At 42.4% G+C, this 144,179-nt stretch overlaps 3 protein-coding genes and 1 long non-coding RNA gene across 6 annotated transcripts in view; 3 read left to right on the forward strand and 1 right to left on the reverse strand.

Moving 5' to 3' along the window:
* The first annotated feature begins 15,823 nt into the window (after window positions 1–15,823).
* LRRC1 (leucine rich repeat containing 1) lies at window positions 15,824–78,354 on the forward strand. Its single transcript, XM_081857179.1, has 14 exons — window positions 15,824–16,118; window positions 37,373–37,490; window positions 45,079–45,157; window positions 47,963–48,052; window positions 54,831–54,887; window positions 55,150–55,213; window positions 57,886–57,960; window positions 59,580–59,724; window positions 63,167–63,285; window positions 65,284–65,367; window positions 73,295–73,410; window positions 74,328–74,500; window positions 75,203–75,339; window positions 77,000–78,354. Exons 1-14 carry the CDS (start codon window positions 15,960–15,962, stop codon window positions 77,156–77,158), a joined length of 1,575 nt encoding a protein of 524 aa, XP_081713305.1. The 5' UTR covers window positions 15,824–15,959; the 3' UTR covers window positions 77,159–78,354.
* Window positions 78,355–82,785: 4,431 nt separating this feature from the next.
* Window positions 82,786–95,203, forward strand: LOC309338649 (uncharacterized protein; the record flags this gene model as incomplete). Its single annotated transcript, XM_081855973.1, has 7 exons — window positions 82,786–82,842; window positions 87,272–87,478; window positions 88,258–88,512; window positions 91,295–91,384; window positions 92,019–92,096; window positions 92,932–93,027; window positions 95,032–95,203. Coding segments are annotated over 7 exons (936 nt in total), but the record flags the coding sequence as incomplete, so codon positions are not given.
* A 2,197-nt stretch (window positions 95,204–97,400) lies between these two features.
* On the reverse strand, window positions 97,401–100,030 carry LOC309339370. Its single transcript, XR_014155250.1, has 3 exons — window positions 99,802–100,030; window positions 99,359–99,678; window positions 97,401–98,075 (listed from the first exon to the last, which is right to left on the reverse strand). It is a non-coding gene; the product is annotated as an uncharacterized lncRNA (long non-coding RNA).
* A 2,667-nt stretch (window positions 100,031–102,697) lies between these two features.
* The window catches only part of MLIP (muscular LMNA interacting protein), a 52,253-nt gene continuing 10,771 nt past the window's right edge, over window positions 102,698–144,179 (forward strand). For 2 of the 3 annotated variants that reach the window (XM_081856894.1, XM_081856895.1), the window contains exons 1-12: window positions 102,708–102,999; window positions 117,594–117,674; window positions 121,655–121,798; window positions 123,907–124,257; window positions 128,213–129,796; window positions 132,303–132,374; window positions 133,369–133,434; window positions 135,253–135,336; window positions 135,440–135,499; window positions 137,072–137,116; window positions 139,418–139,462; window positions 143,900–144,028. In XM_081856894.1, coding sequence (XP_081713020.1) covers window positions 102,934–102,999; window positions 117,594–117,674; window positions 121,655–121,798; window positions 123,907–124,257; window positions 128,213–129,796; window positions 132,303–132,374; window positions 133,369–133,434; window positions 135,253–135,336; window positions 135,440–135,499; window positions 137,072–137,116; window positions 139,418–139,462; window positions 143,900–144,028 — 2,727 coding nt within the window. In that variant the 5' untranslated portion in view covers window positions 102,708–102,933. Of the gene's footprint in view, window positions 103,000–117,593; window positions 117,675–121,654; window positions 121,799–123,906; window positions 124,258–128,212; window positions 129,797–132,302; window positions 132,375–133,368; window positions 133,435–135,252; window positions 135,337–135,439; window positions 135,500–137,071; window positions 137,117–139,417; window positions 139,463–143,899; window positions 144,029–144,179 lie in introns of all 3 variants that reach the window. The other variant, XM_081856896.1, reaches the window with a different exon arrangement.

Consider the following 144,179-nt stretch of genomic DNA (forward strand, 5'->3'; position numbering starts at 1 on the left):
GAAATCCACATGCCCCAATCTTCTTATTTCTCCCCAATTTTAGTCAAATCACACCCAACCTGCAACTTCCCAAAATATAACCTGCTGTAACAAAAGGTGAGGAGCGTGAGCCTCCTTTGTCCACCCCTCCACCCCCCAAAACCTTTGCCTTGAGCTATCTAGATGCTTGTGAGCATCGCTCAGGGATTCCACTAGCGTTGATAGTGCTGGTTGGGCTTCTGATACAGTAGGGATGGAGGAAGCACTGTCACTTTCAGGTTCTTTCAGGTTCAAGATCTGGTGGTGGTGCCCTGCCTCTTCCCCCCTTCCATTTAAGAGAGCACATGCTTATCTCTTCAACTTCAGGAATGCATGTCAAAACTTCATCTGGAAAATAAATTCCACCCATTCTCAAATGGCGTTCACATACACCTTAAGACAGACCATAAGATTCAGGTAGATAAAATCTGAGTATTAGAATCTGGACCCTATTGCCCAGCTTTGCCAGTAATCTACATTTTTATTCCTGCTGTTTTTAATTGTTTTTAGGGTGGGGGGGCTCTGCTATTTTTTGCCTGTTTCCCATCCGCTTCCCCTTTTCATGATATCATAGCTCTTTTATTATTTCTGTTAGCTGCCTAACAGAAAACTGGTCCTAACTGCTAACCTTCCCTCAACAAGCATTTTGCACCACTGTTGTATACATTGTTATTCAAAACCAAGTCCTGTTGTGTTCTATGGGGCTTCCTATGAGGTAAGTGGGTGTAGCATTGCCATCTCAAATGAAAAGCATCAGAAGTGGCCCTCATTAGGGGCTACGAACTGCTATTTCTGGTTGAAACCCCAATTGATCGCAAACACTAGTCAAGGAAAACTGAGCCTTGCCCCCCAACCTCTCAGTTCCCACGCCCTTTGACAACTGTTCATATCATGGCTAAATATGGACTCAGATATTATTTAACTGACAGGTAATAATCCTACGTAGGTTGCTTCTTTGTTCCACATAGAACATATTCATGACTAATTTGAACACTGCTGATCGTAGTTCCTGTAAGGCAACAAAGCAGCCATAGTTTTCATAAGGTTGTGGGATTCCCACCCGCCACCCGCCCCAAGAATTGAGAGGCTTGAAGGAAAACCAGGACAGGAAAAAAGCTTTAGTGGTGATACACTGACCCTTCACAAAAGGATCAAGGCTTATACCTGCACCGGAAATGGGGTGAATATCTCAGCATATTAAGCAGAGAAATGAGCAACCTTTTTGCCCAGGCAGATGGCCTCTTCACTTCTCTGTTTGCAGGAGCCAGCGAACAATCAATGAAGTCTTCATTGCTTCAGCCAAACCAGAAAACTGTAGCTAATGGCTTCAGAAACAGCCAGGATATTAAGCCCCAGTTTATAGTGGGTTTAGAATCTTGGCTAATTCAGAACCAGCTAACCACAGTTTCCTGGTTTGTATGTGATGGGAAACTAGACTTAATGGAATACTTCCTGGTTTGTTCCCTCACCTGCACAAAGGGCCGTGTGAGGACAGAAGGCTTGTCCATATCTCAGCTTATTATAGTGAAACATGGTTATCCAAATGTTGCTTCCTCCCAGGTAAGTGTGTATAAGGTTGCACACCCTTAGAGTCAGTGCTGTTTTTCTAGGGGTGAGGAAAAGATGCTCGAACTCATCACGAATGCCTCCCTTGTTTTCTTAGAATGACAATGTCGCCCACCTGAGAGGTTCTGGAACTAAGTTCTGGTGAGTTCTGGCTGGGGAAAAAAGCCCTGCTTAGAGTGTCTCTAAGTCATTTATTTGCCTCCCTCCTCATTAGACTCAAGGCAGGAGTTGTGGAGGTGGTACCTCAGGCTCCCTGGAGAGAATTCACCACCCTTCTTGTGTGTTAAAATCATGAGCATTCATGCTTTGCTTTCACAGCCATTCAGCTGAAAAAAATGACCCTTTAAAAAAAATAATGCAAGCAATTTAACGAAGCATGGAAGGAGTGTGTTAGAGGCATGCTTCTTGCTTTTGTCCAGGAATCAAATTTAGATCCAAAGAAATACAAAGCTGGCCACCTGATGTGATTCAAAAATCTCCCCCCTCCCCAACACAAAGACCAGGGCTGCGCATGAACAATCGTTCTCTGTATGGCAAGGGCAAGGAAAGAGATGCCTTGCAGCAGTTCAATACCCCCTTCCTATTTATAGTCTTAAATGCAACGGTTAACAGCACTGGTCACGCCAGTTTTGCTATGGGGCCTATTATGTCACCAGGATCCCTGCATGGATTTCTTTAAACACAGTGTACACAATTGTTACATTTCGCACACAACCTGTTCAATTAAGTGCTGGCTGGCTTGTGTCTGTACATGACCTTTTGAGAGAGGCTTGTGGAGGGCTGTTGATTGAACTCGCACACAGTTGAAATACCAGAGATCATTTCAGAATGAATGTTTATTGGCAGGGGTAGGATAGCCCAGGGTAGCTATTCACACCTCCTCATTTAATATACCAATTTATGCTTCTTCTTCTTTTTTTTGCAGGGTGAAGCATGGGGAAGAGTGCAGAAGGTCCCTGATTCAATCTTTGCCATCTCCAGCTAGGGCTGTTGCAAATCCCAGACACTGCCAGTCAGTGTACACAATACTGAACTAAATGGGGCCAGTGTTCTGACTCGGTACACAGCAGCTTCCTGTATTCCTACAAATCATTGCATTCAGGCTGTCTGTGTTTTTGCTGCCTTTATTTCCTGTGCCTTTGACAGCAGCGCTATCTGTTGACATTAGCAGGAGATATTTCTCACCTCTGCAGATCAAGCTGCTGTTAATGGCACATGAGTTAGCCAGGCTGTCCCCTCCCCCCATGGTCAGTTAGCAATTTGATTCTGTATACCTAAGACAATTAGCAACCTATTGATTACAACAGACTGCTGGGGTCAAACAGAAGCAAATCGGGACCTCTAATGTTCTGTGGGCTTTCTCATTTCAACCTAACCTTTATATTATCCATTAAAAGGTGCAATAGAGGGACGTGGGTGGCGCTGTGGGTTAAACCACAGAGCCTAGGACTTGCCGATCAGAAGGTTGGCAGTTCGAATCCCCGCGACGGGGTGAGCTCCCGTTGCTTGGTCCCTGCTCCTGCCAACCTAGCAGTTCAAAAGCACGTCAAAGTGCAAGTAGATAAATAGGTACCACTCCAGCAGGAAGGTAAACAGCATTTCCGTGTGCTGCTCTGGTTCGCCAGAAGCGGCTTAGTGATGCTGGCCACATGACCCAGAAGCTGTACGCCGGCTCCCTCGGCCAATAAAGCGAGATGAGCGCCGCAACCACAGAGTTGGTCACGACTGGACCTAATGGTCAGGGGTCCCTTTACCTTTACCTAAAAGGTGCAATGAGAACATCTCCACCCAACTACTGTCATTTCTGCAGACCCTCTTCTTGTACAGCAGAATTGGGATTACTAGGGAGTAGCGATGGGTGGATTTGTCCATTTTGGTTCTCTATTTTCTCATCTTACTGTAAATCTAGTCCTTCACATTTTTGTAGCAATGTGATTTAAGAAAACAGCAACACTAAAGATACCCTCATGAAAATTTGCAAGCATTTTAGTGTAAATTTCTCCCAGTAAACACATTTCTATTTTTCTTGATACAAATATTTTTGCAAAACAGTTTCTGCTAATAATAAATTTTTATGCATACTCTGCCCTAGCAATGCAATTATTATTATTTTTTGCAAACATTACTTGGTTGGGGAACTGATTTGCAAAATTCAGAGAAGTTGAAAAGTCTTGGAAGGATGGCTGTCCGTGAAGACCAAAGCTCAAAAAAGAGAGAAAAAGAGTCAAGGCTAGCTTTGTGCTGCGATTCATACAGAGCAATTACGCCCCCACCACACCCCAAAGGAGATGTATTTCATTCCTCAGGGAACTCTGCAAACTTTTTTTTTAAATAACAAAAAACAGCAACACAATGGTGGGCAGGCCGGGTCGTCCTCTTATATACCTGCTGGGATTGACAAGGCACCTGACCCTCACCTGAATCTCATAGCTCTGCTGTAGCTGCCTCTGATTAGTTATCATTTAACTCTTGGGCGAAATAATTAGCATCACACGTCATGTACATGGAAGTTGCCTAACCAATTAACCAGCTAGAAGGATTACTGTTAATAGCACCAGTTTTCCTATAACTTGATATTGCTGGATAGTTTTGATGAACTGCAAAAGCATTTTTAGTTTGCTTTCTGTTGCCACCCTGGAACTTTTCTTTATTAGTGCAACTTTGTTTTGAACAATTCCTTGCAAATGAAGGAAAACAACTTTTCTGCTTGTATATGTTGATAATATAATTTTGGTTACTGAGGACAAACAAGATTATACAAAAACAAGATTGGGTGCAGGCCTGGCCAGGACATAGGTGTCCTGACTGTGACCAAGGTGACCTCTGTGCTTGCTTGCTTGCTTGATCAATAGTTGTTGGGAACTTAAGGTCCCTGCTCTCTGCTCCCTGCTCTCCCTTCTTAAGCTTTTTGTACTGGACCTAGAGACTCCAATAGAGTGCATTCCATGTCAAGAAGGAGGGCAAGTGGGCACTCTATCAAATGACAGGGCAGGAGTTACATGGAGCAGGCCTTTTCACTGGTGGTGTCCATTGTATGCCTCACTCTTCCCAGACCTGCTCTCTTTTGGCCTGCATTTTGGAGCTTTATAATTTAGGAAGACTTTGGTATAACTGGTTGACAAGTTTTATCAGTTGCTGACGTATGAGCGGATTTTATTTGCTGCTATTCTGTGCTTCTGGTGCACCAGGGTTTACACCAGCATAATAGAGTTTGCCAGGGTTCCAGAAGGGATACAATTTATGAGCTTTCTCCATTATCTGCACAGCTGGGGGGTGTTCAGTCAACAGTGCAAAGGCTGAGCTGAAGCATTCCCTGCTGGTTACCTGCTTTCAGCAATAGGGGTCGCTGTTTGGTAGTACCCAACTGGTTAGCTGTCAGATTCTAGAGCTCCCCATTGGTGGCTCTTAGGTAATTCATTGAATACAGAGTCCATTCATAAAACACAGTGTTCATTCAAAAAGCAGTAACATAAATCTCCTTTGCTACATATTGGGTGTATATTTCAGCAGTTGAACATACAGGTTTATGGCCATGCTGTAGTGTAGTGCTTATGCAACTGTGAATAAAAGTGACTGGGCTCGTTGTCTCGGGGTATGGGGGCGGGAAGAGGTGACAAAACTGATTTCCAATAAATGCCCCTCCTTTATTTCCATAACAAGTCCTTGAGTCTGTACTCTGAATAGTGACACCAGGGACCTAGAAGGTGCAGGTCTTGTCAATCCAACCCCTGCACAGTCTCTGTTTGAATTCCTGCTCCATGATTGCAGTCATAGGATTTTTGTCTATCACATGACGGTGTATGTTTTGACTCCACAAAGTGGGAAGTGACGGAGACAGAATGTTTGTGTTACTGTGTTCCATGAAGTGGGACTATTGTCCTTTGTTCTTTTTCTCTTTGCTGTCTGATGCTAGAGAGAGAGGGAGCCATGTTGCAGTGCTCTGTGTGTGTTTATATGTAAATAAAGTAGATTAGCTGAGTTGCTGAGGTCTGTTACACAAGCTGCAAAGACTCTGTGGATCCCTAAGTGTGCCGATGTCTGTTGGCATCGGTCGCTGTGATGTTCAGGTTGAAGAAAGCTTTTGAAGCTCCCGAACGATTGGCCAGGAGGGAGAGAACATGCCAGTCAGGCATGTGTCTCTGCCAGGGTCCTACCTGAGTGTAGGACAAGCTCCTGACAGTCTCATCAGGGCTGACCTTAAGGCGATTGGAGCAATTTGGCAAAATTGGGCCCTGCGTGCTGCTCCTAAAGGGGCCTCCTCACCAGGGCAATCTAGATGGATTTTATTTATATCTAAAAGATTTTGCAAACCTTGGCTGTGAACTGGGGCCCTACCAAAAAAAAAAATAAATAAAAAAATAATTCAAGTTGCGCCCCACTACTTCAAATTGGGCCCCACTGGCTAGCCCTGAGTCTCATAGTTGCTGGGCCTGAGTTGCCCTGCCCTTGCATGAATTCTTGGGTTTGCAATTTTGGGAGAGGGGAGACTGCGGCACTGGGGAGCAGGCAGGCTGGCGAGGCCCCCTAGATTTAGAGGCCCAAGTTGCCCTGCCCTCACATGAAGTCTTGGGTTTGCAATTTTGGGAGACAGCCCGCTGGGGAGCGGGTGGGCTGTCGAGGCCCTCTAGATTTAGAGGCCCTAGGCTTCAGCCTACTTAGCCTATACATAAATCTGGCACTGCTTCTCATGCCATCAGGTTGTGGCAGGGCAGAGAAGAGTCACAGCTGCTGAAATGATATTTTCCAATTTTCCTGCCACCCCACCCTGCAGAGGCCCTGCCCTCTTGTTTTGCATCTGGTCAACCTGCTACAATCCTAAAACAGCTCCTGGCTGGACATGAACAAATGATGTGTATTAAGGACTTGATGCCACAGGGTGATCTATCCAGCACTCTGCCAGCCAAGTAGTGGGGTGGGTGTGTGTACATTAAAACTGCTTGTGCTGCTTTCAGAGCAACATATTGCACAACAAGCGGGGCAGAAATGGTCAAAGTGGTTCTCGAGCGAACTACTTTTCAGGGGCTGGGTGGAAAAATAGAGAAAGAAGATTATTGTGCGTGCTAATTAACTCTGGAAGGCTGCCAAGCTGGGCCTCCAGCTACTTCCAAGTTTCTTATCATGAAGTTTGTTTGGTAAATAGTTTGGCTCAATCTGTTTGGAAGGATTTGGCATCTCCACACTAGCATTCTTTTTATCCCCATTCGTTTTCCCACTCGCCAGATCACTAGTTAATTGATTAGCGTGCCTCTTCCTCTGCTAGTTCCCATTCTGAGTTCTCTTTGCTTTGCTTTGCTTTCCTTATGTAGGTCGACCTGTTTAAGTCTTCCTTACTGTGGTTATGCTCTTCATGTTATTACTTTAGTCAAAAATAATCACAATGCTGTAGGTTTTTAACAATATTGTCAGCTGCCTTGCAGACTCACTGAATTGCAAGATGGCGAATGAATGTTTAATGAATAAATAACAATAGATTTCCTCCCCTATCTGTTAAGAATGGTTAAATGATCAGTGAGAAGTGGCTGCGTTATTACAGACGGTGCTTATGGCAAATTCTGCATCCATCAGGGACGGAAGCCTGCAATAAAATAAACAAAATGCCATTGATTTTCATATAATCATTTGCTTTTGTATAAATTGATTCAAGCCTACGAGAGGCAAAGAGCTGTGGAGGGCACTGAACCTTTTCCTGCTTGGGCAGAGGAAACCCAAATCAATTACTCTCTGGTTTGTGAGACTTTCCTAGGTCAGGGATAAGAAACCTGGGGTCCTCAAGATGTAGTTAAACTCAAACTCCCATCAGCACCAGTCAGAATTGCTGGATGCTTTTATTGTTGTTGTTTAGTCGTTTAGTCGTGTCCGACTCTTCGTGACCCCATGGACCAGAGCACACCAGGCACGTCTTCCACTGCCTCCCGTAGTTTAGTCAAACTCATGCTGGTAGCTTTGAGAACACTATCCAACCATCTCGTCCTCTGTCGTCCCCTTCTCCTTGTGCCCTCCATCTTTCCCAACATCAGGGTCTTTTCCAGGGAGTCTTCTCTTCTCATGAGGTGGCCAAAGTATTGGAGTCTCAGCTTCAGGATCTGTCCTTCCAGTGAGCACTCAGGGCTGATTTCCTTAAGAATGGATAGGTTTGATCTTCTTGCAATCCATGGGACTCTCCAGAGTCTCCTCCAGCACCATAATTCAAAAGCATCAATTCTTCGGCGATCAGCTTCTTTATGGTCCAGCTCTCACTTCCATACATCACTACTTCCATACATCAAGGGGTGTGTAGTTCTGTACCCAGGCCCCAAGTCTATGTTTGCATGGCACAAACGATTGCAGAATTGTGCCCTGCCCTTGTGGCTTCCTTATCCTCTTTTCTGAGCTCTCTCCCCACTCCCGGCCATACAAGAGAAATCCCTGGGCATGTCTGCACATATGAAATGGTTTTATCTGTTTTGTGAAATATGCAATTGTTTTAGGTGTGCTTTTATTGCCTTGTGAAATTGCTTTGAGGGTTTTCATGGGAAGCAAGTCACAAATTAAATAACAATAGTAAATGGTGTCATTTCTTTTCACATGGGACCAAAGGAACCTGCTATCAGTCCAGAGCTTTCAGTGACAACCTGTGGACGTCCCAGGTATTTTTGAGCACTTTCAAGCCTCATTTATTTCTGTGGGACTGTTTGAGGGCATGATCCAAGTGACTGGCTTTGAAATGAATTTGACTTGAAAGTGCTTAAAAATTGACTCATATGTTTTAACTTACATTTCACAACATGGTTCAAATATTTAAAATGTTTTAACATGTTCAAAATAAATATTACAAAATTGTCAGAGTGTCTAAAGGACTGTTAAAGATTATTATTTTTTAAAAAACTTTGCTGCCATCCTAGTCCCACCTGGGTAGTAAGTCCCATTAAACTTAGTGCAGCTTACTTCTCACTGAATAGACAAGATTAGAATTGCACTGCAATGCTGTAAGCCTATATGCACTTATGGAGAAATAAATTCATATGAATTCACTAGGACTTCATTCTCTGTATACGTGCATAGGATTGCACTGTCAACTAAAGTATTCTTCCAAGTAGTTCAGTAATGTTTGAAGCTACCAGTGCTTGCTACTCCCATGTTATTCACTCTGGGTTTATGTCCTGCATGATAAACCCAGAATAATATCCTTGGGTGTCTTATAACTTAAAGGTTTGAGCCAACTAAAGTGGCCATCCCTGTTTCAACTGGTGCATCTTAAAAAGAGTGCATAGCTACTGTTCTGATCCACATAATGCTCTCTTAACATGCTATTAGCAAAGGAAAACAATACTGCAGACTCCCACTACCCCTGGCAACTTACCTTGTAACAACATAATGGGCAAACGCTGATAAGCAGAAAACAGCATGGCAGATTTAAGTGCAGGGTTACATTCCCATAATACTGGAACACTCTGAGAACAATGGGCTATAAATAGTCACACACACGTTGTACCAACTCGGGCACATTCAAGTCTTTGCTGCGGTGGTACCAAAATTAACACTTGCTTGTTCAAAATTTAAACAAGGTACAGGATGAAATATTGTGGGGCTAACTTTGGCTGGTGCATGAAAGCGCACTTCACTTGGCATAAAAGTGAACTTAGCCTCATCCGTGCAAAGAAGGCTATTATACCGCCCCTGGATATCTAGTCTATAAACAGTGCACTGACTTCTCTGTACATCTAACTCAGGGTTTCCCAAATGTTGGTCTGTAGCTGTTTTTTGGACTACAACTTCCACCATCCCTAGCTAGCAAGACCAGGATGATGGGAATTGTAGTCCAAAAACAGCTGGAGACCCAAGTTTGGGAAACACTGATCTAACTAAAGATATCGTTTTCATCCAAAGGAATGTATGAAACTGGGTGGGGTGGGGGGATTGCATTCCTTTTTATTGATATAAATTGAGGCCGCTGGTTCCACTATCCTAAAATCACATACTAGAATAGCTGCATTTGGTTCGGTTTGCCTGTTTTATACTCATTTTCTCTCCGCAGTGATGGCCGAATGTAACAGAAGCAAATCTCCTAGAGGCCACTGGGGACTGCATCCTGAGAAATGATGTCTAGGACTGCAGCTCCAGGATTGTACAGCGAATCTTGGGAAGAAGTCCTGCTGAACACAGTGGGACCTGCTTCTGAGTAAGCATCCTGATGGAGGACGCTGAATGCTACATTTGATATACAGTTGTTACTAGCTGGTGTCGCAGGAAGCAATAGATACAAAATGTCCTCTCTCCTGCTTTGCAACTGTTAGGCTTTGCACAAAGGAGTAGCGGGAGATAACTTGCCTCTTGAAAAAGTTACATTCGATGCAAGCTACCTCTCATACTGGAAGTCTGAGAACTGTTCAGATACAGTAGGGAAGGGAGAAGAGTTCTGGTGGGAACTGTAGTCTCACAGGTCCCACACAAAAAGTACAGTAGGAATATTGACTAAACGTGAATTGCAAGGAACTTTTGGTCTTGTCAATCCTGTGCTCCCAAGGATTGAGAGGAAAATGTTCTTGAATAGCAAGGCATTGCTGAAAGGGAGAAGAGAGTGCTTTAGGCATATAGATGGACACCCTTCCATTAGTTAGAACACAGGAAGTTCTCTTATACTGGGGAAAAACCATTGGTCTACCCAGTTCAGCCTTTTCCGCACTGACTGACAGCAGCTCTCCCAGTTTTCTGACAGCGGTTTCTCTGGAAATGTTAAGGGTTGAACACAGGTCTTTCTGCATGCAAAACAGGTGCGCTAGGATAGTTGCAAAACTGCCACGTACATGTGGGTTAGGAAGCCTTTGCTTTTGCTGCTGCTGTAAATAATAATAAAAATCAGAGCATGACTATGCCATGGAGACTGGTAAAAAAATATAAGTCTGAATCTATTTTGCAAATGTTGACTGCAGAGCGGATATATTTGTATTACTGATTTTTATAATTAATAGACTGAGTTAAAGGTACCCATGACTATTATATTAAAATATACATGTGTCTGTTGTAGAAATCCTGATTGTGCTGTTTGGGTCTTTTTAAATTCAGTGGTACCTCGGGTTAAGTACTTAATTTGTTCTGGAAGTCTGTTCTTAACCTGAAACTGTTCTTAACCTGAAGCACCACTTTAGCTAATGGGGCCTCCTGCTGCCGCCATGCTGCCGGAGCACGATTTCTGACGCAAAGTTCTTAACCTGAAGCACTATTTCTGGGTTAACGGAGTCTGTAACCTGAAGCATATGTAACCTGAAGCGTATGTTACCCGAGGTACCACTGTACAGGGGTTGTTGTTTTTTTAGAGCACTGCAAATACAAAATCAGTTTGGCCAGCGACCACAGCAGGGCTTGGGTGGGGCATGAATATTTTTAATGAATGTCTGAAATGTGATGACCTTTAGTTCTGCCCCCAGACTAGTCAAATTTTGTGACGGTCCAAAAGGTAGAGAGAAAGAGAGAAAAACAGAGAGAGAGAGAAGAGAGCAATTAATGCTGACTCTCATCTTTGGCTCCATTCCTATAGCTTCTTACCTGAGACTAAACCTGATCATAATTGCTTCTGAGAAGACATGACAATTAGGATTGCAATATCAAGATGATTGTTAGAATTAACTGGTGTATATCTCCAAAGACATTGCAAAATTCATCTAGGATTGTCAGCCAAAACATGCAGAATATGAATATTTACCCATTTTTTGAATATACACTGAGTCCAACTCTTTGAAATGCCACCATGTGTGGACTCAGCCTCAAATCAACAGCTGATGTCTTGAGCAACATCTGCATGTGTTTCATGGGCTGCATTCAATTGCATTCCAGAAAATTTTGAGGCAGAGGCCCCATCCCCACTTTTGACAAATAACTATGAGTTTTATTAATTTATTGCTTCTTGTTGACTGGTCAAATTTTAAAGCTCCCTCTCTATATTATGTCACTGGCTTTATATAACAAACAAGCTCAGCATTCCTCGCATGCCTTTCAGGAGAGAAGAAAGGAGTTTTTCTAACAATTTTCCACAAAGGGCAGGTGATGGCTGAGATTATGCCCATTCCTCTCCCACAGCTTTCAGATAGCAAGCTGAGAATTGGGCTGCCTCATTTTATCTATAAGGAGATCAGCTCAGTCTCTCGGGATTTGTGACTGATTTTTGTGTTTGTTTTTGTTTTTCAGTACTTGGAGGAACACAAAAACAAAAAGTGTATACATACCCTACTGGGAATTTTTTTTTTCTTCTTTCCTTTTATTATTCCTTACATTTTTCAATGCATTACTGAGTCTGCCTGATCCTTATTTTGCACCTAGTGAGTTCCTGCTCACGCTCACCTGCAACAGTTAGAAATATAAAGAAGATACAGAACTTTATCCTGGTTAATTGAAACTAATAAAAATCTTACTGGTACTGCAATTCAAAGCACACCCCATGGAACTCAGGGAGATTTATAGCGCAATCCTGTACATGTACACTCAGAAGTAAGCTCCAGTGAATTCATCATAACTTACCCCCAGAAAATTGTGTATAGGATTTCAGCCTTACTTTTGGATAAATAACTTTAGGAAATGTCACACTTTAGGGACATGTCAAGGGTAGGAAATGGGTGCATCAAGGGCAAAGGGAGGAATAAACAAAGCTGTAGTATGTCCTTCTTTCTGAGAATGTGGGCCGACCTAAACTACCTAAAATGTGGACGTACGGTAATTAAATTCACCTAACAGGAGTCAATATAAGCACAAAAAATGAAGGTTAACGCTGTCTGATTCACTCATGCCTCCTGCCACCCAGAAGCAATTAGGATGCAGCTTAATTTACAGAGGAGATGCACCCAAGTCCCCTTTGGGAATGGTGGAGCAGAATGCAAGGAGCCTCATTCTCTATCTACTTATCCTTCAGGGTCCTCTTTCTTATTCCTTTTGGGCAACTTCTCCTTTAACTTCCATATGCAGTCCTCAGCCATCCCCTAGATGAACTGACAGCGTTCATTTCCCTCATATTTGCTAGACGGCAAAGCTGTTTACTTTCCTTAGCAGTGGAATGTTCCATGCCATCATGTCGTTTTAGCTGTTTTTTGGCAGAGACTCGTTACATGCAATACGATATAGACATAGACACTTCTCCAATGAGTCAGTGTGTTGCAGCTAACCTGGTGCAATCGCACTGCACAAGGCCTTGCATGAGTCATATGACAATGTGATAGCAGAGCATGGAGGCATGCCTGCACTAATCCTAATCCCAGCCACATTATTATTAGGACCTAGAAGCCCCCTGTGCAACACTTTGACAACAGACATGAGTTTCAAGGTCTGTAGCTCAAACAGACTATGAGGTGTTGGTGAGCTTCTGCCAACAATTACTTTGAAGGACCTCATTAAGACAGGTCTGTGAGTACTTCCAGATATGGGAAGCTCTGGCTATCATATCACCAACACAGGATGCTGACTAAGAAATACCTTGAAAAAGAGGTGCATGCGAATTAGATATGCAACAAATCAGATTTTGAGAGGGACGGTATGTGTTCTTTAGATATGTATGGTACAAGCACGTAACACACAGTGATCCTGCTTAAATTCCTTCGAAGAGGGTGTGTGCTGTAGCTGCTTATGCCTTGGACTTGGACTGGAGAAGGTAAAAGGTAAAGGTAAAGGTACCCCTGACCGTTAGGTCCAGTCACGGACGACTCTGGGGTTGCGGCGCTCATGTCGCTTTATTGGCCAAGAGAGCCGACGTTTGTCTGCAGACAGTTTTTCTGGGTCATGTGGCCAGCATGACTAAGCCACTTCTGGAGAAACCAGAGCAGCACACAGAAACACTGTTTACCTTCCTGCCAAAGCAGTACCTATTTATCTACTTGCACTTTTGGTGTGCTTTCAAACTGCTAGGTCGGCAGGAGCAGGGACCGAACAACAGCTCACCCCAGCGTGGGAATTCGAACTGCCGACCTTCTGATCTGCCAGCCCTAGGCTCTGTGGTTTAAACCACAGCACCACCCGCGTCCCATTGGACTGGAGAAACTCAAGTTCAAATCCCTGTTCAGTTGCAAAGCTTATTTGGTGATGTTGGTCTGGTCATGGAATGAAGATTATATCTATGGCAAGAGAGTTGAAAAAGATTTTTTATTTGAGGGGGTTTTTAAGTATTGTTAACGTGAAGAGTGTGAAAGTTGGGGGTGGAGTCAGGAATTTTGGGCAAGACAGCTTGTGTTCTCTAATTATGCATATTTGCTAGGGAGGTGGGGATGGTGTTGCATTTCTAGATACATGTAGGGACTCAGACTTGTGTAGGAGCAACACCATCTTTCCTAGAAGCCTGTCTCTTTAATTCTGGTGAGCACAGAGGTACTTTTACTATATTTCTTCTGGCTAGTGGGGTTTTATTTTTTACTGCCAAGCCTGGACATAACTGGTGGCCCCTTGGTCTCAGCCTAACCCACCCCGATGAAGTGGCACTCCAGATGTGGCCCTGCTGGCTGCTGCTGACAACTGGAGCACCTTAGGCTCCTCATCTATGAGAAAGGAAAAAGCAAGTCTCATAGGAGGGCAGGGCTGCTCTCCTTTGTGCAACTTAATTCCAAGTACGGTGGGCAGAGAAGGATGCTGTGCCTTGCAGAATGCCTTTGATTCCCTGACTTTGATTTGCAAAATGAATGTGGAGGGGGCTGGCTGGGATGCCATGTGAGTGGAATCCAGTGGCAAACTTTTTATTTTATGGGAGAACAGTTAGGGCCAGAGGCGCCCGCCTACAACGGCAATTGGGGGGGGGGGCAGGCAACATTGCTATCGTGAGACATTACAGGTGTCAGCAACACACCTCCCTCCCTAAGCCGGGCAGAAGCATCCTAGACTTGGGGAAGGAGGTGCCAGACTTTAACACTCTAATGTACTGGGAATATTTAGGGAACTAGCCTAGTCCCCTTAGTCCACATGCCACTGGTGGAATCTTTCTCCTCAAAAGATGAATCACAGAGGTGGAAGCAGGGCCGGATTTAGGTTTGATGAGGCCCTAAGCTACTGAAGGTAATGGGGCCCTTTATATGTCCAGCTGTCCTTTGTCAACAACAAATTGTTGCTGTTTTTTGTGTTGATTATATGCTATATGGTAAATTTACAGACCTAATAGGTATGTAAAGCCATTTGCACATAACAAATAGGAGCCTACACAACACAAAGCACTGTTGCTGTATGTAGGTTTTATTTTATTTGTTTATCTTATATTTTGGAAACGTACATCAAGTTCCCCCCCCCTTTAAATTATTTGGGCCCCCCCAAGAGAGTGGGGCCCTAAGCTATAGCTTATTTAGCTTATAGGTAAACCCGGCACTGGGTGCAAGGGACCACGAGGGTCATCTAGTCCAACCTCCTGCAATGCAGGAATCTTCTGCCCAACATGGAGCTCAAAACCCACCACCCTGACATTAAGAGTCTCCTGCTCTATCGATTGAGCTACCCCTGGCCAGGAAACTTTGGGAGAAGCGGGGGCTGGGAATCATTCCCTCTTCTTTTCGCCACCCTTCCTCCCCGTCCCCTGGAATTTCTCCCCGCAGCCGACGGAGGCGAGGGGCTCGTTCCTTCTCCCTTCTCCCTTGCTTGGGTGTCGCACGCACCACCTCGGGGTCAGATCCCCGAGTCCCAGCGAGGGAGAAGGGGAGGGACCAGCGGCTGGTGATGTCAGCTTGGGAAGAGCGAGGGAGGGAGAGGAGGGAGAGGGAGAGCGCGACGGAGGAAGGGAAGGAGGGAGGGAGCCAGAGCGCCGAGCCAGCGAGTGTTCCGGGTCAGGCGCAGGAATGAAGAAAGGTGCTGCTGCTGCTGGAGCCTGAGCGACGAGCGAGCCGGGCTCCTTGGGAGAACTGGGGGACCCTGATTGGACAGCGGAGGCCCAATAAGAGACAAAAGCAGCAGGAAGGTTTTCTGTTTCTTTTCTTTTCTGCGCGTAGTAGTCTGGAGCGGCAGGAAAGAGTTTTCTGCTGTCCCAGGCGAATGTTTGCAGGAGCTGCCGCCGCCTCCTCCTCCTCCTCCTCCTCCTCCTCCGGGACTTGCTGAGGAGAGAGGAGAAGGCGAGGGCGGCCTCGAAGGCGGCGGCGGCGGCGGCTGGCAGACCAGCAAAGGCGACGTGCCTGGGGAGCCGGCGTCGGCGGCGAGGGTTGCTAAGGGCCGGGTTTGGAGCCGCTCCCCTCCGCGCTGCTCTCCTCTCTCTCCGCTCGCTCGCCCGCCCGCCCGCCCGCCGAGGGCGAAATAAGCCTCGCGCGCGCGCGCGCCTGGCGCTGGAAGTGGAAGCCGAGCCGGGCCGGGGGCCGCGGGGAGGCTGAGGCGCTGCCCCGAGTGGCCTCGCGCAGCTTGCCGAGGGTTGGGCTGCGGGAGGCAGGCAGAGGGTTGCCGCCGCCGCCTTTGCTGCTATGTTTCATTGCATCCCGCTGTGGCGGTGCAACCGTCATGTGGAGATTATCGACAAGCGCCACTGCTCGCTGGCCGCCGTGCCCGAGGAAATCTACCGCTACAGCCGCAGCCTCGAAGAGCTCCTGCTCGACGCCAACCAACTCCGAGAGCTGCCGAAGGTGAGCGAAATAGGGGGCGAAGAGACGGCGGGGCCGCCCTTCTGGGCTGCGTGTGTGTGTGTGTGTATGTGAGGGGAGAGATTCATTTTCGCAGGTGGGTCAGGAATGGAGCGCCGCTCTCGCCTCCCCCCACCCCTCCCCGATCCTAAAGGTGAAAGAGTCCGCGAGAGGTTCCTTCAACCTCGGCTGGGACTGGGAGCAACCATTAGCAGCGAAGCGCGGGGGGGGGGGGGAGGTGGCCCATTGAAATCAGGGCCGTTTCTCAAACTTCTGAACTTCGCGGCCGGGGCAGGGGGGGGGGGGGAGTTCCGCCCTTAGTGTTCTTCTCCAGCCACCTATCAGCGCGGGTGACTGGTTTACTCGGAAGGAGTGTGTCGTGACCCCCGTTCTCACGACGGCATCAATACATTCCGACGGTGGTCTCTTTGGCGCACGGGCTTCTGTCAGAGCGCGCTAGCAAAAGCCCCCGCCCCCCACCGCTCGCTAGTTTGGGATGGACAAGAGGAGAAAGTGTGGGGCGAGGAGCTAGCTAGGTAGGGAAGGGGACCTGAAAAACAGCTGTCTCTGCCTGGGCGCCAGCCTTCCTTGCCAACACAGCCCTAAGTCTCAAGTCTTGCAAGACCTGCTTTTCCATTTGTGTGATGGCCTGTTTGCCTTGTTAAAAAAAACAAAAACTGTCCTGCTTCACAGCCAGGTACGAATGAGATTTTAGAAGAGCATCTTGTCAGGAAAGAATAAATGAGGAGCAAACAAACTTGGGACCCAAGATATAGGAGAATAGTGAAAGTGGTACTGGGCTCTTGTTAGGTAGCCCCTGTCTGCCTGATGTAAATTAACTTCTGGATTTTTTTCCACTGGGTAAAGTAGTGCTGGAACTAACCTTCCATTTTCAGGTATTGCTGTGGAGATGGGAATTGTGGTATTGTGTTCAATTAATGTGGTCATGAGGGTGGCCGCTTATAGTTGTTGAACTGGCCCATGCTCAGGTTCACCATGGAAAAAAGATCATTTGGATTTACAATGAGATGGAGAAGACCATGTGAACTATCCCCTTTACACAGGAATTATTGCAAACATTGTTTTATAAATTCCTAGTCTCCTGCTGTGTTAGGTTTTTTTGTAGGGGGGTTGTGTTAGCCTTTTGTTAGCCTGTCCAAATAAAAAGGTTCTGAGTGGGTTATTTTATATTTTAAAAACACGCACGGTACAAATAAAGCAGACCCTGTGACTAAAACATAACCACGTCAGCTCGAATTACCTTGCATCTCTTCTGAAATACTTGGGGTAAGTCTGTAGTGAGGCCTCATTATAAGTGAGTGATATAATCCATAGATGCAGCAATGGTATTGATATGTGCTGCTTTTACCAGTGGTTCTGAAAAGGGTCTTTAGATGGGTTTAAAATATGGGCAGAAAGCATTTTTATGGCCTCAAGTAAGTCTCCTTCTGCCACTGTTCCCCCCCCCCTTAATGTACCAGTAGATACTTCCCCTTTCACTGTACAAGTTTATGAATCAAGTACCACCACATCTACATTTGTGGTGGTGAACAGCCTGTGGTACCGACTGGCTGAGTTGCTGTGGTTTCTTGGGGAACTAAGCCCTTTGCAGTCCAGTTTCTGTGAGGGAAGAGAAGGTTTTTGGTGTGCCTAGATTAAAGTGGAAACACAGGGTATGTCTGAGAACTGGGATACAGGGAAGCTAAGTGACAAGCTGCATAGAGGACAGAGGCTGAAATAGAAGGACAGAACAGGCAAGGACCCGAGAGAGTAACCTGAAAGAAGCATAGGTGAATAATTCAGCTTGAGGAAAGCTGCTGCTTGCTGTTTTAGCTACCGGATTTTGGTAAAAGTTTCCATGTGATGTGATGTACAAGCATGTCTGCTGAATCAGCATGCATGACACTTGGAGAAAACATCACCCTTATCTAGCTCTGGTCATGCTTAAAAACCCTCCCCACCATTTATGCGTGGCTAGTCGTGTCAAAATACTAATGAGCATTTCAATGTGCATATGAATCTGCATCCCACTGGAAACAATATGGTGAAGACAGGTGTGTATTCTGAGCCACATTTGGTTTATAGCAATGGTTCCTGATTCTATAAGACAGGGATGGGATACAGCTGGACTCTCAGGTCCCATTATCCCTGACTGTTGGCTGCACTGACTGCTGCTGCTGCAAGTTGGAGTCCAGCAATATCTAGGTAATTCCAACATCCCTGCTGTAAGAGATGTGGAAGTCTGCTTTCCCATATTGAGCTTTTTAGCTACTTAGGAGTGCAAGCCTGGAGTGTACCCCTTGGTTCAAGTAGCTACTAGAATGGAGCAGAATCATCACTTTTGGTAGGTAGGCCATTTTTGAAGTAGAAAGACTGATAATTGTCAGTTCTCAATTTATAGGATGAGTGTTGCTTGTTTTCTTTTGCTATTTTCACTCTTAGAACCCGTACCCTAGGGGCAAAGGACTTTAGCACCTATAAATTGTCAGAGGACCTGAAGTATTCTGTGTGATGATTCATTCCATCTAGGATATAAGGAACTGTCTTGAATTAAATAATAATAATAATAATAATAATAATAATAATAATAATAATAATAATAATTTATTTATACCCCGCCCATCTGGCTGAGTTTCCCCAGCCACTCTGGGCGGCTCCCAATCGGCATTAAAAACAATACAGCATTACATATTAAAAACATCCCTGAACAGGGCTGCCTGAATTCTGTGGGAATGATAGATACAGTATACTGCTTCACTGCTTGTGCATCGATTTGGAATCAAACATTCTGTAATAAAAAGACGAATCAACTCTCTCTAGTACTGGCTTTTCAAAATCTTAGAAAATGGTATTCTCAGTGCTTCCCTCCAGGGTACACAGTACCAGCACCTCTTTTGTATTGTTAAAAATGTAGCACTTACTGTAACAACTTCATGGTGCGTACCAGCACCTATTTTTCTAGAAAAATAGGTATTTCCTAGTCCTGCTCTCTGATATTATTTTACTGGAGATCACATTGCTCTTTCACTGAGCTATGCCTCTGCCATATACAGTTTGTGCTTCCCCTCTGGAAAGGGAACTTCATTAGAAAAACTCTTCTTAGATTGCCTTCTTCCAGGATTCAAAGGCACAGCTTCATGGGTGCAGACCTTTGTGCGAGTCATATGCCAAATCACTGAGCCATACTGTGTGTGTGTGTGTGTGTGTGTGTGTGTTTGTAGCTGCTTCATGCTCAAATATCATGCTGTGGTCTGTCAGTATGTTTGTCTGGGTAAAGTCATTGAACCTGACAACATGCTTCTTAAAAGTGATAAACATGTTTGTCTTTCCATTCTTGAATTTTTCCTTTAAGAAATACAATACCTTCAGCTCCTATATTTGGTCTTCTAAAGAACTAACCTTATTTCTATTGTACTCTCAGTTTACAGTGACTCTTCTCAGAGCAAAACATGGTTAAGAAAGTATAACTGGTTCGAAGTGGATGTCTGAACTAGGGTGGGGGGGAAGGCTTATGAGTGATCACCAAACCAGAATAAGAAGCTATGGTTTGAAGTTGTTTTCAAACCATGGTTTTTGCCAACTCTGATTCAAGCCCCCTTCAGAAGTTACTTGGGTGAAAGGTGCTGTATGAGTAGTAGGCACAGCAAGGCAGGACTACTGCCCCCCAAGTCACATTGCTATCTGCCCACACACCCCTCTATCCATGCATTGTGTGGATGTCTTCATGGGGGAAGCCTGTCTACACACACAGGCACTCACTCATTCTGGGATCCTGATCATGCAGGGTCTAATCCTGCTCACAGTAGACATTGAAGCTCCTCCACATGCAGCTGCTGGGTGACCTTGGGCTAGTCACACTTCTCTGAAGTCTCTCAGCCCCACTCACCTCACAGAGTGTTTGTTGTGGGGGAGGAAGGGAAAGGAGAATGTAAGCCACTTTGAGACTCCTTCAGTAGTGAGAAAGCGGGATATCAAATTGAAAACTACTCTTCTTCTTCTTCTTCATCATCATCATCATCATCATCATCTCTTGATGGGCATGACTAACTTAGGTTTGTTGCTTTCAGTGGGTCTACTCTGAGTAGGACTTAGTTGTGTGTGGCCCATAGGGTTTTTGAATGTTTGCAAGCCTTTGTGCGCAGACACTGACTCCCCCTATGCAGACATCAACATGCACAGCCTGAGACTGCTTTTATGTGATGAGCCCACTTCAGATGAGTAAGACATGAAGGGACTTTGGTGTGATGTCCGCATGAGCAAAGGAGTTAGTCGTCACTCTTTTTGCAGAGATGCTGCATCCTGGTCAGGGGAGTGAACTTGTTGTATGTTTGTGCTTCTAGTCTATAGTTACCACAAAGTATGGCTTGGTGTGTTTTCTGAATTCAACAAAAGTGTTTCATTCATTCATTCATTCATTCATTCATTTTCATCTGCCCAGTGATGTATGGTTAGTAACATGTCAGATCCAGGAAGTGTTTCTAGGGCTTGAACCCAGGTCACATTCCAGCATTCCACTTGCTTCTCCCCACAGCCAAAGAAAAATAACCAAGAGCTGGTAAATAAAGGTTGCATTTTTTTTCTGTTGCCCTTGCTTCTGTCAAAATTGTTTTAGGGAATATTGTGATTTCCAAGGGTCGTAAGGCAGGAACTGGCAGGTTTTAACACTTGATGGTTCTATTTTGTTTTTTGTTTTGTTTTACTGTAGCTCAGCCAGTGGCAGCTGCAAAATAGAGGCTCGACTGGGTGGACTTGATTCAAAGAATTAGAAGCAAGCTGCCTCTGAGCACAAGCTCAGCCCATAAATTCATGATCAGTACCAGAAATGAGCTCACAACATTTTTCATATGAAGGTCCTACTCTTGATTCTCCTCCCGACCCCTGAACTTTCATTTTCATAAGCCTAGTTGGGCATGGGGGTTGGGAGAGCTTCGTTGTTAAACAATTGGAAGTCAGAAACTTTTGTCATTCTCCTAGATATCTGTCAATAGATCCCAATCTACCTTTTGCTGACCCCTCTTTTGAGCTGCTTTGAGTTGTCCATAGGTATTAAGAAGTGCAGGATAGAAATTTCTATGTAAACAAAAGAAATGTGGTTCCATTAAAACAAAGCTTTACTAAAACCTTCTATTTACTGGCACTGTGATGTAATATATATATATCACCTCTGCCAATACCTCTCTCTGGTCTAAATAATATTTTGTGCAGTTTACCAAACATCTGAGTGTACATATTTTCATTTTTAGCAATGGTCTTCGTTTTGCACCTTCCAGTATTTATTATTATTTATTGAATTTTATATCCTGCCCTTCCTCCCGAAGGAGCCCAGGGTTACAAGCAGACCCAAAATTAAAAAATGAAGATATTTTTTAAAACCCCACTACAATTAAAATCAGTTTGAAATATTCTGAAAGCATAGAGTTAAAAATATGATTCCACTCAGTGGTCTCAGTGTTGCCAGGAACAGTGTTCTTTAGCTATCAAATGCCTGGGTAAAGAGGAATGTTTTCAAGTTTCTCCTGAAAGTTACTGATGATAAAGATGGGTGCATCTCCCTAAGGAGAGCATTCCACAACCAGGGGACCACCACTGAAAAGGCCCTGCAATGAGTGAGCACCAACTGAGCACCCACTGCTGACAGCAGCACCAAGGCATCTACTGCTGAGCATAGGGTTATCTGACATGGCTGATATCTGGGAAGGCACTCACTTCACTATATTTTATGCCTTCTTAAATGCATGGGCTACACAGTCTAGCAAGTGACTACCAGGAACACATCTTTGTCTTCCTCAGTTGTTGTCATTGCCAGCAGGATGGCTTGCAATTGTGGATTCATAGCTAACAGATTTATCAACATCAGGTGTAGTTTGGCTCTCAGATCCAATGTCCAGAACTTTACAATTCCATAGTATAGATATGGTCTTAATAAATAAAGAAATTGCCCAAGGTGTGAAAACATTGAAGGGCCGCCTAAATTTGTTCTCTGAACATTTGTAACTTGTGCAAATAAGGAGGAGGGGAATGCAATGTATAGTAGAGACAGAAAACAATAACCCCACACACTTGTCCCGATAGGGGAAAAGTTCCAAAGCATAATGGAAATCTCTTTGCCACCCTGATTATGTGTAGGAAGAACAGATCAAGCAACGTGTGGGGGCAATGCGGTGTGCATGTTTTTTTAGCTATTTCCTTTCAGGAAATATATAACAGAAGCAGTCTTTTTCAACCTGCTGTCCTCTGGATGTTGTGGTCTACAGTCTCCCCCCCCCCAAGTCCTGACCATTGACGATTCTGGCGGGGGGCTGATGGAAGCTGGAATCCAAAACAGGTTCTGGAAGGCTGCCTTAGCAGTTTGGTATGAAGGGGAAGGTTAATCGCATTTAGGCAAGAAACAATGTGTTTTCGTTTGCGAGCCTTGAGACTTTAAAGCAATTCAGAGATGACAATATAGGGTGTGTGTGTGTGTGTGTGTGTGTGAGAGAGAGAGAGAGAGAGAGAGAGAGAGAGAGAGAGAGAAAGAAACTAAATGGCATTTGGAGGATTGCGAATACATAATGGAACTGACATTTCCTTATGCTCCTAATAATAATAATAATAATAATAATAATAATTAATAATAATAGAATTTCTTTCGACCCAGCAAGTTTTATCGCTGAAGTGGATGGCTTGTTGCCTGAACAATTCTCTTTTGAAATATCTAGATTCTCTGGAACAGCAGGTTTTAAGGCATGGCATGGCTTCAAGTCAGCTAAGGTATGCAGGTGATACTGTACCATGAGCAAGGCCAGACATATGTGAAACTGGATAATTGAGGTTCCTGCAATGCTTCCGTATATATTGCTCTTCCTCCAAGGAGCTTGGAACACTTTTATTCTAGTAATTCTCCTGTGGTGGAGGAAGGGGATCCTGTGTGGGTTGTCACTGCCCACCTCTCCACTGTCATGAAGTCAGGCTTTCGAAAGGATACACCTGTGGTGGGCAAGGCATTCTCCCCACTAATGCAATTTGTAATTAAACAAGCAACTATGTAGGACAAAAAACAAAACAACATAGTTCCGGCTTAGTTCATGTGTTATATGCCTTCAGACTGCTCTCTGGACTTGTTGTGTGGACTGTGCATGGCAGCGCTTTTTGGGAAGTAAATGTTTCTGACAATACTGCTTTCGTAGTTTCTCAACTATCCCCAGGACCCACAAGAGAATATATCGTGTCTCATGCCTTGTTGATGCCTTAACAGTCCCTAACGTTGTTTTCACAGGTGATTAGTCACCTTTTGGCTTCTGTTCTTACAGGATGTTACTGTGTCCTGTTCCCACACTAAATGTGAGGCGATTTACAATTGGTCCTGATTCAGCCATGTGATAGTGTTGATATGAAAGCAAGTTTTCTAGTTAGGGGTTGCAATGAAGCGAGGATAGCGCAAATTGCTTCAAGGTTTTGCACACAGTTGTGTGAGAAAACAAAATGCTGGATTAGGTGGTCTGATCCAGTCAACTCTTCTTGTGTTCTTATGATAGCAGCAACATATATATGTGGGTATTTGAATTTTCAGTTTAAAATATGAATTGGTACATCACCTCCTTAAATTTCTCATTTTTAATACTTGTGATGAGCTTTTTTTGTGTGTATTTCAAGCTAAACTTGGTTTTTTAAAAATACTTGCAATGTTCTAAAACAAATACGATACTCTAATTCTGATTCAGTTATCTGAATGCCATTTCTTAGGTAGCCTGAATTGCAGCGCACTTGCACAAATGGGAGGTGGGAGCAGGCATGGGGTACCCCTGATATATTCAGAGATACAAACCCTACAAAGGCATGGATGGCTGCAGCAGGGAGGATATTCCTTCTAAACATCCTCATGGGTATTGAGCAAGCCCAGTGCCTGTAGAATGCTGATTGAGGGAAAACACCCTGAAAACTGGGTGGGAGGGGAAAAAATGGGCTGGAGGGGCTGGAAGAGCAGCATGGAGAAAGAAGCACAGAGATATAAAGATGCTCACCTGTTTACTTGCTCTGCATAGCCTTCTGACTGAATTCAAAGGCCTGCCTCAAGCACCCACCCGCCCCTGTTTGCATGTTACTTTTTGTTCCTCTTATTGTAAGTTAATATGATCAGAATATTTTCATTGTTCCTTGAGGCTCTTCAGACTGCTTAGCTGAAAGAGCACTTGGATTATTAACATGCATTTAAAAAATAATAATAATAAATTGTACTGTAGTGGCTAAATGGGTCTAACAACTTCTTTAATTTTATACTTTTGTGCAGCCATCTTAAATTTTGGACGCTTTGTTAAAAGGAGTGTAAGTGCCTACAGTTTAGACTGCAGGCTGGCCAATGACCCGGCAGCCTTCACCAAGGAACTTTTATCCAAGCCTTTGGGAAGGCTTGATGTTGGGAACTACTCAGAGAATTTTTATCACGTGCTTTTTTTTTTTTTTAGCATTTACAACCCATCTTTCCTCCAAGTGTCTCAAGGTGGTTCTCTCCCTCTTCATTTATATCCTCACAACAACCTTGTGAAGTAGTTCAGGTTTTTTATATCTTGCTTACATTTCTGTTTCTTTTATTGTGAACATTTTATATAGTGTTCACTGCTTTCTTTCTTTTTGTATGTGACGTATAGTATCGGGTGGCCTCTAAGTTAGGTAAGTAAACTCCATCCTAGGATCATCCAAAGCAATTTGAAGACACTTGAGGCACACCTCTGATGCTAAGCCAGATAGACAGAAGTGCAGGTCTTCAAAAACCTGACGAAACTCTGGATTCAGCTGTCACGTCATGTCTTTCTTCCCTGTCACAATGTTTTATGACAGCCTTTCCTCTATAAATTTGGAGTGGAAAACCTGGTTTGAAAACGCCTTAAATCAACAGGGTGCAGGCCTGCACTCAGTTACACCCAAGTGCTTCCAGTAACACTTGTTTTCTTGCAATGTGTAGACATACTTTGGCAAAAACCTTATTCTCAACAGTACAATAGGGATTTCCATCTGTCCTTGTGGTGAAACCAATGTGTACGGTACAAGACCCAGCTGGAAAATGTGGGCTTAAATAGTGGAGTTAATGAGGGAAGGGACGGGTTGCAAGGATGGGTGGGTGTATAAGGGACACAACTAGAAATGTCCATAGCCCAGTAGGACCAGCTTATGTGAGAATTAGTGGGAGGTTCATTGCATTTTTCCTGTGTGACCCCTGTGTTGAATTCTTCCCTCTCCCAAATAGGTTTGTATGTTTATACAGAACCACTTAGCATCATGAATTTGCATTCTTACAAAAAATGAAATGCATCCTCTGCCATTATCTCAGGTCATCTCTTAGGAACCATAGGCAGCTCCCTTATACTGTTGGTCCATCTTACTTTGTATTGTTGATACTGACTGGAAGATGCTCTCCAGGGTTTCAGCTAGGGAGTCTCTCCCAACCATACCTGGAGAATCCAGGAGCTTTCGGATGCTTTACCACTGAGCTATCCCCCTTCCCCAAATAGTCCACATACACATTTCTTCTTTTCACATGCTTGCTGCCTCCAGATTTGTGTGGACAACAATGTGTAGATTAGTGGTAGGAAGGGAGTGTGGACCTTTCCTTCTTGGGATGCGACTTGAGATTTCATTCTGTACATCATTAGTATCTCTCTCTCTCTCTCATTAATCCCAAGTGCTTTAAAAGTAGCTGCAATGAGTGTGGCGTACTTCAGATTTCAACAACTGCTGTAATTACTTAATGCAGAGCACTAACTCAGTAATTGCCCATCTTCACGAAAGCTTTGCAATTAAGGGGGGGGGGGAAATATATTTAACAAAATTCATATATTGCTTGTTTTAATAAAACTTCTAAGTAGATTAGAGTAGACACATGTAACTTCTTTGCAATGTTAGAAATTAGCCAGGCACCAGGTGCATTTTGTGACTGGTGTGGGTCCAATTGCAAACACATAGAGATCTCTGGATGCCAGGTTGATGACTGGAGAAAGCAAAATGTCACTTACAGAAGGACCTGAAATAGTTTCCTTTGAATTTGTTTTATTCTAGATTGTTTTATTTGATGTTTTAATGTGTTGCAAACCACTTTGATGTATTTTCTTTAAAATATAAAGCAGTGTAGAAATGAAAACAACAACAACAAATCTCATTGCAAAAACCCCCCCCCAAACCACCTAGACATTCCATTGTGGCAACCATAACCTAGGTCTAAGGTGCCATTTGGCAATTAGATTATATATTTAAGTTTCTAATACTACTTCTACATGTCTGGATAGGCTTGTCCTAAACAAAAATATTTCAAGCAGGCACCAAAAAGAATACAGTGTAGAGGAAGGCAGTTCCTAAGTGTAGATGCAGCAGCCTAGAAGCCCAATTTATTGCAAGCTTGGAATGAGTATTATGTGGCACCTGGAACAGTAACAGTGCTGCAGATCAAAGTGTTCAAGGGGGCATCCATAGGGTAGGGCAGTCCTGCAAGTAAACTGGTCACTATACAGTTTTAAATACAGATAGTGATGCCTAGAATGTGGCCCAGTAACAAATCAGGTTCCATATGCTGATGGGGTCTTGGGAAGCTCCTCATAAAGGGCCAGTGTGGTGTAGTGGTTAAGAGCGGTGGACTCACAATCTGGTGAACCGGGTTTGATTCCCCACTCCTCCACATGCAGCTGCTGGGTGACCTTGGGCCAGTCACACTTCTTTGAAATCTATCAGCCCCACTTACCTCACAGAGTGTTTGTTGTGGGGAGGAAGGGAAAGGAGAATGTTAGCTGCTTTGAGACACCTTAGGGTAGTGATAAAGCGGGATATCAAATCCAAACTACTCCTCCTCCTCCTCCTCCTCCTCCTCCTCCTCCTCCTCCTCTTCTTCTTCTTCTTCTTCATTGTAGTAATCTAGTTTCAAAGCCACCACTGCCTGAACTTCTGTGGCCAAGCTTTCCAGGGGTGGTCATAGCTGGTGCACCTGGTAAAAGGCGCTTCTAGCTACTAGGGCTACCGGGGCCTCCACTGACAGAGCTGGGCCCAGAAGCTGGGCTGTGTACCTGCACTAGTCAGTGTTTAGTTGGCTTTGGAACGAGATTTGTGCGCTCGTCTTCGTCCAGCATGCTTCCTTAGTCTGAAGTTCCCCAGAATGCCAAGGAGTTGGCAATTGTGTCGGCTGCCCATTTCCTCTTTGCATTGCATAGCGAGAGCAGAATGGCCAGCTTCCCCCCACTGCAAAATCTCCCTGAGCATTCGGGAACACATCAGGTTCCATCAGTCTCAAACTAGGTAGTTCCCTCACTGATAACTTCTGAAGGCTTTTTAAAAAACAACAGCAATGGCACAGACCTGTAAAACTCCAAAAAACATTGTTTCTTAAAGGGAAAGTTTGTACCATTCAATTCACTTTCAGGGGACTATAAGGCAAAGTCAAGGTATTTAATGTTTTCTTTCTTTTGTGCTACATTGTTATGTTGTTCAGTTTTGTGGTTGGTTGTGCAAGAATTACTTATACAAAGTGGCAGGCTGGGTTGTTTACTTATTCTCCATGGCACTGCTGGTAATGGAAGTAATCTGTCTACATTCTCTCTTCCCCTTTCCCGCTGCTGAGCATGACTATCCAGCTTGCTAGTGTATGCCCCAGTCCTTGTTTCTCTGTTTCCAGTTAAACTGGCCACAGATTCGGTAGCATCCAGTAACAAACTATGATTATAGGTTTCCTCTGCAGCAGCTGGAGGTGAAAGCTTTCTCCCTCTGCTGTGATCTGATGAGTCTCGCAGCAGATGCTCTTTAATCTTCACTGCTTTTGCTGCTCATTCTACATGTTGTGTGCGTGTGTGGGAGTAAATCTGTGCCCACAAGAAAACAAAGCAAAGCAATGATTTCAGTGCATTACTGAAGTGAGCATGTGGAAGTTAGGTTTTGCAGTAACTCTGAATTGTCTGTGACAGAAGGCCCTCGCTTCTGTTGAGTTGCTTCCCCGTTCCCTCCTCACCCCCGAGTGGGTCTGCAGTAATGTAGACGGGCTCAAAATTGGCCTCTTTGTAGGAGTGTAGGTCACACAGATGAGAAGCTTTTCTGAGCACAGCTGCCACGACTAGACTGGCGATGTCAGAGGGAAGTGCCAGCATTTGGTGAGGGTTCAGTCATTCTGCTCACTGCCTCTTGTCTACCTTTTCAATCTTCTTATTTTGCTAACCCTGTTAGACTTGAGATCACCTGCCAGATCTCAAGTGGGTGAGCCACGCCCAGATTTTATGGATGTTTTGGTTTCAGCATGATCCTGCAAAGGTTTGCACTCTTTAATGCCTCCCCTACCTCTGTTGTCTAACCTGTGTTACTAATTACGAAATACCATTCTGTGAAAGAGTACAAATTGAACAAGGCATCTATTAAAGTCTTAGAAGCATTAAAAGATAAGGCGCCCAGCTTTTTTGTATTATATGGCTTGGTTGTTTGCCACTCTGCACTTCTTTTGGAGAAAGAATGAGACAGAAATTTAAGGGGGGGGCACACAGTGAGAGCTATGCTTATAACACTTGCCATGTGTTAAAAAACAAAAAAAAAACAGCTAAGGTGTTAAATCTGCAATTTCTGTGAGATGGTTTTACACCCTTGTTTGTTGGCAAAACTGTCTACATGTGTACAATTAAGTAAGAAAGGACTAGTGTTAATTGCTCTATGTGGCATCTATTACCGGCAGTGATAAGCTACTGAAAGTAAAAGGTCATGATATAGCTGGTGTGATTTCCCCCCTCCACCGCACTGGCACATAGCATTTTCAGATGCTTCCACTGGTACAGAGAAAATCACCAGGCTGCATGAGGTAGCTGCTGTACACTATCTGTCTACCATGAAATAACAGCTGCAGTGAGGGTGATTTGAAAGTGATCTCTGTTTGGTATCAGTAATGTTTAGAATGGCTACTGGGTAGCCCTTGATTAGTATGCTTTAATTCAATTTTACATGATCGGGAATGAGCGGAAAATGTTAAGAACATTAATGTAGCTATAAAAACATTTATATACTGCTAAATCTTAAAGAAAATATCAAAACAGTTCACAGCAACTTTACATAAAACCGATACAATAAATCCCATGTAATGTTTTTGAACTATTGTGGAAAGGTGTTGTTGTTTTTTGTTGCCAATTACTTTTTATTGAATTTTACAAACTTTTAAACAAATCAACATCAAATTTAACATAAAACCATTTAAAAGTTGTATTCTTAAGTGCCTAAAAAAGCCTGATGAAATAGAAAAGCTTTCAGTAGGCATTTCAAAGTTGGAACAGAAGGAGCCTGTTGCCTCTCTATCGGTAGAGTGTTCTGCAGGACTGTGTTTATGAAACTAAAGGCTAGGTTGCTTGTTGTTGTCAAATGAGCCTCACCTACTTGGCTAATGACCAATGATGCATCAGCAGATAATCTCAGTGATTTTGTTAGAGAGTGTGTGCAGAGGGTGAGTAAGTGATCCTTGCAGGGTGACCCTGTGCATCCTTTCTTAATGCACCACAGCAACAGTTTTGTGTTGTGTGGCTGGAAAAATCCTAGGCACCTTGAAAATTGCTCCTGGTGCTTGAGGAATTTGAAATATTTTCCCTTGATTCTGTGCTGGGCTGCCTCCTAAAACAGCAACTCCACTCCCCGCCAGGTTGGTGTTTGGATGTTTTGTATGGGGTTTGGTCCCATTTATGTTAAACAACAAAAACAAAGGGCTGTTCCTGTTTCTGTGACTACATCTTTTAAATGGATGGATGTCCAATACAAATTGTGGTAGGGAGGGGCAAATGCTCATCTTTTTCAGTTCTCAGCTATTGGCTAAAAGCTCATGCACTCATTAAAACCAAGGTGACTTAAAAGCGGATGACAGATCTGGTTCTCCTTCTTCAAGAAAACTGCTGCATTAATCACAGAGGTGTGACGGAATATATTCTTAGCTATATCACATAGCTGCACCATATGCACCATAACCTCTAACCCTGGAATCCCCAACATCACACTCAAAACCTCCCTTGGCACCTGCCAAAATCTTCTGTCCCAGTTTCTTAAAATCATTGCTTTTTGGCTTGCAAGGGTTACCTGTTTTGTCTGTCTTTTTTGGTTGGAGGTGGGTGTTTTGCCTGTTTGTGGGGTTGGTTCTGAGCACCGCCAGTTTTTCTTTTGTGAAATGGGTATTTTGTGGTGCCCGCAACAGTTTCTAAAATTTCCAAATGTTTCCCTTGGCTCTAAAAGGGGTGTGTGCATGTGTTAGGAAACCTCTGCCCTGATCTACCTACTGGGCCTTAGCAAATGGAGGAAAACAGTCACAAATTACTAACACTATACTTGTGTGCAGTGTAACCACTACATCTTTAGACTGAATAAGGGAAGCTTACAATCATTGCTGTAACATTTTATAAGATGCATCCATTGCCCACAGGCACATGGGTGTAAGTACATTTTTAAAAGTCCTAAGCAATAATTACAACAAAATGGCTAAAACCACAAATCACCTACGTACAGGTAAGCACTCATTTCAGTAATGGGTAGTGGTACAAAGTTTTGAAGCTGAATTATATTCTAGGTTGGAGCAGCCCAGAGGTTCAATGAAATGGCAGAGGATGCTATGAGAATGCCATGCCAAGTGTTCTGAAAAAGTGGGTCCTGTCTCTGGGAGTCCTTTGGGATCATATTCAGGGTGGAGTGGGAGAAGGAAAAAGGAGGAAGAAAGTGCAGTGAGATTCCCTTCCTTTTTTTTGTTCAGGGGTTTGATTTGAATCACCACATGAATCCCTATAAAAACAGTCTTCTTGATTAAAAGCTGTTTGCACACAGTGAGTAAGATATTGCATACCTATTCTGTCCACAAGCTGAGGAGGATTGCTAGTGTGAAGGAGACTTCTCGGAAGTTTGTTCATGTAAGACTTCCTCATGTAACATGTGTGGGATGCAATATTTGAATAGGTTGTTGTGTACAGAATGCAGGTTTGACTAGCACAAGTGGTATCCCAAGTAAAATTCAGGTGTCAGCAGTGTGATCCAAACCTATACACGCCAGATTTTTATGCATGCACACCATACTGAAGTTACTGTATATATAGCTTGTGGCTTTTGTAAGCAGCATGCTGGGAGGAAAGACAAAGTCAGGTGGTGGTAGCTTCCACTTACTGGAGGCGTGGTTTATGGCTTTGCCTGTTCATCTCATCTGACGACTTGAGAGCTCTTGATATCATTTCTGCAAGGTGGTGTGGTGGTAGGAAGAGGGAAGATAAACAAAATAAATGTCTGATGTCAACGTGCCATTTCACATTATGGATTTTTAAGTTGTGCTTTAAAAAAATTATGCAAATTGGTTGCCGTTCTTGTGCACAGAACATATTTCCTGGACCGTCCTAAGTTACTCATTCTTCTTGTCTCTTTCGGTCAGGCTGCTTCTAAACTAGCTTTGACTTTACAAATGTTGACCTTTTTTTTGCTAAGCCATTGCAGACAGCTTGGGGTCAGCACAAAGTACTAATCACAGGAGGATTATAAGCAAAACATTTCATTGCATGCCACATAGAAACCTTAAAATGGGCAGTGTATGGTACCAGCAAATTTCTAATACTTCTATTGTATGTGGGTGTCAGAATCACTACATATATTCACTGTTCAATCATAGAACAAAACAAATGATGTAGAAGTAGTGCATCTTACTAGCTTCATTTTCAAAACATCAGTTTGGATGCAAGTTCCCCTGATTTACTGTATCCTTCTAAATATTTAGAATTTGTATCACTTAATTCAAAACATGAATGCTCCATTGAGCTTAATTAAAAGCTGTCCACAATATTTGCATATTTTTGGGTGGTGGTGGGAGGCACACTTTCTATTCTGCTACTTTTAATAATATCAAAACACACGTGGGTTAAAGCAGGTAAGGTTTGGCATGTGGAGGAAGAAGCAAGGAAGAGTGTTTTCTTATCTCTTCAGCAACAGCAAACACATCAAGTTGTAAGTTTGCCCCTAAGGGATACAGAATCTTTTGATCCTTATCTCCAGGAATCCCCAAAATGCACCCTTCTGATTTGCAACACAGTGTTGTCGACTTGTTTAAAATTGTTTAAACAATTTTCTTTCCTCTAGAGCAGATCTGTCCAGCCTGTGGGCCCATCAAGCTGAACGCAGCACATTAGCTTGCCTCTTGCCTGCCAGCACAGCTGTTTTTGCAACAAAGAAAAGATTTATTAAGCCACCCCACAGCTTGTGATCTACTCTGGTGTGTCACAAACTGTGCAGATGTGCTCTAGATTTATATGACAGGAATGAAATATGCTTGTACCTTTTTCTTCCACCACCTTGTTAGAAAAAAAATGCTCTCTTCTCCTTCCTGGTGCCTGAATTCCTCTGGAGAATTGTGATGAGTTCCTATGCATTTACAATGGAATTCCCATCCATTTCAATGAATGGTATGGTTTTGTGCTTGTACAGTTGTACCTCAGGTTACAGACGCTTCAGGTTACAGACTCCGCTAACCCAGAAATAGTACCTCAGGTTAAGAACTTTGCTTCAGGATAAGAACAGAAATTGTGCAGCGGTGGTGCGGTGGCAGTGGGAAGCCCCATTAGCTAAAGTGGTACCTCAGGTTAAGAACAGTTTCAGGTTAAGAACGGACCTGCAGAATGAATTAAGTTCTTAACCCGAGGTACCACGGTAAAGGGAAATGTATGCAGAACCACTTCTCTCCAGCTGAATAGAGATGTGTGCACTTACACTGCTCCAGAACTAATTATTTATTTATTATTTATTTATTAGATTTATGTACCATCCATCATAAGCTCTCAGGGCAGTCCACAGAATAAAACGAGTAAATAAGTAAAATGAAACTGCAAAACAATAATCCCCCTCCCACAGGCACATTAAAGAAAGGCTGCAGAATATTAATCAGCCAATATTAATTAATTAGATGAATGTCCAACTATGTGGAATGCTGGAAGTCATCCTGTGTGCCTTACTGTTGCAGCAAGCTGTGGCGAAAAAAAGGACAATCTAGCCATAATAATAATAATAATAATAATAATAATTTATTATTTATACCCCGCCCATCTGGCTGGGCCTCCCCAGCCACTCTGGGCGGCTTCCAAAAGAATATTAAAATACTATGATACATCAAACATTAAAAGCATCCCTAAACAGGGCTGCCTTCAGATGTCTTCTAAAAGTCTGGTAGTTGTTGTTCTCTTTGACATCTGGTGGGAGGGCATTCCACAGGGAGGGCGCCACTACCGAGAAGGCCCTCTGCCTGGTTCCCTGTAACTTGACTTCTCGCAGTGAGGGAACCGCCAGAAGGCCCTCGGTGCTGGACCTCAGTGTCCGGGTAGAACGATGGGGGTGGAGACGCTCCTTCAGGTATACTGGACCAAGGCCGTTTAGGGCTTTAAAGGTCAGCACCAACACTTTGAATTGTGCTCGGAAACGTACTGGGAGCCAATGTAGGTCTTTCAAGACCGGTGTTATATGGTCTCGGCGGCCGCTCCCTGTCACCAGTCTGGCTGCTGCGTTCTGGATTAGTTGTAGTTTCCGGGTCACCTTCAAAGGTAGCCCCACGTAGAGTGCATTGCAGTAGTCCAAGCGGGAGATAACCAGAGCATGCACCACTCTGGCGAGGCAGTCCACAGGCAGATAGGGTCTCAGCCTGCGTACCAGATGGAGCTGGTACACAGCTGCCCTGGACACGGATTTAACTTGTGCCTCCATGGACAGCTGTGAGTCCAAAATGACTCCCAGGCTGCACACCTGGTCCTTCAGGGGCACAGGTACCCCATTCAGGACCAGGGAGTCCTCCACACCTGCCCGCCTCCTGTCCCCCAGAAACAGTACTTCTGTCTTGTCAGGATTCAATCTCAATCTGTTAGCCGCCATCCATCCTCCAACCGCCTCCAGACACTCACACAGGACCTTCACCGCCTTCACTGGTTCTGATTTGAAAGAGAGGTAGAGCTGGGTATCATCCGCATACTGATGAACACCCAGCCCAAACCCCCTGATGATCTCTCCCAGCGGCTGCATGTAGATGTTGAAAAGCATGGGGGAGAGGACAGAACCCTGAGGCACCCCACAAGTGAGAGCCCAGGGGTCTGAACACTCATCCCCCACCACCACTTTCTGAACACGGCCCAGGAGGAAGGAGCGGAACCACTGTATGACAGTGCCCCCAGCTCCCAGCCCCTCTAGACGGTCCAGAAGGATGTTATGGTCGATGGTATCAAAGGCCGCTGAGAGATCCAGCAGAACCAGGAAACAGCTCTCACCTTTGTCCCTGGCCCGCCGGAGATCATCAACCAGCGCGACCAAGGCAGTTTCAGTCCCATGATGAGGCCTGAATCCCGACTGGAAGGGATCCAAATGGTCCGCTTCTTCCAGGCGTGCCTGGAGTTGTTCAGCAACCACTCGCTCAATCACCTTGCCCAAGAATGGAAGATTTGAGACTGGGCGATAGTTGGCCATCGTGGCCGCATCTAAAGATGGTTTTTTAAGAAGTGGTTTGATAACCGCCTCTTTCAGTGGGTCTGGGAAGGCTCCCTCACGGAGGGAAGCATTCACCACCTCACGAAGCCCATCACCCAGTCCTTCCCGGCTAGCTTTTATAAGCCAGGATGGGCAAGGATCAAGGAGACAGGTGGTTGGTTTCACTCGTCCAAGCAGCCTGTCCACATCCTCGGTGGTAACAGATTGGAATTGATCCCATGCAATTTGACTAGACAGGACTCTAGCACTCTCCCGCCCCGGCCCTGCTCCCACGGTGGCGTCTACCTCTTCCCGAATCTGAGCGACTTTATCTGCAAAAAACTTTGCAAAATCATTGCAGGAGATCATGTGGCCCGTACTGGGCCCCGATGTAGCAGGTGGTTCCGCTAAATTGCGGACCACCTGAAAAAGTCTCCTGCTGCTGTTTTCTGCAGATGCAATAGAGGCGGCGAAGAAAGTTTTCTTCGCCGTCGCTACCGCCACTTGGTAGGCTCGACATTGAGCTCTAACCTGTGTCCGGTCAGCTTCAGAATGAGTTATCCGCCACCGGCGCTCTAGCCGTCTCAACGATTGTTTCATTGCCCTCAGATCCGTGGAAAACCACGGGGCTCTCCGGGCTCCATGCAATCGGAGAGGGCGCTTCGGAGCCAAACAGTCAATAGCCCTGGTTAACTCCACATTCCAGCGGGCCACCAGGGAATCAACTGAAAGGCCATCAACATGGGATAAAGCATCCCCTACCACTCTCTGGAAACCATTTGGATCCATTAAGTGGCGGGGGCGGACCATCCGAATCGGTCCCACCTCCCTGCAGAGGGGAAGGGTCGCGGAGAAGTCCAGTTGCACCAGGAAGTGATCTGACCATGGCACTTCTTTTGTTTCACTTTTAGTTAGTGTCAGATCACCAACATCCGTAGAGGTAAACACCAGGTCCAAGGCATGTCCGCGGCTATGGGTTGGGCCAAACTTATTCAGGGACAGCCCCATGGAGGCCATGCTTTCCACGAAGTCCCGAGCGGCCCCTTGTAAGGTCGTGTCGGCATGGATATTAAAATCCCCTAGGACAACCAAACTAGGCGTCTCCAGGAGAACATCCGCCACGACCTGAAGCAGCTCGGGCAGGGAATCCTTGGTGCAGCGGGGAGGTCGGTACACCAAAAGGAATCCTGTACTGCCCCTATTGCCCAACTTCCAGAACATGCACTCAGAAAACTGGGTCTTCCCAATAGGACGCCTGGTGCAAACTAATGACTTCCTAAAAATCACTGCAACCCCCCCTCCCCGCCCACAAGGCCTGGGTTGCTGTGCGTAAGAGAAACCTGGTGGACAAGCAGCGGCAAGAACAGGCCCATCTGCTTCATTCAACCAAGTCTCTGTTACACATGCCAGGTCAAATCCTCCATCCATGATCAGGTCATGGATGGCAGTGGTCTTATGAATCATTGACCTGGCATTGCACAGCAGCACCTTCAGGTCATGTGGGTATCCCTTGCTGATTCTAGTATCCATCTGGTCAGGACCAGACCTGGAGGCAGGGATAGTCCTCAGACAACGACTAAACCTGCCTTCTCTGTAATGACATGGTCTGGTCTTAGCGTAACTCCTCCTCCTACCCGAGATCACTGAGATCGGTTGTCCCAACGCATCCCCCCCTGTGGAACATGCCGCAGCCATTTTGTTGGCTGGGACCCACTCCCCGGCAGCCCTGACCCCTCCCCTTAAAAACAAAGTAGCCATGAATTTCTGACCCCATTTGAATAAATTAAAAAAAAGGCAGGAGCACCCTTTACGTGACAATTGTATGCTACCACTGCACAGTTTGTAATACCCAGTTGGAATAAAAAAGGAGTGAATTTGTTCAGCTATACTGGTTATGAGGACAGAGCACTGTTATATAGTGATATAAGCAACTTAGCTTGCAGAAATAGGCAACCTGACCAAGGGAGTGCCCGCCTGGGAGTGCATGGGGATCAGGAGAGTGAGAGCCTTATCGTTGGTTGTGCAGTGGTAAACATGAAACGTGTTGGGAGGAAGGGCTGATGCAAACAGTTTTTGCGCTCTCCTCCATTCATTCAATTGATGTGATTTAGAAAGTTAGAATAGTCTTTGGGTGACGAGACAAAGTCTTTGTTGCTGTTGTTTAGTCGTTCAGTCGTGTCCGACTCTTCATGACCCCATGGACAAGAGCACGCTAGGTACTCCTGTGTTCCACTGCCTCCCACAGTGTGGTCAGACTCACGCTGGTAGCTTCGAGAACACTGTCCAACCATCTCGTCCTCTGTCGTCCCCTTCTCCTTGTGCCCTCCATCTTTCCCAGCATCAGGGTCTTTTCCAGGGAGTCTTCTCTTCTCATGAGGTGGCCAAAGTACTGGAGCCTCAGCTTCAGGATCTGTTCTTCCAGTGAGCACTCAGGGCTGATTTCCTTAAGTCTGGTAAATTAAGTAATGAAATCTTCATTGCGAGTAATTGAAAAGATGCTTCGGATGAATTCACTGTGATCACAATTATATATTTAACACTATTTCAGGCAAGGGAATTTTAGCGGCAAAGAAACTCCATCAATGTTGGCCAAATTGGCTCACATGTTAATGCTGTCATTCAGACTTGACCCCATGCATGCATACTCACAGGGGATATTCCACACTGGGCAGTCTCTGTCAAAGAGTGAGACTTAAAGTGTCACTAACTAGGGAACATTAAATGGTCTTTGCTATACCGCCTGGGTTTATTTTTTAATGGACTACTAATATGACTACCTGCAGTTTTTGTATATGCACTTAACAATGGATAATTATTTTCTCTTTCAGCCTTTCTTTCAGCTTGTAAAGTTACGAAAACTCGGGCTTAGTGATAATGAAATTCAGCGGCTTCCTCCAGAGATAGCAAACTTTATGCAGCTGGTAGAACTTGATCTGTCTCGAAATGGTAAGCCTGATTATATGAATACATACATCTTCTATATGGAATTGTTTTAAGGATTGTTCATGGCGAGTCAAGTTTAAGTACCTCAACACAGAACTGTTTAGCCAAATCAAACTGCATTTACTCTCTCCCTACTTGGAAAAGTCATGGGTTGCATGTTTGCATCCCGCCCCCACCCCAATTGAAACCCACACAGGTGAAGGGCTAAACCAGCACATAGGCTCTAAGCATTAGTCTTGTTTCCTTCCTAACATGTTGGCTTACATGCATCTTCACATTTCCAGTATTGAGTAATAAGGTTTCCTTCCTGGATGATGAAATAGACTAGGCTACAGGTGGGCAACCTGTGGTCCACACAGGCCTTTTCTGAAGCCCACCATGGAATACCCATCCCTACTGCGACTCCTGAATGTGTTGTGCTTCCCTCAGCCTGTCCAACAACTGCTTGCCAGACTGCTGGGAGCAAAATTTGCATGTGCCGGAAGGTGCATGGCAGTGGAGTGCAGTGAAATTTTTCATAGGGGAACAATTAGGGCCAGAGGCACTAGCTTGTAAGGGCCGTTGGGGGTGTGTGTCAGTGTCATGAATATGATGTGATGCATCTCCAGGGCTCTGGCAGGATCCTGGAGCTCTTCTGCTTCCTTCTAAAAGTTGGATGGGCTTTGAGAAGATGGCAGGACAGATCTCGCACCCATCAGAACCTCGCACCTCCCTCCGTAAGCTAGGCAGAAGCTTCCCAGGCTTTGGGAAGGGGGCACCAGGGGAACATTTAGGGCACTACTCTAGTTCCCTTAGTCCAATGACTGCAAAGCTTTTAATATTTGATGAATTATTGTATTTTAATATTTTGCTGGAAGCTGCCCAGAGTGGCTGGGGAAACCCAGCCAGATGGGCGGGGTGTTGTTGTTGTTGTTATTCCACTGGTACATGGGATAACTCCCCCTTTTCACCTTGCTCCCCAAGGAGTGTGGTGGAGTCTCCTTCTTTGGAGGTCTTTAAGCAGAGGCTTGACAACCATATGTCAGGAGTGCTCTGATGGTGTTTCCTGCTTGGCAGGGGGTTGGACTCGATGGCCCTTGTGGTCTCTTCCAACTCTATGATTCTATGATTCTATCTCTCTGCCCATTTCACACATCTCTGCTTCCCAGTCTTTGGGGAGAACTGAGAAGCTAGGCAGGGAGAGAGAGGTCCATGATGGGATTGCTGAAATTCCCCCCCCCCCTGCCTCTGGGCCATAAAGGTTGCCCGCACCTTGTCTAGACATTCTATTGATTGCACTGAGGCCCCTTGAAACTGCCTCTTTGAGCTGCCTCACTTGTCACTGTGGCATGTAGAGGTTTTGCCACTTCCTGTGGGAGACCAGCTGCTAGGAGGCTGAAGTGCCAGAAGAATGGGGAACTTTCATGTGATGCCCAAATACAATGCCTTGATTGTTCTGTGTGCTATGGTAGATAAGAAAAAGGCAAACCATTATGGGAATGGTAGTTTTAAGCTGTCTCCATGAAGCATATAGTGCAGACAAGCCTATAGTATCAACATTTTGGCATTGGGGAATAGTGTTCTAGCTGGAAAAATAACTTGGGTGGAACATTATTGGGTTGAAGGTGCCAAGTATCTGACAGTGGCAAAGATTACCTTCATTGAGATACTCCAGCAGAGTGCAGTACCTTTAAAAAAAAAAATTCTGCTGTTGAAACTACATAACATGTTTCCAGTATCTGTTTTTGTAAAGACTTTGTCAAGAGAGGTTTGACATTTGCAGAGGTCTGTCTTATAAAAAAATATTAAAATTTGTATGGAGAGGCATCACTCACATGCTCAAAGGGTATGGATAGACAGAATGATTGAAATTAGCAGTCTGAAGAGAGGCTGCCATGAGAGAAAGGAAAGAGGCATGGTAATAGTATTCTCTGTAACTGGTATAAACACAGCTAAGGAACATAGCTGTGGATCAGGAAGTCCCTGTTCTAAAATCTGAATCTATTATTAACTCGCTAAATGACTTTAGGCAATATGGAGGATAATAGTACTGGCTTAGGGTGGGGAACTAGATCATTATTTTCCCTGCCCTTCTTGGGCCAAGTTAGACAGGTGAGCTGTTGGGTGATCATTTGCCAGTATAGGACTTGCAGAGCATTGCACAAGATGGAGCTTTGTAAGGGGCTTCTAAAGACCTGACAGTTAGGAAAAAGCATTTCAGCTTAGCCATGTTTTTACCTGCCCAGCAGATGATGGTGGGTAGCCATGGCTTGACTTGAAATGGACTTGCGAGCCAAGTGGGGAGGCCATGTGTGTGTGTCTCACTGGGCCTGTTGGGTTATTGTACCCCTATTGAGTTACTGTACGATTTACAGCAAGATAATGGAAGCGAAGCACCTTGGATGTGTAAAAAAGCTCAAGTCAAATGACAACATTGCAATTGCTACTATTCTTTTGTTAGTTCCACATAGGTATTAGGCTGTCGCATTGCAGGGGTCCCTTCCTTGAGTCTGGCAGAATAAGTCAAAAGATTCTAAGCTTGCATGTTCAGAGGACCATTCTGTAAGGGTCTCTCCAAACTTCAGTCTCGAGCTAAGTCAAGCTAGCTGGAGACAGCTGCCACACCCCTCCTGGCAAAACAAAATAGGTCTGGTTTCTTTCTTGTTCTTGGCAGCTTACTGCTGCTGCTTAGGGAAGCAGTGGCAAAAAAAGCAGAGGTTGTACATGCAAGAGCAGCAAGGCCTCAGACCTTGGAAAACCCTAATTATGGGGAAACAGAAGCTGCTCTTTCGATTCTTGGCTGTGCCTCAGTATCTCCAAAACTTGGCTGTGCCTCAGTATCTCCAAAACTATTAAGTGTCTGTAAGGTTTAAGGATGTGTGTTATTCTTTTTCAGTGTTGTCCTTTATGCTTGGAGTTTTAAAGTGTTTGTCCAGCCTATCTCTTCCCAGAGATATTGCAGCAGTTTTAGGTTTTTTTTAATTTATAGAATTATTTAAAGGCCACCCTTCTGAGCACAGCTCACCCACACAGACTTCCATCTCATGAAAACAACACTAGAATGTGTCCTTCCCACTCCATAGATGTTGGGTTGCCCATTTGATCATCCAAATGTCTACTTTCATTGTCCTCTCTCTTCCAAAGTGTTTACATCAAGGTGGGAAGCCAGTCACAAGCACTATGTTGGGGCTTTAAAGGCCTGAAAATGAGTGCCCTGTCTATTGTGAACAGAGTGATACCTATCTCCTAAAAAGTTGAACCTATTGCTTTCCCAAGCACTATTTGTCTTTCAGTATTCTTGGTGTTTTGCTGCAGAGTGATAAGGAGTGAGTTCAAGAAAAGCTGAGTGAGCAGCTAGGATAGACTACTTTTTGTTGAGCATTTGCTATATTCCACATTCTCACTGTAAGACTTTCCCATTGCTAAGTGACTCTTTGATACTGTCATACTGGAATCATTGGCTGTTTCTAAATTACCTGTCTTTTTAAAGCATCCTGGTTTGTTGACACAAAGTTTCTGGGGCACTTATGCAATATCCACCGTTTGCTGAGCATTCATTCTGATTTGTTTGTGGGGAGGTTATACAAAGTCACATGAAACACTTGTTATCCTATGATTTCTAGTGTTTTCCCCTGGGACTTTCCAATTTTTATTTTTGGAAGTTGCTTTGTTGTGTATCGTGGATTTGCTGGTATGTGGTTTACGCCTACTGCAAAATAACAACAGTCTAGAAGTGACCTTCAATGAGCCAACACAAACTCTGTCACTTTTATTTTCTAATTAAGTGGGACTGCTGTTGTGTGTGTGTAAGGATTGTAGTAGTATGTTTCTTAACAGGTCAGCTCCACAGCTGAAGTGTGATGGAGTAAATGTTGATTTATAGGTTTACTGTTCAATGTAAATATAAAGGATGAAGAAGTAGGTAATGCGGATTAATTATTTCCTGCACCTCCCACTTTTTAAAAAACCCTGGAAAAAATCTTCCTTTACAGGTTTCTCAGGTAGCATTATGACATATTGCATGCAAGGGTGTGGTATGAAAGTTAGCTATATTTGTTCATAGTGAACTACTTTAAAAATATGCAAATATTTACACACATTTGCAAACAACTAGAGGAGTAACTGAAATGTTCAAGTTCTAAGTTCAACACCTGGTAGAATGGCTAACATTATCTCTTCCATCTAGCTTTATTGATTTAGAATTTGTTGACTTGCTTTCATTGTTCTTAGAGCTTGTGTTTTCTGTTTTTATTATGCACACTCTTTTGATGGTTTTCCCCCTGTGAAGTGGCCTATAAATTTGTTGCTTAAAATAAATTTATCAGGACTGCTACAACATCTATATATCCTGAAGAACAGGGTTGGAGAATTTCTGACCAATGAGCCAGACGTGGCCATCTCTGCCTTGGATTCAGCTACACTTTTCCTTCCTCAGCCCAACTCCCATGCACCAATTAAGCTTAGAAAACAGGACCCCATTTATGCAAACAGGGACCATTTTATCTAGACCTAATTGCCCTAGGATGGCAGTGATGATTTTCAGGGTGGCAGCCAAAGGGGAGAGAGGAGGGTTAAGCCTTCCCTGCACACAGTGGTCCCTTCTGAAGATTCCCCCCTGTTAGATATGGAGGAAAAGGTTGCATTTTTGCCAATGGAAGTTTTCATGCTGAATCCCCTTTCCCAACCAAGTAGGCTGGGGGGGGGGGAGTGTGGGTGAGAGGAGGAGGGATGGTGCGGGCAGGGGAAGAAGAGAGAGAGATAGAGAGAGAGAGGGAGAGAGAGAGAGAGAGATGACTTGGCAGTGGATGAGTGGTATGTGTTGATGTAGCAACGTGTGTGTGTGTGTGTGTGTGTGTGTGTGTGAGAGAGAGAGAGAGAGAGAGAGAGAGAGATATATAAAGTGGTACCTCAGGTTAAGAACAGTTTCAGGTTAAGAACAGAACAAATTAAGTTCCTAACCCAAGGTACCACTGTAGATGAATGTGGCGTATATATGAAATCATATGAGAAGGAGACAATGAGTGGGGCGACTTCGAGTCCACACACTTGTGGCTTTTGCTGATTCATCCATCTAAAATTGTAGAACTTGGAAGTTGTTTGGAAGTGGTGCAATGCAGCTTAGGAAGGGCATTTGGGGAGGTGATACTCATACAGGGTACCTAAGCTGGGTTAGTGTTTTTGTACAGTTACCTATGCTGTTAGTTTTTTCCTAAGCCCGTAAAGCCCATACACCTTTCTCCTCTGAAATACATAGCCTAATAATGATAGCTTGGCAGAGTCTGCAAGTTTTTTGTATATATTTTTTGTTTTAAATTGCTCTCATTTGTCCTTAATGTAAACGCGGTAAGTCTTCATGATCCATCATTATGTAATTTCACTGTACAAATAAGCCAACATTTTAAGCGCAGTTTCAAACTTCTGCTGGAGCAGAGTGGCAGTGCAGAGAAAAGAAAACTTCAGCCTCTGCTTATAGGAACCTCGAGGGAGGGAGGGAGGGAGGGAGGTGAAGAATATGAAGCACAATGCATCTCTGTGCACACAGCCATATTTACACCCCCCCCCCGGTGCCTCCTTCCTTGCCTCAGTGCCTCAACTCATAATGTCTAGCGTTTCACTTGCAGTGATTAAAGCAAAGTTATATCAAATTTGGTAGCAGTTTAGTGAAGCAGTGTAAATAACTAGTATTACATTATGTTCCTAATTAAACTTGTACACTTCTTTAAGATTAGACTTTAATATCAGCTGTGGATGCAATTCATATTTGAAGCTGTGGCAGCAAATAATGAGAAGACAACCATGCCTAGAAAATAGAAAAAGGCATAATCTTAGGCCTTGCCTGCTGTACACCCACCCCTATACAGTGGTACCTCTGGTTACGTACTTAATTCATTCTGGAGGTCCATTCTTAACCCGAAGCACCACTTTAGCTAATGGGGCCTCCTGCTGCTGCTGCGCTGCCGGAGCACGATTTCTGTTCTCATCCTGAAGCAAAGTTCTTAACCTGAGGTACTATTTCTGGGTTAGCGGAGTCCGTAACCTGAAGCATATGTAACCCGAGGTACCACTGTACCATTTTAACAGTGATGGTTAAAATGGCACATTGACTCTTGGCAACTGTTGTTCAAGGGTGATGGAAACTGTAACTCTTTGAGGTGTCTCTTAACACCCCTTAACAAGCTACAGTTGTCGGGATTCTTTAAGGGGAAACCGAGACTATTAAAGCAGTACAAGAGCACTTCAAACATATGGTGTGCATGTAACTTTATATGCAGAAGGCTGCTCGCTTGGTTTTCTCGCTTCAGCTGGCCTAACATTCACTGACAATGTGCCTGTTTGCACTGTCCTGTGTCACAGAGTTTATACAGCCTTGTTGTTCCGCAGTGTCTGTGTACTGACTGTTTGCCAGAGCATCTGTATGTCACATGTTTATAGAGCAGCATTCATTGGTCTTCAGGGTTGGATATTCCAGGGGATTTGAACTGGTTAACAATGAGTGTTAGAAATTAATCTTCATATTTAGCTATCACGCAGGCATAAAACTTAATACAAGTCAGACTAAACATTCAGGGGGGAAAACCTATCTGACCATAAGAGCTGTTTGGCAGTGGAACAGACTCCCACAAGAGGTGGTGGACTCTCCTTCCTTGGAGATTTTTAAGCAGAGGTTGGATGGCCATCTGTCATGGATGCTTTAGCTGGGATTCCTGCATTGCAGGGGGTTGGACTAGATGACCCTGGGGGTCCCTTCCAGCTTTGTAGTTCTATGTTTTTTCCTGCTTCAGCAATATTTCATTATGTTCCTATCATCTGCTACTTCTGGTTGGTTGGGGGAGTGTGTGTGCGTGTGGAGATTGATATTGTCCTGCCCTGCTTTTATTGTCCAGTGTATTTTATTTTGCAATTAAATTATAATGGCAATCTAGAATATATACAGCTCCACCTTTTTAAACCTTGTTGAGAATCTCCTTGCCCTTTGCCTCGCATTCCACCTCCAAGGAATCTTCTGTGGTGTCCCTGAGCGCATATTGACTTTTCTTTTGAGGTCTGTGTCAGAAACTGACTTGGTTCTTCATGGCTGTGATTATGCTGCATTCCTCTTTCCAAGCTACTAAAACAGTCAGAGGCTTGTTTTCCTTTTCACCTACAGTATGTGTGTGTGTTTTAAAAAGAACGGGAATTGCATGCAACTTTAGCTGTGTTTAACGCTGCCAAGGGTGTGTTAACATGAGGGGAGAGAAAAGGGTGATGTAAAACACAATGCTAGTGGAGCCATAACGGCTTGTTCATTTTGGATTCCACTGAAATCCCTAAATGATAGGTCTATATATAAATGCAAACCAATATCTATCATTGCTTTTAGAAAGATATTTACCAGACAGTATCTTACAAAGTTGCATTGCTTTGTAGGATCTAAAATGCACTGAAGGTGGTATTTGCTCATTGCTCAGAGCAGACCCATTGAAAATAATGGTCCTAACTTAGTCATGTTCATTCATTTCACTGGGTCTGCTCTAAATAAAGCTGAGTTGAATACCATTCTTTGATTTTGAAACAGAGATGGTATGGTAGATTCTTGGCTGCTGTTTCTTACTCTTTGTTTTCTCCCTTGCAGATATTCCTGAAATCCCTGAAAGCATTTCCTTCTGCAAATCATTACAGGTAGCAGACTTCAGTGGGAACCCGCTCACTAGGTAATCTTCATAAAATGGAATGAATGGTAAAATTGCAAAAAGTGTTCAGGTCTTAGAAGTGTTGTGTGTAAAGGTAATCTTCTATTTGGCTTGAACTTGGCAGTTTTCTGTTGTGCCCTTCCTCTGCAGGGAGCCCATGGTGGCATAAAAAGATCAAAAAATAAAATAATAAAACTTGAGGGCAGAATCCAACACATTGCTAAATGGAAGCATGCATGTGGGCAACAAGATTCACGTGCAATATGGGACTTGCACCCCTCTCTTCCTCTCACGCCTTCCTCAAACCTGTTCTGGGGCTCCACTAACTTCCTGATTGAAATATACTTAGTGGGGTAAAAGGGGTTGAAGTCCTGTTGTGCAAGTGGATCTCATTCTGCATACAAAACTGCTTTGTTGAATCCCTTCAAAGGTAGCTCTATGTGGGGCTACCTTTGAAGGTGACCCGGAAACCACAACTAATCCAGAACGCAGCAGCCAGACTGGTGACAGGGAGCAGCCGCCGAGACCACATAACACTGGTCTTGAAAGACCTACACTGGCTCCCAGTACGTTTCCGAGCACAATTCAAAGTGTTGGTGCTGACCTTTAAAGCCCTAAATGGCCTTGGTTCAGTATACCTGAAGGAGCATCTCCACCTCCATGGTTCTGCCCGGAAACTGAGGTCCAGCTCTGAGGGCCTTCTGGCGGTTCCCTCACTGCGAGAAGCAAAGCTACAGGGAACCAGGCCTTCCCGGTAGTGGCGCCCACCCTGTGGAACGCCCTCCCAACAGATGTCAAAGAGAAAACTACTAAACTTTTAGAAGACATCTGAAGGCGGCCCTGTTTAGGGAAGCTTTTAATGTTTAATAGGTTATTGTATTTTAGTGTTTTGTTGGAAGCCGCCCAGAGTGGCTGGGGAAACCCAGCCAGATGGGCGGGGTATAAAGAATAAATTATTATTATTATTATTGAAAAATATGAAATGAAAAGTGGATGGACCACTTTTTGAAACACTTCTTGAAACAATGACTGCTACTTTAAAAACAGAATTGATGGAAGGCCATTAACCTTTTGGCAAAAGCCAGTGAAAAATTCGACATTTCTGTGCTGCTTAATGCAATCTCTTTTTGTGGCAGTGAACTGTTGGTGTGTGTATTGGCAACTACGTTTCTTTTGTCTGTGCCAAAGACCTGCATCCCACAGAATAATATGGAACACTGAATCAGATGAGCTTACACAGAAAAGAATTGTGGAGAGGGAATGTGAGAAGCCGCTCAAGAACTATTAATGATTTGTGAGACTGCTCAGGCATGTGGGCACACACCACCTCTAAACCGAGGCCATTATTTTTTTAAGACTGCAGCAGCTGGTGGAAATTAATGGCTGAGCATGATGCATAAATGCTGAAGGAAAGTGGACAGATTTCTTCAGGAACCTCTGTGCTACATTTTGCATGGCGTAGTGTGCTTCATCACAGGATGCAGAATACGGGCACCTCATGACAATTATGAATGGCTGCTGTTTTTCTCAGCAGAATGCAAGCAATTATATATGTCTGGGGGCATGTCTGCTTTGTGCATTTTATCAAGGAAAAATGGCAGTTTAAATGTGCAGCACGCGCTGCTCAGAATGATGCAACGATGCAAGGGATTAATATTTGTTACCTGTTCCAGAATACAAAATCTCAAATGAGAATGGGGCAAGCTGATCATATTCTGCCTTGGGTGGTCCATTGTGCTGCCTCATTGCTTTTTCAGCCCCTGAATGTTTGCACATTAGACTGAAGCAAGCAGTGCAGCCTTAGTTAAGCTGCAATACTTCCTATTCTGTTTATCGATCCCATCAACAACTAACTGCTTCCTGTTTCAAAACAAAACAAATTCCTTCCAGTAGCACCTTAAAGACCAACTAAGTCAGTTCTTGGTATGAGCTTTCGTGTGCATGCACACTTCTTCAGATACACATGTGTGCATGCACACGAAAGCTCATACCAAGAACTGACTTAGTTGGTCTTTAAGGTGCTACTGGAAGGAATTTGTTTTGTTTTGACTTTGGCAGACCAACTGCTTCCTGTTTAACACACAACATACATTTAGACAAGAACAGAGGCTGTTTATCACCTCCTAAGGGGCTAATTATTTACATGGAGAAAGTGATGCTAATCTTTCTTTCACTGCAATTAAGCCTTGATTGAACTAGAGGATCATGAGAGATGATATCTAATCTGCAGCAGATTCTTGTATTGAAATGAGCTCCTGTGAATGGCCATCTTCCTCGCATGCAGGGCTAAGAAAAGAAGACACAGCAGCTGACTGATGTTTGCCTTTTGTCAATCTAGTTGGATTCAGTGTTGTGGCTCTGTTCCACTTTAATGAACTATTGATTTGGTTTTTTTAAAAAAACAACAGCATGTGCTGTGTGCCTTGTTGCAGGCCAAGCTGCCTGGTTGTAAGAGAGAGAGAAGGCTTTATTTTTTTCCTCTTTGTCCTTGAGAAAACAGTCGTATGATGAAAGCAATCCAAAGGAGGTGGTGGGAAGAAAGGCCCTTCCAACAACAACACATTGGAGAAGAAAATATATTGGAGAAGAAAACACACACAATTAACAAAACTGAACCACTTAGCACAATTTAGATGATTTACTTTTTCCATTTGTGTTTGGACCAACTGGCATTTTGGTTTTAAGGATTGCACTGGAAGAATAGCAAAGTTCAACTCCTAGCTGCTGCAATGTAAACCATGCAGTGCTTCTCCATGGCAAGATGCTGGGGGGGGGGGAATGTCCTTTTCTGTTGTCCTTGGCTGATCTGTACTTTCCTTTTTCTAGGTTGCCTGAAAGCTTTCCTGAGCTGCAGAATCTAACATGTCTTTCTGTAAATGATATCTCTCTACAAGCATTACCTGATAACATTGGAAAGTAAGTCCATTTTAAAATAAAATAAAAAATTGATGCCTGAAATTTGTCAATGGTGGATTTTGTGCATAAGCCTAAATACCTGTGAACATGGTATAGAAAACTGGTTTTTTTCTCAGGATATTTTGCAAGTATCTTTTAGGTCATCTAGAGCTGGAGTAGCATGGCTATCAGGTAAGCTGGCAAGTCTCCAGTTCAAATTTGCATCACACCATCAATTCATTAATGGCTTTTAACCCTTATTTTAATGCAGAATTCTCCTCTTGTATGAAGAAAGTCGAAAGTCTTCTCTCTCTCTTTCTCTCTCTCTCTCTCTCTCTCTCTCTCTCTCTCTCTCAACATATGTGTACAAATACAACACTTCAGGCTGGAAGAATGGCTTGTATAAAAACTCACCTAAAATTCATAACATTCAATATCTCATGGAGATAGGGTCCCAGTTCAGACAAAATGAATGCTCACGATGATTTAGAATAATGAGCTTTCCTCTCTTCTTCCTGCATGTGTGTGAGGAGCACGTTTTAAGGCTTCCTGTCACAATTTTTAATGGACCATAGTTTTCTGCTACATCCAGACATGGGAAACTGTTATAACTACATTTGGTTCAGGCTAATCGAACTGTGGTTTCAGATTCTGGTTGATTAACTGCCTAGAACAAACCAGTTTCCAATATTTGAATGTAATGGAAAACTATCTAAAGCTGTTATCGGAAGCTTTACCGACGCAACCCGCCCATAGAGCAGAGCTGAAGACCACCTTGTTCCAACAGGCTTTTGGGAATTGACTGCTTTAAATGAAAGGGCAACTGCTGTGCTGTTTTTATTGCAATTATGTTTTAAACAGCTTTTATGTATGTATATAGTTTTTATTCTATCAAATTTTAATTGTCTTTTGATGCTTGTTTCTTCTATGTTTCTTTCTTTCTTTTAATCTGTAAGCCATCTTGAGTCCCATCAGGCAGAAAGATAGGGTATAAATAAATATATAAGAACTCTATATAATAGTTCATAACTAAGCAATGCTTAGTTGATCAGTTTTATGTGGACACTAGTATGTTAAAGTCTTTGAACAGTCTTGAAAATACGAAGTTCCATATCTTAAAAGCAGCATATGTTTCAAAAAATATTCCCCTAGATTTATATAAAACTGCCCAATAACTTGTTTTTCTGGGTGGCCAACCATATAAAATACCACAAGACATTAAAAAACCTTTCATAAAATAAAAGCATTTAGCAGAGGGTTTCCCAAACTTGGGTCTCTAACTGTTTTTGGACTACAATTCCCATCATCCCTGCCTAGCTAGAGATGGTGGGAGTTGTAGTCCAAAACCAGGTGGAGATGCAAGTTTGGGAAATCCCGATCTAGCACAATTCAGGATTCCAGTATCTTTTGGATCCATTTCCTGGGCCTTTTGATCTTCATCTGACATCCTCCTCCACTTGCCCCCTTAGGGAAGTTTGGAGGGTGGGGACAAGAGGAGAGGACCTTATCAGTTGTGGCTTCTTACTTGTTGAATGTTCTTCCTCAGTTAGATCTGCCTGGGACCATCATTAACATTCATTTGGTTACCTGGTGAAAAGCCTCTTTCTCCTCCCAGCCATTTTATGATAATTTATGATAAAAGTTCTATTGTTTATTGCTAGATGTTGCCTGCTGCTGAAGTTTTATTTCACTGGGTTTATATAATAAAAGCAGAGCAAAGAGCCCCCTTAACCTACACATATGCACAAAAAGTATCTATAAATACACTTGGCTAATATTTTAAATCAATAACTCCTTCAAGAAAAAGATTACTGCCTTTGTGAACTGAGGGAGTCAAAGCACTTTTTAACTTCCCATTGCAATTGTTGATTTTAGTACTTATTGAACCAAAAACAGAATTCACTTCTATAAAATTAGAGGTTCTTCATAGGTAGAACAGAGGGAACATGAAGCTTAAAAAAACCTTTTGTTCTTTTTGCTTTCATCTTTTGATAATTGTTTTCTTTTACATAATGGGCATGTAGTTATGCCCACGTACAAACTGAGGGGGCCTGATTCAACTCGCTGTAAAAATAGCGCAGTCCCCTGACCTTCAGGAAGCACGTAAGATCTACTTGGTAACTTTGGTATCACTTTTTGTTGTACAATGAATATGAATCAGTAGTTTGTTCTGTGTGTGCTTGTGCGCGTGTGTGCGTGCACACACGCTTATGGGCTGGCATTCAAAAACATGAACCAATTATGTATAATGTGTGTTAAATACAAATGACACCTGCAAATAAGCATACAGAATTGAATACAGAAAAAGGGGAAACATGGCAAGAAATGTGATTAAAAAGACTAATTCTGTGGGTTATATATGCAAAATATATCCCATACATTATATTCAGTTATTATAGCTCATGCTCCAGCTGCAGTTCCCTGTCTATTTGCAGAAGAAACTGGATATGGTTTAAAATTAAGACCCTTGGCCTCTCTCTGTTATGTATGCTGGAACTGCTTGTATGATCAGGTTTCAATACATTATACGTGATAGATTATTAGTAGAGTACTGGTTAAGTTGTGTGACAGCTTGTTCCAGATATCTGGAAATCTGCCTGTACTGCGGAAGAGCAGTACAACTGATAATACAAATTATTCTTTTTAAATCTGCTGCGACCCACAGCAAGTATTTATCAGGATTCAGTGCTCTGACAGCTAGGTATTCAGGTGCAGTTGGGCATGGTGGAAGCTTCCACTGTTTGGGGGATGCAGAGATCTTGCTCCAAAACAGCTCTAGGTCTCCGGGAGTCTTCTACCTTTTTCACTTCTAGCTATTGAATCTGTTCTTTTAGCCTCTTCTTCTATTCACTTTGCACTTCACAAATTTCTCAGGTGCATGGCAGGCTGATTGTTATCGTATTTCCTAGGAATTTGGGAATTCTCAGGATGTTGATTCTTCCTGGGGAAGGTTGTGTACTAGCTATCCCCTGGAATGCCACATGGAATTTCACTTCTGGGGTTCCTGTGAAGCCTGGAACTCTAGAGGACTATGGTTCTTATCACTGGTAGCTTTTTTTGATAGTGCTATAGAAGCAAGAGTTTTAATGTCCTATTTGTTTATTATTATAATTAGCAGTTCATCTCTGTTCCCACCCTGCTTTCTTCCCTGTAGTAATTCTGGAACAGAGTCATCATTCATTCAGACCAGTCATTTACAGGGCTGCAATACATAAATGGGGGACGCGGGTGGCACTGTGGGTTAAACCACAGAGCCTAGGACTTGCTGATCAGAAGGTCAGTGGTTCAAATGCCCGTGACAGGGTGAGCTCCCGTTGCTCGGTCTCTGCTCCTGCCAACCTAGCAGTTCGAAAGCACGTCAAAGTGCAAGTAGATAAATAGGGACCGCTCTGGCGGTAAGGTAAAGGGCATTTCCGTGCGCTGCTCTGGCTCGCCAGAAGTGGCTTAGTCATGCTGGCCACATGACCCGGAAGCTGTACGCCGGCTCCCTCGGCCAATAAAGCGAGATGAGCGCAGCAAACCCAGAGTCGGCCACGACTGGACCTAATGGTCAGGAGTCCCTTTACCTTTACCTTTACCTTTAATATATAAATGGGGAAAATAAAGACAGCAGTACAAATAGCAAAGGCAGCAAGTATATGGGGATAGAAAAACATACAATTGTAGAGGCACAGTATATTATAATATACTTGCTTCATACACCGCACAGTACATTTTGCTCAACTTATAAGTATGTGTTTCATGCATACCTACAGGACAGCTTTGCTGAGCCACAGTAACTAAAGATACTGCTTGCTTCTTCAGTTTCTTGTATCGGACAAACTGAATTCTCGCCTACCAGAATGGTATAGGAAAAACGAATTATAGATGTCTAGCAGGAAATAGATAGGACTGATACTACACTTGATCTTAGCCAAAAGGCCGAGAAGCTGGATTATAAAAAACTGCTCACCACTAAATTAGATCTAAATTTGATGATAAGTGAGACTAAAGAAAATATAAAATTTTTTGGGAAGAAGTGCTAGATTATATTTGAATGAATGGACATGAGATTGAAAACAAGTTGATAATTTGTGTGGAAAAATTTTTAACAATGCAAATGGGAGCGGGAGACGTGAGGGAGTCCAAAGAAGTGATGAAATTGTTATGACAGAAATAAGATTGTTTATTATGTGTGCATTTATATTTTAAAATCTTAATAAATATTTATAATAAAAAAAAGGAAATAGATAGGACTGTGCACTTCTATACATACCCAGGATAGCTGGACCTCAGCTGCTAGTTATGGTTTAGCTGCATTAATAGATAGCTATATTACTTTTGAAATATTTGAATGAAGCCAGCATATTTTAAGCACTGCTCTGATTTGAAACTGCGCCAGCAACTTGGTTCTTCTGAAAAGGGCATGTTTTGGAATGTAGCCCCCACAGGCTTCTAATTGATCCCATACTTAAAAGTAGAAAAGACATCTGGAATGCCGAGGGAGAAAAACAACAATTGTAATTACTTCAGAAATTGCATACTCCCTGTGTTGGCTTGGCAATATTTCTTGCATGGAATTTATACTTGAACACAGCTTTGAAACACTGGACGTTTGGTGGGAAAACGTTGGGGTTTTGCCTCGCAAAATGTGTACATACTGTAGCAGTATACTTTGCATCCCCCCAAAAAAAGAGGCAATAGTGAATGATACACCTATATGTTACTGTGGAACACCCCACTGTTCTAAGTTCACAATCCCATGGCGTGAACTGGAATCTTGGCCCAGGGAGGTGTGCCAGCATAGCAGCCTGAGATTAACACCACTGTGCTTTCAACGGAGGTAATGTACAGTTTGAAGGACCCTGTGTGAGAGACAGGGAAGGGGAGATATCCCAGGGTGAGAGACTGGGAGAAGAGAGGGATGCTCCCAGGTGGGAGCTGGGAAGACACATCTTTTTCTGTATGAGACAAAAGTCAAGGTACATTGTGAGAGAGGATTTTGTATTCTTCAATCTCTTCCATCTTTTTTTCTCTTCTCTTCTCTCCTTTTATTATTCTTTGTGTAGATTAGCTGGTCTTTTATTGTATAGTGAAAAAATGCAATAAAACTTCATTTAAAAAACAAACCAGAGGTGATGTCAGGATAGTGTCTACTCAGCTGTCACATGACATGAAAATGGCCGGGGGGGGGGCAGAGCTGGAATGTGACTGCAGAAGTCTCAGATGCCATTCTGAGGTTTCCTTGGCCACCACTGAGACAGCTCTGATAATGTAATCCTATGTGTGTCCAAGTGGTTTCTGTGGAATTCAGTCTACAAGGAATATAACAGGGCATGGTTGGCCTAGACATATTCCTAACCACTGTCACTTTTGAGTACAGTGACAATGCATTTCAAAGGGTGGCTATAGTGTGAAATTGCAACCAAATTCTACGCGTGAATTTGACTTTATTCACTAGCGACACGGAGGTCTCTTTCCCGCTACACTATGCAGTTAATTCTCTTTATGTGTTGTTAGCATAACAGTGTTGCAGACCAAACTTCTACCTTTGCATCTCACAGGCTTATGGCTGCAGTGTTGGTGACCCCTCCCCTCCCCACTTTTACCCGTGTATTTATCTGCTAAGTGAAGTAATATTTCATGCATCTGACCAGTTTTGGCTGTAGCCCATGAAAACCTACGCTTACAATAACATTGTTGTTCTTTACAGAGCCCTTTGTTGTGTCTTTCTGCAAAAGTGACTAGCATGGCTGCCCCTCTGGAATTTAAGGCAGAGGCAGCTATGATGCAGAAAATATTCTGTTTTTTGTTTTTGTTCAGGGAGGTTGGAGGATTAAGGCAGATTACAGCGTTGGGATAATGTCCGATACCTTGTGTTCCATTTGGTCCTAAATAAAACCCTGGCCAGGGTGGGGGAATTGTTTGTTACTATGGTGATGATAGGCTTTTACTATGATGGGAAGTGAGTGGAAAGCTTAGCTTAGTCGTGTAATGCCACTTACAATGATGAACACTCCATAAATGGGAAGTTATGGATAGCTGGAGATGCGCTGAACCAATAAATGCAGTTTGTATACCAAAGGCATGTTTTCTTTAATTGAAAAAAAGGGGGGGGGAGCTTTACACACTGACGCCTAACCATTGTGTGACACATCCAGGCAATTCATCCTTTTCTTGTCTCTACTCCACCACTCATTCAAAAAACAAACATTTTTAGCTTTGAATTTAAGTGTGTGAGTTTTCATCCATTGTCTGGGTACTCATTTTATAACCACCAGTTTTGTTTAAAATAGGTTCTCATTTGCCTTAACACATTCTCATTACAAGAGTTTGTCCTTATCTATGTGTTCCAGATTTTATTAATCTACACAGATTCACTAATAGCATTAGTTTTCTTTAAGTGTTGAGTTATTGGTGTCTAAGCAATGTGAAACATGAAATGGATCAGTCTTTTGCAAGTTGTAATAGCATTGTAAGGGGGTGAAAGTCCAATTTTCCTTAATGTTTTTTACTGATCTCCGTCCCAACAGTTTGAGTGATGTGTATCCACCAGTGCCTTTTCTTGTTATTGTGATATGTGGAAGCTCTCCCTACACATCCATATAAGTAAATGATCTTGTATTTGCCATTTACTCTTCATGGCTTTTGAAGTGGGCATGAATCCATGAAAAAGATTATGCCGTAATCTTTAAGATGTGCCATAAGATGCTTTATTTTTCCTGCAAGAGACTAATATCGCTACCCCTTTGGAAATTATTTTTAATGTTCTTTTTAAACAAAGACAAAAGATTAATGAGGTTTGTTTTATCTTTTTTAGCCTTTATAACCTGGCATCACTGGAATTAAGAGAGAATCTGTTGACATATTTACCTGAGTAAGTTGTTTGTTTTAAGTTTGTTATGCATTCATGGCATGAATTGCAGCATTTCTGCCTCCCTTTCTTTCTCTAACCCCATTCTTTAAATGAGTCATTCGGTACAAAGAGATGGCGCTGGAATGCAACATTTTCATTAGCATCTTTTACTTTAATTTGTGTGAACGTTATTCAACAATTAAGAGGGGAATGTCCTAGTCCTAATGCTAATAGGCTGCTTTTAAAGCCATGTGTACAAAATACACTATTCTTGTTTTCCTAGGTCAGTTGCCCAGCTGCAGAGACTAGAAGAGCTAGACCTAGGAAACAATGAACTTTATAATTTGGTAAGCTTCCCACACTTTCCCCTGGTTTATAGTGTTGGTGCATTAGTATGCAAATTCCCAAACTGGCAACAGTGACATCTGAAAAGAGCAAGGCTTCCAGAGAATGATTTTGTACTGATTGCAATTAACGCTGTTCGTTCCAGTAGCATTTGGAACTGTCTTTGCTTATTGGGACCCAAAAGCATCTGTCTTCAAAGGGCTGCCTTATGGGCTGTGGACGTGGATAAGGAACCTCTTGCAGGGAGACTATAGAAGGTTATTGGGGAATGCAACTCCATCTTGGGTTCACAAGTGCAGCACCTGTTGCTCATGCTTTATCAAGAGAAGAGGATCTAATCATGTGGTCCATGGATGTGAAGCTTTTATGAATAACAAGGGTTTGCAGAAGGAGCTTCCAAGCAGCCATCCCATTCAAACGAAATGGAGTGAAAACAGCCTCTCGGAGGAAGGCTGTGGTTTGCTTCCACTTCCTGAAGCAGAATAACCAGCAATCTGCTGTTGAGACTCACTGCCCTCCAGTTGGCACCTTCTCAACATCTAAGAAGGAAAGCCACCACATCTCTTATAGGACAATGTTAAAACATGGACAGTTGGTCTTAAGATGCACTTTGGAGAGAGCTTGAAAAATCCCACTACTCTGCTTTCCCACTTTGAGTTCCATGGGCTATTCACACCATTGTCTAGTCTAGGATGATCATCTTCTTCTTTTTAAAAAAAAGTTAATACTACAGTGGTACCTCGGGTTACAGACGCTTCAGGTTACATACGCTTCAGGTTACAGACTCCGCTAACCCAGAAATAGTACCTCGGGTTAAGAACTTTGCTTCAGGATGAGAACAGAAATCGTGCTCCGGCAGCACGGCAGCAGCAGGAGGCCCCATTAGCTAAAGTGGTGCTTCAGGTTAAGAAAAGTTTCAGGTTAAGAACGGACCTATGGAATGAATTAAGTACTTAACCCAAGGTACCACTGTAATGAAATGCAAACTCACTGACGTTACTTATATGCCCACTTGTTCTTATCCATACGCTTTTCTTGGGTTAAATGGAGAGCACTTAAAATTAGCATTACCTTTCTTCTGTTTGACTTCTTTTTCCTGCAGGTAATGTATAAATGCACACATGACATGTATCCAGCCATAGAAGAATGAAAGGTTGTCACAACTTGGTGATGCTTCCTTGTATAGATTATTGTTTATGTAGACTCGCCCATCATGTTTCCTGTATAGATTGTTTTTGTAGGCTTGTCCTTATAGTCATCGCCTCTAAACTATTCTTCTCCTTACTTCATTCCTCAGCTTTCACCTTTCCAAAACTATATTTCCCTTCCCCCATTTTGAAAATTTGCAAATTCTTTTTAAGACTTGCTTTTATGCCTCTCACAGTTTGTAGTGTTTTTCTTTTTAACAGTCCTCACTGGTGACAGAAATGGCAAGCACATCAAGAGAAAATCCCCACCTGCCCTCCTTAACTGCTTTAATGTTTAATCCATGTTTAAAAATACAGATACACTCACACACTAAAATAAGCTCAAACTGTACAGTATGAAATCACAAATTTAATGCGTAGATGATATATACACAAAATTAAAATTCTCCCCAAAGCTAGACAAGATTAACATTCCAGTTGCTTCTCTTTTTTACTTTCTTTCCCTCATCCACTGATGTGGCACTGAAGGCAGAGCATGAAAAAAATTAAAAACAGTGCAGGCTCTCATTTAATAACCACAGAGAATGTACATTGAATACAGACTACAGCAACTAAAAAATATTCTGAGGTTAAATTCTTAATAATGGTAGTTAATGTTATAGTGTGGTTTTGGAAGCTCACTGTTAAAAAGCAGGGGGGGGAGGGGTGTGTGTGTGTGTGTGTGGCTGTATTGCAGTATAGAGTCATTGCAAGTTGGGGGTAAGTTTGCTTAAGGGCATTAAGTTGCACCGTTTGTCTTGGCATTTTGCTCTTCTTGGCATGTTCCTCTTTCAAGCGGGTCATATAATTTCATTTAAAGAGAAAGAAAAAAATACCAGGTTTTTCTAGCAAGAAATAATAAAACGTAACTTCTCAAAATAGTGGCCCGTCAGAATAATGTGAAACTCTTAGATCCCAGCACTTTAGAACATAGGGAGATGGCCCTTCTGTCGTTGGTGAAAATGAAGCGCTTCTCGTTACAATGTTTCATGCACATTATAGGTTGTGGTTGTAATCAAGAAACTCCGTATCTGCGAATGTTGCCTGGAAACGATTTCACTTCCATGAACTGAAGAAAGGGCAGTGGAATGTCGGCTGGAGTGTTTGGGGATGTGGTTAGGGTTATCAGGAGTTGACCCTGGAAGTGGAGTTGTTGCAACATGTTGTGATACCATTTCTCCTCCTCCTTGAAGTTCTGAACTGTTAGCAGTGTTAAGTAATGGCATGCTTGAGCAGCCAAGAACCAGGAGGAGACACAGGTTTTGTGCTTATTCCTTATCAATGGCTGCACCTATTTGTTGTGAGATTTCTTTGCAATGGGACTTTGGATATAGCAAACACAAGCATAATGCTTGCAGGAGTTCTGCATTCTTGATTTGGTTATAAAGGATACTTAGCTGAAGAAATGATGTTATTTTGGATTCCCCTGTGTATTTAAAAGTATTTTGCAATGGTATTCATGATACATTTTCTCTCACGTGTTGCAGCCAGAAACTATAGGTGCACTTTATAATCTTAAAGATCTCTGGCTAGATGGGAACCAGCTGGCTGAATTACCTCAGGTAAGAGACAATTCTCATAAATTTTTAAATTACACTAAACTACATCGAACATTATTATTATTGGATGACTGAAGGGGAAATCTAAGCCCTTCATATCCTGTTATTTAAAAAAGACAAAGTGTCCATTTAAAGATTATGTAATATTTGATTTCCGCCTGTAAATGCCTTTTCATCTTTGTATGTGTGTTTTGAAGCTGAAGAAGCACAGGGGAAGGGATGTGATGTCAGTGATTCCTCCAGAAACCCATTGCTAGGCATTGATCGGTTTCCCTCTCTGCCTCACAGTGGAGAGGTCACTTACGTGTCATGCATAGCTGTCAATGTTTCCCTTTTTTAAAGGGAAATTCCCTTATTCCGAATAGGATTCCTTGCAAGAAAAGGGAAAAGTTGACAGCTATCGTGTCATGTAACTGCAAGGAAGTGGAAGGGGCCATGATAATCTCGAGGGGGAAGTAGGTGACTCTCAAGGATATTAAGCCCCCCAAAGAGTGGTGAATCCTTTTCAGCCTGATGGATTATTTCCTCATGGTCGACCTTTTTTGTGGGTGGGTATGGTCACATGCCAGGGAAGGGGGTCAAAGGTAAAAGTGGGTGTGACCAGAGGCAAACATTAGGGCAGGTGGGCAGGGACTAAAATGGGTACAGTAATGAATGGGGCACTTACCTTTGTAGAATAGGCTACATTTCAGCTACTCAAATGCCAGACACCTCTATCCAAGCAAGCAGTAGACTTATCAAGTCAAGCAAATGTATTTAAAGATGAAGAGAGGTGTCACTCAAGCAGAGGGGGTAAGGCCTGGGGAATGCTTTGGAGCCTAAAGGGCTGCATTTGACCCTTGAACTCCAGGTTGCCCACCTCTGCTTTTCACAGTTTTCTGTTTGGAAGATGAGGAACCTGAGAGATGCTCTACACAGAAAGAGCGAGCTGCTGTTTTGGAATGTCTGCTTTCTGCTATCTTTCCACCTGTGTCAATTCAGCAACACGAGTGTTTTGATAACTTGGGAACTGAACTATCAGAAAATGTGTGTAGGTGTGGATTTTATAGTGCGGGTTCACTGGCATGTGAGCAGAATTCAACATAAATGTCGTTGATTTTGCAATCGGAACATGCACCCATATCTTTGGCTAACTGTAATCCAAACATTGATGGTATAATGGCAAAACTTGGTATACAATTCAGTGAGATTAAATAGTTAAAATACCCCCCTGTTAGACATATTTCTTCTTACAAGGAATGCAGATGCAGGTTCCCCATGTACTGATACTGAAGCTTTAGTCAGCAAGGACTGATTTGACTAATTGTGTGCCTAAGCTTTTACATGTTTAGCCCTTTCACCTTGAATAGTATTCAGAATTGGGTGTTGGCTACTGTTGAATGAATGACTGGCTGGCAGCGCTGGGCTGCACTCATAAGTCAGCAAATTAACTTGGACTGTTAGCACATGCTAGGTATTGCACACAGAGATTTTACTGGTGAGTCACTTGTGATATCATCAGAAATGAGTTGTTGTCTGGCAGAGAGGAATTGCCCTTTTGCCGTTAAGCATCTTGTTATGGGGCAGTTGTCAGATCTCTGGGTGCTGCATGTTGAGACATGACTTAGATGTTTGTCTTGTAGGAAATAGGAAGCCTGAAAAACCTGCTTTGCCTGGATATCTCCGAAAACAAACTGGAAAAACTGCCTGAAGAGATAAGCGGTCTGCTGTCTTTAACTGACCTACTCATCTCTCAGAACCTTCTTGAGGTGCTCCCGGATGGCGTAGGTAAGTGAAAAGTGTTTTTTTTAAAAATAAAATAAAATAAAGAGCAACAAGAATTTAATCAAGTCCAAACATTTCCAATGAAACAATTTCTTTCTCATATAAATTTCTGCTTTGGACTAATGCTGGTAAAGGACAGCACAGTACATTGGCTACATTTACACATAACACTAGCTCTTGGTTTAGGGTTGCAAGAATGAGTTTGTGTGACTCCTGGACTCATGTATTCTCCAGCCTCTTTCCTCCTCAGGCAGGGCCATAAGCAGAATAGTAATAGCTTCTGCTTTTGTCTATCCACAATTTAGTATTGTATCCAAACTTTAAGCTGTGAAGAGATCCTGGGTTGTCTAGTGGTTAGAGCAGGCTTCCTCAACCTCAGCCCTCCAGATGTTTTGAGACTACAATTCCCATCATCCCCGGCCACTGGTCCTACTAGCTAGGGATCATGGGAGTTGTAGGCCAAAAACATCTAGAGGGCCGAGGTTGAGGAAGCCTGGGTTAGAGAATGTCTGCCCAGGACCTGGGAGAGATTAAGGTTCAAATCCCTACTTAGTCATGAAGCTCATTGGTTGTCCTTAGGCCATTTGGTCCTTCTCAGTCAAACCTACTTCCTGCAGTGACTGTGAAAATAAAGCAAGGGAGGGAAAAGAATCATGTACGCCACCCTGAGATCCCTGGAGGAAAGGTGAGAGATAAAAACAAACTAGTATAATAAACCACAGCTTGCTTCCGTTTTAGTAAATTGGTGCTTAAGACTACAGTGGTACTTCAGATTACATACACTTCAGGTTACATATGCTTCAGGTTACAGACTCCGCTAACCCAGAAATATTACCTTGGGTTAAGTACTTTGCTTCAGGATAAGAACAGAAATTGTGCTCTGGCGGCGCGGCAGCAGCAGCAGGAGGCCCCATTAGCTAAAGTGGTGCTTCAGGTTAAGAACAGTTTCAGGTTAAGTACGGACCTCTGGAACGAATTAAGTACTTAACCTGAGGTACCACTGTAATGTTAGCTAGTCTGGACTCAGATGGACTTGTAAGCTGTAGTTAGTCACTCTCTGCTCTGCTACCTCATCTGCTCAAAAGACTTCTGCGTCTTCCATGATACAGGCAGTTAAATCTTTCTCCCACTTGAGCCTGTAGCTTTGTTCTGGAATACCAACATGGTTCTCTCTCTCAGATCCATTTATGTCCTGTGGTCATTTTTAAATGAAGTGTGATAGCTGCAAATTCATTTGCTTGCATCCATTTCTTTTGCGACATTTCTTCCTTTCCCACTATTGCTGGCAGGCTTCCTGGGGCAGGGACCTAGTTTTATTTTTTTGCTTAAGTTAAAGCACTATACATATTGATGTTGCTATGAAAATAGTAGTAACTCAAGTACAATGGTTTTCAAGTACAGTAAGGGAATACTCTTAAGAAAACATCTCACATGAGATTCTTCCCACTGTAATATCTCTATTTTCGCAAGCTTTATTTTGATTGCCTTATCTTGTCTGGTGCTGCCCAGGCCTCTCCCATCTTTGTCCTTGCCTTCCTCCCACTTGCTAAACATCCTGGCTGCTGCCCTTAGTACTCCAACTCTTGGTGATATAGCCCACTGCAGTCAGTCAGCAGTTTCCTTTTTACTCACTGTGCCTTGCCAATTTTTTATTGGTACATAACCAATTACCTATTACGGAGAGGGCAACTGGAGGCTTATGAATAAGGTCATTAATTACCTTTCATCAGACTCTCTCACTGTGGCCACAGCATTAAAAATGAAACTACTCCCCCCCAAAAAAAACCACTATCCTAAAAATGCATGAATTTCTACACCTGTGTCTTATATCCAGTGGATGGAAATATGGAATTGGACCAGAATTCAAATCCCTGCTGCATTATGAAGCTTGGTGGGTAACCTTGGGAAGCCAACCACTGTTGGCTTAACATACTTTATAGGGTTGTTGAGGATATATTGAAATCAAGGCTGGAAAAAGGTGATTGGGGGCCCTGGTACAGTTTGCAAAGTAGTTGTCTCCCCTCCCCGCACCGAATACACAACGCAAGTTGTGAAGTATTTTAAAGTACCTAACAAATTTATTATGGCATAAGCTTTCAGAAACTACAAAAAAATAGTCTCAGCCACTACAATTTTACAGTAGTCAGCTAAACACAAGCAAAAGACAGTTTGCTAGCCTTGCTAAACGAAAAGAAAGTACTCTGAAAATGGGCAGTATCACATTTTAAACTCACTTAACTTACCATAAAATGGCAAAAAACGGAGACTTAGTGCTGGTATAATATGCATCAAATGTTGCTTCCTTTAACCCGAGGTGCAGCTTTGTACTATATAGGACTCCCCCCACACGTACACACATATGCATTGGTACAACTCTGTGGCTTTAACCAAATTTAATTTGGCCTGATTATTGTGTTTGTTGGATGCATAACTCCCACTTGTTCTCAGTTGAGCTTACTCACAGATAAGTGTGCACAGAAGATTTATTCCAAAGAGGAGGTGTCATAAGGCAGGCATGGCCAACTTTCAAGAGACTGAGATCTACTCCCACTATAAATCATTGAGCTTTTGGGGGTGGGGGTGGGGGGAGGGTCCCGTGATCTACCGTGATCTACCGTGATCTACCATGGACACAAATAAGGGACTGTGGAAAACAGAGTAATCTTCCTTCATTTTAAAAAGCTTTTTACTATTTTGCTTTTACAGGTGAAATAGTAAGGAAAAGCATATGGTCAGCATTTTTCCTAATTGCTTAGTTAAAAATAAAAACAAAGCCTTTCCCTACTTTTCAGTGTTTTGCTGCACAGCAGAACCACTGAAATAACTAACATAAATTTAAAATGGAATTTGTTTTCTTTGAATAATGTAATTGTGTTACAATTATTTGATTTTTAAGATGTTTTAATGAACTTAGTTTAAATATAGTGATCTACCTAAGGTATATCTGCATTGATAATGACAACCCTCCTCCCATCGTGAACTTCTCCGTTGCTTTCTCACAAGAAATCTAAAACTAAGCCCCATTAAACCCCAGTGATTCCTATATCCTGGTATCTAAACAACTCACTCATCCATCACTGCTCTGACTTCACTCATTGGCTAAAAACATTGCAAGCCAGGTGTAGCCAGGGAAGGCGTACCTCAATGGTTCTTGACTATATTGTCCTTTCTTGTTGTGTAACAGCTATCGTTAAAGAACTTGGATAAAAGAACTTAGATAAAAGTCACATGGAGTTTTGTTTTTTCATTTTCTAGATTATAAACATACCTGAAATAATTATCTTTGAAAAGACCTTATTAGAAACAACATCACTACAAAATTTTGCTGGCACACCTCAAGTATTTTAGAATATCTGCTAATGATGTCTGACAAGTGTTTTATGCCACATATTTGCTACTGGTGCAGTTAAAGCAACTAGCATAAACTTCTCCCTTCTGCTTGTAGGTAAATTAAAAAACCTATCCATCTTGAAGGTTGACCAGAACCGGCTTGTTCAGTTAACAGAAGCAGTAGGAGACTGTGAAAGCCTTACTGAATTAGTTCTCACAGAAAACCAGCTGCTGGTAAGTATGGCTGCAGCTCTTCAAATGGGTGGCAGTAATTAAGCCTTTTGCCATATTCTGACTCATTTTCACTGCAGCATCTTTGTTTTTCCAACTTATGACTACTCCAGTAAAATATAAGACAGTCGAATTAGTACCCTTCAATGTGCATTCTTAAACACATACTATGCATACCATGGAGGCTGTAGTCTAGGAAAAATATGGGATTATCAGAGAGAATGAGAACAAACTTAGATTTCAGCTTTAAGCAGCTGTTACTTGTATCTAGCTTGCTACAACAAATTATTCAGAAAACATCTGTGGCATATATGAGAAGTGCAACAGAAATGAGAACACGCCCCCACACAAAAAATGGAACTGGATCTTTATTTCCCCAAAGAAGGGCCAGTAGGGTCCAAAGCACATTTGATTAATAAATATGTTTTGCCTACCCTGCTTATTTATATATTTGTTTATTTTGCTTGCATATTTAAGAAACCACAGGGATGGAAAAGCTGCTTATTACTTCTTTGGGTGAAATGTCCCATCATTACATTCTAGCACAGTGTTTCCCAAACTCAGGTCTCCAGCTGTTTTTGGAATACAGTTCCCATTATTCCTGACCACTGATTTTGCTAGCTAGGGATGATGGGAGTTGTAGTCCCAAAACAGCTAGAGGCCCAAGTTTGGGAAATACTGCTCTAGTGGTAGGAACACCTGTTCCAAATTTTAGAAACTTGCCAAGATTGGCTGGTAGGACTTCACTACTGTGTCATTCTATCTTTCTTCCCTACCCAATTTATCCTAACATGCATTCACCTCATAATGGAAAGCCTTGATTTAAAAGGGTTTGGGTCCACTTCTCTCCCCAAATGAATATCTGATTGCAAATGCTCTTTAGTAAGCTGATGGTTATATCTTCAGAGGGAGAGAGGCTTTAATTTAAAACCTCCAACATTTTGCATTTGCCCAGTGTGGTGGAGCAGCAGCAATAGCCTCCCAGCAGCGTAGTCACTGCTACTTACTGGGAGCGATGAGGTTGGGGTTGTGCAAATGCTATTGCTGCAGCTCCACCCACCCACTCCTGTATCAGGGGATCTGCTCCTGCAAATTGCACAAAAGCTCGCCTAATAATTCGGCAAGTTTCTTAAATCAACTAGATGATTTAAAGGTATTGGATCGAGGAGGTAGAAATCCATAGTGCACAAAAGGAATTTTCAGGTTCCTGGTGCTGGAAATAGAGGCAGTGTAGAAAAAGAAAATGGAAACAACAACAACAACAACAACAACAATTTATTTATACCCCGCCCTTCTGGCTGGGTTTCCCCAGCCACTCTGGGCGGCTTCCAACAAAATATAAAAATATAGTGGTCTGTTAAACATTAAAAGCTTCCCTAAACAGAGCTGCCTATGTTGGAGCTGTTTCTGACACTTCCAGGTGGGTGCCCAAGTTAGGATGGTGTTGGATCTTGGGATGTTGTGTTTTCAAGCAAAGGGAGGAGGAGAAGGCAAAAACAGTAAGGGCTGCAGAGGTGAGGAAGCAAGGAGGGTTCTGAATGACACAGCAGCATTTTGATTTGCTAGGCAAGATGCAAACATAAAAACAGAGTGCACACCATAGTTACTTAACTCTGTTACATGCGGCTTCATCCTCAGATTATTCATATGTAAATTCGTATGTGGTGGTGAGCATTCCTCTTGGCACTGCCATCACTGCTCGTTACCTGGGATGGGGTTAGGTTTGAGTCAGCAGTGAGGTCATAGTCACATGGTTGTAGCAGAGGACTGGTGGCAAAGGTCATGTTAGTGCAAACATGACCTTGCTTTGCTCTGATCTGCCCCACCACATTCACCCCTAGAACTTCATTGATTGAGCTCGCACACCTTGGAATCTTAAGTCTTTAAATCTCGACAACCTGTATCATCTGGAATTTCCAAACTGCTCTGAAAGGTAAACACATATTGAAAAGCTGGTGGTATTGGTAATCACTGACATTGCTCTGCTTTGATCTGAAACAGACTTTGCCGAAGAGCATTGGACGGCTAAAGAAGCTGAATATACTGAACGCTGACAGAAACAAACTAGTGTCTTTACCCAAAGAGGTAAGCAATATCCCTGTTGTTTGTCTTTGCAGGGGAAACTGGACAGCATGTAAAAAGGTATGTCATTTCCATTCAGCTAGCAGCCTTGGGTCAGGGATGATGGGGCTTGTAGCCTAACAACAAATGGAGAGCCATAGGTTCCCCATTTCTCAACTAGAATGAAATGTAGTAGGGCAAGAGCTTGGACTGCACTGACTAGTAAAACCTGAAATAAGTGGACCTGGGTGGATGGAAATAATGCACGTAAGGAAGTGTGTTAGAGCAGTCTATAACTGAAATGGTAATTTACTGTCCAATGTGCTGTGGCTGGTGTCTAGTGGTTTAGCCCAAATGATTTCGCTTCTCATCGTCTTGGACATCCCAGAACTGAAAGGAGCTCTTATTTTCCATCAAAATCCACTCAACACAGCAGATGAAGCATTTTCAAAGTTAGAAAAAGGAAGAAAGAAGGCCAGTTCCTTTCCCAGGGCAATATTTGGAACACTAATTGCTGATGAATGTGTGGTGCTCTATCAGAATACCCTTGAAAAGTCCCAAGCAATTATGAGTATTACTGGTTAGCCATTTAGCTTTTTATGGTTAAAAATTACTATGCAGAAGTTCGTCTCAAGGTCACAAGATTTGAAATGGCATTGGGTGCTTGTAACAAATGAACTGAAGAATGCTGCCTTCTTGGATATCTATACAACATCTGCAGGGGTTTTTTGTTTTTTAAAAAACATTTTGTATTTAGCACACTGATGAGATTGCATTGCTGGCAGTCTTATTGTCACAGGCTCTTGTCTGTGGCAGGTTCTGACCTGCAGAATGCTTGTGTCTTTCTGTGTGAATAATTTACTGAGGGGTAGCTCTGCTTAGTCTACTGCAGCAAAACAAAAAGCATTGCAGGAAGAAGAAAAAAAGATTTAATAGATTTACTATTGCAAATTTGCTGAGAATCCTCAGGAGACCTAGATTCCTCATAGGAAGCTAATCCTGTGATCTGTTTGAGCAAGCATGTACCTTGTAATAACCCTGCAATGTAATGTTTCTGGATTTCAAAGCATACTGTACCTTGCAAATGTTCCCTTTAGTCCTTGGGAATTGCAACTTTTGGAAGTAAACGTAGGCTTCAGTTCTGCCATCTTAGTCTAAATCTGTGTCCTTTAAGCCTAACAAATGTCACTGTGGCATAACTTTCAACAGACACAATTACTTTCTTACACGTGTGTGTTCCATTCTTCATTTTATGCAAAAACTGTGCTGGGCACATGTAATCTGCTTGGTTTGCTTTTAGTTCTGCTTTGTTGCTGAGTGAAACTGGTTTTGGTTTTTAAGGAGGGGGGGAGGGGGGTTGGAATGACAGCCGACAGGCTTCTGGTGGTGTTTTTTTTGTTGCCACTGTAGCTGTTTGATAACATTTGCTTTCAGCAAAATATGAACATGTGCTATAAATAAGAAAAGCCACACATGGTGTGAAAGTCAAAATGACAAGAAGAAATTTAATTTAATACATCCAGAGACTGAAAGACTGCAGGGGTGGAGCAGTGTGGTGAGGAGTCTGCCAGCTGACAGCCTTACAAATTCTGCAGACTCAGCCTGGTGGCAGGAGCCTTGGCCCTGGAAGTAGGTTTGATTTGTCCTAGTAACACAAAGGCTTCAACTCTGCCCTCGCCACTCAATGGGATTACTGCTACATTGCAGTAAACATTTAAAAAAAACAGTCTTATTAGCCCTTGAAGGTCAACACAGGTTTTTTGGCCACATGCTCCTGAACTTTTAGGCTTCCAAGTCAGAGAGGTCTTCAGAATTTTCCTTTTCTTTGTAGTATGGATGCTGATTTTTCTGGCCTCTCCGGATACATCTGGTATCTGTGAATAGGCATGAGGGATGGGGGCAATGAGCACTGAGTATCACCAATCCTGAGTGGTTCTGCAGGCTAGAAAATGTGAAGGGGGGCCAGTATAAAGAGATAGCCTTGGATAAGTGTACTCATACCCTTTTATATAGGATTATACCAAATCAGACCAGGTCTCCATTTAGCTCTGCAGGGTTTCAGATAAGTCTTTCTTAGCCCTACTTGCAGATGTTGGGACTGAACCTGGGAGCTTCTACACTTGGGTAGGGAACCTGTGGCCCTCCCTATGTTGTTGGACTCCAGTTCCCATCAGCCTTAGCCAACATGACCAATGATCAAGGATGATGGGGGTTGGATTTCAACATTTGGTGGGTCACAAGTTCCACACCCCTGTCCTACATTGAAAGCATGGGGAACGTAACCAAATGTGGTTACTCTCTAGATTCTCAGCCAACAAATATGTTGACAATTAAGTGTATGAGAACAGTTAATTGAAAGCAAAGCAAATCAGCATCCTTAATTGGATGTTACTGCAGAATGAAGATTGTGTTCAACTAAGTCCTACTCAGAGTACACCCATTGTAATTAACGAACCTAAATTGGTAATTTCCATTAATTTCAATGGGTTGGCTCTGCATAGGGCTAGCATTGAATACCACCCTGAGAGTTTATTCTACAGTTTTATTCATACAATAGTAGAGAAGTTTGGTGGTTATATGATACTTCATTGATTAGAAAATGTGAGTTCAGGAAGCTGACTGTTTTCTTCTGATGTCACTGATATTTAAAACTGGAGATAAAATTAAATTATAAATAGAATTTTGTCTTTCACTGAGTACCACATGTATGGTAGGGTCTGATAAGAAACAGTTTTTTGCCTGGTGAGTTTAGCCTTCTTTCTGTGTACCACTTAATTTGTTACAAATATCTGAGGGACCTGAATTGTGCCTGGGGGCCTGTAGATCCAGCCTGTCATTTTACTGTGAAAGCTTCAGATTATGCAGAATGAGCTGCTACACGAGGTTGACTGTTGTGTTATAGTACAGAGATAACTGCATGCTAAGTCAAATAGTTGTCTTGTTGAGAGCAGGAAACGAAATACTGGAGTTCAGCTTCAAATGTATCAACATACTCTGTACAGAACCTTAAATATGATAGCATGTGCTTTATTTGTTTTTTAGAAGCATAGCAAAAAGCTTGGGTAATTTTTCTGCTCTGTAGTGCCATGCAATTAAATGTTTGGCTACAGACTAAATAATTGGTGGCCAATTTATTTTTTGTTTAGTACAGAGTCAGGCAGTGGTATAAGCCAGACCCATAAGCCCTTCTTCTCCTGTCACAAACACCAGCTTCCGGTGTCGCTTCTGCTGCTAATAGGTCGCTCCTTTTGCTTCCATTAACTGTTCAAAAGTCCAGTTAGTTTTGCTCACTCTCTGGATCTTGAATATTCACAGATTTATTTCCCTATACCCTCTTTGGTATTTTTCATGATGTCATAAGTAGCTGTTTCAGAGCTTCAAACCTCATATTGCCAGTGGTGAACAGTGTCTGGTGTTACATAAACCAGCTATTCAGGCTGCTCCGCAGCTAATCATAGCCATCAGTGCCACCTACAGAAATATGACAAAGTGAGCTGCCAAGTGTGATAATGAGAACCTCTGCTGCGCAGTGTTGGGATGGAACCTTGACAAAATTCTGACAGGTGAGATCAAAGGAGGTGGGCTTGCGTTGCCTTAATAGCAAAGGGGTTTGACATGGGGAGATTAGTGGGTGGATTTCAGCAGGCAGCTTCTGGCAGGCAGGCAGGTTTGATGAACTGACGGTCAGGTTCTTTTATTCCTACCTGTTTGAAATCATTATATGAACTAACAGCTGATTCATACACAGTGATTTATTTCATTGCTCTGTTATTCGGCATTTGATGTGGGGCAGCCTGCTTTGATAAGGTATTGTCTGAAATGATGTGCACTGATATAAAAACTCTGGTGCTTGTTAGTGGTGGCTGTTTTACACCTGCAAATCATCACTTAATGTTGAAGTTTTGGACTTCTGAGATCATAAATATATATACATATATACGAATTTTCTCTGCCGTATTGTCACCTATTTTCTTGTTCCCTTTTTTGAAAATGGGCATCTTTAACAAAGTCTAGAATCAGAGCCCCTAAAGATCCTTGGTATGCAATGTAACATGCACAAATGAATACAATACTCTTCAGTCATACCAGGTTATCCAAAAGGGGTCAGAGGAACATATATGCAATTCAACTAACCAGATTCAAACGTCTGCTATTTTTGACTTTTTTTTTGCATTTGTGTTGTGTATTTTGTCCTGCACTTGAGCCATGTTTTGAGATATACATTAGGTATCTATAAATACAAAAAAATGAAACAGTGGTTAAATATATAAATTGGCAGCTGGGACTAATAAAACTGTTGGCAAATATGATATCAAGTGGGTCGCTGGCTATTCATCACTTGACTTAGTCAGATGGCGAGAGGATATTCTGGATTAGTGTTGTGGCATGGATGCTTCGGAACGTGCATGCCGTTTAGAAAATAATGTTAGTTCAGCTACGGAACTCACTTCTACAAGATGCAGTGATGGCCACCAAATCGGCATGGCTTTAACAGAAGATTAGGCAAATTCATGGAGGAGAAGGCTATCAAGGCCACAAGCCATTGTGGCTATGTTCTCTCTCCACTGTTGGAGGCAATATGCTCCTGTATGCCAGTACTGCTTGTGGCCATCCCATAGACATCTGGTTAGCCACTGTAGGAACAGGATGTTGAACTAGATGCACTCGATCCAGCAGACCCTTATATTCTTACGCTCTTTGAACCCTGTTTATTTGCCTTGCCACAAAAGTAGAATGGATTCTCCCACTAAAATGCTTTCCCTAGTAATCATTGCTTCTGTTAATTGTTGCATGTAAGTAAATGTTTCTGCAAACTCTCCTTACCACTATTTGTAGATATTTCCCCCCTCTACAAAGTGCAAAATATTTTGGCAGCAAGATCAGTAAACCTCAAGGTGCTGAACAGCCATCCTTTTGAACCCAGTGTGTCCCCATGTTACAGAATGGGTTACAAAGAAACTCTAAGCCCTTGTCTCCATTCAAATTCCTAAGTGTGCACATAACACCTGAGAACTTCACCAGAAAGTTTCAAGATCAGAATTTTGTTTCACCTAAGGATTCATTCATGCCTAGGGAACCCTGTAATTTTTGAAGTGGAGGTGTAAGTTTCACAACAAAAGACTGAGGTGATTATTTCAAGAAGGGCTATTAGTTCACAGTTGATATCTTACCAGTTTTGATTGGATGCTACATCTTCACCTATTATTTTTGACAGAGCTGCATGGTAACAAATGGTTCAACCTTGTCAATGTTGCTCAGCTGCAAACTATGGCATTTTTAAAGTAACTATATGTGGTAGATATTTAGAATGTGCTGTGTGTAGCCAGCCATTAAATGTGTAGCATTTTTGTGCTCTGAATAGTCAACTTTCCTATTAAAAAAAGAAAAAAGAGAACCCTTAAGGCATTATTTGCATCTCATGATTGTATCCTCCATATGAGCATGAAGTGTAGATAGCAAGCAATCACTTATCACATAGTATTCATTTGCAAAACTCTCTCTAGGATGTATGCAAACACATGGGGAACTGGTCATTATTATCTGACCCTATGGTAAGCAAATACTTTGCCATGTTTTGGATTAGGTCCACAAAGCTCAGCATTATGGACAACTAGCTTCTCACATGCTTTCATTTAGTAAGTTTACAGATTTATTACAGTTTACCATGTAGTGGTCAGTTCACCAGGCAAATTGCTCAAGGCTGTTCAATGCAGAACTAGCTGGAAGCCAGTTTCAGTGAAGGAGCGGAAATGTTGAGTTCTCTGATAGAGAAAAAAAATGTCTCATCATAGAGTGTGTGTGCTTGTGCAAGACTGGTATTGTCTTGTCCTTTGAAATAATAGTGTGTGTTTATATCAAACAACTGTCTCTTGTGTTTTTCTTAATTGTTAGCTGCTTGGAAAAATTGAGTCAGGTAAACTCTTGTAACCTTGTAAGTATTGTTCTGTCCACGGTTGCACTGATTCCTTTCATCCAAACTGCTTTCAATGCATGATGATTCCAACTGGCTGCACTTTCATTGCCCCCAAAAGTCTGGGGTTTTCCAGCTCAAGGGGTGGGTTCCTCTCAAGAAGGCTGCATGGCCAAAACTCATTCTGCTTGTTCTCGACACAGAATCATTCAAAGAAAACACTCCTTGTGTGCTACAGGGCATCATTTGCCAGCTCATCTAGCATTCACTAACCAGAATAATTGTGCTCAGTTTTTTCATTTTAGAGATGCACCAGTTAGGCAGACAATAGATACTTTTGCTACGGTTCCTCATATCCTGTCAAGAGTACTTAGAGAAATTTTAGTGCATGGTTTTTCACTCCTGGGGAGGCTCTGCAACTTAAACAAACACAATATATAATCATCTTGCTCATGCTTTTTTTCACTATGAACTCCTTGCATGAAAATAGGAGGAAAGTATGCCTGTTTCTAATGGAAGGGAATACGATGGAAATATTTATGTTGGCAAAAAGTTTGCATAAAGATTAAAATGTGATGAAAGGAATACTTTTTTTTGGTGGTTACTGGGGGAAAAAAGATTTCAGTTGTAATGGAGGGAAAATGAAAATGAAAATTCAATTCAACCAAAATTGAATTGACTCCAATAGCTAGCTAGTGTTTAATGAGTTGTTTGAAAAAGTATTTTTAGATTTATAACCAAGACTTAGAGGGGGCTTTAAAGTGGCTTGTTGATACAAAGATTGTGGTCTCCTTCAAACGGTACAGACTCTCTCTTTAAGTTGGTGGTTAGCATCAGTGGTAATGACAGTAGAAAACTTTTTATCCTTTTAAAAAAGAGAAATGTGATGATGGAAATTCCATTCATGTTGCAAAGTGACCATCTTAAAGATGCATGTGCTGTTGAAGTTCTTTATAATAGAATGCTTATTCTCTTGAAATGAAGCTTTGAACTTCACAGAACCTGGGTGTGAGATGATATCCTGAGTTCAAGATGCATAGTGTTTTCTACGCTGAAATTTAGGTGAATGTAAACAGAAGCTTATATAGAATTTCAGAGGAAATTGGATACTTGACACAGTAAATTGAAAAGACCCACTCTTAAATCCTATACATGTTCATTTAGAATAAAGGCTTGCTGATTTTAGTGGAACTTACTAAGTCTTATTACATTTTAAAACCTACTTAGAATTGCTAACTTTAAAATGGCGATTGTGATTTTGTGTAACTTAAAAAGTATGCCTTAAGTGCTTTTCGCTTGAATCTATTGCTTTCCATTGTGCTGTTGAGTTAATTATTGGGGTTCGTGTAAATTATGGCTTTTTTTTTTTTTTTGAGCGCAAAATGCCTTACAGTGCACTCTTACATAAGTACTGAGTTTTCAAGTTTGCATAAGCGCAGTCTCAATAATTGCTATGGAGCAACCTTGTGGGTGTTTTACTTAGTATAAGCAACTGCTGCTTTAAAAACACCTCAGCTGCAAATAGAGTGAATTGAAGATGCCGGTGCATTTGACAATGAATCTTGCTTTGGGCAAGCAGGTTTGTGTATTCTGTTGTTGCTTTGCAGGTGTGCCAACATATACAAACACATCCCTGAGCACCTGATGCAGAGTAGCATGTAGGGAAAAGAAATGAGATCAGGAAGCCTAATTTTAAAAAGCAGTGGCAGAACCATCAGACCAGGAATTCAGATGTTTTGCTGAAGCTTATCAACTTTGTTCCCAGCTGCTCTCTTTTAGTCGCTAAACAGAAGAACTTTAAATGCTGTCTCTGAAGCTTCCATCGTCCAATGGGTTAGCTGAGAAGGAATCAGAATGAGTGTCCCAAGACTGCCCCTTAGTGGAGCGAGTTGTTGTTGTTGTTGTTGTTGTACAAAGCAACTACTAAGGCAAACATGAGTATTCTAGTGTGCTGGTAACATTAGTACTCACAGTCCATGTTCTACATGCATACTGTGCCTCTGCAACAATAATGCATTCTCTTTTCTTTTCATAAAACAGATTGGTGGGTGTTGCAGTCTAAATGTTTTTTCAGTACGTGACAACCGGTTATCTAGGATTCCTCCTGAGATATCACAAGCCACAGAACTTCATGTCCTAGATGTAGCTGGAAATAGGCAAGTACTCGTATGCACAACAAATCCAAATTATTTTTGTAATGTATTCAAGATGCATAATGTTTGCTACATTGGATGGGGTATGTGCAATTTGGTAGCTGTTATAAACACAGTTTTTTTTAAAAAAAACACACATTAATAGTTGAATGTTTAGGTTAGTTCCCAATTTAAGTCAAATGAAGAGATGTGTTGGATTTAGATTTATTTATTTATTTTGCTATTATTCCACTGGGGTACAGCTGTACAGAATGGTACTGCATCTGTAATGAGATTGGGGCATGCTGTTTTTAAACACCAGATACCTTAGTATTATTTTATTATCTTTTCCATTCAGAAGAAAAAATAGGTACTGGAGGTTAAATCTCCCTTCCTTAGACTGTTGTGCTGTGTTAAGATCCAGTAATGGGATGCGAGTCTTTATGCTGTCTGGCTGTAATGTAGTTCACAGCAATTAATCCCCCTCCCCCCAGTTTGCAGAATTTAATCCCCCCCCCCCTTTCCAGTCACTTACAGCAATACCTATACCATTCTCACAACGCTTTTAGGGAAATGCATGGAATTTGAAGAGTTAGTTGGGTGGGTGGAATACTGCAATTTTCAAGACCAGACACTACCTATGTATACTTGTGAAAATGCCAAGCTCTTTCCTGATCACATCAGATGCTTCTTGCATATTTGCCTGCACATAACAAAACCAATGTGGTAAGGCTGATCTTTTGTTGGAAAACAGTAAGTTACATAAAGTGCACAGAAATCATGTAAAAATTTAAATTTGTATGATCTTGCATGGGGAAACAGTTGTTTGGGGCACCTTCTTCTACCTCTTTGCTGACATAAAAACAAGACTTTTTCATAACACTGAAATGCTTTATTCTCCATAGCAGTTTAAGAACTATTAGGATTGTTTTCTCCTCCAGGTTGCTACATCTTCCCATGTCGCTCACCAGCTTGAAGCTGAAGGCGTTGTGGTTGTCTGATAACCAGTCCCAGCCTTTACTTACGTTCCAGACAGACACAGACCCTGAAGTAGGGGAGAAGATTTTAACATGTGTTTTACTTCCTCAAATGCCTTCTGAGCCCGGTTGCCAAGGTAAATACATTTTACAGATCAATTTCACGTGAAGCAAGATGGCTTCAGGGGTAATGAGAAAAGCAAACAAAACTCCCTTGGCTGCATAGTATCATGTAAGTGTGCTATGCCTCTTAAGAGGTTTTCAAGAAATTGTAGTTTTGAGGTTATGAAGTGTTGCATATCTTCTGCCAAGTGATGATAATAATGGCTTATCGGCTCCCCATTCCCTGTAGTTTTACTTTTAACTTATTGAATAAATGCAAATCATTAGCTTGATCTTGGAACAGCTTTTCTTGATGATGTTTAAATATGTTGCATGTTCTTAGCTCTTAGCTCAAGCAAGTACAAGTTACGTACATGAAGTGATTTCTTTGCACTTGCAACTGAAGACAATCTTGGGCATTGAGAGATTTACATTTCAGGGAAACAGTCTTAAAGAAAAGAGTTCCAGAAAGTTGATGTTTCAGCCTTTGTCTGCTCATATATGGAGACATGAACAAAATTTCCTGATAAGACTGTATCATTGCAAATGCGATGTAATGTCTTTCCTAAACATAAGCACAAGATCTTTGCAGCTGACCTCTCAAGTGAATGTAGTATGGAATTGTCAAACGTGTGTTTTTATCAGGAAAAAAAACCTTGACATCTGAACTGTTGGATATACGTTGATGCTGACTTCTCTAACAACCTTCTATCTCTGTTTGCTATCTCTCATAACAGATAACCTACCCCGATGTGGGGCACTGGAGAGCTTGGTAAATGAAATGTCAGATGAGACATGGAATGAACGAGCAGTAAATAGAGTCAGTGCAATCCGCTTTTTAGAAGACGAGAAAGATGAAGAGGATAATGAAATGGTATGTTTTCTTGGAAAGCGAATGAAAAAGTGGGGCCGTAAGCATGGTTTGTTGGACTACTGATGATTCAGGCATTAATTTACACAGCACCAGCAGACCATTACTAAATTGCCAATTTTGTTAAATGCTTGTAATCAGATACTCTTGCAGAAACCCCTGGGTAGCAAAATATTGCTACTTAATCCTAGCTTTAATTGACTTTTATTGTCTTTTGGGGGGGGTTTCCCTTCAGTTTTCCAAAAACAGGATGGAAGTATCAATCTTCTATGGAAGATCTAAGATTTGGAACCAACATCCTGTAGGCAGCAAAGCCCTTGGAGTTATCCCTCCCCCATTGGACTGTCTCCTATCCTGCCATACTGTTTGTTGTCATCGCCACAATCCCTTCCATCGCCCTGCCTTCATTACATGATCATTTGTACTGACATCTGAACTGGCAGGAAATGTTCAGTGTTCTGCTCAAAATGAAGGAGGGCCGAGTGGGAGCACCTGTCACTGTACTTATGAGACCTCCACTAAAGCACATCCCCTCTCCCTCCAAATATGCCCGTGAAGTAGGTCCACTTAAATGACTGCTTTTTACTCACAGAAGATGTCAAACGGCAGGCAGGCAACCTTCATATAGGAGTGTAGCAGTATGAGACATGTGTTTGTGTTCACACTTAAAAACAAATACCTTAGGTATACACTTAAAGATGCCATGTGTGAAATTGTCCACAGTACAAACCTAAAATATGCATTAAAGGAATGTTCTTGCTTTGAATAGTGACTACAGCATTTTTGAGAGTAAGAACAAAAGTGTTTCCTTGCAATTAATACTTAACTGAACTGCAAAAGGCCCCCTCTACCGTCCTCATATTTTGGAGCAACAAATTGACTCCTAGTCCTTCTGACTTTCTGTAACTGGTGAAATTGCACAGTTCATATTAAAATAATGCTGCTATAAAGCAGTTAAAATTGCTGTGATTCATTTAATATCATGGTTTGTGTGTGCACGCGCACACCTTCTGCATCATGGGACAATAATTTAATTTTGCTCGGTGCATAGCAGGCGCACACAGCCTGCCACCCCCCTCACTTTCACTTATTTTTATTCTTCAGAATCAACTAAAATTAAAAGCAGGGAAAAGATTCATTGCATAACTAACAGCAGCTGCCGTGACTCAGAATGCATATGGTGGTGGATGCTTTTTACGAAGGTGCTACAGTCACTTTTCTGAGCAGAATTGCATTTCACAGCTGCATATGTAAACTAGAATTATCAGCTGTCTTTTTGCAGCTATGGCTGCTCACAAGTAAATGTATGTTGACCACATTTCCCACAGTACACAAGTCTGAAGAACAGATGCTTATTGAAATATGTATCCTCTGTGTTTTGATGAACATCTCATCTTCAAACATTAGTGTTGACAATGTGGGTGCATTTTGCACATAAAGCATGAAGTGTCCCAAAAGTAATGGCATGTAATTCCAGAGGTAAAATAGATACAGAGTATGACTACTTTTAAAGTTGACAGCACATTTCCTGGTAGACTCAATCACTGGTATTTGATTGCCAAGCCTGAAAAGCCATTTTAAAGAATATATATAGTTTCTTAACAAGGGGGGGGGGGGAGTCAGAAGAAGGAGAAAAATCATTTATTCCACTGTTTGTTTTTAGAGGACACTTCTAAGGCGAGCCACTCCACACCCTGGGGAGTTAAAGAATATGAAAGTGAAAGTGGAGAATTTACGGAATGATATGAACGCTGCTAAAGGACTGGATTCAAACAAAAATGAGGTCAATAATGCCAATGACAGAGTGACCACTTCTGTGTAGAGGCTCGCCTCCCAGATATTTGCCTCCTGTGTCTTCCCACCTGCTGTCGAACCGTTACTGTTGCATCCTGGGAATACCATCCAATCAACCCTCATGTGTTTTAACCAGAAATCCGACTCATCTTGTCCTTGTGTCATTCCTTTGGAAGGTGCTTCTCACTGGAAGAAAAGTGCCTTATTTCAGTCCAGGCATCTGAGCCCAGGGGGTGCAGCGCACTGAGAACTGCTCCCCCACTGTGGTTCTTTGCTTGAACAACTCCTGCTTGTTTGCCGGCGAATTGTTCCCATCAATTCCAGTGTTGTTGTTTTTGTTTTAAAAAAGGATTAAGAGGTCTGTTTTGTTTTTGTTTTGTTTTTAACAAGGGGAATATGCTATTATACAATCATGCATCTCTTTTACCCAGGGGTGCTGGTCTGCTGCTGTTCTCCTCTGCCCTTCCCCCAACCCCAGTTCAAGTGATGGGGTATTTATTCTGCCCTGTTCTGGACTGTGGCGGCGGGGGAAAGTAGTTTTATTGCAGAATTGATACTTTTTAAACCTCTCTGGCAGCTCAGATGGTGTAAATTTTATAATTTTTTGTATAGGAGTCGAGTCTCATAACAAACCAACAAAATGGATGTATTTCAGTTTTTAAAAAAAGAATTTTTAAGCGGTACATTTTACTATTTGTGGAGGGTGAATTCCATTGACACATTCATGCTTGTCATATCTGCATGTGCCTTAATGCAGCCTAATGAGATTAGTTAAAGAAGAAAAAAGCCTAGGAGACAGCGAGATTAGTTTGAAGAAGGGTGCCTCCTCAGATGTGCTGCTTTGCAAACAATTAATGTTTAACTTCCTCCCTTTGTTTTAAGAAGAAGAAAAAGCTGAAGTTTTTCTGCAAAGTGTTTTACTATGGTGACGACACTGAATTGCCACTGCCTTATAATATGATGCACTCACACACTTTTAAAACTTGTTCATGAAGAAATTACTTGGGCTGAAGCAGCATTGCAGCCATTAGAATTTCAGGTGTCCACTTTTAAATGTGCCATTTGTAAAAATAACATATATTTTAGAAATGGAACAAAATCCACAACAGCAACAGCGTAAGTTGTGAAAATGAATGTTATGTACTGTACAGGCATGATATTCTCAGACGTACTTGGAAGGTTTTATATCTCTATAAAACCTTAATAAAACACTAAAAAAACAAACACCTTAGTGCCTCGGTAACTTTTTATTCTATTACTTATAAATGGATGTATAACTTTAATTCATTTGCACTGTATTTCTTACTAAGTACTGCTCAGTGTCAGTCCCCAATATTACTGCTCATAAATGTTACTTCACATTTGCTTTGAAATGCAAACAACAAATGCCATAGGGTGATACCAAATTTTTGATTTGCTGGATGTCGATTCTTTCAGACCTGCAGATAAATATAACAGATGTTGCTTCACAAGGTAGCTTTGTTAGTTCCAACAGCCTGGCCAAAGAATGTAAAAAGGTTTTCGGCTTCTAGAGGAATGTAAATTCTTATGTCTGAGTCACAGAAGTTCTGTGGTCCTGGTGGTGAAACATTCATGCTGAACTGTCCCTGTTGATCAGAACACATGCAAGTGATGGGAAACCTGTAGCTCTTTAGATGTTGGTGAACTACAGCTCCCATCATTCCTTGACCGTACCACCTGAGGCTGATGGGAATCCAACCACATCTGGAGGGTCACAGATTTCCCATCCTAGGCAAATGGAAAGCCTTCAGACATACTGTGTAGTGTGCTGCAAACCTGGAAAACACCAACCAAATGACTTTTATGACTTGAAGTAGGAGTTTTCTAACAAGGGTCTTGTGTTTTGCAAAAGAGAGCCCTCCTGGAAAATGTATTTCTAAAAATCTGTAAGTCCTTCATGAAAACATGTGTTTAGAAAAGATGTGTAGATGTTTTAAGCCGAGTGACACTGTGCTGCGATGGAGAACAGTTGCAATTTGGGGGTAGGGGAAAAGCCTAACATTGTGGGTTCATTCTCAAGAATATGTAGGTAGAATATTGTTACAAAAGCATCTGCACAAAGGTTTGCATGTTCTGCAGAAGAACAATGTTGGGGCAGCCCTAAGAGGAGAGCCTTCTACAAAGATCCAGTTTTGCTCACTGCTAGTAAAATAATAATAAAGGAAACTACTCAGTTCAAGGGAGACAGATATTCTTTCATTGTTTTCATTACTCTTGCAGTAAAATTCACCGACTTCACCAGTAAACAGGCATATAGTTTTCAGTTGGCCTGTTAAAACTGTTAAGGCCTGATTCATCGTTGGTGCCATATAGATATAGATCACTGGGTTATGAAATGTTTGTGCTGACTGCACTGAAAAGTTTTGGCTTGGATCCTAACATAATTTAGCTTAAGGAAGTTCATGGAAGGAAAATACTCTGCCCCCACCTCGCAGCAGCAGCAGCAGCAGCCCCTGCACCCTGTCTCACATTGCTCAGGAAGGTACCTCCACCCACCCTACCGAAATGCTTTTCTGGGGTCACAGATGGCCTGGAGGAAGGAATAGTAAACTTTCCTTCTAGGAACTTCCTTGTTAACACACTTCATAATCCAAGCGATTGTGGTGGACCTATTATGGAAGCTTGCTAGCTGGAGACTCATTAACAAAGCTTACCACTTTATCTTTGAACAGCCAATTAACCATCCCTATCAGTAAAAGGAAAATAGTTTTGCAACTTGTGAACACGGTTGTTGTGGGATTAGAGTCTGCAGCGTTTGGGGCACAATTAGCACTAGTTTATATGGGCATGCCTCAGTACACTGCTCCTGTGTAAGTAACATCCCCAATGCCAGAACTGTTTATCTCTATTATAGAAGATATACTTTCTCCCCAGTTTAAATGAAATCATTTTACTTAAATATGGCTTGTGCTGGGTGATCAGTTGAATGGCTGCTGTCATTCAGCAGAGGCTGCAGTGTGTTCTGAGTGGTACAATGTTTTTTGCTAGAAGATTGCAATCTGGGCATTGTTCCCTTGTAGATGTTCATGGGTGAATGATGTTCCAAAGCAAGAATATATTTTTCTTGTCTTGTTGGACTATATTTGCACTAAAGTGTGTTCATCGGTGAACAAGAATGGGAGAAAGCAGAATCCTGATCAAGTTGCAGTTGAAACACAAGTGTGAAGCCACAGTATTTGAAACTTTGCGTCTGATATTGCGCTAGAATATATCTTGCATATTTTCACTCCCTTCTTGGAAATAGATAGAGGTTTGATCTGGTGCATAAATACCCAAATGGAGAATTATGTTGGAATCCTATGCATGCATCCTCCCCCAAAAAATTCATATGGGTGTCTACATCCATGCCTTTTACTTTTGCAATGTAGCAAATAAAAACACCCTTCTAAAGTACTGCAAGTACAGTGCTAGCATTGATGGACCATTGGGAAGAAAATATAGGGGAAGCAATACATGAAATCTAACTGCATGTGTATATCGGCCAGAGTCTCTTCATGGCTTCATCAAACACAGTTTTCAGATTTAACATCACTGCGTTTCTGCCATAGGTTTCTTATCACTTTAAAATCGCAAAGCAATGCAAAATGTATGCTTAGAGAAGTGCATATGAAGTCGACCGAAAGGCATGCTGTGTTGCTAGCAAAAGAAAAAGGTCAGACAAACACTGTATGCACCTGTGGGGTATTGATTTACTAGATAGGAGATATGTACACATATAAACATTGCCTGGTGTCACCTGCCAGCTCATTACATTGGAAATGAATGTCTTGAAACAGATATACATGATAATTTGGCATCAAAACCCTTCCTATACGGAGCATTATTTCAGCACTGCTATCTCTTGTGCCTTTTCCTGCTGCTTCAAAGCACCTGTGTCTTACATGGTTAGTATTTTTAAAAATAAAAATACTAAAATACTAAAGAGATATATATGTGTGTGTGTTTGGAGTAAAACAATGAGCAACCACCTGGAAGATTTTCACCCAGGCTGAAATTACAGAACTCAACATTTTTGCAAACATAGCACCACTGTAAATGAAATTAGGTTTAACATTATTTTTGAAAGTTCTGAAAACATTTCTTTTGAAGCATCGTTCTTACCACTTGCATTTACTGACCTTCAGTTCTTATTCAAAAGACTTTTTCCAGAGGATTTGTTGCCAGCTGCCAGAATTTCTGAAAAGATTTTATCCACAGTGTAGATGGAATTCCATCACCAGTTCTCTTGAATGACTGATCTCCCAAGAGAATCCATCAGGCAATAAAGCATTTGGCCGGTTCTTACTGAACTTCTTTCCTTCATTATTGTTTATTCTTCTAACCAAAGGCCATGGACATTGGTGCACATGAGAGTACTTCTATTTTCTGCTGCAGCTGTAGAACTGCTGCCTTGAGCCCAGGTTGCACAGTGGGGTTAAGAGACTCCTAAAGTTGCAGAACATCCTAGTCATTCCTGTATGTCTTTTACTTGAAGTCTCACTGCATCATGGGAGTTGTAGTCACACTTCCTCTCCAGCTTTGAGAGGAAGCTAATACTTCCAGTGACAGAGGAGGAAGGAGCCAGAGCAACAGGGTAGGTTCCCTTTCTTTATGTCTAGTAAAATACTCTTTATCTTTCCCTCTTTCCCCACTTGCTCTCTTTTTTGATAGGAGGGAAGCAATATGGGTGGTATGCTTTGCCCAGTTTGAGACTTTATGCAGTGCATGAGCAGTTTGTTCACTGTTTTCCCTGTTCACTCCTTTTCCTTAACTCTTTCCCAGTCAGCTATTTGGAGAGGGATGGGAAGAGCTGGGCATGCATATGGAAGTTTCAGTAACCAGTTTTCATTCTTCAAGAACACTTTTCTTCTCCCTTTTCACACACGCTTGGCTAATTAGCTGTGGCATGATAACAATCCTAGCTATGCCTCCCAGAAATCAATTAAACTTACTCCCAGGTAAGTGGCGTTCAGATTGCAGCCTGATTCAGTAGCGAACAAGGGCATGGCCAATGCAGCGTAAACAATGTGCAAGAATATTATTGATCACCGCAAAACTTGGGTTGGCATAGCATCTAAACAAGGTTGTTCCACCCAGGAGGGCTATTTCATTAATGCCCTGTCTGTGGGTTTTCTGGACGCATCTGATTGGCCAATGTGTACTGAGATTGAGTATATGCTGGCAAGATGTAGTGTGCTGTGTGGTCCTGCCACTGAAAAATGGTAATACCCTTTCAGATCTGTTACAGGACGGGGCTGAGGAAGCTATTGATGTGAAGACAGATGTGAAGACAGCATTTGCAGGTTAGAACATCTCTTCTGCTCCTTTGCCTTTGCTTATATAGTATTAATATTTAGGCCACTGATGCCATGATGTAACAGAGGAACAGGATGGTGTAACTCTGCCTTGCTTGGTTCATTTTCTCTTTGACTATATTTTTCAGTACATTTTTTTTTTCTGCACATCGCTATTTGGGCCAGAGCGGGCCCCCAACATTTCTGTAGCTACTTCTCTTCAAGATGCACTTAAAACTGTCTTCTAGGGAAGCACAGCTATCCTAGTGTGCTTATTAACTCCACACTGTGCAATTTTGGGGCTTGTGCCAGCATTCCTTGCTTTTTGCTATCCTAATTCTTCCCATTTTAATTTCTTTGCAGACCAAGATCTGAAGGAGTTCCTGGTGCAGAGTTCCCTGGTTGTTGTTCTAAAAATGTTAATGTCTAATAACTAGGTGTTTGTAAATAAATCATCATAGTAGTAGAATAGCACTAGAATTAATATTTAAAGCTCAATGATTTTTTTTATAATGGCTAATAAAGGTGTTGAAATAAAGTGTGCTTGTTTGCATGATGGTGGTGGCACTGGACGAGGCAAGCTCCTTTTGGACTGCTTTTTTGTTTTTGCTAACTGAGAGAAGTAGCTTTTATCTCTTACACGCTCTGACAAAAGTGGGATATGAGGTAGCTGCACCCGCCCTGTCCTGATTCTTTGTCATTAAAGCGGGGGGGGGGAGGAGGCCAAATGGGGCTTCAAATTTGATATTCTATGGGTGTTTGTTTGAGGGCGAGGGGCGAACCAGACCAGGACATGAAAGGGTGAGAGACGTTATAGCTACCTCCTTGCACTTTTGGCAGCTGCCCAACGCCACTCATTTCCCCCACACATCACATCAGCGGGAGTGTTGCGTTGAGCTTGTGGGACCCTGTCCCCCTCTTGCATATCTCTTTCTTAAAATCATGTGTTAAAATCATGTGTCAGTGGTATTGGATGGCTAACGCTTTTGCTCGTGGTTCCTTTCCTTCTGCTCTGCCATCTGATGCACTAAGCTCTCATCCTCTGCTTGCAGATTTCATTGTCTGCTTCAAGGTATGGCTCTCCTGATGTACATTTAGGTGACATTCTGGCCTTTATGGAAAGAAAGCTCAGTGGGCAGAGCACACGCAGAAGGTCCTTGGTCCAGTCCCCAGAAGCCCCACGCTGGGCTTGGAAATAACCCTCCTGGAAGCTCCGGAGAGTTGCTGTCAGCCAGTGTAGATGATATTGAACTAGATCGGTGGTTCCAGATGTTGTTGGACTACAACTCCCATCACCCCTGAGCTCTGGCCTTGCTAGCTAGGGGTGATGGGAGTTGTAGTTCAACAACATCTGGGGACCCACAGGTTGAGAAAGGCTGAACTAGATGGACCTAAGAGCCCGACTCTGCTTCCTGCCCTGAAGCCATCTTTGGGATTCACAGCCCTGAAGGAGTTGCAAGGGTGTGCCTTATTTCTGCTGCATGGCTCCCTCTAGCTTGCTTGTGCTCTTCTGTAGCTTCTACAGCAGGGAGCCTTTGCTACACACGGAGGCTCCTTGCACTGTTGAGAACCCCAGGAGATCGGGGTTGTCGATCACAGCCCTCATTTTGTGCTTCCATGACTATAACACATCTGTGGGGGACCTCGGGCCTGAGAGTCAAATGTAGCCCTTCCAGCCTTTATCTGATGCTTGGAACTTGCTCACTGCTTCACAACCTAGCTTTTCTGCTTGACTGGAATGTGCCTCTGATTATGCCTCTTGCTTGTCTGGATGTGTGTGTGTGCAGAAATGACACTACTGCACAAAGGTAAAATAGCCATCAGCTGCTCCACACACTTTTCCACCTGCCCTCAGAATGTTGCCCAGAAGGGAATGTCGCCCTCAGGCTGAAAAATGTTCCCTACCCCTGCTGTAATGTCTGAAGGCTCACATCAGTCTTGGTTGCAGTCTCTCCCTAATACCTGCTAGCTAAATAGCTTTTCACAGTGTTTAGTTACAGCACTTGGCACTGATCATCTGTGTTTGTCTCAGCAGTAATAAGGAAACTCCTTACCCACCTCCTGCTTCCATGGATCTCTAAGCTGGTATAGCAACGTACTTTCTTTCCCTGCTGGTCTGATGATACAGATCATGGGCTTGCCAATTGGTTCCATGCACACTGTGGAACACGGCTTGCTTGCCGGATGGCTTGTTTCTCTGCACTGGGAAGCAAAGGGGAACTGTTTGCCCTGATGAAGGATAAGCATCCTCTAGCTCAGTGTCTACCCATCGCAGGGCTTCTCCCTCGCCTTGTGTAAGGGGAAACAAACTGTGCTTGGCTGACTCAACAGCTGGTTTGCTTGCTTCCAGGTTTCTCATCATGGTGATTTCTGTTGCCGCTGTGAGATGACTGTATGTTCTGGTTAGGTCCTGAACAACAGCTCACCTGAAGCTTGTAGTTACTGGTTCCTTTGAGTCTCTTTTTGTTCTGTCAGCAGACATGCTTAGGCACCCTGTCTGCCTGGGCTCCTGCCTTGCTGGTGAGGATGGTGGTGTAGGAGGAATTAGGCTACACCTGCTGTATCATAGTTGTGGGCCTGACGGTATTTCCTTCCTTTGTAACCAGCGTAGGTTTCTGAAATGGCTGTGTCTTGTGATTGAACCCATCTCTTCACGGGTGCCATTTTGGAGCATCTCATTTGGTTTTTCCCAACTCAAACTTGAGTTTAATTCATAAACAGATTACTTCAACCAGCTCCAAAGTTGCTTGAGCGCCACTCCTTGATCAAACATTTCCTCTTATCCTGACAAAATCTGATGCCGTAACACAGGGATGGCTGTGTTGCTCCCATCATTGCCAAAAGATTTTGCATGTCTCTGCCCCAACCCTGTTCCTCTCTCAGCTATATCTCATAATAATCAATCAAAATATTTATTATTGTCATTAATGAAAATATAATAATCCAGAGAGGGACCATCAAAGATCTTGCATTGCTATCAGTTGTGTGAATGCCGTTAGAAGTGTAAATTACTTAGTACTGAACAGAGCTGCTGAAGAACCAGATTTTTCATGAAGTGTGTGAATCTTTTAAACACTTAAAGAGGTACTCAGAAAAATAACCCGCAAATCCCTTTTTATGTATTTTGTGTGTTTAAACGAAGTGTTCTGTTATGTCAGCCCATTTGGCTTGAATCGCTGTGGGCAAACAGTCCATTTTCTTTAGAAGACGTTGGCTAGAGACAGATTCCTTTGACTCGCACTAGAGTCTGCTTACCTAGTGTGAAGTGTTTCACCATGCCACTGTCTCTGGCTATAGAGATAATAAATGTTTCATAGGATCCAGCAATTGGAGGCGAACTAGGAAAATCTGTTGCATTTGTTTCTTGCAACAGAATCCACTAGATGGTGCCATAACAGACACATTGCTGGAAGTTCCATTCATTGTTTGTGTATCACACAATTACACATCCCATATGTGTATACTGTATATGTGTTTGTGTGTAGAGTTTGCATAAATATGTAATTTGCATAAATTAAAGATATTTAATGATCTGACCCAGTCCTCAGTGAAGATAGTGGAAGGGCTGTTGCTTTGGATATGCTTGCCATTTTTTGTCTTGTCACATGTCTGGAGATTTCCTGAGTGTTTGCCTTATTTATAGCGATTAAGACCACCTAAATACTGCTTGTAGTTACCAAATATCCTAGATTTTTTCTATAGCCCACCCATTCCCAAGAACTATGAGTGGATAAAAAGAAGAAATGTAACATGCTGAAGTTATCACTCTGCTGTTTGAACAAGGCTTGTGTATTGTTAAGACAGAGGTCTTAACTCAGTCTCAGGAAGACAAAATGAGGCATAAGTTATGGGTCCAAGGTGTACAGAGCTTTATAGGAGGAGAAACAAATGAATGCTCCTGAAATATGTTGTTTTACCTTTGTCTTTATCATCTGGATGTTTTAGGCAGTCATCAAGAATGGCACCACATATGGCCCAATAGACTATTAAGTCTACCATAGTTGATAAGCCTATTGATAGCAGGTGTTTCTTATGAATTTCCAAGCACATTTGTCATCAGAGGCAAAAGTAACTTAGAAGTTACTTTTTCAACTCTTTTTGATCCAATCAGTCCTGTAAGGCTAATAAAGGTTCAAGAGGCTTGTGAAGAAGCTGAACTTTGTTGCAAAGTCCATAGCTCTTGTACAGTTTGATTGCCGGAAGTATCAAAACATTTAAGACGAAACTTTGACAAATTTGGTAGATCGGTTTTAAGATTAGGTGTCTTCTTGGGGACATGTTTGTATCTGGGAAGTTCCCTTGAGCTCATCCATGCCACTGCAACCCCCCCCCCCTCCACATATTGTGGATGGAAACATCCAAACTTATGTTTCCATTTATGCATTGTGTGAATGATGAGGAGGGATAGAGCACATGGGAAGGGTAGGCTAAGCACATCTCAAGGGTAAGCCTTGAGATGGGGCAGATAGCCCAAGTTTCTGGATAGGCTCATCTCTGCATGGCATCTCTCTGTCCAACAAACTAAGAGTTTACCAATAGCTACTGATGAAAGTGAATGTCTGTGTGTGTCCCCCTGCCTCCAGTGGTCCTATTGTTCTGGCAGGCAACAGCATCTTCTAAGGTGCTCACTATTGTCCAGCCTTTTTGTCATCAGATAGTGACTCCATTCATTTCCCACAGCCAATGACTGGCTGACTTAGCAACACACCTGATAAGCCTGTGCTTGACTGGATGCCTGGCAAACTTGAAGTCATCTGTTCTAGCTTGTGTCCAATTAGCAGGCATCCTTTTTGAATGCCTGAACTCTGTACTGAATTAAACTCTTGTGATTTTGCTCTTCCATGCAGGACTCTGTTAAATGGCTTCCCAAGTCTCCTAAGCTACATGGCAGTCATAACTGGAATTCCCAGGGTTCTCGCTGGGGCTCTTTGAAGGGAAAGGAGAATGTCCAAGGGTGCAGTCTGTACAAATTCAACTCGTCCAACGAAAAATGGAAGGAAGGGCGGATCAGCCCCGAACAAGAAGCTGAGGAGCTGGAGGATCCTGATGAGGATGTAAGTGCCAATCCAGCAAAAGATATGCTGCACCCTCCTGCAGCCATATTCAGGCTTGAGGAAATCAAAGAAAAGAACCAAGGAGAGAAAAAAGAAATTATGCTGGCTAATGTTGTATATTCTGAATGTTATTAGGAAGTAATAACATTCACAAATTTTCTAGCAGTATGATAGCCCTTGACCTCATTGAAATCAGTCCAATACTCATTTACATGATTGCTGCATATCAGAAGTAGCTGAAAAAAATAATGAAAAGTTTGAAGGGCAAAAGAACAAGAGATTCTGGAACAGGAAATAGAGGCTGTGGTGTGTGAGAGAAACTGGGTGGTATTCATCTAAATTTTACACATAGAAATTAATGGACCTAACTTATGTTCATAATTTCAATGGGTCTATGCTGAGTAAAATTCACTAGTTTATTTCGACATATATCAACTATCCCTAGTGTATGTCCAGAACAGACAATTTTGTTCTTCAGATTTTCACAGGATGAACTGTACAATGCCAATCCTCACTGTTGACTGATAATCTTGGGATTTTCACAGCAATGTAAATTTGCACATAGACATCTGAGTTGCTGTCAGAAACTGTTGATTTCAGAGCTTGAGCTGAGATTCTCTGGATTTGTGGAAAACATATAATCCTGGCTATACCTTCAGAAGTGAGAGTGAAGCTACACAAGCAGCTCTGTCTGCCTTTCATGCCTTTTCACATTTACTGTGGTCTGGTTCACACATAAAGCTAAGCCATGGTTTATTTGTTTGGTTAAATTTGCACAGGAGCCTATATCCAAATTCTCTGGGAGTCTCTTTGACTCTGGAGACAACCTTCGAGATCAAAGAAATGCTAGAGTCACTTTTCAACAGGAAAGGCAAAAAGTGGCAACCAAGTCAAAACCCTTCCCAGTGGCCAACAGCAAACCACAGGTTCCAGTTGCAGCTGCAAACAGCTTCCCAACAGATGGCAACAGGTTTTCAAAGGAAAGCAAGGAGCAGATCCCAGGAGCTGCAGATACAACACAGTCACCCTTGAAGGTAACCCATGAGCAAGAAGAAGCATTTGCCTCTTGGTTCTGCTTTCTAGAATGGAATGCTAATAAATGGAACAGTCTGTATTCATTAGCTCCCGCTCCGGCGGGAAGGTAAACGGCGTTTCCGTGCGCTGCTCTAGTTCGCCAGAAGCGGCTTAGTCATGCTGGCCACATGACCCAGAAACTGTATGCCGGCTCCCTCGGCCAATAAAGTGAGATGAGCGCTGCAACCCCAGAGTCGTCCGTAACTGGACCTAATGGTCAGGGGTCCCTTTACCTTTACCTTCCTAGTTCCCTAAAGTAGGCCCACACTCTCAGTTACTTTTATACTATGCAATGTGTGTGAGGGAAAGGCACTCTTTCTAAGTGGAGGTAAAGAAGAAGAAGGCTGAGAAACCAAAGTTGGTGAATAACTCTGGATAAGCTTAGATGCTGTTGGAGAAGTTTCCTGATGTATGTGTTTTCGAACTGGCTTAAAATTTATCAGTGGCTTGATCTGAACAAATTGGAAGATAAAACTGTTCACGGCACAGAGAGATTGCATGATTATCTTGCTTATGTCTGGGAGGACTTTTCTACTTCTGTTCTTGCACCTGGTAAAGACCCATCATTGCTTCTTGAATTAGTAGTTGCAAATCTTAGATTATGAAGCTCAGATCATATTTCGCCCCAGGGATTCCTTGTTGTACTCACCATAGGCAAACCTTGATTGAACACCCCATCTTCAGAGCTTACTATTCTAGAGTGATTGTCCTGAGGTAGCACCTTTCTGCATGGGTCCCATGTATAGGACCTTTCTTGCAAAGGTCACACATTTAAGCATCCCATATTCTTAATTTTTTTTTGTAGGGAGCTTGCCATTCTGCAGCATAGTAATGTTCTCTAGCCTAGTTTGCACACCATAGTAAGCTTAGCAACTTGCCCAAACCTGGGAACATGGTTAAGGTCTCTCCTTCTCAATCACAGCCTGTAACCACAGGACAAACCCAAACTGTGGTTAAAGAGAAGAGACCTTAAGCTCACCCCTGGGTTCGAACAATATATTAAGCGAACCTTAGCTTGGCAAAGGAGGAGTAAGATGGCCGCAATCTCCTCCTTGGGAGTCAGCACATTACTGTGTTCACGCTAAGCCCTGGTTTGTCTTAGCACGATGTGTGAACACAGCCTACAGTATGTATGACATTTGTTACAATGAAAGTGAGGTGGATCAATCTCTGACTTTAGACTTGTCAAACTCAATCCACTTGCACTTTTGATTAATCTCTTGGAAGTAATAAATTAATAAATACTGCTTTGGCAGGAGAGGTACGAAATAAATTTGATACATAAAATGAACAACAGAAAGTTGATAAAAAAATAAAATAAACACAAGCCTTCCTCCAGTGTTGCAAAATACAGGGAAATAAAGATGTGAAGTGAGGGGCTGGTAGTTTAAGAGCCTGGTTTTCCAGAGTACTAAAATGAATGGACAACTTCACAGATAGAAGAAGCCTTTGCCCACTTCAAGACAGTTGGCATAAGTGTTAGTGGAGGAGGGCAGAGCTAGTGTGCTCATCCCACCCCTATGTCTTTATTCCCCTGTATTTGTAATGCCTGGAGAGATCTTCCATTGATTTCTGATGTTGCTTTGTTTCCTCCTGAGTGCTTGCAATGCTTCCCAGTGGATGGGCATCATCCTCAGAAGAAAAAACCCAGATGTGTTGTGGGAGTGTTGGGACAGCTTTGGGCATGCAGACCTTACTAGCTTATTTTAAACTGCATCCTATAGCCACATCCCTTGAAGCAAGCCCCACTGGGACTTATTTGGAGTAGATCTGTAGAGGATTGTGTTGTTGACTAAATTAAGGAAAAATATTCGTGGATTAACGTCCCAGAAATTGTGACTTGTCTTATGCTTTCACTAATTACATTTTCTAAACAGACAAGATAGATGTAAACTATTAAAAATAATTGTTAGAGACGTGAGTGCTAGAAATCTGTGCTTTAAATTTATGCAAAGGAATAATTTGACAGCTTCTTGGTCAAACAATGCATTTTTTAAAATTGAAGCTGGCTTTGATCATTAAAAGGATTTATTTTTTTTACATTAGGTAAAGGGACCCCTGTGTAAATGTTGTGTTTTGAGCACCTAATGGTGTACTACTTTGTACTGCCTAATGGCATAATTCATTTTAACTTATTGTTAAATTAAGAGGCTAACTAATAATATGGGGTTGGATCCAGACTGCCCTGTTTGATGCAGAACCGTTGAAATCCATAGCCCTGATGACTAATTCTGAATCCAGACTGCCATCATATACTGCCTACATTCATTATGCCATCCCAAAATTAAGCTGTCACATTGCAGTTTGTGTTGACAGTTGATACAGGTTCCATTGCATTGCATCCCAGATCACAAGATGGAGGAAACTGGAGGGAGAACAGGTGGGAGGGTCAATGCTGGAGGGTTTGGGTGAATCTGCGGGGGTTGTCTCCAATTCCTTCGCACTTCCTCAATAACTTCCGTCTTCCAGGAGTCATAAACAAATATATCTTAGAATTTATTTAATGGGGCTGCCATTTATGTTGTATAAGTATTCTTCTGGTTCTGTGCCACCATGTTTAAAAAGGTAATTACTGCAGCACAGGCACTGCTGAGATCTCTGTTCATTTTGAACGAAACAGCATTTTCCATGTGTGTGTGTCGTGCATGAGTTTCATTACTTGTTGCTTGTCTAATAAGAATGACTAAGTGTTGTGTTTGCTTGTTAACTGCCTATTCAATATGAACTACAATTCTCTTCCAGATAACGATTACTGTGTGCAGTCAAATGGGGAGTCTTGGTATTAGCATTGCTGGTGGAAAGGGCTCATCTTCATGTAAAGAAAATGATGAGGTGCATTTCATTACTCACACATTTTCCAACTACTAATTCTTTGTTGTGAGAGACCAAAACAGTCGTCCTCCTGTCTTGCCATTGTCTCGTTGGAAGTCATTACATGGCAGCCTGTCTTAATAAGAAAAGCAGAAAGATTAGCTTATGCTGAACCTCAGAATAATCACATGAATTTCAACTTCTTGGGGGATGACTAAAATAATATTTGTTTGTTTGTTTGTATACAAAGCCCATATGTTGGAAATGCCATTACCAGTATCATTTCCCACCTTGATTCAAGGTGACTCTACTTGCTTCTATGCTAATGCAAGTATCACACCTGTTCATTTCACAATTGCTCCTTGCTCTTGGGGCAGTGTCTCCGTGTCATCATGCCACAAAAACATTTCTGTTCATGGTCTCAAATTTCTTCCCAACCCAGCACACCTGATTCTGGCCCTCTTCTCTCCCAAGTGAATTTTTGGTTTGATCTTACTAGCCCGGGAAGGCTGGCTTCAATTTTTGTTGTTGTGGCCACCAAAATAACTGGTGTCCGTATAATTTTTAAGGCAGTTTTTTTTTTCTCCCTGTGCGCTTAGTAATGCATAGCTAGCAAAATAAACTCCCAGGTCTGAAATGTCTTATTTCTCCCCAGGGAATCTTAATAGCACACGTGTCCAAAGATGGCCCACTTGACTTGGCTGGGGTACAATCCGAAGTCAAAGTTGCGGAGGTATAGAGTCTTTGCTTTCATATTTCACTTTATAAAATGCTCTCCTGTACTGCAAGGTAGGTTAGGTGGGTTATTAAAGGTCACTTAATACTGAATTGGCGTTTCCGTATGCTGCGCTGGTGTCGGCTCGCCAGAGCAGCTTCGTCACGCTGGCCACAGGGCCTGGAAGTGTCTCTGGACAGCGCTGGCCCTCGGTCTCTTAAGTGAGATGGGCGCACAACCCTAGAGTCGGACACGACTGGCCCGTACGGGCAGGGGTACCTTTACCTTTACCTTTAATACTGAATTAAGCTCATTAGTTGTGGCCTACCCTCTTTCAGCAGTGTATTTTAGCAGATGGCCTGTACTGAAAGAAAATTGCTTCTCTTCCTGTACTGAAAGAAAATTGCTCTCTTCTTCTGTGAGAAAATTTTCAGTTGTAAGTTGCTCTTGGTTACTTTTTGTAAACAAAAAAGGTGACTAAAATGCCAATGCTAATAATAATATTATGAACCTAAGTCCTTTTCACCCAGACCTTTAGATGAATCTGGTGGCATGCTTCAGTTGTTGGTTGTTAGGTTCTGGGCTGTACCTCTATTTATTTTGTCCTTTCATGACATCTCTGGTCTGTAACATTTCTACTGTAACTTATTCTGAGGTGACTTTCAATAATGAAGAGTGGGTAAGAAATTCTTTGAGTAAATAATGGCCGGGAGAGAGAGAGAGAGAGAGAGAGAGACAGAGAGAGAGGTGCTTTTTTCACTTGTTGAATAAACATTATGGTTCCAGGTTTCCTCACCTGTTTTAATAATGCCTGAAAAGTGAATTGGCTATTTTTCTTCTTTTTCTTTTTAAGGATGCCCTTATATCAGAACCCAGCACACCTGATTCTGGCCCTGTTGAGATGCCATCCAAAAGTGGACCATTCCAGACAGTAAATCATGTTATAACAGTAAGTAATGATGGAGGAAGATATTTATGCATTAATAGTGTCTGAAGAGGTGTTACTCTTATGTTTTGGTAAAATATAGCTTAATCTCCCCTCCCCAGGAAAAAAAAATCCCTGTTCTTTTTATTCACCCCTGAATGGTAAGTTATCTGCCTGGTTCTTGTACTGAATTAAAAACAACCCACCAGATGTCAGTGTTAGCCTGGGCTCTTGTCAGAAGGTTTCAAATGCATCATCAACTTTGGAGAATGAATACTATTTACCAATAGTTAGAATTAGTTAACATTCTGCTTCTTCTCCCACCCCCGCAAAAAACATAGGAACAAATTTAAAGTAAAACAGTTGAATAGATAGTAGTGTGGAAAATCCTTCAGGGACACAGCTCTTCTCCAGAAAAAAATGGAAATATGCCCTGTTGCAATAGCATTAAAATACTTGCTTCAGCACTTAATAGTTTAGCAAAACAGCTCAAATCTTCTCTAACTTTAATTCTGATTTATATTAGTAGATTAGCAAATATTAATACAGTCGTATCTTGCATCCTGAATGCCTTGTGAGTCAAATGTTTTGGCTCTCAAACGCTGTAAACCCAGAAGTGAGTGTTCTGGTTTGCGAACGTTCTTTGGAACCCAAACATCTGACAGAGCTTCCGTGGCTTCTGATTGGCTGCAGGAACTTCCTGCAGCCAATCAGAAGCCATGCCTTGGTTTCCGAATGTTTTGGAAGTCGAATGGACTTCCAGAACGGATTCCATACAACTTCCAAAGTACGACTGTATACCCTAATGCCTAAACCATTCTAATAAAAAATGCAGTAACTGCTGAAAATTAATGGTTCTTTACATTTAGAGAGACAGTATTAAATATCAGTAGATATCAATCCAATGTCCCTCTGGTTACTGAGAAAACCACAAGAGAGAAAGAGATAGAGGATGGATGTTGTAGGCAGTTTCTGCAAATAATACAGATCCTGAAAGGGATCGCTGTGGCGCTGTGGTCTAATCCGCCGAGCCTCTTGGACTTGCTGATCGTAATGTTGGGAGTTTGAATCCACATGACGGGGTGAGCTCCTGCCAACCTAGCAGTTCAAAAGCATATCAGCAAGAGTAGATAAATAGGTACTGCTGCAGTGGGAAGGTAAACAGCGTTTCCATGCGCTTTGGCACTTGTCACAGTGTTCTGTATGCCAGAAGTGGTTTAGTCATGCTGGCTGCATGACCTGGAAATCACCACTCAAGGTGTCTTGTAACTTTCTAGTAGTAGTAGTAGTAGTAACAATAACAATAACAATTTCATAATTTATATGTCGCCCATCTGACTGGGTTGCCTCAGCCACTCTGGGCAGCTTCTAGCAAAATATAAAAACACAATAAAACATCAAACATTAAAATCTTCCCTATACAGGTTTGCCTTCAGGTGTCTTCTAAAAATCATATAGTTGTTTATTTCCTTGACATCTGATGGGAGGGCATTCCACAGGATGAAGGCCATCTTCTTGGTTCCCTGTAACTTCGCTTCTTGTGCTGAGGGAACCACCAGAAGGCCCTCAGAGCTGGACCTGTGTTTGGGCTGAACAATGGGGGTGGGCCGAGGCCATTTAGGACTTTAAAGGTCAGCACCAACACTTTGAATTGTGCTCGAAAGCGTACATTCTAAAAAATAGAATGAAAAAACCCAGCAATATAAAACCATCCATCAAAACCCCATATATAATCTGAGCACAGACCCTCTCTGGTCCTACGCCAGCCATATTTCCACTGTAGGTGGGCCTCTCCTTCCAATCTGAGGAAGAAGGATATGAGAATAGACTATTCCTAAGTTATCCAACATTTGGGGAACAGTTAAGCATTCAGAGAATATCTGGAAAATGCATGACATTAAAATTTGCAAGGGAGATCTGTGTCAGAGGAGAGTTCTTGGCAGCAAATGAATGTTAGCTTCTAGATTCTCTTGTGCAATTCACTTCTCTTCCCTACCCCCTTCCCTGCATTCTTTTACTGTATCCAAGATACCTCGAATCATCCTAACACGCCCTTCCACTTCAGACGAAGACACGGACCAGTTAGCGCAAGACCCTGATGACTTTGAGCCCGAGGAGACGGACAATTCAGAAGGCCACCTCTATTCAGACTGTTTAAACAATGCTTTTTACCCCCCTTAATAAATTATTCTTTTTAGAAAAAAAAGTTTTTCTGTTGCATTGAATATGGTTTGTGAACTGCTCAGATTTATTCATACTTTTAAAGGGTAGAGCTAGGTAGAATGAGATAGCCTAGGGAGCTTGCTGGCAGTAGATTCAGAGGTTTGATGAGCTAGATTACATTTGCAGGCCAGATGTTCTCCATCTCTGATTTAAGCCAATACAACGGAATTGAATTTCAGCAGCCCAAAATCTACTGGTATGCTCAATTAATATGCCTTGAATTGTGCTTGCATTGGATTTATAAAAACTGATATACTGAGTGAATTGTAGTGTACATAGAATTGTAGGGTTGGAAGAGACCCTGAGGATCATCTAATCCAGGCATAGGCAAACTTGGCCTTCCAGATGTTTTGGGACTACAACTCCCAGCATCCCTGACCACTGGTCCTGTTAGCTAGGGATGATGAGAGTTGTAGTCCCAAAAATCTGGAGGGCAGAGTTTGCCTATGCCTGATCTAATCCAACCCCCTGCAATGAGGAATCTCAACTAAAGCATCCATGACTGATGGTCATCCAACCTCTGCTTAAAAACCTCCAAGGAAGACGAGTCTACCATCTCTTGTGGGAATCTTTTCCATTGTTGAACAGCTCTCACCATCAGAAAGTTCTTCCTGGTGTTTAGTTGGAATCTCTTTTCTTTTAACTTGAATCCATTGGTTTGGGTCCTACCCTCCAGAGCAGGAGAAAACAAGCATGCACCATCTTCCATAGGAGCCAGTGTGGTGTAGTGGTTAAGAGCAGTACTCTAGTAATCTGGTGAACTGGGTTTGCATCTCTGCTCCTCCACATGCAGCTGCTGGGTGACCTTGGGCTAGTCACACTTCTCTGAAGTCTCTCAGCCCCACTCACCTCACAGAATGTTTGTTATGGGGGACGAAGGGAAAAGGAGATTGTTAGCCGCTTTGAGACTCCTTCGGGTAGTGATAAAGCGGGATATCAAATCCAAACTCTTCTTCTCTTCTTCTTCTTCTTCCATCTGACAGCCCTTGAGATACTTGAAGATGGCTCACATATTACCTCTCACTCTCCTCCTCTCCAGGCTAAACATACACAACTTTGCTTCAAAATTCAGCTTCAAGTGCATTTTAAAATGAGCTATGCTGTCATACAAAAACTTATTTCAAAGATGATTGGGAAATAATTGAAGGAAAGGCCAACAGATTTTTCTTTCAGTCATTTTATCCAAACTCTCATTGATTTTCATGTCATCTTTTATGGTAAGTTTTTTATCTTACCAAAATGTTGGCCTAATCAAAAATATATGTAGGTGGCCATATTTTCACATTGTTTATGCAGGATTCTAGTAGAGGAAAGATAACTGAGAATGCAGAAGACAGAGCCCCCGACATTCTTAAGAAGATTTACTTACACAACAATCTCTCTTCATTTTCTCCGAACCAAAGGGAGATGTTCAGAGAGCTTCACAAAACACAAAAATTAAATTAGCCAATTTCACCACTAAAATGACTAGATTTTAGTCCAACATAATTCAATACTGAAAGCTGCATTTAAAAAAACCATAGCCCAGGCCCCAGAGTCAAGACATTAGCAATGAAATTGCACAGCAACAGAATTAAAGGCTCATTTCAAAGGAAAATGGTCTTCAAACTCTGGTGGAACTGAGATAAAGAGAAAAGTGATCTAGACTCTGAGGACAGGGAGTTCCACATATGCGATGCTATCCCAATGAAAGTGTCAGAAGACAATGGTACACGCAGGAGAGGCTCCATCAGATAAATGGGTGGATTCACATAGGTCTTTCAAGCCCTTGTGGCCATCATACCTGGCTGGAGGCTCCTTCTCATCAACCCTCTATCTTGATAACACAAGGTTAAAACCTGGGATTGTCCCCTGTCGAAAATTTATGATTTCTGGAATATCATGAGCAGTCCTTGCTCCTCGCAAGTAAGTTTGAGACACTTAAGACTGCCTGCTGTAAGGTTCTTTAGAGAATAAACTATTTTCTTTTTTATGCTAGCTGTTTCCCCCCTCAGTTCTTTTCCTCTATCCCTAATCTTAAAAACAAAGTCCATAGTTTGGAAGCTGGGATTCTTAACTGTATTCTTTTGATGATGAACAGAGCATCTCTACATCCTGCACTATAACAAACTTGATTGTTCTAAAGCCTCTTCTCAAAACAGGGCTGATGCAGGCATTAGGTGAAGCCAGGGCCAGATTTAGGTTTGATGAGGCCCTAAGCTACTGAAGGTAATGGGGCCCTTTATATGTCCAGCTGTAATTTGTTCACAACAAATTGTCACTGTTTTTTGTGTTGAATATATGCTATATGGTAATTTATGGATCTAATAGGTATCTAAAGCCATTTGCACATAACAAATAGAAGCCTACACAACACAAAACACTGTTGCTGCATGTAGGTTTTATTTTATTTGTTTTTTATTTTATATTTTGGAAATGTACATCCAGTTTTTTCCCTTTAAATTTTTTTGGGGCCCCCAAGAGAGTGGGGCCCTAAGCTATAGCTTGTTTAGCTTATACATAAAATCCAGCACTGGCCTTGTAGCTGCACAACCATCCATAAAAGAAGCTGAGCCATCCATCCACCAGTCCTCTGAGATGGTGGAGACTCTGCTTTTAGCTCCAGTGTTTTTCTCATTTTGACCTTGTCAGCTACTCCAACTGAGAACACCCCGGGCGTCCACAGCTAATTATTTCTGAATTCCTCTGTTTGGCCCTCATATTTCTACAAGCATAGTCAGACATCTTCCTTCGCATACTCTTCTGCCTTCTATCCCCAAGGCAGTTACAGATGCATGCATATTCCATACTTCAAGCCTGTTGTCGATCAAAAAAGGCTTGGCATAAAGCCGTGGTCAAGTGGTTCCTCTCTGAAAAACATATTATGGATGTTTAGCACTCAAGGTTCCTGTGTTTCTGCTCCTTAGAGGCAGACGTAGTATTAGTTAGTATAAGGCATGTGACACTATTTCCCCCCACCCATTTCCCATGGCTGGTTATCTCGCCCTCCTCCGTCGTATTTACAAAGCAAGCAGTATTGTCTGCAGAGCGATGGCAGCAGGTGCCGCTGTCGGAATGTGGCCTGTGATCCCTCACAAGATTAGCTTCCCCCTCGTCCTCCGATTCCACGCCAGCTGAAAGGGAAGAACTGTGACGATAACAGCAGGCTCTCCAAGTGTGTTTCATTTCCAGTGGGATACCTCTCTGCACAGAGTTTAATTTCAGCCAAGGGGTCACCATGCCTCAGCTCAGAAACATGTTTTTGTGTCCGAACCATGTGATGTAACGAGAAATAAACAGGTCTTTGAGCACGTTCAGAGTGCATTCCCAAAACCATCCCTGGTGTTTTCAGGATCATGGAAGAGTGGTTCTTAGACACGTGATGTTTCTAGTCATTCTGAGCTATAGCATGTTCCACTTTAGAAAGTTACCATTGGCTATACTTAAAATGTTCACAAGAAAACCACAAACCGTCAACTTGCTATTGGGTTTCTGTGATGTTTGTAAGGGTAAGAACATCCACCCAGAGTTAAGGGTGGGGAAGAAATCAAGCCACTATTTGCAGAGAAATGCAGCTGCCCTTCAAAAATCCGCAAGCTCCAAATTTCACAGTGCTGTTCTCGCCCTCTCCCAGCAAAAAAATAATTAGACAAACTTGTGGATAGTCCAAAACTATGCACACAAAAACAGATATATTAGTGAATTTAGTGTACCAAGTACAATATTTGTGAGTGTACCCATCTCAGGTGCTCAGTGGACACAGACACACACACTCCCCAACCCAGCTTCCCATTCTTCAGTTAAAGCTTTGGAGAAGAGAACCTCATGAGATAACTTCTCCCACGGGGATTTTTCAGAGCAGGAAGTAGAGGCAGCCAAGGAGGTTGCACAGAAATGGAAGAAGTTTAATGGAAAGAAGGACACAGTCACTGCTCAGAGGCACCTCACAAGAATAAGGTAAGCCCACCAAAATTCTTAAGTGCCCCAAGAAAGAGGAAAAATAAAAATAAAATGGAAGGCTCTTTGACAGGGGAAGAAAAGTTCTGAGCAATTGGAAGACAGGATTCAGCACAGCATTAAGGGATTATTATTATTATTATTATTATTATTATTATTATTATTATTATTATTTGCTTTTTGTGACAGTACTCACCGGTACAGAGTATGCACAAACTTTTTTTCACAGCCCAGGATAAACATTTTGTACCGGCACCACAGTCCAGTGGTCATTATATGAGTACTGGCACCTCATTTTCCACCGAAAAATCTGTTCCTCTTCTTCTGCAGATGTATTAGGCACTTGCCACCTAAAAGGTCTCTAAGCAGCTGACTTTTTAAAAGATAACTACATTATACCTTTGCAAATTCCTAGAAAACATGAACATGCTCATAGAGACACCCACAATCCAAATTCATGTCCAAAAAACAAAACACTGCCAGGTTGGGTTTTGCAAGAAATAGCAGGGAAGTGACCTACCCAAAAAGAAAAATAAATTATTTAAATGATAGCATGTAGCTTACTGCACATTAATAATTTGAGGCATCATAATATCTGGAGTGAAGCTATGGGGGATTAAAAACAAAAACAAAACACACACACCATGATTTTTAAAAATTTCTTTTTGAATTGGCATCTAGTAGGCTCGAACGCACGTTTGGTTTAAATATGACACTGTTCACTTTTCACTGCCCTGTTAATAGCATTCATAAGTGTACAAAAATAGGGCATGAGAGACTCGCAGGCGCTTTTAGTGCGATGTGTGAAAACACCCTCAGACAAGTTGTTCCTGCTACTGGGCATGCTCTCCTCCTGCTGGCTGGTAGCTGCTGCCCAGATGGCTCTGAACCACTTCCAAGGCAGCCCTGCTTTCGTTGGTGTAGCAACCAAAGGGTGTGTTGTTGTTGTGAACCTAGGAATCTCACTCTGTGCGCCAGGGAATGGTCCCCCTCCCAGCAGAGTTACTAATATTGGACTGCTGACTTTTATCAGCTATGAACTGCTGCCAGGTTATTCTTCTACAACTAACTAGACATCAGAGCCTGCATCCCATGCTATGCAAAAGGCTTTGCGTGTGTGTCTGTACATATTCAATAAAATACTAGTAAACCAAATCTCAAATGTTTTATTACAGGTTGTCTCAAATACAAAGGGAGATGTTTTGTAATGATGAAGTGACCTTCAAAAGATTTGGGAATGGTTTTCTAAGATTTAAACTCCTGTTCTGAAGTATAAAACACGTTTTTTAAAATGGAATTAAATCTTTTTTATTATTATTTATATAGCACCATTGATGTGCCATGGTGTTTTACAGAATGACAAGTCCTTGCCTTGAGCTGCTTGCAGTCTAACACTCATTACTAAGGAGGCCAAGAGTGGGAGGGATATTAGGATAACGGAAGGAAGCATATTCTTTTCATTTCAGTTAAATGGACTTCTGCTTGGGTTGCCTGCATCTTACAGCTTGCTAGCAATTCCGAGGCATTGCTTTTCTCAAGCATCTAAAAGCAGAGTTAAAAAGGTGGTACTTGAAATACAGACAAGGGACGCAGGTGGCGCTGTGGTCTAAACCACTGAGCCCCTTGGGCTTGCCAATCAGAAGGTTAGCAGTTCGAATCTGCACGACGGGGTGAACTCCTGTTGCTCGGTCCCAGCTCCTGCCAATTTAGCAGTTCGAAAGCACACCAGTGCAAGTAGATAAATAGGTACCACTGCAGTGAGAAGGTAAACAGTGTTTCCATGCTCTCTGGCTTCCGTCACGGTGTTCCGTTGCACCAAAAGCAGTTTAGCCATGTTGGCCACATGACCCAGAAAGCTGTCTGTGGACAAATGCCGGCTCCCTTGGCCTGAAAATCGAGATGAGTGCCGCACCCCATAGTTGCCTTTGACAGGACTTAACCATCCAGGGGTCCTTTACTTAAAATACTACTATATTCTCATTAAATATCCAGCAGTGCCCAACCCCACTAACAAGGTCCTGATATATGTTTGCTCAGAAGTAACTCATATTCAAAGGTCTGCTTCTCTCTGCAATTGGCCTTTTAATTAGCATTGTCCTCCGTTCACCTTACTTTGAAATAGCATCTGCTTCTCATCTTCTAACTGGCAAGTTTCCATTTTCATGGTGTTCCTGAAATTTATTGATCTATTTCTATTCCCTGCAAGTGTGTGTGTGTGTGTGTGTGTGTGTGTGTGTGCACGCTCATACACACGTGAGCCTTTAATTAATAATTTCCTTTTTACAAGAGAGTGAAAAAAAATATTTTTAAGACTGCCATTTTGCAACGAGTACTCTACTCTTTCAGTACAGTTAAAAGACACCTGAAATTAAAATTCTGAAAGTTGTGGGCACTTTAACAATTGTACGTGCTTCTCCTTTCAGGTATTGCACTGGTATCATGCAGCTGCAATGAATAATGGGACATTTCAATTAGCTAATTCGTTTGTGAGTGAATGAATAGCATATCTGCCTATCTAGCCAAAAATTCAAATATAAGACACTTTGAGACTAGAAATTGCTCCCACGTCTGGGAAGTTTTAATTACTTTGGTTCAGTTCTCCATCACTTTTATATCTACTTCAAATGACTCTTTTGATAGCTGCCTCACTTGAAGTTGTAATCAACACATTTCCATAGATTTCAACCAACTTCTCCCCAATAAAGAGAGTGGAAAGTTTTGCATATTGCTTGATTGTAATAATGCCTGAGTGCACTTGCTTGCATCGTACTGTAAGATGTGGCGCAAACTTTACCATCTACTTCACTGAGCAATGTGGTCATAATGATTCCCGATACAGCTTTGGAAATTATCAAAAAATATTCGCACATGTTGTGTGGCGTCAAGTGTTATGGGGAACCTGCTGTTAGGAAAAGAGTCAGAAGCAGGCAGCTCTTTCGATCCTGCCCTGTGGATGCTGATGGTGTCTGAGTAGGGGTGCCAACTTGAATAAAATATGGGGGGGGGGTTAAACAGGTAAGCCCCACCCTGCATAATCGATCACATGATGTAGCACGCACACACCATTTGAATGACAATGCCCATCAACTTTGGGGGGGGGGTCCTAGCTCCCTCAAATATTTTATTGGGGCCGTTTGCTTTTTAGAAGCTGCCCTCGAGGACAGCACCAAATTCTAAACTCACATTCAAAACATAGTTTGGAGGGTTGAACAATTTCAGTGAAAAACTGCTGCTGAATACTCTTTTCCCTTAACAAAGCTCTTAAGCCAGATCCCCAAACTAGATTTTGAGCTTTAAATAACAATTTGGACCATTCTTCTAGGGAAAGTATGTCTTAGGTGTTTGATGTCCCTCTGGGCTGCAGCCAAAGATTACCCAGGGAGGTGGCATTTTGTTGTCTGAACTTCTGTTGCAGACTTGTAGCTCTGAGGTCCTTCCTGTTTCATCAGGGAATCCTTAAGCAGAGTTCATTTCACGATCCCCAGGTAATCAAAATTGTGTGGTGCTGATAGTGCCGAATGCTAACCAGCTTTTTTGATGCCAGCCTGGCATTTATTGTTATCTGAAGCTAGTTGCTTGCCTTCCCTCCAGGGTTCTATTTGTGAATTTTCTACGTCTATAAATGGAAACCCTAGCTAACAAGAAATTATCGCCTGGGCAGCCTGATACAGTTCTGTCTCACAACTTGAGTATGTGATGTGGTAGGGTGTCTAACATGTAGCCGGCTAAGGCGCTGCTTTGTGGGATCTGAATCCCTTCTCTTCCTTGGAAATGGAGTTAGGAAAGCACAAACCAGAAGCTTCAACAAGAAACACTTTGTGGAATGAGAAGCTAAAGGTAACAAGTGGTTTACCTTAAAATAATGGGGTGGCTTGGAGTTGTTGAGGACATGGAAGAAATGCAAAGTACGGTAGCTCTTGCATGGCTGAGACGTTCCAGTTACTATTTTGATACTTCCTCGAGTCAGTGACCTTGAAGATTAACAGGTTCAATAACAGTGTGTAGAAATTAATTCTGCTGTTATCTCTCAGTTGGAATGATGGGGGTGGTGTTACAGACGTTTTGGTACTTTGGAGTTGCCTGTTAAAATGATAAAGCTATAGATCTGCTCCTGTATCTTGTGAAGTATTCTGTATATATTTTAGCAAGTCTTTCAACACGGTGCATGCCTTCCACTATGTGTCCAATACTGCACAAGGTAGAGAAGAATCCAAAATTCCCCAGATTTGCTTTTGTTTACGCTATATGTTGACTTAGACTCCGGGGTGATAAATGGAATTTGCTTCTGCCAAATTTGTTTTCCCGGTAGCATGAAATGGCTGCATTATTCTTGACCCTGGGAATGGGTAAGCTGTGTTGCCTGTCGCTTCCACCGAATGATGAATTAGAAATTGCATCGCGTTCTTGAGAAGGAAGGCAATACAATTGAGGGATCAGTTTGGTTGCCTTCTCCTAATTCACTGTGAGAATTGCTAGTTTTTACTTTGCTGGCTTTGACTTGGAACTTCCCCCAAATGCCAGTGAAAGAAATAAAATCATTTGTGGACAACAGTGCAAACATTTTATTCTACTCAAGGAGTCTTTGTCTGAGGCCCTGTTAGTCTCAACCCTTCACCTAGAGATTATTTTCTCCATTATCATGGGGTGTTTTTCTGCTACATTATTTAAGTTCTGACACAGAGATGTGTTCACCTAGTAACCTAGGGACAAGGCCACTGCCACCCTCAGGCTGGACCTAGAATCCTTCTTTCGAATTAGTGTTTACTTGATGTAGGCGTACCTGTCAATACCTGGACCTGTTGGTATGCTGCAGTAAATTGTATACATAGAGTTCCATCATATATACAAATTTATCAGTTCATTTTCTCTATCTTTTATACAAAACTACTATACATCATTATGAACATACCGGTACATACAATACTGTTACCTAGACTTTACTATGTCGTGTTATATAATTTTCTTTCCTACATATTAAAAAATGCAGCTCTATATGTAAGTCCACCTATTTTTCCAACCTTGCAATAATATATTTCTTTAATACTTTCATTCTGAATTATAAAGCAAAAATAGGACTTTAAGCTGTGCAACGAAGTCCAACATTTATTTTCCCATTTTGCTGCAGTAGGTACTTCCATTTTTATTTTCAGTTTAAGGGCTAGCAACCTATTTGCCGCTGAAAGCAAAAATGAAACACTATGTCAACTGCCTCTTTACATCCACCTTTTAAAAATAATAATACAGTGGTACCTCTGGTTGTGAACGTGATCCATTCCGGAGGCCTGTCCGCAACCTGAAGCGCCATATTTGCGCAGGTGCACACCGCGATTTGGCGCTTCTGCGCATGCGTGAGTGGTGAAACCCAGAAGTAACCCTTTCTGGTACTTCCGGGTCACCGCTGGATGCAACCTGAAAGAACGTAACACTTGGCTTCCGCAAGATCTGGCCCTGAAAGACACACGTCCCAGTTTTCCTTTGGGGCATGTTGGTGGGCATGCTTCATGCATCTAAAAAAGTGGCCTTGAGTCCACAAAAACGATACCATCATAAATTGGTTGTTTTTAAGGTACCTAGGATATAAACCTCACCAGACACAATGAGACGTACTTCTGGGTAAGCCTGCAAAAGACTGTACTGTGAAAAGCCTAGGAAATGAATGTTCATTTGAAGCCTCCTTCCCATTTCTCCTCAGTTGTACTGTTCTCCAGGACCTCTTCCAGGCCAGTTGCAATTGCCTCCCTTTCTCCTTCACAGCTTATTTGATGCTGTGAATGAAGACATGAAGTAACAGTGGGAGTAGCAACTTGCCCCTTCATCAATAGCGTGTAAAAAATTGTTTTCGGAAGACCAGGCACAGATCCACTACAGCTCTATGCACAAGAGGGAAAATGTGATGGGGAGCCTCAGTGCTTTAGCTGGTTTTCTTCAGGACTGTGACTGCAAGTTTCTCATTCTTTCTCTTCTCAGGAAGGAGAGGCAGGCAGACAGAGTGCCCTGTCTGGTAAAGGGCATTAGCCATAGCACTGCTTGTATTTTCCTCCCCAAAGACTTCCTCACCTTTTAATGCGCCCTTTCGTTTAAAAGTACTCTATGTTACCACTACAGCTGCTGCGTCAGTGCTTCAGCTTTGCCCTACCTGAATATTTTGTCATTTCCTTGGCCCAACGAGAGGTGGGAGATGATTGATACGAAGGGGTAGGATCAAAGGCAAACGGACTTGCAAGCCCCACATCTTTAGTGTGACATTTGTTACATACAGTACATGCAGTAAACATATTTTCCATCTTCGCTTTGCACTGAATTTCACGTACCTAAATATGTCAGGCTCCCTTTGCCAATATAATATCCACAGGGAGAAATTGAAATAGATTCTTGCGGGAGATAAGATTACCGTCTGGCACCTCAGCCCGAAACATTTTCACGATGGCATGAGATGTTGGGCGTCCCCACAACACGCGGCTAGCTTCATGTTTTGAGATGTTGCACTGGTGTGAGAGCTTATCAATGAATTTCCTTCCCTTCTCTTTATTCGCCTTTACTTAAAAGAACATTTATAAGCTGCCAATTCATTAAGAATCATGGCTATGTACATGAAGACGTTGTAAGAGTATAAAATGCAGAACCAAAAGACCACTGGCTCCTATTAATTCTCTTTAAAAAATGGTTGGCGAAATGTTTGTGACAGGTGTCAAGATGACAGAATTGTAGGTGCCCGACTTCAATATTACTTGATGCCCCTGCTCTAAAAAGCCCGAGTTCATGTAGAAACTAATGGAATATTACTGTAACTGCAAGACAGTCAGAAGAGCTTCTCCAGATGATTTCAATGATGAGAGCAGAAGTCTGCTATAGTGTAAGGATTCCCAAGCTGTGGTCTATGGGCCACCAGTGGCCTGTGAGCTTCATTCAGGTGGTCCACAGCATGTTGGTGGATTTGTGATTGAAGATGGCACATATATTGCATTAGATAGTCATATCCATTTTTAATTGTATTTCTTGGCCATAGATTCATAGAATTGTAGAGTTGGGACTGTGAGGGTCATCCAGTCCAACTCCTTTATTACTTCTTTTATTTATTATATTACTGTATATTGTATTACAATTTGAATCTGAACACACTCAAATGCAATCTTTAAGAAACGATCTATGAAACACACTTGAAATTCCCACAACACCTAATTCAGCACATTGCAATTGCTACAAGAAGCAGAAAAATCAATCGGTGGTCCACCAGTACTGTACCACCAGCAATTTTAGGTGGTCCATGGGGGAAAATCTTTGAAAGCTGCCATAATAAGTGTATTCTAACCACATAGCTGTTGCAGAAAATCTGTGGACTGATGTGATTTTACTCTTGAATCTTTGCAGAATAGCAGACCCATGGATTAAGTTGTGAGAACTTGTAATTTGTGGCACTTGGATGGTTTTGCTCATCACAGGTGACTAAGTGTGTAGCTACTTATGAGTCTGCAGTAAGTAGTCTAATTTCAGACTGAATTTCAAGGTAGCTGCAGTACTTCTGAGATCAGCACCAAGCAATAGATTTGAATTCAGACTACTTCACAATCTGGATCTTGTTCTATAATACAGCTTTATAAGATGATCCCTGACTGTTTCCACTTGATGGAGCTTGAAGCATTACAGAGTCATCTGAATGAGAGACTGACATTAGATAAAGGCTTTTAATGCCAGTCTCTGATTATCAGTACAGCAACAATGATGTTGACTTTCCTTACAGAAAGAAGTTTCAGAATGCCATAGACACTCCTGGCTTGCTTTGATTAATCATTCTCTTACTATCTGTTGGCAGCTTAGTCAACTTCTGTTGGCAGCTTGGTCAACTTCACTGATAGATGTGTCACAACTTGATTCATTAAGGGCTAGAGGCAAATGTATCTTATTTCTTTCTGGTAGTTGGGTAGGACAAGGTACACTGACCTCAAGTAGCACCACACTCCTTGGCTGAAGGAGAAGTCAAAGTTCACTGCCTTTCAGTTCAAACTGAACATCCCCAGGTTGTGCAAATGATAGATAGGAATGAATGCTGTTTATTTTGGACCAGGGTGTTTATTGCAAGGTGCTCTGCTAAGTGGGAAGCTCATGCTGAAAGTAAACTGAGACATCTTAATAGCATTCCTTGCTAAAAATGCAAGTTGCAGCCCACGATGGACTGGATTTTTGTGGTGCTTTCTCAGGAAGAGATGGGCAAGCCCAGCTTTACATCTGAACATTAGCTGACTGATGAAAAGGAAAAGGAGGAGCCTGGGGAAGAGGATATGGGAAAGTCTGGACTATGTGGTGATAAGTGAATTCTGGAAACCAGCCCTGCTGCTGTAAAATGCTGGTAATTTCAAAAACTGCCTCATTCACCTGAGACTTATGCTTCCAGTGTCTTATCCAAGGAGGGAAATCACGTAGGCATGGGCATCAAATTCACATGGAGCACACATCACTCTCAACTCTTTGGACTTCACCCTGGATATGGGAAAAAACTTTACACATACCCTCCACCTTCCAAAGCTACTTGTTAATTACAGTGGTACCTTGGGTTACATACACTTCAGGTTACATATGCTTCAGGTTACAGACTCCGCTAGCCCAGAAATAGTACCTTGGGTTAAGAACTTTGCTTCAGGATGAGAACAGAAATCGTGCTCTGGAGGCCTGGCAGCAGTGGGAGGCCCCATTAGCTAAAGTGGTGCTTCAGGTTAAGAACAGTTTCAGGTTAAGAACGGACCTCCGGAACAAATTAAGTACTTAACCTGAGGTACCACTGTACTTATATAACTGATTTCCTTCAAAGCAACACATTTTTACAAGAGCAAATGAAATACTTGGTATCAGGCTAGGGATGTCAGAGAATTCTGAAGAAAATAGGAGCAGAAATTGCCAAAGTTCATTTATTCATCTATGTCTGGCATGCAAATCAATCCAGTGAATCTGATTGGTATTCACAATTGTTTTCAGTCCATAAATTATGTGTACTTGACGACTCCTACCCTCCAATCTGCACTGAATCTTCTTTTTACTGAAACAATGTGGCCTAATGTCAGAATAATGCAGTTAATTATGTAGAATTTTACCACCATGGGCAGAATGGAAATCGATGCCTTCTTACATTCCTAACTGAGACCGAGCAACGATTTGCAAAGAATCTCTGCTTCAAACCAGTCAACTGTCCCAACAGCAAGCTGACCCTACCATGCATCCAAATGGTATATAAGCTGTGATTTTTAAATTGATTAATATACCACTTAATCAAAGGGCTCATTAAAACGGTAGATAAAATACAGCTAAAACCTACAAAACTATTTTTTTTAAAAAAACCCAAATATACATAAAATCTTTGAAACACAGATAACACCAGTAAAACTTTTAAAACAAATGTAGGTAGCTATGCTATGTTTGAGTAACGTTGCTGAACTAGAAAGGTTTTCTCCAGTTGTCTAAAACAAAGTAACAAAGACACAGAACTAGTGGAATTTAGTAAATTTCATCCTGTTGATTATCTTACTAGTTTAAATCATAATTAGTAGTTAAAGGGGGCAGAAACACACATGCATCACACAGATATTCTGTCTGTTTTCCCTTTCCCTTCCAGCAATGAAGTTGGTTTATTGGTTAAAATTAGTAAGGTAGAAGCCTAGCCCTGCCTTGGTGTCATCTGTATGACTCATCAACAGGATAGCATGTTAACCCTCCACCGTAGGGTGTGGTACTCTAAGAATAGTGACAGAACTTGACTCCAGCAACAACAGCTATTACATGACTCTCTCTAGTTGACTGAACTGTCACAGTGGCAGCACTGAGGAGAGAAAGAAGAAGAAAAGACTTGCATATCAATAGTGTGGGGGACGGGACGGGACGAAAAGGAAATACAAAACAGGGCTCTTCCTGTCCTCAGTGGATAACATTATAATGTTAACTCTATGGCAGTATCCACAGGACCTTGGGAATTATAGTTCTGCATAGAGGGCAAGGAATCTCTAACAGAATTCTTGACATCCTTAGCATTCTGTAAAAAAAGTGAAAGTTGATTAGCTCTTGGGGGGGCAAGTTATTGAGCCTTTTAAAAAAAAAGTTTTACCTATTTTTAAGGAGATTTGCCAAAATCTAGACTTCCAAAATCAGTTGCCATACGTCCGGATTTTCCTGGACATTTCAGCAATTTCCGCCCAGACACTGCTTCCGGCTACAGTATTCTGGCTATATCTGGGAAATTCCAGACATAGGGCAACCCTAGTTGAAGTGAAAGATGCCAGAAGAGAAAGCAAGCAGTCAGAGGCTGCTGTCTGGCCAGGCAACCCATCACCACAGGGATCTGGCTAGGCTAGCAGCTGGCTAGAGTGCCAGGCCTGGTTTTAGCCATCCACCGACTGAAGCTGAACCTCTGTTACTGGATCACGAGACATTGCTACAGGCTCAGTAAAATCTCTCAGGATTTGAAGGTGCTTCTCTGTGGTGCCAGCAAGTAAGGACAGACTGCTGGCAGTCCTGGGGGAGGGTGGTAGCAGGTGCCCCTGCTGCCCCTGGTAAATTGGCTTGCCATGACCCTGAAAATGCTTCTTTCGCTAAAGAGAGAAATTTGGATATGAAGCAGGGATTTTAAGTGGGTGGGGAGAAACTGAGGACAGAGTGGTGGGGAACTGCAACAAACTTTTGGAGTGTGACTTGCTACTCTGCAGGATACTCCATTCCACCCCAGACCCTGTGATCATCACCTGAGGACCTTCTTTGTTTTCCTCCTCTGAGAGAAGTCTGGAGGGTGGAAACATGAGAGACTTTTCTAAGGTGGTTCCCCACTTGTGGAACACCTCCTCCTCAGGAGGCTTGCCTGGCACCTTCATTACATATCTTTAGGTGCCAGGCAAAAACATTCCTCTTCTCGTCCTTTGGCTAATTAAACAACCTATGGCCTTTAAAACTGAGTTTGTGAGGGGTATTATTTTTGTTTGTTACTATGATATGCATTTATGTGTTCTTATATTGTAAATGACTCTGTGATCCTTGGATGAAGGGTGGAAGAGAAACTAACAGCAACAACAACAACACACAAGAAACAAGCAGGGATTAAAGATCTACATTGGGAACAACTGTCTCTATATATCTTGCTGCCTGAGGCTGTTACCTCACCTTGCTTCATAGATGGGGTGGCCCTGAGTTTAGTTGCCTTTTATACATGGAGTGGAGCATCATATTATCCATTACCAGCAAAATATCTTGGAGATGCTTACTTTTATACACCTTCAGTTGAGACCTAGGCTGCTTCCAAGCATGTGCTCAGCTCTAGAATTTGTTTTCAGGATCAAAACTCATCTCACTCCATGCTTGGTTTCCCTCTCAGTTGTCTTACTTTTTGGCAATTCCCCCTCCCCCCCGAGGCTTTTGATGTTGTTAAATGGATATGAGTAAAACTAAAAATCCACCTCTTGCTGATCTACTGCAAATCACCTCCAAGATCTACCAGTAGATCACAATTTTCCTTCTTCTGAGCTTTGGGAAAGCAGATGGACTGTTAGAATTAGCATATAAAATGTATTCAGAAATTGGCCATGGCTTCCTGTGAAAATAATGTTTCCTTGTATATTGATTATCCCTGGAGTACAGCTGGGTTGACTCTAAGCCTGCATGTGAGACAATTACAAAGCCCCCAGCCTTGCCTCCATTTTCAGATGTTAATCTAAAGTTACTCCCTTCCATTTTAATAACTTTTACTGCTGGATTCCAAATTCCTCCTCATTGAATTACAGATTTTATAGTGGCCTATTTAACATCACTGACACAGCTCACATGATTTTAGAAAATGGCCAGACTGGGGTAGAAAAGAGTAAACAATCTCCAGCAACTCAGCTGTAGAATAATAATAAGATTTTAAATTAGAATCAGTTGGCTACTTTAAACTGAGGAATAGAATGGGCATATGCTTTCCTGTTACATCAGTTCATATTCATGTTTTAAAACTTTCCAAACGTGTTGTTACCCTCTTGCCTCTTGTAAATGAAATAAAAGAGCTACAGAAAGCAGAGGAAAATTTAACAATGTCTCGGTCCAGAGATGCTTTACAGATGAAGTCTCTGATGTACATACCGTGTCCCTTACTTACAAGACTCCAATCGTACCTTGGAAGTCAAACGCCTTCAAGTTGAACATTTTGGCTCCCAAATGCTGCAAGCCTGGAAATGAGTGTGAACATTCTTTGGAACCCGAACGTCCAACGCGGGTTCCGCAGCTTCTGATTGGCTGCAGGAGCTTCCTGCAGCCAACAGAAGCCGTGCCTTGGTTTCCAAACATTTGGGAAGTTGAACGGACTTCTGGAGCAGATTCCATTCGACTTCCGAGATACTACTGTATTCTCATTCATTTTAGTTGATGGGAAAGCTCTGTGAGCCTATCATTTGGGTGCAAAAGTCTCCTCTATGCATCTTTGTATTATTGAACTTGCACACGGAGTTTGTAGCAAAACAGCACCCTTTATGACAATGCACATAAGGGAGGTGTCAGAAGGTTTGGGGGATTCACAAATTGTGCAGACGTATAAAATATTCAATGGGGGAAGAAACCCTAATGGAGTCAAAACAGCAGAAGAGGCCCAATAAGGACTAAGGCTGTGTACACACACCAGAGTTTAGTCTGTATTCAGTGCACTCTGCATGTTGGTTTGTTCCTTGTCAGTTTTGTACACATGATGTCAAACTCAATCCAAATATATCCTGTTTGATTCTATGAGTTGCTGAGTTTTGTTTTTTCACAAGCCAGGGTTGATGCAAAGAGAGATTTTAAAATGGAATGAATTTACACTTCAACCCACATATGTGTGATGTGCATGTGAACAGTACATTTTTCCAGTGGTTGTCCCCTACTGTGGTGACATTGCAGTGAGTGTACACCACAGTGGAGCATTCCACTTCCTTTCTGTGTCAACTTAGTTTCTACTTTACCAGTGGGGTGCTGGCAGAGATTTACATTTAAACAATTAAAAGGGGGGAGAATAACATTGTTTTCTGAAAGTAGTATATTGGAAAATTTGTACCTCAAGATATATATATATATATATATATATATATATATATATATATATATATTTTTAATGGCTGTGCAGAGAAATACCTGCATGCATGTACACAATGACTACTTACCCAGTCCTGGGGTGGGTGGCAGTTATGGCCTGTCACAACGGGTCATGACCTCCAGGAGCAATGGTGGGATGGGTGACCAACAGTTTGGAAATCCTCATTCTGGACGCAGAGTAGGATGATAGTTCTTGCCAGTCCCAATTTTAAATCCTGGGTCTTGGGGCAGGCCTTGGTCCCATGATCGACCCTGTTATGCCTGCCTCCACTAGGAGACTAAGGAGGGATACAAACCCAATGCTTAAGCCAAATCCTATCTACTTCTGGAATCAATAAAGTTGTGGCCAATTTCAAATCTGAGAACGTTGTCCTTGTCCAGTTTGCTCACCTTAGACCAGGCCTTGCTGGAAGCGGAAAACTGAGGAGTGGAGGAAATGATACTTCTGATAGGGTGAAAAGGAGGACAGAGTTCCCACCCTTTTAATGCTTGTATTAAAAAAAGGGAATTTCAGCTGGAGCAGCTTACATGATAAGCTGCTGGAATTGCACCGCAAAAGTGGAGGAGCCCTGCCCTCTTCACTGGGGAGAATGCCAAATGGGTGAGCGAAAGAGAGCCAAATGGGTGAGAGAAGAGGGCTGGTGGCGGTGTTGCTACTGTGGTTGTTAAAGGTGATGGCTCTTTCTAGCACCCAGGATAAACACTGAGCTAAAACTGTGTGACATTTTTAGCCAAAAATGTTTTTGGTTTCCCACTGAGGCAGTTGTCAATTATTTGTGCTAAGTGGATCTATCCCAGAGGGACTAATTACGCTGCTCTTTTCTCAGACATAACTGGTAAATGCAGGTTCATGGTATTCCCTTGTTAGATGTGTAAAAAAAAGGGGGGGGGAAGATGTTCCAAAAAAACCTTCGGGAAATAGAAAACAAGCCTGGATGATTGCCTTGGAGAGTTAAGTGACAGCTCTTCCTTTGATCTTTCTCTTGTTTCTAAAAGCTCCTGATTTGATGTAGGTACTGTGCTGTTAACAGAGGTCATTAAGATAAAGGTCCTCTTCACATGTTCAACCAGCTGTGTGGGAAATGCTTGCTGCTGGTGCTGTGTACAACCAACCTCATAACTATCTTCCACCTGATTGGCAGCCCTCCAGAAGGGAAGTTGCTGATTGGCTAGGAAAACCATATGTGAGCTGCTCTTCCCACATGGATGCTTTACACACAGAGACACACAGGAGCAATACTGTGATAGCACTGGTGGAAATAAGCTCCCTCAAGGCTGGGTGAATGTGTGAAGCTGAACAATAAGCTCTCAAAACCTTGGGTTCTCAGCTCCCCTAAAACAGGAATAGAGAATCTATGGCCCTCCAGATGTTGTTGGGCAGTAAACTCATTTAGATTATCTGAGGGCATTCTACTCATGACACCAGATCCTACAGAACATCATAGGGCGGTGATATGAAAATAGGCTTTTTTTCTGCTTTTGTTCCTGTACTATGGAATACTCTTCCCTCAGCCATGCAACCACCAGTTGCTTCAGACATCTTGTAGAGATATATCTGTTTGCTCAGGCTTTCCTTGACCTAGAAGATTGAACCATGTTTCAATCCCTTGAATTCCTAATTTGTTTTTATATGCTGATATGCTGCTGTTTTATTGGTTTTGGGTTGTATTTTTGTTCTAATGACGCCAGTGGTTTTTATATGGCACAATGCTTAGAGATTTGTAAAACATGAAGCGGTTTATCAATGCTTTTAAGTAAAATAAGCATCAGACCATTCACCATACTGGTTGGGGCTGGTGGAAGTTAGAGTCCAACAACATCTGGGCAACCAGATGTTTCTTATCCAAGTCCAAAAGGAAGCATTAGCATCCTGTAATCAGCTCCTCATCCCCCAAACCAGTTGCTTGTCTGAATGGAACCAGTAACATTTGACCAATTGGCTCTGGGACACAGCTATTATTTATGATGTTTTTGAAAAGCAGGTAAAACATGGATTTCTAATAAGTGATAGAGCATTGGTCCTTGGTCCAGTCCCTGGCAGCGTCACTAGGTAGGGTTGGGAAACAATTTCGGCCTAAAAAACAGAAGACCTGCTTCCATAAGTGTACTGTAGTCAATACTGAGCTAGGTAGACCAACAGTCCGAATCAGTAGAAGGCATTTTCCTGTTTTCTTAAGTAGAGACCTGAGTGAGAACTGCCTCAGTGTATTTGAATCAGAGATCTTGTTATACAACATTTTAAATTGTCTTAGCAATTATGTTATCATAATGGCAATTTTATAAATTTATAAATATATCATGAAGAATAAGATATTATTATAGGGTCTTACATTACTTTCAAAACTGCATTTTTCTCTTGTGCTGATTCCTTGAAGCCAGCTAGGTGAGACACTTTAGGGCCATAATTTTAACCATCAGCTTATTTGGGGTCTGATACACTGTAGCATAATCTTTGTAGAAGTGTTTCGATTTGGAGCAATTTTCTTTAAAAACACCAAGATGACTTTGCTAGGCACTTTTTTAAAACTTTACAATCACTTGAGTTTTGTTACAGTAAAGCAGTTTTTGTGTGGCTGACTTCCATTCTGAAGGGCATTCTCAGTTTATGCCAGCACCATACACCTACACACGAATATTTTAAACCATTGTTATTCATATAAAACACACAAAGTTTTATAGGTCCAAACGAGCAAAGCAAGAATTCTGTGCCTTAAAAGAAGCAACATTCACTTGCGTTGTCTCCCTCCCTTTTCCCATTGTAGGTAAAATAAAATGCATCCTTTGTAATTTCATATGATCAGTGCTACAGACTGGTGATGTTCCAAGTTTTCACTTAGGCAAAGCTGTGTGCCTTTTCTAGGTAACACGATAATCTGTGTCATTATCTGTAGAGCTGTCATCATGTGCGAGCAACAAGCAGGTGGCACTTGAATCCTTCAGCGGAATAAAAATATATAATAGAATAGGTTTCAAGACAATAAATCCACTTAGTCCTAGAGGTCTAATGTGGCTTTGGTTATGATATGCCTCCTGATGTTGCTGAACTACAACTCCCATCAGCCCAGACCACAGGCCACAATGGCTGGGATAGATGGATGTTGGAGTCCCAATGCATAGGAATGGCCACCGGGCCACTATCTCTGTCCTAGGAGTAAGTTTAAGAATTAAACGTTGTGGCCTGTTTTATAGGGTTGCCATACATCTGGGACGCGGGTGGCGCTGTGGGTTAAACCACAGCTCGGTCCCTGCTCCTGCCAATCTAGCAGTTCAAAAGCACGTCAAAGTGCAAGTAGATAAATAGGTACCACTCCGGCGGGAAGGTAAATGGCATTTCCATGTGCTGCTCTGGTTCGCCAGAAGGGGCTTAGTCATGCTGGCCACATGACCCGGAAGCTGTATGCTGGCTCCCTCGGCCAATAAAGTGAGATGAGCGCCGCAACCCCAGAGTCGGCCACAACTGGATCTAATGGTCAGGGGGCCCTTTACCTTTACCTATACGTCTGGGAAATCACAGACATGTCCTTGGGGGGATTTTAAAATTTAAAATGAAATGTCAGGGTTTTGGGGGGTTTTATTCATTTTTTAATTTTTTTTGCTTGGGCTTGGGCTCGGGTGTGGGTTGCTCTGCATGCCACAGAAGCTGCCAACCCGAGCCAGAAAAAGAGGTGCATGGGTTCAGTCGCCCCGTGTGCCTTTTTCCCTGGCTCAGGCCAGCAGCGCCTCGGGCTGCCATCTTTTTTGCTCTTCAAGATATGGCAACCCTACTGTTTGGAACCCCAGCATAGGATTTTACCATTTGCAATAAAGTGCTCCTGATCTTCTTTGAAAATCAATGCATCCATCATTTTCTTTTAAACTGTCACCTCTTAAATTATATCCCATTGAATGACAATAGCTTATTTTCCCCAGTGAAATGTTCAGAAATCTATCTTCCTCATCTCATAGGATGCTTAAGTGCTTTTACAAAATTATCCATAAAACCTTCTGGTTGAACAAACAAATAAATGAATTTCTGTTGAATTTCTGCATTGTAAAAGTTCTAACATCTATTCTCTTCTCTCATTTTGCTATTCTGAAGTATTTTCCATTATAGGTAAAATGCATTCTTAGTAGTTCAGTATGATAAATAACTTTTTGATGTTTCAAATAGTCACTTAGGCAAAGTTCCTAGCTTTTTTAGGTAACACAATATTCTGTCTCATTGCAGAGCTGCTACGTGCAAGCAGTGAGCAGGTAGAACTTTAATATTTCAAAAAATTGAAAGGAAATAAAAGGATAGATTTTAAAACTTTCACAATACAGAACATTCAAGTGCTGTCTAAGTATGTTTCATTCGATTTATTTGTTCACCAGAATTTTTTTATGGATAACTCTGTGAAAGCCCTTAAGCCTTCTATGGACTGAAATATGTCAATTGCTGAATATTTAAACCAAGAAAGATAGGTTAGCATCATTCAATGGGATACAATTTAAGAAGCAATACTTAAAAAGAAAACCATTTTTGCACTATCTTGCAAAGATAATCATAAGCGCCTTATTGTAAATGTTAAAAGAGAGGACTACAAAATACTGGGATTAAAACAGGACACAACTTTCATTTGACTCCAAAACTTATTACTGTGGCTCTTTAGATATTGTTGTCTCCAATTCCAATCACTCCCTGCTATCATGGCCTGTGGTCTGGGATGATGGGAAGAAGAAGAAGAGTTTGGATGTGATATCCCGCTTTATCACTACCCGAAGGAGTCTCAAAGCGGCTAACAATCTCCTTTCCCTTCCTCCCCCACAACAAACACTCTGTGAGGTGAGTGGGGCTGAGAGACTTCAGAGAAGTGTGACTAGCCCAAGGTCACCCAGCAGCTGCATGTGGAGGAGCGGAGAAGCGAACCCAGCTCAGCAGATTACAAGTCCACCGCTCTTTACCACTACACCACACTGGGAGTTCAACAACATCAGGAGGGACACCATAACCAAAGCCACATCAAACCTCCAGGAATAAGTGGATTCATTGTATTCTATATAATGGATCCAGCATATTTAATATTGGGAAAATAAAGGTTTTAATTATCTTAACAGTTTCATATAAATATATTGCCCAGTGAAAATCTTTTGCTGACACCTCTGGCCCATGACTTTAGGAAGCAGCCATTTTGCCTTTAACAATGTCACATTTTAGCAACTGGATGTAGTTGAACAAGCTGAGCCTTTGTGTCCCAAATTCTTCCTATGCCCACACAAGCTGCCTACTCCTAGAATATCCCATTAATGGAATCTCTAGCTAGAAATATATTAATTCCCTAAGACACAGGCATAAATCTACAGCATTATTTTATTTGGTTTCCCCCCCTCCCTCTTGTAAATAGCAACCCATACAACATGGAGAACAGACTGAGGCAAGAAATGTGAGAGACAGTTCCTCCTTTAATTTCCTTTACAGAGAACAGGTATGAAGTCTTTTTGAATGTAATGGCCTATTGTATATTTTAAAAAACATTCTAGGACTTGAACACTGCTGTAGGTATAATGCTGTTCTGCTAGGATGTTAAATTTTTAAATCATTGTATTGGTACTCCTGGTATAAATGTTTCATGTTTAAGATGGAAATCCCCATAGCATAGCTAGAGGAAGCAAGCCCCTTTTGAACTCACAGTGGCTTGCTTCCAGGTAGATAGGCTTAAGATGAGGATGTAAATGTTGTGCTGGTTTTATGCAGTGGGTTCTGAAGACAGATTGTTATTTTGGATGCCTGTTCACATGCTACCCATTTGCAGATGCAGATAAGTCCGTTTACCCCTTTTGGTGCAGCAGCATTGCAGGATGGCAAAGGCTTTACTAGAGCCCTGAGGGGGGAACTGGAACAGTGGTGCCCTTCCTGATAAGCGGTGGGGGCTTATCAGGAACTGGATCCTGGCCTGTGCCCTTCTTTGGCTAATGGGGATGCAGGCTGGGGACTTGGGCTGTGCCAGGGGGCAGAGCCGACGGAGCAGGTAGGCTTCCTTTGGATCTGCCCCTTGCCCATTTAAGCAGCCCACCCCTGAGGCACTACCTGTTTGTTCCTTCGCCGGATTTTTCCCCTGCCCACCCACCCTCAGTTTAAGCTTATAGTCAATGACTTTGCTGTGGCTACGGTGGGCGCCGTTCTTTAAGGGGGCCAGGTAGGAATTTCCCCACTGGGCTAATTGCCACTGACCTGGTGGTTTTGCCTACCTCATAGCAATCATCACAACGTTTTGAGCATTGGGGCAATCCTTTGTTTTGGATGGAGGGGAGGTTGTAGTCTCCGCCTGCCCCTCCATCCAAATGTTGTGGTATCCCGTTAAAGGGATCCGGGGGGAGTGGCCATGTTTGTGTGCCTGGGGGTGGGGCAGGGCCAAAGGCACTCCCTCAGATGGTGCTCCCTGAGGGGGGTCACCTTATTTGATGTAAGTCTTAGGAACCCCCATCTAGATTGACCACGCCTCACTTCTGGCCAGCGGGCCAGAAGTATTTTGATTGCCCCATGCCCAAGCCAAGCCTCTTTCATCTGTATTCAATAAAGTTGTGGCCTGTTTTGACCCCAAACCCAGCCTCATTGGTCTCTTATTTGCATGGGTTGGGGTAGGGGAACCTGATGCCTGGTCCTGCTCCTCATCTAGCATGGAAGTACACACCAGTGAGCATCTGAAAGAGGGAGGGAAGCCTCTGTGGTGACTATGCGGGGCCAAATATGTGGACCGCAAAGCTTAAACTGATTCCCTATGTCTGCGCCACGTGTTGCTGGCTAGAACACCCCGCAGTTCCGGATGGTGAGGCTTTGGGAAAACTTCATGCTCCAGATAACCCCAAATGAGAGTGATCTGAATGAACCCGTAAAAATGTAAAATTGTAGCATGTGGGCCTGATAGATTTGTGAAATCCTTAGCTTGGTGCCCTCCAAGTGACTGATAGCTATGTCAGCCATTGGTACTTTCACAGAGGAGTGTGCCAAATCAATGTATTGCAGTACTAAGCAGTACCGAACTCACTCTCCTGCCTTTTCTGCCTGTATCCCTGATGTTTTGAGATTAACATCTCACGCTGATGGGTGACGTGGGTTTATGTCTGTGTACACACTACCAGCTTAAAACACAGCTAGGTGGTTCTTTTTCTCAATTCAGATCAGTAATAATAATTTTTTATTTATATGTTGCCCATCTGACTGAGTTGCCCTGACCACTCTGGGTGGCAGTATGTGCACGGCCTATATTTCAAGAAATGTGGTGTTCTCTAATTTACCACAGGACTGCTATTGAGTTCCCCTGTGTTTACAAATTTGTGATAGACTGTTGCCACACATGTCCTGCCCCATATTTTTTTTTACCAGCTGCTATGGAGGCCAAGCATTTTTATTGCTTTCTGTACACAGACAAGCAAACACAAGAATTATATAATATCTGTGGGACAACTCTCTCCACATAATTAGTGGTTAGAAGTTTTAGTATAACACATCTTGAAAGTCTGTGGGTGTTCTATAATCAGCAGTTATCTTCATGAAAAGTTTCTTGATCATGCTGAGTATTTAAAAAATAAAAAAATCAGTTTTGGGCCATAGAGTATTCTTCTGCTAAACTGCATAGGAATGTTGAGTTGGCTCTGGCTATGTAGCCTCAACTGTAAAACTGCATTCTTCTTACAAGGTAATGAAAGCATCTAACTGAAGGCTTTATTTGCTGGGGGAGAGCCTGGCTTAACATTTTCCAATATGCCAGTGGTTAAACTGATGAGATACTTTAAAATGAGTCATATGTCTCTCTTGTAAAATGGTGCTGCTAATTGCAAAAGCATGGAGTGAATCCTTTCTATCTGTTTAGTGTGCTTATAAAACAGAGTATTCCCACTGGAAGCATAAATGCTGGTCTGATTATGGCACCACCCCCACAAATGAAACTTTAGATTGACTAGTAAAATCCTGTGGTGTGTGCCGCAGGAAAAGGGAGCGGAGAGAGAGAGAGAGAGAGAGAGAGAGAGAGAGAGAGAGAGAGAGAAAGAAAGAAAGAAAGAAAGTATTGTGGCCTGCTCGAACTGTTCCATTTCCATTTACTTGCTTTTCTACCTATGCTTCTAAAAGACAGACGAACAGCAACAAAAACAAACCATTACTTTTCCAGTTCACAGTAACATGGCAGGAGCTTGCTTAGTTTCCCAGGCAAGGTGTTCCTATTACAAGAGTATAAGAAGGAGATTGACAAGCTAGAACATGCGCAAAGGAGGGCAACCAAGATGATCAAGGGCATGGAAACAAAGCCTGATGAGGAATGGTTGAGGGAGCTGGGTATGTTTAACTTGGAAAAGAGGAGGCTGAGAGGAGAAATGACTCCCAGTGGCGAAGCTGCATGCTCTGCTACTGGGGGCAGAGAGCAGGTGGGGGTGTGGCTGGCGCACCCTGGGGGGCCATGACGTGAGCCCCGGGGGCGTGACACGCCGCCCACAAGTGCATGGTGCACATCCCAGGGGCGTGGTACGCCACCTGCGAGGGTGTGGTGCGCATTCTGGGGGCATGACGCACCACTTGTGGGGGTGTGGCACCCAGTGTGCAGGGGGGGGTGTGCATGGTGCGTGTCGGGGGGGCACCACGATGGCACCCTACTGGAATAGTGGTGCCGGGGGTGGTCCGCTCCCTCAGCACTCCCGTTCCTCTTCAAATATCTCAAGGGCTGTCACATGGAAGATGGAACAAACTTCTTTTCTCCTGCTCCAGAGAGTAGGACTTGAATCTATGGATTCAAGTTACAAGAAAGGAGATTCCAACTAAACATCAGGAAAAACATTCTGACGGGAAGAGCTGTTTGACAGTGGAATGGACTCCCTCATAATTTTTGTGGGCTTGTTTTCAAGGCTGATTTTTTGAAACCCTGAATCTAACTTTTTAAAACACTGAGGGCTTATCCACAGTTACCTTTCCCCCACTCTTTTCAGGCAGAGGTCTGCACTAATGCTCCATGCCCAAGCATTTGTTCTGTATATTTTGCTTTTGCCATGAGCTTTCCCTAAAAAACCCCCCACTCTTTTAAACTGAATTGGAGCAAACATCAAATCAGGTTTTCCAAGAGTTGCCATTTGTTCCAACTGAGCTTTAAAGAGCAGGTTTTCAAAAGGGGAGGGCTTGAACATGAACTTCTAGATTGTGGACCATGCCTGGAAAGAGCAGAGGAAAAGTGTGGATAAGGCCTGAGTCAGCAAGGGCAAATTCAGCCTGGGTTGACTAGAAAAAGCTGATATAGATGAGAAAACATGAACAGTAAAATAGTCAGAAGAGATGATCCTCGCTCCAGTTCGTCAGAGAAAATATTTACCTGAAGTTAGGTCCAGTGAAATGACTGCAAGGTGGTTCAGACATGGTAATGCAGCATTACTCTATGTTCTTTGTTAAATATCCTCTTCACACGCAAATATATGTATTTTGTAGGTTCCTTCTGAATCTGAATTTCTGAGGTTCACTTTTGTTCCTTCGTTTGGAAGCCTTCCAACTCAGTTCTACATCGCTGATGCCACAACATTTCTTGCAGAGGGACCTGTGGATAGAAACTCTCAAGAAATTACTGGGCACAAGGTAGGGTTTTTTTCCTTTTTTATATTTTCATACTGATTTATGTTTGTGCGGAGACAGTCTTTCAAACTGTCTTGAAATAGGTTGGCTGCCATCTGCATAGGTCCTCTTTGCTTGTAATCTTTACTGTTTACAAGCAATATCAACTGTTGTTATTTTCAGATTGGATTCACTCACATGACAGCAAACCTAGTTTTGTAATTAAAGTTTATTTGGTGCTGTAGTGCAACAGACCCACTTTCTGACTCCCCCCCCCAAAAAAAACCTGGATATTTTGTGAAAAGCAAACAGGTGGGGAAATGTACTGGAAAGTGTAGGATAACTGTGATTGATTTAATGTCAAAAAACATCTCCATAATCAAATCAGATGAATGCTCAATAAATCATGGAAGTCATCTAACCCTCCCCACAAACTTTGTGCAAACAAATTATGACAAAATGCTCAACTTGTGGGTTTCCTGGAAGTGATCTTTATGTCAGCACTGCATTAATGTTTGAACCTTCTTGAAAAATGTTTTTAGCTTTGGCTGCATTATAGCTGTCCTTTGTTCTTCATCACACCTTGATGACATCACAACCAGCCAGGAGGGATAGGGAAGGCCTGCCCATTTCAGCTCACCTTTGGGAAGCATATACAGCTCGTAAATTCTTTGGCAACCAGTCACCTGTACTCTCTTTAGTCTTGCAAAGAGTTGCTTAACAGACTTGGCTAGAGCCACTAACTTAACAGAGACAGAACAAAACAAATTCCTTTCAGTAGCACCTTAAAGACCAACTAAGTCAGTTCTTGGTATGAGCTTTCGTGTGCATGCACACTTCTTCTGCATGCACACGAAAGCTCATACCAAGAACTGACTTAGTTGGTCTTTAAGGTGCTACTGGAAGGAATTTGTTTTGTTTTGACTATGGCAGACCAACACGGCTACCTATCTGTAACTGGAATTAACAGAGACAGGTTTGACCATTTGGGCATCCTCATTTTCTACAGAACCCTGTTTTACAGATCTAAAACCACAGGCTTGGAGGGTGACCCCTAAAATGACATCCATACTAATCCCAGTCCTATAGCAATGTTCTGTAAGTATGCTCTGCTGGATTAAGCAGAAAGTCTTTCCAATCATGCCTCCAGTTGTGCTCTTTAAATCCCCAATGGAGGTGACCTTAAGGAGTGCCGACTCTGTTTCCCCAAGCCAATGTGTTTACACAAGAAGTTCCTAGGAGGTATTCCTGAATGAGCACAATGTGTACTAGGGTTAAGTGTACAGTCCTTAAGAGCTATTCCCTTGTGGAGCCCTACCTTGTGAAACGAGCTAAGACATTGTATTTGTTGTTTAAAATACATGGTGCCTTGTTGGGGACAGCCTCCAGTCTCTAATTCAGGAGCCACAGCAAAGCTGTTTCTGGCATTTGAGGGGTTAATGGCCAAAATCTGCAGGACCACTGAATGGGTCCCTGTAACAAAACAATGATGCTTTGTACTAAAATGCCCACCCTTAACAAGTACAGTCAAGCTCCATGACTGCAAATTCTTTTGTTTTGTCTGCTCAGAGAATGTCCTGGTTTTGAAGTCCTTTTGTGGCTTCAATGTCTATATGGGGCTTTGCCCCAGATTTCCCCCTCTGAGGAGCGTGGGAGCCAGTCTTTTGGTTTCGTGCAGCCCACAGCCAGAACCCAGTCTCCACCGTGCCTGCTTTAAAGGGGTCTTGTAGTCCATTCTGTTTGACTGCACCTGCCTCCACCCCAGTTCCTTTATTGCTCCTAATAAAATGTGAACGATTTCTTCTGGAGTCTACCCCCCCTCACTGTTTTGGTGCTGCTGGAAAGCAACAAGTGTCTTCCCTTGTATCAGGCCATATTTATGGGAAAGTGTGTTGAGGGAAGAGGGAAGTCGCCAACAGTGGAAAGCTCATTATGTCAACAATACAAGCCCCACTTTCTTTGTCTGTGACCCTCCCCATCTTTTCTGGTGCCTGAGACGTTGGACATGTTTTCCAATGCACATGCATTAGCTTGTAGTACAAATTCTTAATTCTTTGGCTGGTAAGGAAAATGAGCTTATGAAAGCAAAACAATTGACCCAAGTCTGGTTTGTTTTTGTTATTTTACAATAGGCCGAAGCAGTTCCTGGAGGTCAGGCCGTAGGAAGTAGAAACGAGGGAAACGGCGGCTCTGCCAGTTGCACAAACAGTCGCCACAAACTTTTCCAAGCCAAAGATCACAAGGCAAGCAGAGGGGAAATGGAAGGGGATGACCTCTTCAAAGCTGAATTTGTCTTCATTACGGACTCAGATGAGGACAAAAACACTCCACTAGGCAACGGATATGGACATGGAAGATCTAAGGGTCTGGATGCATCCTGTTTGTCTCCGAGTGGCGAATCCAGAGGACATCCGACAGCCCCACAGTTACCACTGCACACTGAGATCTCTTACAGTTCTGTCAGCCAACAGAAACAGTCTCAGGTATCTTGTTTTCCTAATTGTGAGCGTGCATCTCTATGAAAACCTGTCTGTTTGTACTATACTTGGTTAGACTTGATGTTTATTTGTTAACCTGCTCAGTTACGAATTAGTCCCTCATATTGCCTTCCATGGCTGAGAGAAGTTGCTGGTCTAGTGGAGGAGATTGATGTGGTGGTGGAAAAAGCACATGGCACTGCAACATTTTTTGTACTTTCAATGACACGTGGCAGTTATGGCAAATGGGAGTAGTCCAGCCTTCCCCAAGCTGGTATCCTTCAGGTGTTTTGGGCACCCATCAGCCCCTGCCATCATGGCCAGAGATGGTAGGATTTATAGTCCATAATATCTGGAAATCACCACTTTGGAGAAGGTTGGTGTAGACTGTTACTATACTACTTCAGCTAATGATGGCTGAAACAACACTTAACCTGAGCACACATTCTACTTAGGACTACTTTACACAGGACAAAAATCCTTTCTCTATATATATATATATTTGGGTAGGGGCCATTAAGGAAACAAAGGAAGGGAAGGGCTGTTGCTCAGTAGCACAGCACAGGTTTTCTATCCCACAGATCCCAGGCTCAATCTCTGCCATTTCTAGGAAACTCTGGTAAAGATTCCTATCTGAAACATTCCAGAGCCACTACCACTCAGTGTAGACTGTGCATGATGGACCAATATAAGGCAGCTTTGTAATTCATTTTGACATAGGAAATTGCAACTCTCTTGCATGCGGATCATCATGTGTAAATTGCTTCCTAGTGTGTGCAAACAAAAAATTCACATGACTTATTTGAATATGAGATTTGCTGGCATTCTGTGTAGGCACTGAGTGAAGTGTGAAGCATCCTACAGATCAATGAACAACTGTGACTGCTTTTAGTCTCACAGTATTACTCTGAAGCAGCCAGAACTATTCACTGGACCAAGCAGTCTAGGAATGTCATCAACAAAACTAACTTTTGCTGATAATCATGGGCTGGATCCAGTGGTTCCCTTCCTCTAGTGGAAGAAGCTGGATCCAGTACCAAATCTCCAGGCTTCTTCATACGTTATGTTTTTTAGATTGCTGTACACCTACGTTTATTTTTAACTGTAGACATGAAATGGTAAACGATGAATGTGGCAAGCATGTGTTGGTAAACACGGGGACTGTATTAACCATACACACTTGTTTCAGAGCTGAGATTGGCTGCAGATCTGTCTCAAATCCATTTGGGGGGGGGCTGCCTAACTTGTGGCACTGTAACTTGTAAAATAAAGATTTTGAGGGGGTGGGGAATGTTTCAAATGTAGTTAGTAGACTCGTACCTTATCTGCTTTGAGATATATGTGTAAGGATTGCTTCCTATGGACCAGGACTCTTGCATCTTGTGTCTACTTTGTTTTTTGTTTTCGTTTTCTGGAAACCTGAGGTTCATCATTGAGAGCTGGGTGCAAAATTGGGGCTCAGCTGAGCAAACATACAGTAAGAATTAAAGGAAAGGGTCTTCTGAACACATGTCCAAGCCAAGATTTGTGATCAGCACCAGAACCAAGTGTACAATCTCTCTCTCTCTCTCTCTCTCTCTCTCTCTCTCTCTCTCCCCCTCACACACACACACACACACACACACACACACCATTCCTGGTTCCCCCTTTAAAATTCATTTTTCAACAACATAATTTAGGAGCAGAACAGCTTTGTGGTTGTTCCTAATGTCAAAAACTCTTGCTGATTTACTGAAAATCAATACCCCTCACCACCCCAGTTAAAGGCCATAGGTTGTTAAAATAATTAAAGGCCTGGGAGAAGATAAATGTTTTTGCCTGGTGCCTAAAGATATGCAATGAAGGCACCAGGTGAGACTCCCTGGGGAGAGCATTCCGCAAGTGGGGACCACCACAGGCCTCTTGTGGAGGAGGCACACAAAGAAGGGCCTCCGGTGATGATCACTGGGTCCAGGCTTGGTTCATATGGGATGAGGTGGTCCTTAAGGTGTCACAGTTCTGAGCTGTTTAAGACTTTCTATGTCAAAAACAGCACTTTGAATTGGGCCCAGAAATTAATTGGCAGCCAGTGCCATCGGGCCAGGATAGGCGTCATATGCTCAAACCGTCTTTCAACAGTGAGCAACCTCCCCACTGAATTCTGCATCTTCAGATGCAACCCCACGTTTAACGCAGTAATCTAGCCTATAGCAGAGCATAGATGACAATAGGTAGGCTGTCCCTGTTCAGATAGGGGTGCAGCTGGGCCACCAACCAATGCTGATGGAAGGCACTTTGCACCACGGAGGCAACATGAATGGATTCAGGCATACCCACAAGCTGCGCACCCACTCCTTTTAGTATTATTCAGCTGTACTTTACCTGGAGTCATTCTTAAAGATATAAAATGCTGCTTATATCATTAGTGCTCAGCTGACCAAGAAGAACCTTATTCCTTTAGAGAACTCAGTATATATGGAATTCCATATGTATATAAAAGGTACTAGTTTGCATCCCATGCCAGTGGGTTAGTCATGATTAATAATAATAATAATAATAATAATAATAATAATAATAATTTTATTTATACCCTGCCCATCTGGTTTCCCCAGCCACTCTGGGTGGCTTACAGCATATATAAAACATAGTAAAACATGTTATACTATATATGCGTGGTGTATGTGTGTGTATATATATGTGTGTGTCTGTATATCTATCTATAGGGTGGCGCTGTGGGTAAAACCTCAGCGCCTAGGGCTTGCCGATCGCATGGTCGGTGGTTTGAATCCCCGCGGCAGGGTGAGCTCCCGTCTTTCGGTCCCAGCTCCTGCCCACCTAGCAGTTCGAAAGCACCCCTAAGTGCAAGTAGTTAAATAGGTACCGCTTTATAGCGGGAAGGTAAACGGCGTTTCCGTGTGCTGCGCTGGTGCTGGCTCGCCAGAGCAGCTTCGTCACGCTGGCCATGTGACCCAGGAGTGTCTCCGGACAGCGCTGGCCCCTGGGCTCTTAAGTGAGATGGGCGCACAACCCTAGAGTCGGACATGACTGGCCCGTACGGGCAGCGGTACCTTTACCTTTACATATCTATCTATCTGTCTGTCTGTCTGTCTGTCTGTCTGTCTGTCTGTCTGTCTGCCTGCCTGCCTGCCTGTCTGATTTGTAAGCTGTTAGAGAATCCCTTAAGCAGTTCTTGTTTCATTGGTAAAGTGTTTAGCCAGATGGTGCTAAGGAATGTGCTTGGTGTTCTCAAGTCAGGACACAGCAATGCTTATGTCTTCACATCAGCTTCTTGGGGAGATGTGCATGTATGACTGTGAGCCCATTTGCAGCCATTGGGTCCCTCTGCAATTCCACATAACACCAAGGTGTTAGCTAATATAATCCTTCCTGGGTTTGCATTTTAAAAACCTGAAGCTTTTGACATCTTTTGTTTACAACCCACAGTTGCGAATGGCATTTACAGTGGTACCTCGGGTTCCATACGCTTCAGGTTCCATACGCTTCAGGTTACAGACTTTGCTAACCCAGAAATAGTGCTTCAGGTTAAGAACTTTGCTTCAGGATGAGAACAGAAATTGTACTCCGGCGGCACGGCAGCAGCAGGAGGCCCCATTAGCTAAAGTGGTGCTTCAGGTTAAGAACAGTTTCAGGTTAAGTACGGACCTCCGGAACGAATTAAGTACTTAACCCGAGGTACCACTGTATTATTATTATTTGTGGAAAAGTGGGAAACAAATTAGTATTGAATCTAGAACACTGATATCTTTCTTTTATGTGCCAACAAATTATGTGCATGGATTATTTAATATTAAATAGCAATCACTTAGCAATGCAGCACACAATATAATCACTGATAATTAAAGGAGGTGTTATGCTGTTAAAGCACATGGCAGATGTAGTGAATGGAAATAGGTAGCATAATTTGAAGAACATCATGGTTGCTGCTCTGTATTAACATTTCTTTTTCTTTTCCCCTCTCCAGTCAACTTCTCTGTCTACCTCTGATCATCCTTCTTATAAGCCACTTGTTGCTCATTTGCTTTCTCCAACTAACCTGATGGTAGAACAGGATCCGTCTCCCACTGTCCATCAAGCCTCTTCTCTTCAAGAATCCCACAGCCAATGGCTGTCTGAAAATGGGTCCACTGTACGCCAGACATCTACCTATTTACAGTCTACTGCTTCTTACAGTCTCCCTTCTCCCATATTGCAAAGACCTTCTTTCCCAAGTCACAGCCTTTCAGATGGGGCTCAGTTGCCCAGTGGTCTCCAGGCTAGGAATTTCCCCCAGAAATATGAGCTCACATCATCCCCTTTATCAAGCAAAGACTCGTGCCCTTCTTCCTCACAGGCTCACAGTTCAGCAGACACGCTTCAGAGCTCATCCCCTCAGGCCGCTTCTCCTCTCCCGCCCAAGAGGTTTGCCCCCTTGTCTGTGGTTCCTATCTATATCACAACACACTTATTATCCCCTAGTCCAAAGCCTCTGTCTTCTCCTCTTCATGGTTCCTCCTCCACCATCTATAGTGTCAACAACCCTGGCAGCCAAATGTCTTCCAGTGGGAACCTTCTGAAATCCGGAACTAAGTCACCACTACCAACCAGGCTCTCTCTTCTGACTGCTATTTTGAAGTCAGGCTCTGCTCCGAAAAGACCCTTTTCTCCTGCATCTTGCCCTGCTACGTTTTCTCCCAATTCCCTGGGCTCTTCAACGCTGGCAATAGACCAAAAGTTTAAAATGACCCCTCCGACCCCTAAGAAAGCTGCCTCAGAGTATTCAATTATGTCTGCCTCTCCAAGCCAAGAGGAATTTCGTCTTTCGGTGTTTTCTACCATGCCCAATCGCATGGCCTCGTTTTCAAAGTCCAGCCCTACTCTTAGAACTAGGTCCCCGTCTCCTAAAAAGTACCTTGACACCAGGGCGCTTTCCCCTGACAAATTGCGCCCTTTGTCACCCACCATTTCTTCCTATAGAAAAACAGTTGTGTCTCCTCTGTTACAGTCGAAATCTCCCACTTTCTCCTTGCCTCCCCAGGCCCCTAGGAAAGGGGCCCACTCTCCTGCCCACAAAGCCCGAGGGCCTGAAAAGTCTAAGAAGGTGCATACCTATTCCCCCACTTTTACCGCTAAGTCCTATCCAGTGTCTCCTCCTGGTGTTAGCCAAAGGGACGCCGTTTCCCCCACCGCAGACAAGGGCGCTCTCTCTCCAACATTAATGCATTCTAGCTGCAGGTCAAACGGATGTTTACCGCAAGCCATTGTTAAGGACCCAGCTACCTGTTCGCCAGCTCTTTCACCTCATTGGCAAGCTTCTCGTACAGATACGACTTCACCCACTCCTCCAGGCTATCATATTAAAGCCCCTACTCCACATAGAGAGTCCTCCTCTGTTCATTCAAACTTCCGAGCTTGCCCTCCATCTTCAAGACTCAGGACCCCAACAGTACCACAGCACAGATCTCCTGCCACGGTGCATTCACCTTGTTCATTGTTGTCAGGATCAAGGGAGGTGACTTCACCGCTGTCTTTCTCTCTGCCTTCTGCCTCTGAGAATAAGAAGCCCCAGGTATTCAATATTTTCTTGCTTGCCTGCTTGCTTGCTTTCAGGGATGGGAGAGTCCATCCAGTTTGGTTGTTTTGGTGTCTCATTTTCCCAGACTTAAATTAAGTTATCTACATTATGCAGCAATTAGCAATTTTTATATATATAAAAAAATCCTCATGGAAATCACCAGCATTTTAGCGCTAATTTCTTCTAATAATAACATGCGGTTTGACACATTTTTGCAAGCAATTTATCCTAATTTTGCATGTTATTTTACAAATACCTCCAGCTTTATGCCTACTTCCCACTAATAGATGCAATTTTGTAAACACTGGTTGGAGAACAGCACTGCAAAATTTGGAGAAGTGTGACATAACTGTGTTTTGGTTTGCATATGGCTTGGAAGAAATGGAAATGTGATAGATTTGGCTTTAAATGTGCACTGAATCAAATTTCTCCTCCATCACGATATAACGACAGTTCTAATCTGTGTTCAGTAAGTGGAAATAACCATGAGCTGCTCTGGATTAATTAATTTTGAAATTGAATTTTTTTGGAGTGATGCACCCTGTTTTCTGAAGCAAGTAGGGCATTGTCTTCAATTCCACTTTTCAGTCCAATCAATTGCAGCATGATTCAAACTTGCATCAACAATAGGCTGATTTGCACATGCTGTTGATGAATATTATAATTATTGTTGGCGGGAACTAACTTTGAGGCTGGTTCCATAGAAATAACTTTAATTAAATTCAATTAAAAATGCAGCAGTTGTGTTACTGGATACAAATATTTATAAACCATTGTCCATATAAATCTCAAGCATGGTTCATTTTGTGAGGAAGTGTTTCTCCACACAAAAGCAGAGAATGCCTTCTTAAAGGCTGCTAATAATTCATGGTCTGCTATTACTGCAGTCATCTCACTGTGCAAGGGATTGAAAAGCATGTGATTGTATGCAGTTTGCACAAAATGCTTGAATAGATTTTGAAGACATTACAGGACAGAAGTCTTTTTGCCACATTCATGTTCGTGCAACACAAACACACACCTGTGGCTACCTGCAAAATAAATATACTGTATGTGCAGCCCACAGTTCTCTCACACATCTTATGTGCATCCCAGAAATCACTTTAGTGCATGAACATCCACAGTGGGGTAGTGGGCAGGTGAGGGCAGCTGGTTTAACCATAATTCCCAGATTCCCAGATTTTCTTTTTTTAAAGAGAGGGAGTAAATTTCTGCATTTGTAGAACCTGATATATGAGGAATAACAGACAGGTATCATTCATATTTTTTGTGTGATAAATTAGCATGTCTTAACACATGGACGTAGGGGATGCAGTGGTGCTGTGGTCTAAACCACAGAGCCTAGGACTTGCCAATCAGAAGGTTGGCGGTTTAAATCCCCATGACGGGGTGAGCTCCAGTTGCTCGGTCCCTGCTCCTGCCAACCTAAGCAGTTCAAAAACACATCAAAGTGCAAGTAGATAAGTAGATTACCTTCCTGCTGGAGTGGTACCTATTTATCCAGTTGCACTTTGACATGCTTTCGAACTGCTAGGTGGGCAGGAGCTGGGACAGAGCAATGGGAGCTCACCCCATTGTGGGGATTCGAACCACCAATCTTCTGATTGGCAAGCCCTGCTGTCACTATTTTTGTATGGGATTCAGTCACATACTGGCAAATTCGGGTTGATCAAATAATGTTCATTTGGACCCCTTACACAGCAAACCTGCTTCCCTAAGAGATCAGAGTTTTTGCCCTAAGGAAAATGATGGGGAGATGCACTGGAAAGTGGAAGACAACTCTTGTTGTGACACAAAGTCATATAGACTCCCCACAAACAAATCTGAATGGATGCTCATTAAATATTTCTCTAACCTCCCTGCAAATCAGTTGTGATGAGTGCTCAATATACAGGTTGTCTGGAAAAGTGTTCCTAGTGTGTTTACCTTTTTCTTGGGAGTGAAATTGAGTAGATGAAAAGATGCTTGCCATCTGGTCCAAGGGATTTCACCACATTCATCATCTAGCAAACAGAGATAAGGAAGGCAACTGCAAGTCAGAATGGAGAAAGTCACAAACTGGCGTTTCCACCTCCACTTCAGTGGTTCTCTGTGTCCCAGCTCCATTATATTTGAATTGTTATCAAACTACCAGTGTTGGCTCTCTTTGCAAAGCAAAGAGTTATCGCTATTGCTCTGTGAAAGTGATCACCTGTCTCTATCTGGAGCGGTCTTCGCTGACCCTGTCAGCAAAAGGGCATCCTTTCACACATGTGGGCTGCATGGATTGTATTTGCAGCAAAGCATAAAATGAATATTGTGTGCACCCTAATAGGCAAATGAATGCATGCCAATGAATAGTGAAATGAATGTGTGAGCTACTGTTCTATAAAAGTCAGAACAACATATTCACGCAGCATGTAAGCCCCCTTAATGTTGACAATATTTATAGTTGATATTTTAATGTATAATGTGTTTTCTTTTTCCATTCTCACCGCCCCCTTTTGTTTATGATTTGTAGTCACACAAGATCAAGACAAGCTACAAGGCTTTTGCAGCAATCCCTACAAACACACTACTTCTCGAACAGAAGGTTAGTTTATTAAAAAACCTATTCCAGTGATAGTGGTGATTTTATAATTAGGAGTAGCCTGATAAAATCACTTATTTGGGGTACCAAAAGATGTGACCAATGCTCTTCTGTTTGTGGTGGATGATTCCAGCTGTTTAGCCCTAAGTGTGGATAGTCACTCTAAACTACTGGCTACATTTACAGAGCATCCATCTTCAGGGATACATTTGTGTGTGCTGTCTTGAAGAACTGGAGGTCCTGATTGGTTTCTGTTAGGCAAGAGGGTGCCACAACAATGACAAACAACAGAATGTGAGAGGAAGTGGAGCACCACATTTTGGCAGCACACAGGGTGCTGCTGAAATGTTAAAACCTGAAGTCTTTCACTGCCCTGGAGAGCCACTGCCATTCAGCATAGACAGTGTTGTGCTAGATGGGCAGGATGACTAGGTTCAGAGCAAAAGCAGCTTCAAGTGTCCCTATGGGAGAAAGTAAACATCAGTGTGCATGCTCCCTCTAGAGGACAGGTGGGCATAGTGCATCAGAATGGCAGCATGACTAAGAACCAGAAGTCATATTGGCTGTGCCCAGGCCCTGATTGTGGAACATGGCTGGCAGAAATTAGCTTAAAGTAACAAGGGAATCTTAAAAAACACAAAAATAATTTAGCAGAAACTCATGTTTCCCTAAATTTACTCCTTAGATTCCTCTGCTTCTACAAATGTGCACATGGAGATTAAGATTATAATACTACAAGTGTGGTTTCTTTTTTGTTGTTGTTCCCTTGTGGCACTTTGCAAAATGAGTTGAGGTTACGGTAACAGCTGATTTGACGGAATTCTTTCCTTTGGGACTTTGTATGCATGTTGCTTAGGGTGCTTGGACAGATGGATGCAATCTCAACAAAAGAAAGAAACAAGTTAACAAATGAATAAAATTCACATTGTAGTTCTGCCTTTGTTTTTTATTTTTTCAATGCTGCCTTGATCTCAGAATAATGTGAATTAATCCCTAGGCACTCGATGAACCAGCCAAAGCAGAAGAAGTCACAGAAAACAAATCTTTGGATACACATTCAGAGGTGACTCTATTATTCTCTCTGAATTCAACTCATCCCTATGAAAATCCCTTTATTTCTGGTCATATCTCCATTTGACTGATCCTGTCCACTGTGAATAAATGTTAGAATTTGCACTTTTAGGTCGCATCCATGCCATTCAGCTGGAGAGCATTTCAAACACACTCCTACCTCGAAAGAATCTTGAAAATGGTTGTGTACCTTTCAGAGATCTACAGTTCCCAGCTGCCTTAACAAACTATAGTTCCCAGGATCTTTGGGGGGAAGCAATACGTTTTAAATGTTCTTTAGATGTATGATGTGGATGTGATAGTTGTGGTTCCCAAAAGATGCAGGCTATTACAAAATGCTGGTAGCTGTGTTTTTGCCCACTTCTAATGAAAACTTTGTAATGGTAAGAGCTGTCTGCCAGTGGAAACGATAACCATGGGAGATGGCAGACTCTCCTTCACTTGATGGCATTTAAGGAGATGCTAGATGGTCACTTGCCAAGGATGCTAAGGTCCAAGGGAAACCAGTGCTCTCCAGATATATATTTTTTCAGAATTTTATATTGATTTTCACATTTATCACAAGGAAAAAGGAAACATTACAAAACACAAAACAAAGAAGAAGAAAAAGACACAAAAAAGAATTATTACTTTAAATCCCTAATTTCATTACATTGAAAACTGACTTCCTCAAATCCCCTCTATCTGAATTTCATTATATCACCTATTTAACAGTTCTCCAAATTCATATTTCTAATGATATTAACTCCTTTCATTTACTTACCTCATCTCCTTTATTGATATTCTAATCCTTAATATTTACTAGCACATATACTTATTCTACCCCTAAGCCTATTAATTTCTTCCAATAATTTTCTATTTATCTTATGTTACAGTATTTAGCTAAATATTCTTTAAATTTCTTCCAATCTTCTTGTATCTCCTCTTCCTTCTGGTTGCGGATTCTTCCAGTCAGGTCGGCCAGCTCCAAAAAGTCCAACATCTTCATCTGCCATTCTTCTATTGCTGGTATCTCTTGCGATTTCCAATTTTTGGCTAGTGATCTCCAGATATTTTGGGCTATAACTCCCATCATTCCTAACCATTAGCCAAGCTGGTTGGTAGTTGTAGTCCACAATATCCAGAGGACAGAACATTGGCTCCCTCTGCTGTAGTTGCATTTTGCATTATAGTTCTTGCATTGAGAAGGTAGCTGGTCTACATACCCCCACATGCCCCCTTTAAGCTCTCTGATTCTAGAATTACAAGGGCATTTCAGATATTTGTGTGATATTTGTCGAAGAAGGACCAAAAATGGGTTGGGAGATACATGCATGTTTTGGGTGGCGTTGTGTCATGTGGGGAGCTTAAAGTGTTGTGTTTTTGTGTTCAAGACAAATAAACAAATGACCCAAACGCTTAGTCGTGTTGAACTTGAGCATTCTTGCCTGGAGAAAAATGGAGGCGAAGAGATGGAATAGATAATAGGATGTAGCAAGAAGAAAGATGGTGAAGGAGCAGAAAATGAATGGAGGGTGAAAAGCCATTCATTGGGCTTTGCAAGCACACTGAAATGGATAACACAATGCGGTTTGCCCTTGGTAAAGTCAAGAGAAGGCGACCTATTGTTGTGGATTATAGAAGAGATGCAAGTTGTGAAACAGGACTTGGACAAGACAAGGACAAATTATGCAATATTCATGGCACAAGCTAATCCCAGTAATAAAAGCAGGAGATCATATGAAAAGGGGATGGTGAGCTGCAAATACATCCTTGGGGTGAAGCTGAGAATCATGTTGTGGGTAAACGTCTCTCTTTTAAAATCTTCTAGATGTGCTCCCCTGCTCAGCTCAGGCAACAAACTGAAGAGCTGTGTGCTGCTATTGATCAAGTCTTACAGGACCCCCTGTCTATGGTAACCAGATATTTAAAGCATCTTGTTTGTCTCTATGCTTTCTCCCCAACCCCTTTTGGTTTCTGCAACTGAGCGCTTGACACTTTCAACTCGTTCTTTCTAGCGCCGTTGTGATTCTTCTCCAGGCTCCCTGCAGAACATATTGGATTCAGATGCAGACAAAGTAAGTGGGTATTATTCCCCATGGATACCAGAACGCATGTTCTCTTACTCAGATGTCCACAGCAAAACATTTCTTCCCTAAAAACATGAACAAAACAAGCTAAGGGTGTTCAAATTCAAGTTAATACAAAATTGTACTTTTCCATCTGACAAATGCACAATAGTCTGGGGCTGTTAATACATCCCATGCTTCATCTTTGACTCTAGTTCAGGGATGGGGGGGAATTATGACCCTCCAGAGGTGGTTGGACTGCTGCTCCCATCAGCCCCCAACCAGCATGGCCAATTGCCCGGGATAATGATGGGATCTGTAGTCCAATGACAATGGGAGGGTTACAAGTTCCTGCTCTGGTGCGAAATACCCTGAAGGTTTTTCACTCTGTGGGTGGAACTACATACACATAAGGCCAGAAGTGACTAACCACAAATTTGGGGGCCTCATTTGCGCCTCCCCCAAATTTTTCAGGGCCCCTAAGATCCTCCCCTGATTTTGGGTATGGTAATAATAATAATAATAATAATAATAATAATAATAATAGGAGGGAGGAGGAGGAGGGAGGCACAGTGCTGTGGTGGACTGACAGGGATGCAATTTTTTTCCTCTACCTTGCATTCAATGCCCTTTTAAAATGTGTTATTGGATTGTTCTTGTTTTTATTTTGATTATGTACCGTATTTTTTGCCCTATAGGATGCACTGGCCCATAGGACGCACCTAGTTTTTTTTGGGGGGGGGGAATAAAGAAAAAAAAATATTCCCCCCCAGCTGCGGCTTCAGCGTGCCCCACGCTCCGGGCAGGAGGCTGCTATCCTCAGCCTAGGGAGCCCTGCAGGAACTCCCGCGGGCTCCCCAGGCTTGCTGATAGCTTCCTGAAGCCTGGAGAGCGAGAGGGGTCAGTGCGCACCGACCCCTCTCGCTCTCCAAGCTTCAGCGAAAGCCTGCATTCGCCCCGTAGGACGCACACAGATTTCCCCTTCATTTTTGGAGGGGAAAAAGTGCGCCCTATAGAGGGAAAAATACGGTATTTTGTGTTTCTATATTGTGGTTTTATCCTGTGAACCACCCAGTTTGTTCTACCTGTCTACATTTACCAAATGGGGATAATTATGTGGTCCTTCTAGCTCCTCACGATGGGAGCAATGTGCTAACTAACTCTGATGTTCTTAATTCCCAGAAGGAAAAATAAACATATTCCAGTGTAGGGTTAAATAATGTTCTGGATGGTTGACCGTGAATCACTTGCTACAGTGATTGACCACAATGGTCTCATTCAACATAGTCATAATATCTTAAGAAGACACCCTTTTTCATGTTCATGTTCTGTGTGTATTTTAAGCAACAATCTTATATTCACCTGGGAGCAAGCCTCCCTGAATTCAGTCAGACTTACTTCTGAATAGATGTGCATAAGATTGTGTTGTTCCTCGTCTGCATTGCTGTTTGGTGATCACAACAGCAGCAGAAAATTGCCTGAATGTTACAATTTGGCACAAAACCTCTCAGCACAATGCACACAGAACTGGCCAACCTATGTTGCACTTACAATATTGGGCTGATTAATCTTTACCTACAGACATTGATGTCTTCACAGAGACCAGCTGGACGGGAAACAAGATTTGTAAGTAATTTCATAAATGGACTTTAAATTTCTTGCCTGCACTCAGCCTTTGTATCTATTGGCAAGAGCACAGCACAGCCTTCGAACATATAAATGCAGAGTGCATTTTCTCATCACTGACTGGCTACAGCAAGTCGCTACAGATTAGGAAGAACAACTTCCAGACCTGGGAAAGGTATTTCCAGAGAGATCTGAACTCCTCTCTCTCTCTCTCTCTCTCTCTCTCTCTCTCTCTCACACACACACACACACACACACATTAAGCACTGATCATAATACCTTTACAAGAATGCCACGTTCAAAATCACATTATTTGTTGTAATCTTAATCATCTTTAGTCTATCAAACTGAATGACAGAAGCCCATCTCCAGGGAACTGAAAATAAGTGGCTTGAAGGCATTAGCATTTAATGAAGCATTAAATGGCATTATCCATCTTTTCACCTGGCAGCAGCTCCTGACAGAACAGGCACCTGGAACAAAAATCTTGAATCCTACTTGGAATTTTTTCATTAGCTCCTATGAGGAGCTATAACAGGGCACCAACTGTATTTTCTCTGATGATGATGATGATCATGATGATAGTAATAATAGTTGCCCCAGCCACTCTGGGTGGCTTCCAACATATATACGGCATTCTGGGATCAAATTAAAAATTGGGACATCTTCTGTAAAGCCCCGACTGTCCCTGCAAAATAGGGAAACTTGGAGGGTCTAGAACATAAATATTTGCCTAATAGCCACTAGTGGCCTTTTTCTAATCCTCTTTTAAAGCCATCACTTCCTCTTGCAGAGACAAATTTCATAGTTTCACTATTTTCCTCTGTGTAAAGTTGCTGATGTCGCTTAAAATTTCAGGTTTGGGGTGTATTGCAAATCTTGCACTTCTGTGTGTATATATTTTGGAATGAACGAACCACTTACAGACATAGACTCTGCTTGGATAAATATGCCAATATTTGGAATGAAACATTGTAATTTTGAAAAGAATTTGTAAGAAAAATCACGAATGATTCCAACTAAGATGTTACTTTCTCACTGCAAAATGTATTCGTTTCTCCTGTCATACCATGGATATTTTGTTATAAGGTGGTGGTTAAGCGCAGAGATTTTGATGAAAACATAGGTGGGTTTTTCCTTCTATGCACAATTAACTGAGGGAGGGAGGGAGAGAACATTTATTATCCAGGGAAAGGTATTTATTTCAAGACAGGTTGATGTTGCAATTTTAGTCTACATGAGAAAACATATTCATGGTTACTCCTATAATTCATTTTATTTCCTCAGAAGTCTCACTGTAGGAGGTAAAGGAATAACAATTCCCAGTTTATTTTTTATTTATATTTCTAAATCAGTGCAATAGATAGCTAGAGAGGTGATGGGTTTTTTTTTTTATCATGTGCTGGCCCATAATGATTTGAAAAGGGATCATAGAAGTGATCATTCACTCTTCTGAAATTGTCAAACATGTTAAACTATGTTTGGGGCATTGTTCCAGTGGTAACTGCCTGGGGGCTTTCCAAAAGATCAATTTATTTAGTGCAACAAATATGCCGCTGATATTCATTTGCCACAAGTGCTAATAATGCTGTATTGAAACAGGACTGAAATATAACATGCCTACCATTAGGGAAAGGAGAATCTGTCAGTTTTTGTTCCTCTCAGTTTCTCATTTGTCTAGTCTTCAGTCATCATGAAAATTCACCAGCGTTTGCTTGCAAATCCCTCCTAATATACACAGTTTATACAATTTTCCAAATATACACATTTATGCAAGCAGTTTCCCCCAATGTAATGCATTGTTGAGTATGTAATTTTCACTAATATATGGATTTTAATAATGTACAATTTTTCTTAGTGAATGTGTTTTTGTGTGCATTACTTGTCTGCAGAACTGAATTGCAAAAATCAGAGAAGTGCAAAATTTAAAATATAGCTGTGTTTTGGTTCACTTTTAATTAAGTTCATTTTTTAAAGGGAACTGATGTGAACTTTCCCCTCCCTCTATCCCTGGATAAGCTGCTGCTATGAGCATTTAGATTTTTGTGCAATTCATTTTGTTGCTTGTACAAACAAATTTCATTTGGGCTACCTTTCTTCTTTTCTTAGTTCTTCGATTATTATGTACTATTGTGATGCTTAGTCTCATTAAAAAAAACAAAAACCTGACACATAATTTGTTTTTGGGTTGTAAAGCCACATACGTTCATACTTTTCCCAAAGAAAAACAAGACACTCTTAACATGACGGAAAGCAATGTATGCTTCTAGTTGAACTGATATCGCATGTATTTTATTTCAGGCTAACCTTCGTTCATTGCAATCTGCAGCACCTGAGAAGCAAAAGGTATGTTTCATGTCTAAACTAACACTCCCCACTACAATAAAATAAAATAGATTATGGAGTTGAAAATGATTGCATTTAAAACACATCATTGAAGTCAAGGTAGTTTTATTTATTTATAGTTTCATAGCTTTTAAACCTAAATATGTGAACAACCAATTAAATAATAAAAATGCAGTGTCAGAGCAACCCATCGCTCAGGATGACATTAAGTTGCAGGGCTCTAAACCAAACCTACAGGCATGGAATTATTCTAAGGTAAAGGTAAAGGGACCCCTGACCATTAGGTCCAGTCGTGGCTGACTCTGGGGTTGCGGCGCTCATCTCACTTTATTGGCTGAGGTAGCCGGCGTACAGCTTCCGGGTCATGTGGCCAGCATGACTAAGCCACTTCTGGCGAACCAGAGCAGCACACGGAAATGCCGTTTACCTTCCTGCTGGAGTGGTACCTATTTCTCTACTTGCACATGACGTGCTTTGGAACTGCTAGGTTGGCAGGAGCAGGGACCGAGCAACGGGAGCTCACCCTGTCGTGGGGATTCGAACCGCCAACCTTCTGATCAGCAAGCCCTAGTCTCCGTGGTTTAACCCACAGTGCCACCCACGTCCCATTGAATTATAGCTTCAGGAGTGCTAACTGGTTTTTTTTTTGACCCGGGTGAAGTCTCCAGAGGGGCACCACTGAGGCTCCCAGCCTTTGTGAGTGTGTGATGCAAATGCGCATGGGTGTGTGTGCCAAACTTGGTCTTTGACCGGGTGAAATAAAGATTAGTTTCACTCCTTCATATAGTGCACTGCTTAGAAGTGGGTAGATCAACTTATGTTGGCATGTGCAAAACAAAATCTTGGAAGTGCCTCTTTCTAGAAGTAAAAATGAAGTGATAATAAATTAAATGCCTAAGCATTTGCTGCCCTGTCTCCCTGCCTGTGGGAGATGCAGCTATGCATCTGAGAGAGTTTCGCAGAACAGTGCCCAGCATTCGGAATAGAGCTGCGTGTTGTTTGAAGCTGGGATGTGATTTGTCAAGCAAAATAACTTTGGCCAAGTGGCTGACAAAGAGGCTTGCCAAATATATTGCTTTGTTAGGAACAATATCAATGCAGCGGATTGCTAATACCATTGTATTCAAAGCTGCTTTGCAGTTATCTTCCATTGAATAAATCAAACGCTTGAGATGTCGTGTTTTCAGTCTGGTGCTGAGTCTCAGGACTTCATCATTTTATTAACTGCAAAGCAATATTCAGCAGGCTGCTTATTATGGTGTAAAGAAAGCAATGTGCTTATTTGGAACTCTAAAACGGATTTCTCGCTGTTTTTGAAATGCCTTGATTTCATTTACAGATCATGAGCATTAAGTAACAACTTGAACTTCATAGTACTGTTGGACAGGAAGGGGTTTGGGAAAACCTAGTCCCATAGCCCTGTCCAGCCATTTACATGCAATGTAGCATGCAAGCCTAGAAATTGATAGTAGGCATAGCATTCAGTATCCTGAGGATCTCAGCTTTCTTTTCCTTCGACATCAGGTTTCTAGTCCTTATGGTTATGAAAGTGGACTTTGACAGTATAAGGGCAAATTGTCCCCTGGGAAAGCTTTTGTGGTCCTCATTTTCAATATGAGTGTTGAATTGTTGTGCCACCCACAATGACTCTTGTGATGTGTTGGGGGAAATGGGAGTGATCAGCAATAGGACACAAGCAAATACAAATAAATATTTTCTTATTGGTTATTGTCAGGGTTTTAGGGAGAGAGGAGACAGAGAGCGAGGGCGAGGAGGAAGAGGACGACAACGAGCCGAGGTTGTCCCAAAGTCCGTCTAGCGAATCAGAGGATTCCCAGAAGGGAGCCCCCCTGGTCAGGCCAAGGGGCAATAGAGAGGGAATCAGTCAGAGAGAGGGGAACGAAGAGGGAATCCCCAGTGGGAGTGGCAAAGCGGGACCAGCTCCCCCGTCGGAACGGAGTAGAGGGGGGGGAGTTGCCAGTGTGTCAGAAAGAGCAGGACAGGAAGGAGGAAGGGGGAGGAGTTCGGAGCAAGACGTCCTGCCTGAAAGGGAGGAGTGTAGTACCGAGAGCAGCGTAACTGTAGAAAGGAAGGTCAGAGGCAACGTACGCGCGCCAAGTTCAAATATAGAGGCGCGCGGAAATGAGGAGAGCTCTGAGGAGGAGCCTGGTGCCAAAGCACGAAGGAGGGGGGAGCAGGCGGGAGAAGACTCAGCCTCTGGGGAGTCCCGGAAAGAGGGAAGACAGGGGGGCAGGAAGACCCTGCGGAAAAGGAAAGAGAGGAAAAGGTGGAGCAGTACAAGCCTCTTAAATTGGTGCAGGGGAGGGACGGACTCAGAGGGGACTTCTAACATCTAAGGGTAACAGATGCGGAGCCACGGAGTTTGGATGTAATGACGACAATGATCTTCAATAAAACCTTTTGTATATAGCTTGGACTGGACTTTGGTCTCTTGTGAGCTGGGACCCAGGGTGGCTCTGACAGTTATGTATCTGGCTTTCCTAAGTATTGGCTTCCATAAGGCACCTATAAAGACCTGATGTTTCCTAAAGCACAATGCAATACAGAGAAAGTATAGAGTGCTAAAAGAGAGTTAAAAATGTTTAAGTTATGTGTTTTACATGTACAAAATAAGTAACTTGTATCTCGTGAATGTTCATGAGATTTGTTGCTCCATAAACATGGGCTCAAATAGAAGAATTTGCATTTTCCTCTTAGGCATTTCTGGAGACCAGTAATTTAGTTGCCAGTGGGAGGACGAAAATTAGACTTCTTAAATCCAAGGCTTTTGCCTCCTGTTCTTCTGATACATACATGAAAAGGAATTTTTATTACCCTTATGTGGGTTGTATGAGACCACTGACTGTCATTGCTTTAATTTTTTTAAGTATTGATAGAATACAAAATGTTCTATTAATATTTTCCTGAGTGAAACATAGCCCTGGTAGGAGAATGACAGAAAAAGCATTGAAAGTTATTTTTCTTTCCCTTCCTTCCTTCCTTCCTTCCTTCCTTCCTTCCTTCCTTCCTTCCTTCTTCCTCTCCCTCTCCCTCTCCCTCTCCCTCTCCCTCTCCCTCTCCCTCTCCCTCTCCCTCTTCCTCTTTCTCCTTCTCTCTCTTTCCCCTTTCTCTTTCCCTTTCTCTTTCTCCACCTTTTAAAAATTCCAATACAGATGCAAACTTTCCCTTCCTTTCTCTTACCTTGTTGGTAGTAAGTAGGTGCAACAGGTGGTCTGAAGTGTGTCTGTGAAACTGCAGTTAAAAATCACCCAGCATCTAGCACAGTGTATTACAATTGCTACAACAGGCAGCAAAATCATTAAGAGATCTTCCAAGACCCCCATAAATTTTCAAAGTGTCCAGGGGTGGGGGTTCGGAACCACGGCACTAAGTGAAATGTATTCCACTAGGGGAGCTTGAGAAAAAGCTTACCTATCTGGTACAGTGAAACAGATGGCTTAAACACCTGTCATGCCACAGTTCACTTTTAGTAGGCTATATCCAGTTCGCGAGGTACCACAGCCTGCCCGAGACTTCTTCTGATCCTCCACTGAGGCCTTGCCCCTGGTGCCTTCCATTTTTGGGCTGCGATGCTACAAAGGACAAAGCTTTTCAGGGGTGGTACCTGGTTTTGGAATCCCCTGGTAAAGAGGTTCCACTGGTGCCTACTTTGCAAGCCTTTAGATTCCAGGTTAAGACATTTTTATTTACCCGGACGTGTATGCATGTGTAAATAAGATAAATAAATAATGCCTCAGCATGCCTTGTGGGTTGAGTTTTATACATGATCTGAAAAAGAAAAAGAAAAAGAAAAAGAAAAAGAAAAAGAAAAAGAAAAAGAAAAAGAAAAAGAAGAAAGTTTTGACTCTCCAGTTGCTGCAACAACTGCTCAGGGATGATGGGAGTTGTAGTCCAGCAATGTCTCATGTGCCAAAGGTGGTTTTCAGCTATGATTTATACTGGTTGTGCCACAAATGCATCAGGGTGGACGAGTGCAGCAGTTTCCCTTTCATACTTAACCGTTCTTGGCTTTGGCAAGAAGGGATGCTCATTGAGAAGTAACGAATGTATCTTTATACTTTATGACATGTAAGGGTGGCAGGTTAAAATCTAAGAATGTACAGTATTACCTCGGGTTAAGTGCTTAATTTGTTCTGGAGGTCTGTTCTTAACCTGCTATGTTCTTAACCTGAAGCACCACTTTAGCTAATGGGGCCTCCCGCTGCTGCCGCGCCGCCGGAGCACGATTTCTGTTCTCATCCTGAAGCAAAGTTCTTAACCTGAGGTACTATTTCTGGGTTAGCAGAGTCTGTAACCTGAAGAATATGTAACCTGAAGTGTATGTAACCCGAGGTACCAGTGTATGCAGTTTTCCAAGACATGCACACAATTCACACACACAAACGTATCTCTCTACTTCTCTTTCCTGGAAACTAGACAAAGCCTGGTGTCATTCGTCCAACAATGGTGAAAGCAAAAATAATAACGTTAAAGGAAGAGGAACCTGCCCAACCAAACCCATTCAGAAAGTACCTAGAAGAAACCGGTGGCCTCCAAACTGAACAGGTAAAGCTTCTTTCTTTTCCTAATTCAGCTGAGATTTTCTTACTGGAACAATGTAGCTGAATTTGTCTTAAGTATGCAGGTGGATATTTTTAACAATGGAAATAACAAACCATCCCTGAACCAAACCCTCTTCCCACTCACCCCCCATATC

This window comes from Podarcis erhardii (assembly GCF_964252035.2).
Source record: "Podarcis erhardii genome assembly, chromosome: 3".
Classification (NCBI taxonomy): domain Eukaryota; kingdom Metazoa; phylum Chordata; class Lepidosauria; order Squamata; family Lacertidae; genus Podarcis; species Podarcis erhardii.

Excerpts from the sequence above, each read along its gene's own strand:
- LRRC1 (XM_081857179.1), top strand. The coding sequence starts at position 15,960 with ATGTTTCATTGCATCCCGCTGTGGCGGTGCAACCGTCATGTGGAGATT. Across the intron at positions 37,491-45,078 it reads ACTTGATCTGTCTCGAAATG|ATATTCCTGAAATCCCTGAA; the intron begins GTAAGCCTGATT and ends TCTCCCTTGCAG. Across the intron at positions 59,725-63,166 it reads GGTGCTCCCGGATGGCGTAG|GTAAATTAAAAAACCTATCC; the intron begins GTAAGTGAAAAG and ends TTCTGCTTGTAG.